General features: G+C 41.1%; 2 protein-coding genes across 7 annotated transcripts; one reads left to right on the top strand and one right to left on the bottom strand.

The window, feature by feature from the left end:
- Window positions 1–41,438: 41,438 nt before the first annotated feature.
- On the bottom strand, window positions 41,439–123,828 carry LOC124146087 (ral GTPase-activating protein subunit beta-like). Of its 4 annotated transcripts, XM_046516167.2 has the most exons (30): window positions 123,761–123,828; window positions 120,515–120,790; window positions 90,164–90,362; window positions 87,500–87,664; window positions 84,817–84,837; window positions 77,732–77,965; window positions 75,692–75,952; window positions 75,191–75,346; window positions 74,141–74,344; window positions 73,284–73,513; window positions 71,895–72,040; window positions 71,023–71,126; window positions 69,992–70,120; window positions 68,119–68,220; window positions 67,489–67,581; window positions 66,944–67,311; window positions 65,641–65,712; window positions 61,950–62,060; window positions 61,094–61,271; window positions 59,722–59,813; window positions 57,943–58,067; window positions 57,058–57,237; window positions 56,824–56,896; window positions 55,713–55,886; window positions 53,557–53,695; window positions 52,385–52,534; window positions 51,101–51,364; window positions 48,149–48,314; window positions 46,807–46,923; window positions 41,439–45,726 (listed from the first exon to the last, which is right to left on the bottom strand). In XM_046516167.2, the coding sequence occupies exons 2-30, from the start codon at window positions 120,716–120,718 to the stop codon at window positions 45,609–45,611; spliced, it is 4,575 nt and encodes a 1,524-aa protein (XP_046372123.1). In that variant the 5' UTR covers window positions 120,719–120,790; window positions 123,761–123,828; the 3' UTR covers window positions 41,439–45,608. The 4 variants fall into 4 exon arrangements, with proteins under 4 accessions (XP_046372123.1, XP_046372131.1, XP_048258815.1 ...); XM_046516175.2 differs by lacking the exon at window positions 65,641–65,712; XM_048402858.1 differs by lacking the exon at window positions 84,817–84,837.
- On the top strand, window positions 93,926–112,639 carry LOC124146105 (uncharacterized protein DDB_G0290685-like). 3 transcript variants are annotated; one of them, XM_048402854.1, is made up of 6 exons: window positions 93,926–94,079; window positions 98,096–98,227; window positions 102,194–102,325; window positions 104,410–104,541; window positions 105,192–106,292; window positions 106,943–112,639. In XM_048402854.1, exons 5-6 carry the CDS (start codon window positions 105,193–105,195, stop codon window positions 111,636–111,638), a joined length of 5,796 nt encoding a protein of 1,931 aa, XP_048258811.1. In that variant the 5' UTR covers window positions 93,926–94,079; window positions 98,096–98,227; window positions 102,194–102,325; window positions 104,410–104,541; window position 105,192; the 3' UTR covers window positions 111,639–112,639. The 3 variants fall into 3 exon arrangements, with proteins under 3 accessions (XP_048258811.1, XP_048258812.1, XP_048258813.1); XM_048402856.1 differs by lacking the exon at window positions 93,926–94,079 and adding an exon at window positions 94,151–94,235; XM_048402855.1 differs by lacking the exon at window positions 104,410–104,541.
- Window positions 123,829–144,179: the final 20,351 nt, after the last annotated feature.

Here is a 144,179-nt window from a genome sequence, read left to right as displayed (position 1 = left end):
GTCTTCTTGCAATGACTAATTCATCATAAAAATAGAAGTCAATAAACGCTATTTGTCCTAGTTGTTGTATACAAGTCGCACTCGCTCAGTCATGAGCACAGCGGGGATCCCGAGTTGCTATGGGGATCAAGTGTACCCATATCAATATGCTGCTTATATTGATGGGCCACAACAATGGATAAACGGAAAAATAAACATCCAAGTTACATTTACTGCAAAAAACAATACTCTTAGCATCAACACTAGATATATGCCACTAGTTTCATTATCAACTCATCCTTAAGGTAACTTCAGTATCATCATACCAGAATCCAGAGTAAGTTATCCTAATACATGTATTACTGTGCCACCAAATCCATTGCTTTCTCCCCAAGAAAATATAACACATGTGAGGCAGGTATAATAATACAGTAAACTACAGTTATAACGAACTCAAAGGGACCATTAAATTTAGTTCGTTATAACCGTAGTTCGTTATAAGCATATATACAGCATATATACAACCAATGGGCGGGACTAAAAATAAGTTCGTTATATGGGTCAGTTCGTTATAAGCGTGTTCGTTATAACCGTAGTTTACTGTATGATTGCTGTTAATAATTAACGTCGGTTGTCAATGAAAGTGGGTTTAATATGGAGTCGTATGTGTGTATATGCTCAACTGTATTAAATTTTAAAAGGCGATAAATATAATGTGTAGTATCCATGAGATGCTGCGTATTAGTGTCCACAGTCTTCTGTACTCTATTCAGAGATTGGTTCGACCCGTGAAGATCCGGGGTAGAATAGGTCTTCAGCAACCCATGCTTGCCATAAAAGGCGAGTATGCCTGCGACAAACGGGATTAGGTGCTCAAGATCGCTGACTTGGTTGATACATGTCATCGTATCTCATTTGTGTGGATCGATGCTCATGATGTCAATCAATTACTGGATTGTCTGGTCCAAACTCGATTAGTTACAGATCTCCGTCATATAGCTGGAATATTGCTGAGTGAGGCGTTAAACAACAAACAAATCAAATCAGAGATTGGTTAAATGCCGCTTTGTACAATATTCCAGTTATAGCACGGCTTGCTGTGGGATGAAAGAAATACATGATGCAGGTATCAGACGTGTACCACATTGGTGACACCCACGAGCGTGGTATCGTTCTGACAAACCTAGAAACACAATCAGGGCGAATCTGACATTCAAATCCACGACCATAGGTTTCGGGCAGCTTAAGGGACGTAACTCTGTACAGCGCACTCCTGGGCCATGGACCACTGTCAATCCCTGCCCCCTCCCATAAATGAGTTTTCAGAACAAAACACAGTTTATCGATTTACTTACGTATTAAGTAATTGGATCATAAAATCATACACCAAATGCGCCGTATCGCTGTCGGTTAAAATAACCTCTTAATCGAAACCGTAAATATCGATGGCAGATTGTATTCATAAGTGCAATAACATTTCTCAGCAGTACTTAATGGGTCAATTTCCATATGTACCGAGTCATTCCTTGCGGTTGTTCACAAGGCTTGGGTATAACGCAGGACACGGTCAGACTTAACCGCAACTCCATTGCATCTACTCGTCGATTCCAGGAGCCCGACAAACAAATCTGGCTGATCGATACAATTGATACAGAGCTATAGCCTCGTAGATGGCACTCCGAGTGTTTGAAGCACCGTCACCAAGTTCCGTGTGATGGCGGAAACAAGAAGTGGTGGTACAGAGCAGGAAGGGTGAGCTCCCTAATTAGAGGATGTCTTATACCCACTGCCCCGGGCTCACCCCCCGGAGGACCGGCGTCCGGGTGACGTGTGGGGGGAGTGTCCTCGTTTGTCCTTACAAGGTTAGAAAGTCCAGCACTGAGCGTCTGGTCGATTTTAACTGTAGACGTGTCGGCATTGATGGAGGTTTATACAGGGATGTATTGAGTTCCATTTCGATTTGGGGCCAACAGCGTCAAGAAGTTTGCGAGTTTATCGGACTTTGAATACAGACATCGATTTGCTATATGAGACTTATGTCGTATATGCTACTGCAAGCCAAAGACTTGGTCATTAAATGTGTTTTAGATAACATTATATCCAAAACGTTTAGAATCTTCAGAACGTAATAATATTGCGGCCTTCAAATAGTTTCACTCCGGTCTGTTTTCGGAGAAGGCCTTTAAAGGGACTCTTCCAGGGTTTGGTTGATAGGGATCAACAAGAGATTAATATGGTTTGACTGGGATGCTTTTTTTTTAACAACATACTTTGCTTCAGAAAATACTGGTAAAAGATAATCTGGCCCCATGTTGTTAAAAAAAGACAAAAATATGATCCATTGAAATACTGGATGTCCTGAAAATACATGTGCTGTGAAAACAAATACTTTGTTTGCTTCGAATGGCATCTTGCAAGTTTAAGAAAGGGGCGAACGGAGTTTGAGTTGAGTGAGTGAGAATATATAGGCCCTCAACAACGAATGCCTGTCGTAAGAGGTCAATATGTGGGTCGGGTGGTCAGGCTGACTGACTTGGTCATCGTGTCCCAATTGCGTAGATCGATGCTCATGATGTCAATCACTGGATTGTCTGGTCCAGACTCGATTATTTACAGACCGCCGTCATATAGCTGGAATATTGCTGAGTGCGGCGTTAAACAACAAACAAAATTGTAGTAGTAACCATATTTTATTCATATATACCATAATATCAAATCCATCCAATTGTCAATTGGAGAATTGTCCACACATACAAGTCTCTCCATTCCATCCCCCCTGTGACAAGGCAATCTGGGGACACAGTTTAGTTGGTCCTCATTTTCTTAACTTCAGACTTATTGCAAAAGCTTTTTCGGATTTTACTTGGCCACGCGTAACTTCGTACCAGGTAATATACATCGACTGGAATCAATCGTGGCGAACATTTAATTTAGAAATACTTTTATGGCCTCCAGATAAAGTGTTAAGATCTTGCTTTCCCTGGTCGTAACTTTCAAGCGTACTCCGTGACAGTTAAATCGTAAAACTTACAACGCAATAAAACATTTTATATTACAGTAAAAAATTGTTGTTACATTTTAGCATCCTTGTTGACGACGATAGTAGGTTGACACCACCTATGAAAAAGCAATCTGTTGAAGTTAACTGAGGTGGTACATGGACGCAAGGCAAGGGAGTTAATATGTTCAGGAATTGCCTCCATGACCCTATCATGACCCTCCACGCATCCTCACACGGTACCTGGTGTACTAACGATAGCCCTGTAATGTGATATTAATGCTTAATTCAATTTCGACAAATATGGATTCAAGTTCTGACCTTGCGGGAGCCTGCTTTAAGTCGGATGGCAGACAGCTTAGGCCGAGCGATGTCCTATTACCTCAGATCTGATGTAACGTATCACCAGAAATTACATTACTCTGTGGGGACGGTGTGTATGCTAGCCTCTCTAACTGATGTGTAGGTAGAGATCAGTGAGTGAGTTGGGTTTAACGCCGCTTACTTGACAATTATATGACACCACGTCAGTTTAAGGTGGTGCAGGTCTTAGACTTTTACCAGTTTGGCGATCCAGCCCCGGTGCGGACAAACCAAGGAACATGGGGAGATTCGCAATAGGGAACAGGAAACTGACAAGAACACGGGACACGATTCTTCAGGTGACTTACGATGCATTTGGCGAGTGGGTCCAAGCTCCATTGAGATGAAGCTCGTGTTAAGGCCTGCCAGTGTTGACTTGGTTGTACATGGTTTGTATTGGAGGGTGTACTGTCATGTAGCTCTAACATTCCTGGCTACACCGCCATGTCGCCGTAATATTCCTAGCTACACCGTCATGTAGCTGTAGCATTCCTGGCTACACTGTAATGTAGCTGTAGCATTCCTGGCTACACTGTCATGTAGCTGTAGTATTTCTGTCTAACCCGTCATGTAGCTGTAGTATTCCTGGCTACACTGTCATGTAGCTGTAGCATTCCTGGCAACACCGTCATGTAGCTGTAGCATTCCTGGCAACACCGTCATGTAGCTGTAGCATTCCTGGCTACACTGTCATGTAGCTGTAGTATTCCTGGCTACACTGTCATGTAGCTGTAGTAGTCCTGGCTACACCGGCATGTAGCTGTAGTATTCCTGGCTACACCGGCATGTAGCTGTAGCATTCCTTGCTACACCGTCATGTAGCTGTAGTAGTCCTGGCTACACCGACATGTAGCTGTAGTAGTCCTGGCTACACCGTCATGTAGCTGTAGTATTCCTGGCTACACCGTCATGTGGCTGTAGCATTCCTTGCTACACTGTCATGTAGCTGTAGTAGTCCTGGCAACACCCCCATGTAGCTGTAGTATTCCTGGCTACACCGTCATGTAGCTGTAGCATTCCTGGCAACACCCCCATGTAGCTGTAGTATTCCTGGCTACACCGTCATGTAGCTGTAGCATTCCTGGCTACACTATCATGTAGCTGTAGCATTCCTGGCTACACTGTCATGTAGCTGTATTAGTCCTGGCTACGTAGATCTAAGCTTGATTTGTGGTCGTCTGTACAGATATCATGGCGTCACAAACTGTTCGTAGCATCAAAGCTTCGTCATGTCAGACTGTGATTGTGAACAATATGGCATAGCTTTCCATGTGAAGTTTGACTGGTTGGATTAATGGTTGCAAGTCCAAGGATTCCTTTCATTTTCGCTGTCACCTTCACTGAATTGTTAGACATGATTATTTACAGGAAGGTGAACAGGAAGTGCGGCGTTTAACAACGAAACAAACAAACAAAAATTACAATCGTATTATCTTTTGCGTATAAATATGTGCGTGATGTACTCCTTGTGTTAAATGTGGCTTATGTAAGTCGATGAGGATAAACAGGACTACATATCTTCTGCCCTACTACTCGCCTATTGTTCCCGTGCTTTATGGAGTGACAGGGTCGCCTTGAGCACGTGGTTCTAGGTTTCCCACGTGGGCACAATGTGAGAAGCCTATTCTTTGTGTCCGCCGGGTAAACCTTGCGCGTTCGGTTCCAAATTCAATTTAGCGCTGTTGCATCCACAGGTAACCAATCTGTACATTGCAAACACTGTATGTTTAACTCAATGTGTGCTTTATCCACAAATTTAACATTTCAGGACATAAGTGTTCATTTTTGCATAGCACAGCGGGGGTCAGAAAACGTTACTTTTAACAAAACAAGGTAATTTGGTCAAGAAAGTTTAAATTCTGTTATAATCGATATTAATCTGATATCGTTCAATAACTATCAAACAACCAATTCCCTTCCACTGATTTACCCACCTGAACTAGAAATAAAAGAGGCCCGTGAGACCGCCTCATCTGTTTCATATTTAGATTCATGCATAAAGAAACAGACTAACAAAACACTCTTTACAAGACTGACTGACTGACAAGATTTCAACTTTCCAAGAGTCAGCTTTCCCATGATGTCAAGCAATATTCCTGCAGCTCAGCCCTTGGTGTTAAGATTTCACAACTTTTGCGGTGCATGCTCTTTCTACCAAGATTTCAAAGAGCGTCATTCGACTCTTGCTCAGAAGTTGTTTTATCAGGATTACAACATTCTAGGCCACGGTAAAGCTTTCAAAAGGTTTTTTCTCAGGCACATGGAGGATATTTTCAAATTTGACTCATCAGTGACAAAAATGATGTCCGATGCAATTCCCTGTTTTGACTTGTACCATATGTTCCAATGTTTTTTTTCAGACGAACAATAGAACTGCCTTTGCATGTGTTTGTAACGGGTGGGACAGGATACGCTCACCTTTCAGCGAACGCCTGGTATCATCTCTTTTTTATAGTGATTCATAAACACATGCTCATGATATAGTCGGAATCGTACAATCGAATCTGTTTTTGGCAGAATTTCTTATGGATATGGAAAAGGTTTTGTTGTTTTGGTTGTTTTTGTTTAACTGACCAGCTCTCGGAACCACATAATATCGATCTATACATAACCTAACGAGTACCGTTGCATATTCAACAACTGGAGATCCCAATGCTGGATATCAAGATCATGTTTAAACATATCTGGTTTGTTTGATGTCTGTCTCTGTCTGACCCTACCAAGCCAGTTGACAATCCGACTGAAATATCCCGATCTGAGAAGATGATGTTAAATATGACACGTTAATCACGCTGAATGTTTATGCCTGAAATCGAACAGAGCCAACAATAGGATGTTAATAGCATTGTCATCTTTGAATGACATGCTCATCACACCACACAGTTCAGTCAAGTTGGTATGGCGCTGCTCATTCAGGGCTGTCGCTCAAGAGCGGGAATCGGGATGATGGCGGTTGGCGTTGTTACAGTTGCAGATACGCTTCCGTCACTCAACTCAGACTCTCTGTCTTTGCGCTTGGGACAAGGATCGGAGACTTTCATCAAAGATGCATTTGCTGATATGCACAATGGAAGCCTTCTCCCTCTGAGGTAACGCAATAGCAGTGAAGTCTCACTCCTTTCCTGCGAAAAGACGGGGTTTGTATATTAAGTGAATGAATGTTTTCTTCCTCCGTTGTCAACAGCCTCGTTTATCCGGACGGGACCGTTCCCAATGAAACCTTCCTGAATAACGTCTTTCCGGATAAACGGATCAAGGGTTTAAAGTAATGTTCCTTTAGGTATTGTTATCCCTTCCCAACAAAAACTCTATGAAACCCAAAATGACAAACTTATATGTTTTAAGAAAGAATCAATCTAATTGGGGCCCCGATGCACAAAGCTATCTTAGCGCTAAGGTGATCGTCATTCCCATACTTTAACATAGGCTTACGACAGTCGTAGCACCAAGATCGCTTTGTGCAACGGGGCCCAGGACCTTTAAATTAACATTGAAAGCCGTGTGCAACAACACTGAAATGACTCAACGTGCCCGGCTGTGACGAGCCAAGAAGCATTGTGAAGTATTTACCATACCATCTCGCCAGACAGTGTCGCACATGCCAACGCCAGTATTGTATGACTGCGGAGATAAGCGTTCAATAAGACGACTTGACAATATCCCGTTTAATTATACCTTCAATATATCAGATAGCGCAGATAGATACGCTGAGAGTTCAGCATCAATGCAGCTGTTGGGAGGGACCTGATGAAGCACTGTCCGGCCTATGGGTGTGGTACCTTGCTCCCATTTATTGGTTATATATAAGCTTTGGAAAACGCCCATGCCTGTCTCATTAAGATATATTATAACCACTTTCATTGATCTGCACCTTGTACTTAGGGCTGGACTTGTACAACGAATTGAATAAGTATCTGTGAAGAGAATCTTAATGTAAATTTGATACACGTAATCATTTCTCGTCAAAACAGGATATTTTACTGACTTCTATTTGAAATACATTTTTCCTACATTATTAATAAAACGTCTGGGAGTAGACATAACGGTTTGTGAACCACTGCATGTTATAGACCCGTGAAGATTCAGGGGTAGAGTAGGTCTTCAGCAACCCATACTTGCCGTACAAGGCGACTGTGCTTGTCGTAAAAGGCGACTAACGGGATCGGGTGGTCAGGCTCGCTGACTTGGTTGATACATGTCATCGATCCCAATTGCAGGGATCGATGTTCATGATGTCCATCTCTGGATTTTCTGGTCCTGACTCGATTATTTAACAGACCGCCGTCATATAGCTGGAATATTGCTGAGTGCGGCGTTAAACAACAAACAAACAAACAAAGCATGTTATAGTTCCCTGACTCGTTCTATAAAGCTATGTTAAGTAGCACTGGTAGTCAGAGTGTGAGTTGGGTTTAACGCGGCTTCTCAATATTTCAGTTGCATTACTGAGTTCAAGCTTGATGTGGGAGGAAAGCCTGATGTGACGCAGAAAGGAATTAATTTCTTCTTGTCATTTAATACTGTCTCGTCTTGCAATATTTCACCTGTATCAGCGAGTGTCAGAGTATGTGTCAGCTTGATGGGGGAGGAAAGCTCAAAGTGATGCAGATCCTTTCAAACGCTTCGGTGAAACTCAAGACAAACATATATACCTAATCAGGTGGAACCGGGATTCGAACCCACGATCACCCTTTTAGGTTTCTTCACGCCTAAGGGACGCAACTCTGCACAATGAATTGCGGTGACTTCGATGTCAAGACCATCCGTGTGGCTTAGCGCTGTGAATAGGCAACAGGACTTCCGACAATCGTAGCGCAATGGTCGCTATATGGGACGGGGCCCGGGCCATCTAGCAGAGTTTGTTTGTTGTTGTTTTACGCCGCACTCTATATACTGGCGGTCTGTAAATAATCGAGTCTGGACATCATGAGCATCGATCTATGCAAATGGGATACGATGACATGCCTCAACCAAGTCAGCGAGTCTGACCACCCGATCCCGTTTGTCGCCCCTTACGACAAGCATAGATTGCTGAAGATCTATTTTAACCCGGAACATCACGTTACGATCGTCAGTTTATCGAAAAATGTGAAATTGGGAAAGAATCGCTTAAATAATATAAACTACTTTGCGAATGTTCAGCGTGCAGAAAATATTTCTTCATGGCCAATGTTTTAACATTTGTATTTTTTCCTAAATTTTAATCCTTTTTTTCCAAATTCTATTCCTAGATGTTTTGAGACGGTTCACTGTCTCTTTAAAAGCGCCCCCGTAAATTACGCTCTAATTGACGTCGACATTTCAGCCGTAATTATAATAGTGACGTTAAGAGACGCCACAAAACTTCAAACACCACGAGACGCTCATCGCTACTACAGGAGAGGTGAATAACTTTCTGCCCTTTAAAGGACTAAATTTCCCGTAACAAGCAAGATATGAAGGCTGGGATGGCGTAAATGAGCCCATCAAACAAGCTGATGTCCCCTATCCACGGTCGCTTCGACACTGTGTTTCCAGGGGCGTTTAGATGGCAAATTAGTTCAAAGGAACATGCTCTGTATTGGCGTGTTATAAAGCCTTGTTCACACGATGCGATTTGTTGGATGCTGATCCAATCTGTGGTCGCTGTGTTTTTACCAAATGTTTTGAATATTTGTAACTTATCGATTATTGTGGATTTTGCTGAAATGAATAATAGTAATAGTAGTAGTATATATGTAAATCAACCGACAACCCATACGTTGCCAAAGAATTTGTAAGACACGTTACAACAAATATAATATCTCTAATTCCTAGGCCTCACAAAGAAAGTTTCGCATAATTTGGAAATGTTTTGTTGCGGACATGTATAGAGGTATATCCACCAAACCTTGAGCCAAAAGAGCTGATTGTGTCGCTGTGTCATAGAAATAAGCAGGGGTATGTGGTCTTTGGGATATGGCCAACCCCGAGGAGTGTGCAGTGATTGCGTTCTTGCAGGAAAGGAAACAGACATCCATGAAGATATGGGTACAACACAAGGAAGGGTGCCCCTTCCAGTGCAATTGTAAAATGGCACCTTATAGTTTAAGCGTGGCATGGAGATGATCATCGACCGGGCAATGACTGGGCGTCATATTGCTCCTTCAGTAGACATTTCCCCAGGAGAGGGCTCATTCCATTACCACAGATGTTTTGACAATCAGCTCGTTGGGTTCAATAACTTCTGACGTCTCATTAAAAACGCACCAGGCAAAACTACGGTGATAATCTAGCTCTGTTTGAAGCTGGTCCAGAAAGAATCTTGCAACGATTTGTGACTATGGATGAAACCCGGGTTCACCATTTCCACCCTGGGACAATACAACAATGAAAACAGTGGAGCCCACAACCTACAAAGGCACAGACTGTCCTATCAGCTGGAAAGGTTATGGCCCTCTTGGATGGGAGTTAAGATCATCTTAGCGCTAAGATCGCTTTGTGCAAGTAGGCCCTGGACAATGTGCCAGTGCACAGATCAGTCACTGCCATACCTACAATCCACGTGTGTGACTTTTGAACTCTTTCAGCACTCCTTCAGCACCTTATTTTCCTGAAGTGACCATGGCTCTCTCAGACTTCCACGTGTTCCCAAACAGGAAAAAAAGCTCTGCCCGTATCCCATTTAGACTCGAACGATGACGCCATAGCAGCTGGGGATAACTTTTTAGACAGCCAAAAGAAGGTCATCTTCAAAAATGGGATAAATCCTTCCAACATCGTTGGCAAAAGAATATTAATGTGGAATGATTATGTTGAAAATGTGATCGTTTTAATGTCTAGGTCAAGTCTTCCTATGTGAGGGCTCAGATCGCATCAATCAATCATCGTAAGGATAAGGATCTGTCCCATTCAAGGTCTTTATTCAATGGTCTGATACCTCATTTGAACGATACCTTATAAAAGCCACTGTTGAGTTTTCCCACTATCCAATGTCTGTTACCCAAGTTGATTAACCCCGATCATACCCTATTTGTCAGACACTTCATGGGAATATAAGGGAATAATACTTGCAATGTGCTTCATATGCTTTAATAGTAACATCAATAATTCAACAAGGAGTAATGCATTACTGCATCAAGCTACATCACATGCTTACATATAGGTACATTACCAACTTGCATATAGGTACATTACCAACTTGCATAAAGGTACATTACCAACTTACATATAGATACATTACCAACTTGCATAAAGGTACATTACCAACTTACATAAAGGCACATTACCAACTTGCATAAAGGTACATTACCAACTTACATATAGGTACATTACCAACTTGCATAAAGGCACATTACCAACTTACATATAGGTACATTACCAACTTGCATAAAGGCACATTACCAACTTACATATAGGTACATTACCAACTTACATATAGGTACATTACCAACTTACATAATGGTACATTACATCAATTAGCACTTTGGAACCGATTACTAGAGTCAACCCAATTTCACAAGTCTGCTAACAGCGTCCAAATACTGTATTGGGAACTGTTCCACTGGTCTTTGAGTGTGCCAAAGCGTGGTTGTCCATCTCTGGGAAGCACGTCTCCAAGGTGGAGGAGCAGCACCGAAGTCTAAGGGAACAAGTTTCAACTTGTCTGTTTTCTCGATTCATTATCTCCATAACCGTAGGTATCGGACTTGCATTCTAACGACTGTTGAATCCTTCAAGACTATTGTCGGTTCTATGACCGAATGTCTTATGATGGTTACACATTTCAATAGCGAAGAGTGACTGATCGTCAACCCAGGGTGGTGACAATGTAGTCATTGAAGCGCACAGCTTCTCTGTCTGTAGAGGGCGCTGTCAAGGGACGAATAGGTAGAAGTGAACGTTTGTCCTGTAGATGCCTATTACCAGTTAGTGATGATTTAAGTCCTGGCTTCTTGTTGTCCATTGCTATCAACTATCAGCGCTAATTTACTGTTAAGTGTTGGCTTCCTGTTGTCCATTGTTAATCACCTATCAGCGCCAATTAACTGTTGGCTTCCCTTGTTAAGTTTCCACCTTTGTTATCTTATCACTTTTGTTGTCCTTACAGGTACATATATATATTCTCTGTCTCATAGCATTTATTCAGATCCGACCTCCAAACACACAGGTTTCGGAGTCCATACCACACAACCAACTAAAACCACCCAATCCTTCCCACTCCCAAACAACCAATCAATATTCACGGCAGAACTAATGGGCATGGCCTCAGCCCTCCATAATCAAGAATCCAAAAAACACCAAAAAAATCCTAATACTTACCGACTCCCTGCAAGCCATCCAAAACAAAAATACCAAAAACCGACCTAAATTAATAAATCAAATACTTAAAAGCTCCAACGACCTTACTAAGGCAGGCAAACAAATAACCTTCTTGTGGATACCTCCCCACGTAGGAATATACGGTAATGAAAACGCCGATAAAGCAGCTAAACTATCCCTCAAAATCCAAGAAATAAGCTTAAACTTACCCATCTCAAAATCAGAAATTAAAAGTGTAAACAAGCAAAAAATCACAAAAAAATGGCATAACCTATATCTAAACTCAAATAGCCAAATCAAAAAAGTGCTCAGCAAACCACTAACCAAACCAAAAATTCTCCATCCATCCAAAAAAATCGACAGAGTAATCACTAAACTCCAAACAGGACACACCAACCTAAATAACCACCTAAATGTTTTTAAAAAACACACTACAGGTAACTGCCCACACTGCAAACAACCAGAAACCCCAGAACACGCACTCATCCACTGCACACACTACCTAACACATCGAACCGCATTACAAACCACCCTCAATCTAAACAAGGCTCTAACTCTAGAAGCAATACTAAACCCACAAAATAAACTAGAAAACTTCAAGGCCTTAGGCGTATTCTTAATAAAAACGGAACTAATAAAACGCATCTAAAAACACAATAACCTACCAAATCAAAATGACATAAACAAACAAACATCCACCATACCCAGCTCCCTTAGTTCTCCTCCCCAATCCCATCGGCATCTATTCCAAATCTCAAAATTCCCAAATTCTATATAAGCAACCCCTAAAACCCCCCTCTTGGGTTGCACAGACCACTTTCGCCCCTTTCGGAAACACATTAAATGGCCTGGCCGGGCCCGTGTGCGAAATACGCATCAGTCGGAAAGCGCACGTTAAATCTCCAAAGTAAGTAAGTAAGTAAGCATTTATTCACCTGATGAAGGAGTAAGTATAAACTCTGAAACGTTGTGTTCCTTATAATAAGGAAGTTGACATCAATAAATTCTCTTCCTCGTGTCTATCACTTCTAAATGCCTTTCAAAGACTAAATTCAGTGCAGCTAGTGAACTAACTGGCCACCGCATACCAGTAATTTCAATTATAGTTAACATATGCGACTAAACACACTGTCACATCAGCTTTGTTTAACCCTATATGAACGCCTACTGAGCCGGGCTGACACAGAGGGTCACTCTCTCCGAGAGCCAGCGTTTAGGGTGTTAACTTCACGTCACATGGTCGGCGCATATGGTTTGTCCGACTGTGAGACATGGGTCAGTTAGACAATTTAACAGTCTACTTAGGAATTGAAATATTAACGGAGCAATCATCCACGGTTACAACCGATTAACCGCTGCACATATGATGTTGTGACAGATATAGGAATTCGTTATCTTTATTTAGTGTACTTCAATGAAGGCCTGATCTGTACAACACAGCTGTCGGTAGTAACCACTCCACTCTGCCACCATTGATTAAAGACTTTAACTCAGCAACCTACTCGGTTCTTCAAGGGGAGAGCCAGTCTTGACCGCACTGCCGCCAATTCCCCCAGTTAGTAGAAAATATCCAAAAAGACATCTACGTCACACTGACACAGTTCCCCGTGGGCAGCCTCGATGGGGGTCCGGGGCAGACAAGGTCCCACTCTGTTGTGAAGGATCGGGTGGTTACACTAAGTCCTGCATGGCTAACTGCGTTTCCCGGCGGCCTGGATCGGTGTTCATACCATCAACCACCTGCCTTTCTGGACCGGGTTTGGTTGTTGCTTGATGAACTTCCATTCTTAAGCAGGGCAACGTTCTACAGAGCGTAACGTCAACTTGCGATTTAGACTTTGCGCTGATACCTCGATGTGAAATATGGCCCAAGGAAATTGGACGGTTTCCAAGTCTTGTCAAAGCGTACAGTCTTTTGAAAAACGGGGGTCCATTTATCATAAAACGTTTTGAATGAATGCAAATAATTTTCGAAAGCTTTTCCGTTCGGTGTTTATCCAAAACATGTCCCCACGTGCAGACGATGTATGTATTGTGTACCTCTACGTGATACGCATGCGTCAAAAAGAGCGTGTGAAACTGCGCGTGCATGGAGTAGTCATTTTTAAGGTGGACATTTGAGAAATAATGTGAAATGAGTTTAATTCACAACGAGCAACTTGAAGATGTGTGAGAATCACCTAGCAGTTTACGTTCACGACTTCTGTATTGGAAAGGACAAGAAAAAACGTCTCCATCTGTCCTCTCGACACTGCCTGTAATAATGCAGAATGTGATGTATTAAGACAGATTTAGTAACGAGCTTGAACTCTTTTCTGTTCTTGACCCATAATTCCGCACTTAGTCTGAATATCCGCTTTACCCTCAGATCAGACAGACCGGGCTGGTGAACAAAATATCACTGCTGATGTTTTTTTCAACTGAGAAACTTATTAATCTGGAATTTTTCATGCCAAGTATCGTCTCTAGAGCCTTCTCGGTCATATTTAATTGCCCCCTTTCTGTCATTCAATCAGGACAGATTATCGCTTTATCATTACATTTATTGACTTTGCGCGGTGGGGAGTATTGCAATCGTTTCTGCAGGAAATGCTGATTTATTACCTGAAAGTCGAAACATCCATTCTGGGCTGAAAGTACTTTAACCCAGAACGCACCAAATACAAGCATTTGAACGCTGAACATAGTGAATGAGTAAAAGCCCCGGGCAACGGCATTCCAGGTAGACCAGGGCGGTCTGAATATATTCGGGTCTTGACAAGCAAGTTATTGACAGCATGATTGTTGATCTCGCAACTGGGGACTATGGCGCCCAATCAGTCACAGAGCCTGGCTACTCGATTCTCAATAGTAGGATTTTATGTGATACTAAGGGCATATTTTGCATAAGAACCCCACGCGGGTGTTTAGGCTTTGGCGTAAATCGATCACAATTAATCACGCCACGGGACGCCATAACAACGTTTGTTGAATTGTTTTGAATTGAAGCCATATCACGCCGCGGACACCCTGGGAAACGCTATAGTCTTTATGTTAACGAACAGTCCGACGTTTGCTTCGTAATTTCTGCTGAGTTTGACCCTTACCTGTCACCGTTTCTTACATGTGTAGATTGACCCTGAGTTGAAGTTTACAAAGCACTCTTCGTCATTTTAGGATCAATGACATGATACGTCTGCTCAGCTTTGTACTATATGCAACCTATGGGCCTAAGTTCGTCATCTGTCTTTCAAGGTCCGGGCTGGTCTCTGGAGCTCCATGTCTGTCATAAGTGGTGGCAAAACGTGGATCGGTGGTTGGTGTTGGGCAATAGACTAATCTAATCAGAGTCCGTATCGTTTTAGGCCACGTTTAACAATTTTGCCCTGAAACTATCAACAGCGACCTGGCTGAATTATGTATGAGTCGAATCTCACTCCAGCAAATATTGGTTTGCTTGCTCCTGAATCCACAATGCATACCAATCTAGGTTCCGAAAAACTCATATAGACCTGTCCGAGATACACATTCGAGTGAATGAGGAGTTGCGTCCCTTCTACTGATTTTGAGTTCGTGACCCAAATTAGCCCCGATTATAATCCCTAGTCTGTCAACCCGATTGTCGTGCTTGTAAGTTTCACAAACGAGGTGACTGCCCCCGTGGTCTAGTGGTAGAACGTCTGGCCGGAGTGCGGAAGGTCGGGATCCCTGGCCGCGTCATACCAAAAGACGTTAAAAGATGGTATTTATTGTTACCCTGCCTGGCGCTCGGCATTACGGGCTAAAACAAGGACTGGTTAGCTCGGAGTATAGTAAGTTGGGTATTCATGTTAAACTGCGGCAGTGGGCTAGCACTATGAATTCGGCACAAGTCCGGACTAGTACAAGCAGCCACCCCCGGGAGGAAAGCCCGAAGTGATGCAAGTCTCAGACGTTTACCACTTGGTGAAGCCCTCGAGCACGGAAATGGTGCTACAAACCTAGAAACATAACCGAAGCGAACCGGGATTCGAACCCACGACCATAGGTTTCAGGCATGCCCAAGGGACACAACTCTGCACAACGAATTGCCGCACCTCAGACGACTGCCCCGTATCGCCATTAACTAACATCAAGCGAAGAATTGAAAGAAGCCTATGCAGAGCACCTGAGTGCCCTACATGGGTTTACGTTGGTACAGTGCCGACACACCGAGTATCATAGCAGGGTGAATCTCGCTTTCAGATCCACGATTTACAATAGTATTACATGGCCAAGTATTGTCTGTTGTAGCGCCAACAACCCAGTACTCTATACTTGACGCAAGAGTCGTCTAAAGGGGATTTTGTCGCTACGAGTGAGTGAGTGAGTGAGTGAATTTAAAGTCACATCGGCAATATTTCAGCAATATCAAGGATTAAACATAATAAATACATTCAGACCACAGCAAACCTGCCAATGAAGGACAGTAAAATAACTTGACTTATCACAGAAAAGGATCTATAAATAGTAATAATAAAAAAGATAGCACTTTACATAACATACTTGTGGCAACGACATGTGACATAGTAAATGTTTGTAATGGTGCCTCTGGTTGCCCTGGCTACGACTCGACCATTTACAAGCCTACGTGACATATACCCGAGCATTCTGACTGCCGCGGAAAATAACATTCACACCTAACTGATTCGAGTCGAGTATAGTGTCGCCTCCGTGCATGTTGAGTGTCGTGTGGTGTAAACTGGGCTTTTAATGCTACTGAATGAGAACACGTCAGATGGCGGGAGACATGGGGCCATAGGAGATCGATTTCACACCAGAGAAGGACACAGCAGATCAAGAGTTATTTTAGAATTTGAAGAATGTGAAAAATATGGTGAATTTGTTTAAGAATTGATCTTATCTTCACGTAATTGTATGAGCAAATAGGAAGGATGTGGAACGTTTGTGGCGAACGACGGCGATAGAATGACTAATATTAGAATAAGAACTCAACTGTGGTGTGGATTGAATCCAAGATGGAGTACGAGGAGAGGAATACGGGCTAACGTGGACCATTTTTAAAATTTCTGTTGTCTTAAAGGTTTTTCGGACTAAGAGATTGTGGATGGAACACACATAACCTTCAAATTCAGTCGATGTTAGGTACTTTGAAATGGGATGTATAAGTGAATTTCCGGAGGCGGTTGGATTGATTCAATTTTCGTATAGCCCGAGTGAGTCAGGTGGTTTTAAGGCCGCTTTGTCCAGTGTTTCAGTCAAAGTAAATCACAACAGGATATGTCTCGAGTGTTCCGTAGTTTGAGACAAGCGGAGCGCCGACGACGATTCGGGTGGTACCAGGCAGTCACACAGTCTTTAACGGTATGTCGAGTTCTATGACTACGGCGTGCCGTGTTCGTGTTGAAACAAGCCCGAAGTGCAGCAGACGTTTACCCGCGAGATTTGCTCCAGCGGGACATGGCTTTGTTTGATCAGTGCTCTCCTATGTAGCGTAACGGCGACCATTGGAGATCATTCCGGGAAAATACGAATGGTCCATTCGTCGCCACCCGCCCCTTTCCGCAAACTGCATATAGAAGCGTTGGTGCAGCCTGGTTCGGTCTCACCATAGCTATCAAGGCAGTTAATGTTGCCCTTAGATTTCAATGATCCTGTACAATGTACATTGCCGATGTTTACACGAGTCCATAGCCGTAATAACTTGTAATAGTCATGGGTGGTGCTACGGTCAAACCCAGAAAGTCCAGCCTAATTCGGCAAGGGTGGAAACTGGACTTACAGTCATTTAACTCCTTTGCCCAGGGAAGATGAATACTTCCTGCCAATGCATTAGTAACACACTTGATTATGAATAAATCAATTTTCATGTGCTTGTGAATGTCTGAACATTCCATATTGCCAGTAACCCGTGATAGGATATGGTTTGTTTATACTGGGATATTTTCGACACAAATGACAATGTATTTCTTCCATCAAACAACAATATTAACATTAGACGTACATTGACGTAACCCGCTATTACATCTCACCCCTACGAGAAGACCAACTGACAGCACACTCTCGTGAAGAAGGTATGCCATCTTTCGTGATAAAACAATCCGACATCCATGGGACTGACTTGAGTACATTGTCCAGCGGTAGTAGCCAGTCAGGACGTTTACAGTAGAATCGAAGTCTATGGTTCCCAAGACAGCACACCTTAATACATTAGCGGGGTTTCATCATTGAAGGCGTACACTGGAACTGACGGTTGTCAACGATAAATCAGCTTTCTTGGCGCATAGTCTACGCGATACTGCTAAGGGAGCTGTTTTACTCCACTGTCCAAAATAGCCTAGCTATAATGCTGTGGCTTGTAAATAAACCAGGTGTTGATAGCATGAGCATCGATGACATAAAACCATCTAGGTCACACACACATCGTTACAACTCGACCAAAGTTAGGGACCGACCACTTGATGTTCTGGGGTGGGGATGGGGGTAAAATTGTGTTTGGCATGCATTTTGTATCGAGATTAGATATTTCTTTCAGCTACAGGTAGAACTATGACCCGGAATGTTTTGAAAGAACAACACATTGAAACAATGTAACTTTTGTGGCAGGCAATTTCGTACTTGGCACCTATTCTTCCCCGGAATCACGACTTGGGTATTGTGGTATTGTGGTATTGTCCAATTTATTCTTTCTTTCTTTCTGGGGTAGGGGATATCTTGATACAGTATATTACCCTACGAAAGGGCCGTCCACTTACTCTTTGTTACTAAGTATGTTTCTGTCACCATTTAATACATGCAATTGTTTTCTCTGATAGTTGTCTTGGGATCCACTACAGTATAGATGTAAGGAAATGTTCAGTTAATTTACTTAGGAGTAAAAAGGGACGCAGAAGGCTTGTAAGTAATGGCCCCGAAGAAGACCTGTCCCTATGACGTCTAAGGTAAACGGCTTGGACATCCATGGATGGAGCATCTCATGAGGAATTGTCAGCAACACTGCAGCAATATCAAGCCCAGGTCACAGGAGCACCGAGGTATATTGGAAGCCGCGCAACCTTCAGCTGATATATCTGATACATAGTCTGATAGTGGAAACATCCAGGGCTCACGCCAGGACGCAATAGCTATACGACCAAATCGTCTTGGACACCGAATACAGGCCCTATATACATTGAATTGTTATTAGGCAGACCCCTGGTAGCAAATACTGCAATGATCTTCGTCATGGCGAGAGAACGTAATAACAACTGGGTGAGAGGTTTCACCCAACCGCAACTGATAGGTCACCTGAAAGCGTTCTTTAATCAGTGCAAAATAAACGCAGACGACAAAATCCAGCAATAATTAAAAGTGACGAAAGACGACACTAACACGTCATCACCGAAATAACACAGTGGCACCAGGTGTTCGCGAAACCAGCGAGCTTGGTCTGACCTACCGGTAACACAAGCAAGTGTGGTGACCATGACAACAGCCCATTTTGTATATCGGTTGTTGGACACTCGGTAAGTAATTGAATCATACAAAACCATGTAATACCATGTTCCTAGCTGCCAGTGCATATTCATCGATTAATAGCCACCAGATGGCGCTTGAAACACCCCTGTTCCATCAAAGGTCAAACCATCAAGGTCAATTCAGCAAGATAGCATCCCGAATCAAGAGTTTTAGATCCAACCGTAACATCATTCATTCAATTTAATCAGAGTACAAAGAGTGACATTCATCATGTCGTTAAAACGCTGCCCGGAGACAAAGTCAGCTCTTCCTGCAATGTTTGTAAAGTCAACCTTCAATTTATATATATTAATTTAGACGTTGTAATTAAGTTGGTAAAAGACCACAGTCAGGTCCTCCAGAGTCAAACGCAATCTAAACAGAACGTCTCCTCGAGCACCACACTGGTACGTCACGGGCAAGTATCAACGTCCCGATGGAGTCAGATTGTCTGTACGTCTTTGCTTTCATTTGATTAATCGTGAAAAGTTTCCCTGAAATCAGAATTACTTTCTCTTTCAGCGATCCCCAATCACCACAGCTTGAACAATGCAAGAGGCATGCGGTACCAGGTGGAGTCTAATTGATTGCAGTAAGTGTTTCCAAATGATGCTTGTCGTCCCGTCTCGATCGATTATCTCCCTTTGGTCGATGGCGCGCACGAGAGATGAGCGGTCTAATTTATCTGACGGACATCATGCGTCTGTGGACAATAAACGACCATTTGACTAGGGCGGGCGAGTAGTTTTCTCTAAACTAATATTTATGACCCATAATTACTCCCTATATTGACATAACTATTGTGGCAGTGCCACTAGATTCATGCACTTCTGACGCGCCTTCGCGTATGCTGTCATTCGTCACATCTCGCATCTTTCCGCAACCTATAAGATTCTTGTCCCGGAAGTCTTGGACAGGCAAAGCTGCCGTCCACGCCGCCGTCGCAATTATTCATGTTATTAACCTTCTGGCCTGTTCGGAAAGAGTTGCCGTTAACTTTCTTTGTAAATAGATTGGTAACCAGTTAAATAAATCTGTTTTCGTCTGCAGTACTTGGTGTAAGGCGGGTTTTCACGACGCCTGTGTCAATACTCAAGCAATATCATGGCGGGAACCAAGAGGAATTAACGTTACTCATTGTACCTCCATGTGGGGGGTCGAATCCGGGACTCTGGCTCGATGAACGAACGCTTTACTTACTTGACTGCCATCGCTCCTTTCTTTTGGAACTGTTCGAGTAAAATGAAAGTGTATGGATCTAGTTTCATTTACAACAAATGCAATAGATAGAACGTAAAGACACAAAGTTAAACGTGATTTACGTACATGGCTTTACAGAGCAAATATAAGAAAGAGCACAGTGCTCGGGAAACCTGAGGCAAATACGTATTTTCTTTAAAAATCGTCGTGATATTAAACAATTTGATATAGCAATAATTTAAAGGACAAATTGTGAAAATGATTTGATGTTTTGTTCACAAGTGGGATGAAGTCGAAGCATTTCGAATGTTACGTGGGGGAACGTGACTTGGGCGCCGCAGTTTGCCGAGTTGCATCCTTGAGCTGTCACCATATGATCAGTGGCACCATCGTGCATGGTACGTGACAGTGGCACACGTCAACGAATGGCGTGTTGTTTGGCTTCCCTCGCACATTGATATGACATACCGTGACATAACCGAAATATTGTGTCGGAGGAATTTATATCCAACTTACTGACTGACTCACCTACTCTCTCGCAAGCATCATGATCTGGGCGAATCGAGAATTCAAATCTGTGATCACAGGATCCTGGCACGTCTTAAGGGCGCAACTCTGCAAAAGGAATTCCGGCGACTTGGCTACCATTAACTCTCGACGTCATTATATAATATTTACTGGAATAACCAGTTTTGCTCTTAAAGATGCGAAGCGTTCGTTTGTCGCAGTATTGCCGAATGACAAGTGTTTGTGTTAAGCCTCTGTACATCACGTATATCTAACGCCAATGGTAACGTACATTACGCGACGACGTTTCGATGTAAGGAGTATTTAAACTGAGGAGTATTTAAACTCCTTACATCGAAACGTCGTCGATGCCGAGATTAAAGAGACAGGAAATCAGGAAGACAGGAAAACTGTCTGTTGCCATGACGGAGGGAAAATGTGTTTTCCAGTTGTACACTGCTGACCAATACAATTCAATTATTTTCAGTTACTATGTCTCCCCTGATTACAACTGGGGAGATAGCTTGTCACATATACATCCTGTGGGGGCGGTCGGGTAGCCTTGTAGTTAAAGCGTTCGCTCGTCACGCCGAAGACCCGGGTTCGATTTCCGACATGGGTACAATGTGTGAAGCCCATTTCTGGTGTCCCCCGCCGTGATATTTCTGGAATATTGCTAAAAGCGGCGTTAAACTATACTCACTCACTCAGTCACTCTACATCCTGTGTCCAAGGCACTAATTTTAAAGCAGTCCCCATGCCTCTTATCTATTTGTGATCTTCCCACGATAAGGCAATGATGAGACGACATACCCTGTGAGGCTGGAATATGTTGACAAATGATACATAAAACTATGAGATAAAAGCGGCGTTAAACTATACTCACTCACTCAGTCACTCTACATCCTGTGTCCAAGGCACTAATTTTAAAGCAGTCCCCATGCCTCTTATCTATTTGTGATCTTCCCACGATAAGGCAATGATGAGACGACATACCCTGTGAGGCTGGAATATGTTGACAAATGATACATAAAACTATGAGATAAAAGCAAGTAGGTGTCCACGTTTCAGAAGGATACATTTTCCCGAGGCAAGCGTGTCCACTAGCCTATATCAGCGCCTTGTGGAAAGAAGACTTTGATAAAAGGCTAGTGGACGTTCTTGCCTCGAGAAGATGGAACGATAGGGATGGGACCATGTCTAACAAACAAACGCTTGTACCTTCTGATATGGATCCAGTATCGTGCGGATGAAGATATCCCTAAAGAACATTCCCAACGGTTATTTTTTCAGTTAAAGTCAATTACAATTTAACAGTTGACCAATAGTGCCACATGACAAACACTGTTTGTATTTTAACGCCGCACTCAGCAATATCCCAGCTATATCACCGCGGTCTGTAAATAATCGAGGCTGAACCAGACAATCATGTGATTGATATCATGAGCATCGATCCACAAAATTGAAATACCATGACATGCATCAACCAAGTCACCCATTACGACAAGCATAGTCGCCTTTTACGGCAAGCATGGGTTGCTGAAGACCTATTCTACCCCGGATCTTTACGGGTGGACTAACACTGACACCCCTTGTATGGACAGACTGGAAGGAACATATTTTTTATAATCGATGTATATTTTTATTCATGCAATATATGTTTTCATTGTTCGTAAATCCCCTGTCCAGTTTCTAACGTGTTTGGAACTATAGTTTCAGGTTTTTGCTTTTGGTTGATGTTAAGGAACTGAAAACATTTGTCACACGGTCTAATAGAACAGAGAATGTCCAGTCTATGACATCCGTTGTCAGGCATGCGCCATACAAGCCAAGTATTGGAAACTAAAGATTGGCAGAATACAGACATATATGACATTGGCTACGTTGTTTGTGCCAACATAGAGCCATCTGTTGAATAACTGGTGTCGTTAATCTTTGACGTTGGGGCAATGGTATTTCCTAACGATCACTGCACATGAATGTGTCATTTCCATGTCGAGGCTTATTGTTGAATCTTTTTTTATAAATCTTCTTGAGTACTCAAAAAACAATAATATACATTATTCCCCTTCGTGAAAACTATTTTGGTCTTTAATTCTTTCACTGGGCTACTTCTGCACTAATATTTTAATTAAACGTTCATTAACACGCGAACCTATTGGATCTCCATTGATCCATTAATGAACGATGGTGTCCATTTTGTCAGTTCAATAGGTTGGTCGTTTTTCACTAATAGTGTTCTCTTGTAAAGACGCTAATAGAACACATTGGCTCCAGTGCTGAATGTCAATGCAAATCCAACTGAGGGTCAATAGTAACATATTCAACGCCAGCACCAGTTGTTGAATAAAAGCGCCAAAACGATATTCATAATCAAGAGAAGATGTCCATTGTTTGATTCCGAATATATCATATTCATGTGGGTATGAATTACTGTCAAATAGTGATGATATCACGTGTTCGCGGAAAGGGGAGAGTACTCTGCAACTCAGGTGACACACGTCACAAACACATGCAAAGGCAAGTCAAGGTTCACCTGAACAAACCTGTCGGACTTTTTGAAAGTCCAACAAAAGCATTCAATGCTCTAACCCTGTTCAAACAACTTTTGATACCAAAGGCTGGAGCTGCTGGAATATTCTTTCAAATATAAACCGAGGGGTTTGATAATGTCTATTTTACCACACTTCTTTCCTGCAACAGTTTGTAAAAAGTAATTTGTGCAAGTGGCTGGGTAAGTTTGTGTAAAAATAAAGAAAGAAAGAAATGAGTTTGCAACCACAGGACCCCTACCATGTTTGAAATGCTGTAAATTAATGCCGAAAAACGCAAATTTATTGATTTTCAAGGGTAAGATGTTTAAGATCCCCACCAGCGGTTGCAAGCACATTTTAAATTTTAAACGTTTTAAATCAAATTATATTTAAGAAAATAAAAATAAGTATTCTTTGAGTGCTGACTAAGCGCCAGTACAGTTCATTTTTGGATATTTTAAATTGGAAATCAAACATATGATAATATCAACTTAGCGGTGTAGTTTCTTTTACTCCTCAGACAACATTGCCCCCAAGCTTCGTGGGCAAGCCCAGGCACTGCTTAAGAGCACTATAGCTAGAACATTTTAAGGAATCACGGTGACATAATCTCCAGGAAGCAAAGACACTTGTCCGCAATATTCCAGCTATATAATGGCGGTCTGTAAATAATCGAGTCTGGACCAGACAATCCAGTGATTGATATCGAGAGCATCGATCCACGAAATTGAAATACGATGACATGTATCAACCAAGTCAGTGAGCCTGACCACCCGTTCCCGCTAGTCGCCTCTTACGACAAACATAGCCGCCTTTTACGGCAAGCATGGGTTGCTGAAGACCTATTCTACCCCGGATCTTCACGGGTCTGTCATGTATTGAAAAACTGAGATGTCGACACAGACTCGGAGAGTCACTTACTGGATTGTCATTAACGCTTCCTCTGCCGTAATGTGTTTATCATGTAAAGGTATCACGTGATTCTGGATAGCAAACATCTGAATCATAGATGCAATGCTCACAACGAGATTTGTGGAGACTGTTAGTAACTACAAAAGACAAATTAACATTCGGACACCTTTTGATGGGACATTCTTCTTTACCATTGCCATTTTTTAAAAACGACTTCAGGACAATTTGGATGACAATCACACAATGTTCTTATGGCATTATTGTCTCAAACCCTTGACTTTGACAAGCTTGCCTACGCCAACCAACGGGGGGCGTGTTAGGTTGCCGAATAGCAGTTCTATTCATATTAATATAAATGCATACTTGAAGCAAGAATGATTTCTAACATAATGTGAACACATACTAAACTAAACTGCCTGTCGATCCATATCGAGGTACATCCATGTGGACATCAAATACGATAAAAGTTGCTGCAATCCCCCAAGCTCTATATTAACACGACTCAATGTTTACACCAATCGTTAACGTTGGTATGAATCGACTCTTATAGATCCGAAGGAGATAAAGTGGCCTTATACCATGTTTATATAATATGAAAGACACATTGCTGCAGCCCATGTATTTAATAGCTTCCTAAACTTAATAGCTTCCTACTGTAGGAATTGCCTATTGATATCATTTCTTAGTGTATCGATCATGGTGTCACAATATTTACTGAATGGTAAAATAGAAAGTTCTTTTTAAGAACAAAGGCGATATTTTCTTGATATAGAAGTGTTGAAGTCTCATTGAACGTTTACATTAGTAAAGTATATTAATCGGCAATGTGTATTTTGTCAGAATAGACGGTTCAGTTTTACCGAATGTTCCGCTTAGGCAGATGATATTATTTTAGAAAGATATTTGACGCTACTGTTGCTTGACTAAAATATATGCATTGACTTGGTCCGGGGCAGGGATCTTGGGTGAGTGAGTTGGACTTAACGCCGGTTTTAATCGAATTTCCGTTATTCGGGTGTGTCAGCTACAGGACGGAGAACAGCCTGACGTTATGCAGGTCTTTTGCAGACGTTTACCCTCAATAAATCGAGTCAGGGCTAGCATAGTTACCAGAATGGGTTTGAATCAACCCCGACACGCCTAGCGGACTAACGTTTCCGTTAAATAACATGTTTACCCTTTCAAAGGTGAATGTTTATATAACCCCCAATCCCTGGGAAAAAGAGAAAATGGGAAATTCCTACTTCCTATACACGAGGACTGAACGAACAATATAAGGAATACCCCTCCCGATCAACACCTGTTCAAGCGGCCCGTGAAGATCCGGGGTAAAATATTTCTTCAGCAACCCATGCTTGCTGTAAAGGCGACAATGCATGTCGTAAGAGGCGACTAACGGGATCGGGTGCTCCGGTCCGATTTGGTTGATGCATGTCATCGATCCCAATTGCGTGGATCGATGCTCATGATATCAATCACATGAATGTCTGGTCCAGACTCGTGTGCGACGTTAAACAACAAACCAACCAACTTGTTCAAGCACTGTCATATAAACCTGCGATAGTATTAAGACAATCACATAGTCCCAATTTTATGTACTCGGCGTCAGAGTAACCATAAACCTGTAAGAGTTCGGCGTACTCATGACCTTCACAGGAATCGCTCGAAGATATTTATGGGTACTTATGCAGACTCTATTTCGCTGGCTTGTGTTTAAACAGGGGGTCCACATCGATCCCCAGGATTAAGCTTACCCAGTATCAGGAACCAGAATTTTGCCAACCTTGGACGAGCTGCAACAAGGGCTTCTTTGGCCAACAGGATTTGCATAACTAAATTAAATAGCAAAACCTTTCGAAACGGTGATGTTACGTGTGAGGGGTGTTCATATGTATGGGAATTGGTCTTTGTCCTTTTCAATATTTGCATGATTTGGACGAGACCAACACCAAGTGTAGGGTACGGCTTAAATGCTGGTTTTAGAGGTTTTCAGTACACGTGTGTTCTATTAATTATGCTAGTTTTCTTTGACGTACTACTGCCAAACACTGCAGTATTGAAGTGGTCGACTTCTCGCCAGTGCTTCGAGCAGTCCAAGGAGGAATGCCGGGATGGAATATGCACGAAGATCTACTTCATGAAAGAGTGAGTGAGAATGGTTTTACGACGCTTTTAGCAATATTCCAGCAATTTCACGACGGGGGACACCAGAAATGAGCTAAACGCAAAGTACCCATATCGGGAATCGAACTCGGGTCTTCGGCGGGACGAACAAACACTTTAACCACTAGGCTACCCGACCGCCCCTAATTCACGAAAGACACAGATCTTCTCGACAGTATGTTGATGGCCAAATTTAAGAAAACTTGCTTGCCGCTTAAGATAAATTTAATCGACAGGAGCAGAGAAGTCAGTTTAGTGTTTGTAACGGCGTAAGAGCCAACGTGAAACTCATGAGCGCACATGAAGACCATGCATGTGTTTCTCATGAGACCAAAGTATGGAGTTGAACGTACGGAAGCCTTTTAGGGCCATTTGGTATTTTCTTGAAATTTCAAAACACTTAATTGAAATTATAGTTATAATCTTAAAACTTCAACTTATTATCTTGAAATTTCAACTTAGAATGTAACTTGAAATTTCTACTTAGTATCTTGAAATATCAACATAACATCTTGAAATTTCAACTTAGTATATTGAAATTTCACGAAAAATAATAAAAAGATAAATGGCTCTAAAAGGCTTCCGTACTTTACGCAAGTCTTTCCTAATTTAGTTTTCCAATTTGCATCCATGTAATTCGATCAAATCCAAAGGTCAATGCCAGAGAACGGTTCCATTTTGTTTGAAATATTGATGGAACCGTCACAGCGACTGATACAGGACAACCTTTGTCTGAATGAACATTAAATTACAAAGGCTAATTACCCTGTAGCCATGACCGGTATATGTCAAGAATCGCTGAAATATCATTACAAAAAGATGCTCATCCCGATCGTTAATCCTCATTGTACTTTTACGGCCAGCCACCCTGTACCAGTGCCTCTCCTCATTAATTAATGTTATATATATGTCAGATGACCTTGGCTGTATAAGTCTTGGTCCGGTGACGAAAGGAGGAAAAAGGTCTCACCCTTAGTCTGGCTATGGTAAGGCGAGGTGGTGCGGGGCTGATCTGCACACAGTGCTTCTTCCATATATCTTCCGGTACAAAGCAAACTTGTAGATACCGCAAGATGTCAGTTCAGTTTTGTCACTTCCGTACACGGGGCATATAGGAATTTGCACGTAACCATGGTCAGATAATATGATCTACACTCGCACCTTGAGACCTCTATAGGTTGGAGACCCCTGTAGGTTGGAGACCTCTATAGGGTGGAGACCCCTGTAGGTTGGAGACCACTATAGGCTGGAGACCCCTATAGACTGGAGACCACTATAGACTGGAGACCCCTGTAGGTTGGAGACCACTATAGGCTGGAGACCCCTATAGACTGGAGACCACTATAGGCTGGAGACCCCTATAGACTTGAGACCACTTTAGACTAGAGACCCCTATAGACTGAAAACCCCTGTAGACTGGAGATCCCTATAGATTGGCGACCCCTATAGACTGGAGACCCCTGTAGATTGGAGACCCTATAGGATGGAGACCCCTGTAGGCTGGAGACCCCTATAAGTTTGAGACCCCTATAGGATGGAGACCCCTGTAGACGAGAGACCCCTATAGACTGAAAACCCCTGTAGACTGGAGATCCCTATAGATTGGCGACGCCTATAGGCTGGAGACCCCTATAGGTTGGAGACCCCTGTAGACTGGAGACCCCTGTAGACTGGAGACCCCTATAGACTGGAGACCCCTGTAGGCTGGAGACCCCTGTAGACTGGAGACCCCTATAGACTGGAGACCCCTGTAGACTGGAGACCCCTATAGACTGGCGACCCCTATAGGTTGGAGACCCCTGTAGACTGGAGACCTATATAGGCTGGACACCTCTATAGACTGGAGACATGTGTAGACTGGAGACCTCTATAGACGGGAGACTTCTATAGACTGGAGACCTCTATAGGCCGCACTCAGCGTGTATCAGGAACACGTTTCCGTGTGTTCATTGTCATAAAACTGAAAAGGGATTTTCGTTTGAGACATAAAGGAGAATCAGTTTCTTTTGACCCACAACCTACAACGATTTCTTTATTTTGTAAACCCCGAGTACAAACTATTTAGTGAGAAATCGCACACTTTTACGATGAATGTGAAATCAAATGATCGCAGCTACAAAAATCGATCCGTGAGTATCCAGTGTATTTATATCTCCATCTTATTATGATAAATAACATGAACCAATTAACTTCTATTTATGAGTCCGATGCAAAGCAGGACCTGTAAAGTAGCCGACCATCAGATAACACTGTCATGTGGGAGAGGATGTTTGATGAAAGTTGCTCATGAACAGATATAGAGATGTGACGTCCACAACGAGGCTGTTGTTACGTATTTATTATAACAGAATGGACATAAAAATACACTGAATAATTGAGAATGGCAACAAACAAGACAAAATCTTATAGTATGAATGACCTTTCAACAAAATCGTGCCAGCGTATGGAAAAGACAACCATAGACACAGCAGTTTGCGGCTCTAGATTGCAAAGATACACATGCTTGAATAACATTTCGGCTGTACTGAGGCGCTAAACTAAACTTTATTTACAATCAAGTCTACATAACATATTGAGGTTAACAGAGAACATATATGTATAGTGGCGATATATACTCATTATATACAATAAAAAACAGATTTTGTGCGAGTTTTTACAAAACGCAAACATTAATCGGACGTCATATGAGTCAACAGGAATACCGCTCCAAGCTGTGTTCCGTCGATATATTCTGTAAGAATGGTTAAACGTAATGATGCATTCTGATTGCACGCCACGAACAATTCCGAGTGACAGGCGGAGACCGAAGGGGCTGACGGGAGTTAGATCATGAGGACCTGCTTGTATGACTGGGTAGAGTAAACGTGCCTACATTAATCGACGGCTTGAGGTGATTTGTCCTTTCCTGGTGGTCAGGAAAGTGTTGCAATTCACTCACCCGTGTTTGAGTTCGCCAACACGTGGAACCTACGGAAACACGAACCCTATTTTGTGGAAAGAATATCCGGTCCGTTTCAGAGCCTGAATACCTGATTTTACTTAAGCTCTGTTTCGGACATGATACACGCGTAATTTTAGTATAGAATTGATGTTCCTAATCTAGGCTCTGTCTCTATAGCTGGTTGTTAAGTTGACGCAGCGCACAGAGAAAACTGGTTATTTCGTATGGAACTCGGGCAAGGACACAATTAACTTGATTTTCACCAAGGGATTTTTTAAAGGTGTCCTACTTTGGCCATAAACCCTAATTCTATACCCTATGGCATCCACGTTTGGCTTATGTGATTGCAGCGCCCAGTACTCTTTTAGGGAAGGCGTATCACACCACCAGAGATGAACATCCCATGAGGCAGGACTGAACGACGGAGTATGGCTTCGGGGGTACATTCAGTGAGAGGTCCATATTATAGACTACGGCAGCCTATATTGTACTTTGTGTGAGTTAGTGGTTAAATCTTGTTCTACAGTTCGCTATATCCCCATCATGTCGGCGTGACCAGCACTGTGTAATTGTCTTGATTGGGCAACCGTGCAGCAGCCCAAACTGACTCCGAAGGAATTTATGAAATACAAACGCCTTAGGCCTTGAACATTTCCTGGTCGTGTCTCAGAAGCATGAAAATGAACAGATACCCTTATAACACGGACGAGACAATCTCGAGGCGGGACACTCGCAAATTAATGAAAGACGTTTTTTCAATCTAAATACGGAAAGGTTTTAGAACTCAATATCCCCTCCGCATCTACTTTCGTTTCTTTTTCAGTAATGAGCACATAATGCCATTTAGAAAGTGGTCAAATGTAACAAATGTTATATTTGTAAAGTACAGATTCTAGTACTTTTTAGTGTTGAGTCCGTCCCGGGATTCGAACCCACACTACCAATGTAAGGGACCTAATCGCCAGCACACAAAGTCAGCGATGCTTCAAGAAGAATGAAAGCCCAACAGCTGGTAGTCTAGATCACGTACTTTGTGTACCCTCTGATAAGTGTATAAACACAGTATGCCATTTAGCAAGTGGTCGAATGGATATTTCAGTCATGCTCAAAACCTCATGTAGAAAGCAGTCAAACCCTCTGAATTGGCTTTCCAACGAAACTATTCAGTTTTCTTTATTTGACCCGACCGACAATTCTTTAAATGAATCACTTAGAAAACAAATACTTTTAATAATTTTAATACAATTTCGAACATCGACTTATAATGACTTTGGAAACAAATCCGTAAGCGTTACAGACACACGTTTAATGATGTCTTACTTCTGTAGATCTCAAAAGAAAAATAGAAGTGGCCATTTAAATATGTTCTCTCCGATTTAGCAATGAAAGCAGATTTGGCAAAATTAAAACGAACACTGGTATTTTTACATATAAAACAAAGCTTTTCTATATCAGGTTTATCTAATTTGTCTGGTGTACAGACCGCCGTCATACAGCTGGAATAGTGCTGAGTGTGGCGTTAAACGATACATAAACAAACAAATAATTCATCTGGACAAATATATTAAAAATAGGTTCTCTGATATGGTCCTATAATGCAGTCAAACAACACATGAAGTTCATCTTCTAATGCATCACAACATTGTTAACATTTTCCAAACATCCGGGTATATTTTCATTGGTCTGGCGTTCACCCCTCCACATTTAAACTTGTTAAGTACGGAGCTATGTCATCTGGTATATTGTTCGTAACATACGTCTCATACATCGGTTCATATTGTCTGTACACTCGGAGTGCATTTACACCATTTCAGCCCTCTTACTCACTTACATATTTTGTTATATGTGAACACAGAAACGTCTTGCTCGCCTCAGCAGGTGTAGGTAACAAGATCCCCAAGCAAATATAATGCAACATTTTTCTTTGTCTAAATTCCAACTCTCTGTACCATATGCAGCGCGTCCGTCGGCTCAATCAGACACACGTCTATATGACCTCACTACTGTCTTGCAATACTAGACCACTAGCAATAGGAAGTATCCATCCCATATACCCATTAATGGCAACAATAGAGTAACACTCTCCCAGCACCAAGAAGAAACATGTTATGATCATCATTCAAATGGCTGCCTCGCAGTTTAAGGCCGACCACGCTATACAATCGTACAATTTGGAACAGGTTTGGATACTCTTACAACACATCATGACAATTGTGCTCATGGCCTGTCAGTTGCGTCCCTTGGGCACGCCAGAAACCTATGATTGTGGGTTCGAATCCCGGTTCGCCCCGATTATGTTTCTAGGTTTGTCAGCACCATACCCGTGCTCGTGGGTTTCACCGAAGTGGTAAACGTCTGAGACCTGCATCACTTCGGGCTTTCCTCCCGCATTAAGCTGACACGCCGTGATATAACTGGAATATTGTGAAAAGCGGCGTTAAACCCAACTCACTCACTCACTCATGGCCTGTCCTACCGGAATCACCCGTCGTCAGTGAAGGTCAGGGTCGCGATTCAGTTGGCTGAATTCTCTGATGGTTTTCACGTCATGTCTGGACGCGCGATGGAATGTAGTCTTGTATTGCTGAAGATTCGTGTTCGAGTATAACTGTATGGGGTACCTGCATAAGTGAAACACAGTGTCGGTGTCCCAGCCGCTTTAAGGGTGGTAGTTTTCTGATAAGTGCTTACAAACCGAACTTCCTTCCCCCCTGGTGTCCGTTCCACAAAGCAGTCTTAGTTTGTTTTTATGAAGTTCTGCCAGGTGCATACTGAGATAACATTGTGAAAGGGGGTCCGATGCCAAGGATATAGGTATTATCGCTCTGGCACACTGTGTAATTTGCCTTTGACAAGGCCATCAAAACGAGTCGACAGACGATGGCCGATTTACCGTAGGCTGTGATTGGACGACGCTTAACATAGGATTCATTGGTCCTCGGTATCGAATGAAAACAAATCGCGCACTCTCCTGAAGGTTGTGAAGTAAAATTTCTATCGCCATAAATAACATTAATAGCATATCACCCAGAACAGACTTTCGAGGTGACGACATGTCTACATTTATTTTCATTTGCAATTAAGAACGCATGCGCACCTAAAACCGGATATGGTATAGAGATGTACCACGTTGTGTTGTCAGCAGCCTATTAGCGAACATCCGTAACTGTGGAATCAGTTCGGTTAGCCATTCCGACGCCAGTCCTCCATCATAAAAAGACTTGTATGGACGTCCTGGTAAAATAAGACTGTTTGAAACAACCTAGACCTACATAGTGCCACTAGAATTAGACAAAAATATCACTGAACCGACCCGTGAATATCCGGGTTGGAATAGGTCTTCAGCAACCATGCTTGTCGTAAGAGGCGGCTATGTTTGTCGTAAGAGGCGACTAACGGGATCGGGTGGTCAGGCTCGCTGACTTGATTGATGCATGTCATCGTTTCCCAATTTCGTGGATCGATGCTCATGATGTCAATCACTGGATTGTCTGCTTCAGCTTCGATTATGTACAGATCGCCGTGGTATAGCTGGAATATTGCTGAGTGCGGCGTTAAGCAACAAACAAACAAACAAATCACTGAACCACATTACAGACTATTTACAAATACAGGAGTAAAACAATTGCAGTGAGTTTATTTAAAACGCCGCAGTGATTGGGTTACGTCATGCCATGCGCTCCGGAAAGTCACAGAATAAACTCACTCAGTGATACTGCAATATCCTGTAGTCATTGATTCCAACTTGTTTGTTCGAAGCATGGTGTGCATACCTAACGCTGCAAACAACCAAACAACAACATTAATTACAATAGATAACTAAATAAGACCAGTGACTGAAAAGGCATACATAAGTATTTGAACTTTTGACTCTTTGAGAGTGTATTGCAACTTCAAGAAGTATCTAGATTTTGTCCTGGAATGACCGGCTTCATAAAGAGGCTCGTGCGAGACATTCCTTATTCCAGCACGATTGTTCTACTTTAGGCTCAGTCATGACACAAAATGAAAGTGCGTACGCACGGCGGGTTCATGGCGGACTAACATCTGAAAACTATCGACAAAACAAAAACATTTATGATAAGCTATCAGGTTTACGTACTGATTACGATACAGACCGTCAGCAATGATTGTGTATTAACAACACAGCCAACGATGTTTGGACCTTGCGTGTGTGGATATAGCTTTGGGCAAGTTACACAGACATAAGCCTTGTGCGTGGGTTGCATGAAATCTAATTTCCCATCACATTCCGTATCTCATCACTGCAACAACAGCTTACGAAATACCTTCATATGAAAGCGAAATGCCATCATGATATGAAAAAAACAATCAAATTGCTTTTCGGAATGAGGTCTAAAAATAGCAACACGCACACGACAGTTCCGATTGATCGCTCTAAAGACAAGTATTAAACTACAAGCCAAGCGCCCCTCAGAGGGGATCGGGGAGGATCGGCAGGGATCACTAGCGTAACGTCTGTTCACTCCCGCCAGGTCCCCGAGCAGAAGTCAAATCATTAGAATGGAATGAGCAGCAACACCGCTAGATGCGATCCTCACTTGGCCGCTCTCTCAAGGCAATAGAGAGACGATAATTGCTATTCTGTATTCCGTGAGCCGATGGAGGACATTGCGGGAGACCAGTTTTCGGGCAATATACCATATTTTATGACGTTAAAACCAACGTACGCTTGGGTGTGGGATTTATTATTTACAACAGCAATCAGTACTTAGTGGTCGGACCAATTTTCGAGGACATTTGTTGCAGTTGACTCCAACCCGCTGGGGCTTCTAATGGCTGATTTTGAAAATATATCCCACGGTGCCAGATCCACGTATATCAGATTATTAGCTACATGTCCCTGGGATAGTTTGATAACTATCTTCATGGAGACATACTTTCAATTCGTCTTGAATTGAGTGAGTGAGTGAGTGAGTGATTGGGTTTTTCTACTGTTACAAAGACGGTGAACTGTGTCAACATCGATACCGGCAGTTGGGGAACGATAGCATACAATCAAATATCTGAGTGGATAAAACGATAAAACCTATATTTGTTGACCGGGGGTCAAGCGTTCTTATGTCATGACCTACATGATTGCCTGTTGACATTTGATGGGAGCTTGGTATGCCTATTTCCTCTTAAGACATATACAGTATCAGAATAGGTTTTCAGCAAACCATGCTTGCCGTAACAGGCGACTATGTTTGGGGTAAGAGGCGACTAACGGGATCGGATGGTCAGGCTGGTGGATACGGCCGGTATGACGCGGCCGGGATTGAACCCACGACCTTCCGCTCTCCGGAATCAACTATCAACTAGACCACAGAGCCGGTCATATTTTCAATATAGCATTTGTGAAAACTGTCATATTGAAAAATCGATTTGAACCTTGATCCCCGTTGTTGGCAATAAGCATGTGAAATTACACCTTGATTTCTCAAGATTTTACAGTGCAAAAAAATGCATTTTGAAGTTTTAAGAACATGGTCTAACCAAACGCTGTTGAAGCCATATTGAATATCGGACTGGGACAAATTGGGTGTCATCATGTGAAGTTCCAGCTGCATCATTGGTGCAAAGGTTTCTGAGAAGAGTGAGTGAGTGATTTGGGTTTAACGCCGCTTTTAACAGTATTCCAGTTATATAACGGCGTGTCAGCTTAATGTGGGAGGAAAGCCCGAAGTGATGCAGGTCTCAGACGTTTACCACTTCGGTGAAACCCACGAGCACGGGTATGGTGCTGACAAACCTAGAAACATAATCGGGGCGAACCGGGATTCGAACCCCGAATCATAGGTTTCTCGCATGCCCAAGGGACGCAACTCTGCACAGCGAATCGCGACGCCTTAGCCGACTGGGCCAACCATGCCCCCTTTCTGAGAAGAAGGTGTTTACAATGGACGGATGACGCACGACAAACAGGCCATGATATAAGCTCACTTGACTTACAGTCAGGTGAGCTAAAAATGAAATGAGATTTGGTTTGTAATTTGTACCTTGCAGTTTATGTATGATTCTTCTTTTGTTTGGTACTTTGATGAGAAGCAAACCTAATGGACGTATGAGGCTTCAGAGATCTTTAAAATGTGAGGTCATGATGGATGGAAGGCTCCATGGCATATTTCCTTAAACATAAGCTACAGCTTGGTGCCTAACTCTCCATCCTATTACTTTATACGGAGAAGTTAGGAGAATGTGACACTGAATGGATTAAAGTTTTCACTGGGGATTTGGGGTGAAACTAGCGGGTCTTACGGAATGATTTACACACTTGTAAATGTACTACCATTTGTTGATGCTATCGAGATTAATTATTTGGAAAGTGATATTAATGTTCTGAGTAGTTTTTAGAGACCTTGACATGGGATCAACTGATAGAATGGACTGAGAGGTCACTGGACACCTTGTCCGAGTGCGAAATCGGCAACACCGGAAGCGCTCGTTAAATTTACATCATCATCATCATGGACACCTTAACGTGGGATCTACTTTACATGTTTCATGCACAGATTATTAAATATTATGTTATCAAAAAGATAGGCAATACATGTAAACTAGTTTCAGAAAATATGATAAATAGTTTCCATTAACATCAGTTATCACTGAACAATTTGTGACTGTGTTTTGACAACTGTTTGTCACAGACAGTGATAGACCATTTCATTCCACAAGTGTTTATTTTGTAACAGTTTCTGACCGTTTCATTCCACAAGTGTTTATTTTGTAACAGTTCCAGACCATTTCATTCCACAAGTGTTTATTTCTGAACAATGATAGGCCGTTTCATTCCACAAGTGTTTATTTGGTAAAAGTTCCAGACTGTTTCATTCCACAAGAGTTTATTTCTAAAGAGTTCCTGACTGTTTTTTCAACTATTATTTATATAAGTGAACACTTCATGACTTCTTTATTCAAATAATATGGAAACAAATATTATTATTGGACAATTAATTATAACTTGCCATAGTTTGTACAAGATGGCATTTATCGCTGAGCAAGGTAGCCACAATTCAGTGTTTTATGCATTGTCGTTCCCTGCCAGGCATCACCAGACTTGGAAAATCAATACCTGTATATTACCATGTGTCAGTAATGATCGGTGTGTTGGGTGTGGTCATCTTGAGAGGCTTGTGATCATTTTGACTTAGCACATGCCACAGATGTTTGTTTTTATTCATTAGTAAAATGACACGTTATGCAAGTTGACCTTGTTAGACATGAAATGAAAACGTGACTCTTATGTGAGTTTGCCTTGTTAGACATTGTATAACAACTTGATTCATGTGAGTTCACATTGTAAGCCCTGATATAACACTTAACTCTTATGTGAGTTCACCTTCCTAGCCATGATATAACAACTTGACTCTCATGTGAGTTCTCCTTGTTAGCCATGATATAACAACTTGACCATTGAGTTACCTTCCTAGCCATGATATAACAACTTGTCCATTGAGTTACCTTGTTAGCCATGATATAACTTGACCCTTGAGTTACCATGTTAGCAATGATAAAAAAACTTGACCACTGAGTTCCCCTTGTTAGCCATGATATAACATCTTGACCCTTCAGAGAAGCCACAGTAGATGTATTCAAGAGGCGCTTTAAGCTGTTGACAACTGTTTGATTCTGTTTATCAAGAATCAAATGACAGAAACATATAATCAAACTTGTGTTACAGAAAAATATACGAATCTGATTGTTGCCCTCCATTACACTACCATCTTTCTTTCAGTGTGTCTGCCCCAGTAGATTACATATCCACATGTATTTCACCTCCACCTATTACGTTACAGTATCACTTGAAACATAACATCAAATACGGTGAACTACTCCCCTAAACACTGTTGATAATTGTAATAGTGCACCTGAAAAACAATCCCTGTGGTAATTTAGGCATAGACTGGGGGCACACTTTCTAGAACCAGGAAGATATAAGAACTGATAGTGTCTGTTTCAAACTCCATAATCCTGCATGCCTTGTTTGATGATAAGCTCTCATATAGCTGATTCTAGTAAATACTTCCATTTCACTGCAATATGATGACAAAACTCACCTCGGAAACTATAGGGGAATATAAGATAGCTAAAGAACATTGAAGAACCATTCGTGGTAATTTCACGATAAAACATTGTTCTATCATGACGTCATTTCTGGAGAATCGAACCTGCACTCGCAACTTGATGACGTCGTTAATAGGACGACGCTATTTTTGAGAGGGAAGTGTGAAGTGAGTTGTTCCCCATAGATCTAGCTGGGCAGCGTAGATAAACGCAATTACCGAGTGATCAATTCCAAAAGTGAGAAAGATATGACAATCGGTATTGGGAGAAAAGGTACAGATGGTCGACGTGTAAATTGTGATAAAAAGCGGGAATGAACAAACGTAACTTCACGTTCATAAAATGGACATGTCCAACCTTGCACGGTCGGATTCTATTCAGGGAGTCATCATTATTTAAAAACGGGTAAATATTTTAAAGCATGTGTTTTTTCCTAACGTCATGTTGATATCTCATATCACCTTGCAGTGTTTTATTGCACGATAAACAACTCCCACTCGTACTTTATTTCTTAAATAATGTGTCAACAATTGCACTATACCTTCTGTCCTTTCCATCTACAAACACTCAACACACTCTTCAAGGGACCCGTGAAGATCCGGGGTAGAATAGGTCTTCAGCAACCCATGCTTGCCGTAAAAGGTGACTATGTTTGTAGTAAGAGGTGACTAACGGGATCGGGTGGTCAGGGTCGCTGACTTGGTTGATGCATGTCATCGTATCCCAGACTTCGTGTCTAGACTCGATTATTTACAGGCCGCCGTCATATAGCTGGAATATTACTGAGTGTGGTGTTAAGGAGCAAACAAATAAAACAAAGCATGCCAGCTCGACAGAAAACAAACAACACTTCTGATTGTCATGTCGTTATCACAATTTAATTTGTTATTAATGGGCAGCTGACACATGATATACTTCAGAATACATGTCTGAGTTTTGATATACATTGTACAAAGCCATGGCACTTGCAGGAGTGATGATATGAACAAATCCTACAGGAGGACTATATATTTGAAATAACAATGACATTCACACATACAGTCAGCTTCAAGGAAATAAATAATGTAACAGCCTGGTTGGGCTGTCACAACACACATACCACAAAATGAAGAATTTGTTTTTTCAATGCAAACTAAGGATGACACATTTACCATTTATGGAGTTTAACGTTCACCAAGCTTCTAAAGCGAGACTGCAAGAGTGTGTTCATCAAGTGGGAATACATTCCAATACATGTGCACACACATCTTTGAGTTATAACTACCAAGAGATGTTGTTGTTGGCAAATATGGCAAATGAAACCATTTATCTATAATTAATAGTGAATTACGCGTTTTGTATCAAATTCAGGTACCACTTGATCATTGAGCTAGCATAGTGTCTGTACAAAACTGTACAACTATGTTCGTCAATAGACACATATAAACTCTGATAGACTCCATATTCCTCAGCTACTGAACACACTTGTACATTACCAGTATAGTTAACTCACCAAATTCTGTGCATTCTGTATTACAAATAGCCTGCACAATGAGTTATCAGCAAACATAACCAACCTAAAATAACCAGCTACAACCAGCCTAATGTCGAGTTACCAGTAGGTTGAACATAACTGTTTACATTTGTTAATTATATAGTAACTACGCGGAACTCACTACTAATGATAAGAAAATATTATCCTTTTTATTTGGATTGATAAATAATATATCTCTCATGACCTTTGTTATTTCATGACTAGTAGAGTGAGTAATAAAAACAACTATCTCATGAACATTTACATACATATAACATCCCACACTGTCATGTCATGTGAGAATAAATACATTTTATGTCTCATGCACTGATGCCCCAATAACCTTGATATTTTGTGTTAAAAAAGCTGATCTTTACGTAAGGTGTAATGGTTCTTACTAACCATCTATCTGGGTGTTTAATATATCGTAGATACTGTACATACATTGTATACACTGTGAACAAGATATAAAATCCATGCAGTTTAGCAAACATCAGGAGATAATACTGACAACAAACTAAATACTTGCAACACTTCGTGTTTGATAACATCTACAGGGATATAGCTGACTACTGCAGAAACTAATATTCTTCACAACACACCCATATTACAGAAATACTTAATGCTTACATACAAACACAAATACGTTATGCATATATGTAATATTTAATATGTTGTCAATTTCTTAAAGCACAAAATACATATGTCTCGTTAGGTTTAAGATCAATAGCTTTAACTCTTTTAGATTCAACAAATTCAACTTTATTTCAAAAGCTTTGCCTGGGCTTTGAGGATGTTTCAGAAGATGTAGATCGGTTTCATCAACTGACATATTAGTGCCTGAATTTTGTGTGTCCTCATCCAAGTATGTTTTTTTCCTAAACAAATAAAACAAATACTGAATCAGATAGTTCTACAAGAATAGAAACTTGTAACATCAAACCCATGTAAAAGTGTTTATCTGAAATATACACAAAGGAAGACAAGCTTTGAATTAGCTTTAGATTAGTTCTGTAAATCATGCTTAAATAAATGTTAAAAGTATTTTTTTATTCATTACGAGTATATTTAGACTGTAATTTTCACTGTAGACAAATTGTTTTTTTCAATTTATGACATTTCACATTTGCTTTGACAAAACTAGGTGATTTCCCAGGGGAAAATCCTCAGAATATCTCATTGAGCAGTAGAGTATGTTTAAGAAATTCACAATCAATATTAACATGCTTCTCCTACACCTTTTCCTGTTACCAGAAACAGCTTTTGCAAACCTCTTGTACATCAAATAAACATAGAGAGCTACATGTCTTCCCTTAACATATTACTCAGCTGGAAGTGGCCATGTTCGTGTCATATTTTCAAGAGAAATAACATTGCTGGTTAAACTGAGTTGAGAAAAATAATCCCAAATCCTTCATGACACCAATTTGTTCACATAAATGGAGACCCGCGACGATCTGAGTTAGAATAGGTCTTCAGCAACCCATGCCTGCTGTAAGAGGCAACTATGCTTGTCATAAGAGGTGACTAACGGGATCGGGTGGTCAGGCTCGCTGACTTGGTTGATGCATGTCATAGTATCCCAACTGTGAGGATCAATGCTCATGATATCAATCACTGGATCATCTGATCCAGACTTGATTATTTACAGACCGCCGTCATATAGCTGGTATATTGCTTAGAGCGGCACAAAACAACACACAAACAAACATAAATGGATCGGGTGGTTAGACTCGGTGACTTGGTTGATCATACCCTGATAGTGTGAGACGATGCTCATAACATCAACCACTGGTTTGTCTGGTTCAGACTGAATTACTTAAAAGATACTGTTGGAATACTTCAGCCTGTGGCATTTAACAGCATTCACCCAATAATCTCCATCTATTGTGTTACTTACAACAAGCAATGTAATAACAGGCTATTACGGTTATTAAACTGGGAGAAACAGCAATTATATGAAACATGCGAACAGCTCTTTTTGATGAATTAATTGTTTCCCACAGGACAACAGCCAAGGAAATTTGTCTCTGAAATCTTATCCCATACGCCAAAATCAATCATTTGATGAAGTTTATGGACAGATGTTGTCTCCGGAGATTGCCATGGTGTTACTTTTTGTGGTCATAGAATAGCTGGGCAATCGTATTGATTCCGAAGTCTATTAGGAGGGTAAAGAATATTATACAGATGAGCGCAACCCAACACAGCCTTCAGCATTTGTCCCATGTATCATTATTGTAATTTCTACAGATTCAGTGAACCATCATGATGGGTAGGCTACAAAAACATGGACACTTCACAGGAACTGACTTTTGAAGAATCGGTGTGTCAGCCAGACAATCCATTTTTTTCTTAGTTTGAAAAATGTTGATACCCATGAGACACAATTTGTTTTATTTTGTCTATAAGTAGATATACAGTCTATTGATTGTGTGAAACAATATGAAGACAAGACGGAAAATATGATTTCTAGCAATATAAAAAAATTGCTGAAGATTTTGACAGTTTTGTAATTTTTGATGATTTTGGGAAGTACACATATTGCGCAGTAGTCCCTAAAGTCTGTGTGGAATCTAGCTTATGTAAATTCATCTTACTCCTGGGATGGACCGACAATGTAATCCCAGCATGACTAGCCTACATGTTATGTGCATGCTTCCATCGTGATGTCTTCCATCCATCATGTAGATGTAGTGCAGAACACCAGGATAAGTATGCTTGCTACAGAGCCATGAATAATATATCAGTTGTGATTTGTTGCAAAATGTTGAAAAAAAATATTAAAATGTTTTGGTGACATAGTTAATTTTTTATTTTCATGTTTTATCTGGGATGTGTATTTTTTTTATAACACCAATACTCCCTTGAAACTAACCACACTTAATTCATAAATCTACCTGATAATAAATAAATAAATAAATAAATAAATAAATAAATAAATAAATAAATATATAAATATATAAATAAATAAATAAATAAATAAAAAACAAACCTTGTTGTGTTGAACTTGGATGTGTCGAATTCCTGGTTGTCTGAAACTCACCTTCCGGTCCCTGCCATGCCATTCTATCTTCTATACTTCTATATTTATCATTATTAATGCTCGGCTCTATGGAACTGGATGAGTCATAACGACAGCTTTCTCAATTTCATAGGGGCCCCGGAATCCCAAGTATCCAAATTAAGCATAAGTTTCCCTGACGACTCCAACAGTTTAATAAAATAAATAACGTCCACATATAACTCAATGACCTCACTGCAATTGCGTCAAACAGGATGCATTCTAACAACATACCAATACTGAAGTTACTGAAGTGTTTGTAAATGTAAAACAGATAAGATCATGTTTGTGATCTATTATTGGAGCTATAGATTGTCAGAAGTCAAAGAAAATCAGTATTGAATGGATGAATAAACTATTTAAAACAATTAGCATACCAGTAATACAAGTATTTTATTATTTGTACCAATGTGGTTAATGATGTTGAGATGTAGCATAAACCAAAAATGACAAGATTACGTGTAATAATCTCTTATAACATGATGTTTGGTTTTTGAAAATTCACCTTGTTGGTTGCCTCGAACTCCAGATAACTTGAACTTTTCCACAGATACCCGCGAATTTCAACATGGCAAGGTTTGACTGTAATAATAACCAAAACAACATAAAAATATAAAGGCAAAAAATGAGCAGGTCTCACTAATACCCCCATCTTTGACTCCAACATATTTCTAATTTCAAAACATGAAAAAAGCAATATTTTCTCAGAAAATCCATTTATCAAAATCAAACTTTGCACTGCACCTCTCCTATTAGTATAAAAGTGTTCACCAAGTTTGAGAAGAATCTATGCAGTAGTTTTCAAGTAATAGGTCACACGCAAAAAAATTCCTCGGAAGGACGGACAGAATTCCTTGGTATAACGTTATACCACTGCCCTTTAAGATCAGGTGTTACTTTTATAGCAACAGACTCTATACAACAGAGGACAGTATTATCCTAGTCAATGGTTCAGGTGCATCATGTTGTATTCTCATCTCCCTGAGGAGAAGCTAATGGTCACCATTCCCCTTTCCATCTCACCCTACATATATATGTAGCACATCTGGGAAAAAGAGCAGCTTCAAGATATTTGTACACTGAAGACAGTCATCAATGTAACAGTGACATCAGTTCCTAGTGATGTGTGGCCCAACCCTGACAGACCATCAGCTCCCCACACCATTCAGCCACTAGGTCAAGGAGCTGCCATCCACTGTTCAGTAGAGACCAGACATCCTTGCATGTACGCCCCCACAGTAGAGACCCCACACCATTCAGCCACTAGGTCAAGGAGCTGCCATCCACTGTTCTGTAGAGACCAGACATCCTTGCATGTACGCCCCCACAGTAGAGACCCCACACCATTCAGCCACTAGGTCAAGGAGCTGCCATCCACTGTTCAGTAGAGACCAGACATCCTTGCATGTACGCCCCCACAGTAGAGACCCCACACCATTCAGCCACTAGGACAAGGAGCTGCCATCCACTGTTCAGTAGAGACCAGACATCCTTGTATGTATGCCCCCACAGTAGAGACCCCACACCATTCAGCCACTAGGACAAGGAGCTGCCATCCACTGTTCTGTAGAGACCAGACATCCTTGCATGTATGCCCCCACAGTAGAGACCCCACACCATTCAGCCACTAGGACAAGGACCTACCGTCCACTGTTCAGTATCAAATGAACACCTGAACTATACCCTTCAGCCTCCTGGCCACATACCTGTCAGACTGGTAAGGTTTCATTTGCAAACATAAAAACAAAACAAATTAGATCAACAATATTAACCATATACTGCACATCTCCCATAAAGCACGTGCCCTATTGCATAACAAAGACATTAAGTATGAACATAGATACACTGTTATAATGTGCCAGTATATACAACATCTGTATGGTAAATACTGGTCCATTAAGTATGAACATAGATACACTGTTATAATGTGCCAGTATATACAACATCTGTATGGTAAATACTGGTCCATTAAGTATGAACATAGATACACTGTTATAATGTGCCAGTATATACAACTTCTGTATGGTAAATACTGGTCCATTAAGTATGAACATAGATACACTGTATAGATGTGCCAGTGTTTACATCAACTGTATGGTAAAATACTGGTCCATATCAGAGAATGGGGGGCAGGTATTGTCAAGACCAACAACTGCATTTGCAATCAAGGATAACTGTACTTGAAGCAGGGTATCAGCAGAAACTGTATCTCCTCGTTCCATAAAGTGTTCTAAACAAAGAAACATAGAGGAGAATAAAGTTATCTCCCTTGAATGGTACAAGCATAGTGACAAACACACGTCCCATTGCAAATTAAGTAGCAAAGACTATGTATTTATTAGTTGCTGCCATGTTCAAATGACATTTTGGTCTTTGCTAACTCAGGCTTTTTAGGATATTTGATTATAATCTTGCCAATAGTGATAAGTGACTGAGTCACTTGAGATCCAACTTGCTTATGATGTTTGGCAAATTCTCTGTCATAATGAATGTCCATTAAAAACATCCAAGGAAGTTCACAGAATGGTATTAAATTTGGGCCAACTTTGACAGCATGAGCATACCCATACTAACTGTATCTTACACGGCACAATATAGAGAGAATCTCATTCGTGTGCCTTTCTACATCAATTCATCGACACGAGTCAATAAAAGTATAAAACTTTGATGCATGATGATGAGTGTTTGACATCAACTGATACAAGATGAGATTCTATTCATCACCCCAAACCATTCTTCCAACTTATCTGCAAACAGTAATAACAAGTGTCTTGATTGTAAAATGTACTGCTACCAGCTTCAGAGGCAGAGACATTAGTGATGTCATCTGATGGTGACATGGAAACCGATGACATCATAATGGTCTGCAAGGCATTGTGATGCAATTTTATGGTAGTAATAACTCCTAGAAGATATTGCTTGATCTCACCCATGTGATATCGCTTGTGGAAGCCAGTTTGTGATGGTAAAGCAAGGGGTGTACCATGTACTCAGCCGCATACATACAGACACTGGCATCTTACACAGCACCAGGGATACAAGACAGACAGTCACAATATACTAGGAGGTAATTAAGCATTATGTGTTTTCAGATTTGGAGATGATATTGAGTATTGGATGCTTAGAAATTGCATGTGAACATATAGTGTAATTATTAATAACATTAATCATATTCATTGTATAATAAACTTGACATTCATGTCATCACATATTCTTTTTCAAATCTGGGACTGACAAAAATATGATACTTGTCATGAAAAATATTCATACACCGTGAAAAGTCTAGATGATTTACCAGCTTGTATCCAGTGTTTTGCTGACCATACCCATTCATTGGTGTGACATCTGACACTGAACTACACCATTGGCTGCACTACAGCCATAAACACAGATACAAGATGCAAGATGCCGGTGAGTGTCAAGACCTTCAGTACTGATCTTCCTTCCTGCTATGCTTTGGTCACTCCTTAACAGTTCGACAACTCAACAGCAATATCTGTTGGCTTCACTTTCTGTTGGTGTATATAGTCTTTGCAATAAATATGAAAACTGTGATTGAAAGATTATTCTAAGGAGAAATAACTTCAATACAAAGACTGTCACTAGGGTGGGTTGATCGTGACGTGATGTGTTCACTTGGGCATATCCTGGAAGAGAGTTGTGTAGAACTCAGCCTCTGTCAAGCTGCTCCGATACTTGTTCACCACCTCCTGTATCTTCAGCTTGCGTCTCACGTGGGGTGGCTGGTACCTGGAAGGAGTGAGTGAGTATGGTTTTACGCTGCTTTTAGCAATATTCCAACAATATCACGGCTGGGGACACCACAAATGGGCTCCACACAGGGAATCGAACCCGGGTCTTAGGCGTGTCAACCACTTTAACCACTAGGCTACCCCACTGCCTGTACCTGGAAGGAATATTATAAGGGTAACGCTATTTTTCAGGGCATTATCATTTGCAGAAACCTGAGGCCCGATGAAGGGGCGCAGTTGAAAAGACTGAGGGCTTCTGTAAATGATAATGCCCTGAAAGATAGTGTTACCATTATTTTAGTTAAAATGGATGGAATTTGTTATCAAATAAAAAGAAACAACAATATCGGTTTTGAAACATTTACTGCAATCGACACCAATGTCACTGACCAACTTTTACAAATATGGAAACATCACAGAACAAACCAGATGACGTCACTATTGAACATATCCCTATCCTATGACGTCACCTATAATAGGGGCTGATAATGGCCCGTCGTCAAGCAATATGAGGGCATTATCAAGTTAAAGCGGCCTGCTCACTTTTGATAACATGCGGGCTGTTTAATGATAATTCTATCCATTTTAGCTATAAATGTCAATAACTCGCCCTCCATTCACTCAGCTGTATAATATTTAACCAACATTTTGCTTCAATATGATACATGTGTACTTTGTGCCATGATAAAAGTATCATATTTTGAGGTCATTTATTGATAAAATATACACATATATAAATGATTATGGTAAATCTAACATTACTTATGCTGATTTAAAAAACACATGTCAAGCAAGTGAAAAAAATGAATGTGCATGATATGAGATTATCAAATGCACATCTGAACACACTGTGGTCATGGCTTGATGCTAAAATGAGCTCCACGTGTTATCCTGAAACTAAGATTCTTGTTTGTGTCTGAGGAAAACCTGACAAGCAAATGCTTCAACAACTAAGCTACACCACCACCTCACAGAAAAACAAAAGTATCTTATAATGATGTGGTGTTTCAGATGCAAAACAAAGTCATGTACACAAAATACAAGTAAGAGTATAATAACATATTATCATGTTGCTTACGATTCACTCTCCAGTCTCTTCCTGCGGCAAATGTTGATGGCTGTCTGTCTGACCAGTGTTCCTAGTGTGCGTCGACTCACCAACATTCCGTCCACCAGCGGGATGGCCATCGACATCCTACACAGTATGACAGTAGTGAGTGGGTGAGTGTTTGTTTGTTTGTCGTTTAATGCAGCACTCAGCAATATTCCAGCTATATAACGGTGGTCTGTAAATACTTGAGTCTGGACCAGACAATCCAGAGATTGACAACATCAGCATCAATCAACGTAACTGGGATATGATGACAAGCATCAATCAAGTCAACGTGCCTGACCACCCGATCCAGTTTGTCACCTCGTAGGACAAGCATTGTCGCCTTTTACGGAAAGCATGGGTTGCTGAAGACCTATTCTACCCCGGATTTTCACAGGTCGAGTGAGTGAGTGAGTGATGTTTATGACATCATTGAGTGAGGGAATAATTGTAACAAGTCATGCAATGACATCACTGAGTGAGTGAAGAGAAAACCATAGCAAGGAATATTCCATTACATCATTGTCGTCAACTGTATGTAAATTGGGGCCAGCAAAGCACTGTTTAACACAAACATGAAGTTGAAAACTGTCTTTCCCCAGTTTAGTTACCATACCTACTGTGCTCTTTTACACGAAGCATGTCAGGGTACGCTGACACGCTGTCACCAAAGGCACATGTTGAAACCACCCACTCTTCACTTCAGTTTCTTCTCATGGTCAGTTTGGCAAACAAGGGACCTGTTACGCCCCAGGTGAAGTGAGGTGAAATGGGGTTTAACATCATTTTCAAGATTATTGCACTTATACTGCGACGTGCATGCACGTGTGTGTGTGGCTGCTTGTACTAATATGGACTGATACCAATTTATAGTGCTAGCACACTGAGATACCATGCTGCAGTTTAACATGAATACCCCCTCAGACACAGCATACTGGCTCCAAGCCGACCAGTCCTTGTTTTAGCCTCTTAATGCCAAGCACCAGACAGGATAACAAGTACCATCTTTTAACGTCTTTCGGTATGACGTGACCCTGGTCCTTCCGCTCTCTGGAAGGACGCTCTACCACTAGACCACGGAGGCGGTCTATGACCCAGGATCCCTACATCACTCTGTCATAGACCTCACAGAAAAATGTGTATGTATAGATTCTTGGCAACCCTGAATATAGTAGATATTATAAATAGTTTATTCCAGCCAAATTTGTGATTCCCTGCAACCATAATGTATACATACACCGAGGGACGTGAGGTCCATTGAACAGTGTGACAATGTAGTGATACATAATGTGGAGTCTCAAAGTTGCCTATTATCACCATTCCTTACTTGGTGTGGCCCTTGTCCTGCAGCTGGAGGTGGATGCGAAACAAGCCGTTCTGCAGTGCGTGTATGAAGAGGACAAAGATGTCCTTCTCTGGGACCTTCTGTACAGAGGACGAGCTGGAGCTGCACTGTTGGTCCTGTCCTGTACTGGCCACACTCAACAGGTCCCCTACAACACACATACACTGATGACAGGGGGACAGAACACTGATGACAGGGGACAGAACACCGATGACAGGGGGACTACACACTGATGACAGGGGACTGCACGATGACAGGGGGACTACACACTGATGACAGGGGACTGCACACTGATGACAGGGGACTGCACGATGACAGGGGACTACACACTGATAACAGGGGGACTACACACCAATGACAGGGGACTACACACCAATGACAGGGGACTACACACTGATGACAGGGGACTGCATGATGATGACAGGGGACTACACACTGATGACAGGGGGACTGCACACTGATGACAGGGGGACTACACACTGATGACAGGGGGACTGCACACTGATGACAGGGGACAACACACTGATGACAGGGGACTGCATGATGATGACAGGGGGACTGCACACTGATGACAGGGGGACTGCACACTGATGACAGGGGGACTACACACTGATGACAGGGGGACTGCACACTGATGACAGGGGACTGCACACTGATGACAGGGGGACTGCACACTGATGACAGGGGGACTACACACTGATGACAGGGGACTACACACTGATGACAGGGGGACTACACACTGATGACAGGGGACTGCACACTGATGATGGGACTGCACACTGATGACAGGGGACTACACACTGATGACAGGGGACTACACACTGATGACGGGACTACACACTGATGACAGGGGGACTACACACTGATGACAGGGGACTACACACTGATGACGGGACTACACACTGATGACAGGGGACTACACACTGATGACAGGGGACTACACACTGATGACAGGGGGACTACACACTGATGACAGGGGGACTACACACTGATGACAGGGGACTACACACTGATGACAGGGGACTACACACTGATGACAGGGGACTACACACTGATGACAGGGGACTACACACTGATGACGGGACTACACACTGATGACAGGGGACTACACACTGATGACAGGGGACTGCACACTGATGACAGGGGACTACACACTGATGACAGGGGACTACACACTGATGACAGGGGACTGCACGATGACAGGGGACTACACACTGATAACAGGGGGACTACACACCAATGACAGGGGACTACACACCAATGACAGGGGACTACACACTGATGACAGGGGACTGCATGATGATGACAGGGGACTACACACTGATGACAGGGGGACTGCACACTGATGACAGGGGGACTACACACTGATGACAGGGGGACTGCACACTGATGACAGGGGACAACACACTGATGACAGGGGACTGCATGATGATGACAGGGGGACTGCACACTGATGACAGGGGGACTGCACACTGATGACAGGGGGACTACACACTGATGACAGGGGGACTGCACACTGATGACAGGGGACTGCACACTGATGACAGGGGGACTGCACACTGATGACAGGGGGACTACACACTGATGACAGGGGACTACACACTGATGACAGGGGGACTACACACTGATGACAGGGGACTGCACACTGATGATGGGACTGCACACTGATGACAGGGGACTACACACTGATGACAGGGGACTACACACTGATGACGGGACTACACACTGATGACAGGGGGACTACACACTGATGACAGGGGACTACACACTGATGACGGGACTACACACTGATGACAGGGGACTACACACTGATGACAGGGGACTACACACTGATGACAGGGGGACTACACACTGATGACAGGGGGACTACACACTGATGACAGGGGACTACACACTGATGACAGGGGACTACACACTGATGACAGGGGACTACACACTGATGACAGGGGACTACACACTGATGACGGGACTACACACTGATGACAGGGGACTACACACTGATGACAGGGGACTGCACACTGATGACAGGGGACTACACACTGATGACAGGGGACTACACACTGATGACAGGGGACTACACACTGATGACAAAGGGACTACACACTGATGGCACAGGGGACTGCACACTGATGACAGGGGACTACACACTGATAACAGGGGGACTACACACTGATGACAGGGGACTGCACACTGATGACAGGGGGACTACACACTTATGACAGGGGGACTAACAGTGGGGAGGGGGGGGGGAGTACACACTGATGACAGAGCGGGGGGTGCGGGAGTACACACTGATGACGGGGACTGCACACTGATGACAAAGGGGACTACACACTGATGACAGTAGGGGGAGGGAGTACACACTGATGACAGAAGGGGACTACACACTGATGACAGGGGGACCGAACACTGATGACAGAGGGTACACTACACACTGATGACAGAGGGAGACATTGTGTGCAGGTTGATCATGACACACCTACTTACAAAATTGTTTTGTCAAAAGGAGGAAACAACTGCTGTCAAGTGACATGTTTTACTGACACTACAGAGCTGCTCACCTATAATGTCTCGTCATGTAATTGCAAACCCACATTTTATAATATGGCCAACAAATAGAATAACCTACTCAGAATTACAAATTATTTGTCCCTCTGGAAGAACTTATACTCCCCAAGACTCATACCCACAAAATCAATTTACACGGGCCAGATAAACAGTAATCATAAATCATTAACATATTCTCCATTTTTTTAAAAATGGGCAGTTCTAAGGAAAAGTACAACTACTGATTAAACCAGAAGTTGTTATCCATAAAGTTGTACGTTTATTTATTTACTCACCAACTTCTAGAATGACAATCAAACACAATGCAGTGCTCCTGGCAATTATAATGTTTTGTCTACCCTGTGAGGTGCTAGATAATTTGCTAACCTGTAGGGAAGTTCTCATGGTCTTCAAAGTTCTCTAACCAAACAGCGAACACTTTAGTATCAGGACCAAACATGGAGGTAGGCTGTCTTCCAAGTCTCCGTATCCGTGCCTGGTTACCACTAGCAACAGCAGCCTCTGGTGGCGACCCCGGACTCTCGCGATCCTGTCGACCTCCCTTCTCTGCCTCCAGACCGAGTGACTTTGGCTTTGTCAGCTGGATGTGAGGCTCATTCATGGAGAAGCGGTCACTGGTTGGAGATTTATCTGGGAAATGAGAAATGATTATGATTATGCTATCATTGAAATATACATTCATATACAGCATATAGACAGTTGCATCTGCTCAAGTGAGCTGTTGTGAGGTGAAATATGGTTTAACGTCGCCTTCAAGATTATTGCACTTATATTGCCACATGCGTGCAAGTGTGTGTGTGTCTGCTTGTGTGGGGTGTGTCTGCTTGTACTAACCTGGAGTAATGCCAAGTGTTTTGCAGTGCTAGCCCACTGAGATACCATGCCGTTGTTTAACATGAACACCCAATTCAGACACCGTATACTGACTTTGAGCAGACCAGTCCTTGTTTTAGCCCCTTAATGCCAAGCACTAGGCACAGTAACAACAAGTACCATCTTTTAAAACCCTGACCTTCTGCTCTCCAGGCAGGCGCTCTGTCCTCTAGACCACAGAGGAAGTCTGTGCTGTAGTGATCAGTGTGTGAGCAGCCAGCAAGGTTTGTAAAAATTCCTTCAGAGCTTTAGCCCCGTAGGGAATCTGGGTTTGAATAGGCCCCCAGCAACCTATGCTGGTCACAAGAGGTGACAAATGGATCAGTTGGTCAGGCTCTGTGACTTGGTTGATTGAGTGTGTTCGTACACTGATAGTGTGGATCATTGCTCACAATATCAATTACTGGATCGTCTGGTCCAGACTTGATTATTTACAGGCTGCCTTCATGTAGGTGGAATATTGCTAAGTGTGATGTTAAACAACAAAGAAACATCAGAGATTTAGCAGCATGTATGGTACAGTCACCTGGCCCTACCAGCTTCTAACCATTGTGTAACAGTGTTGCAAAGCTGTGCTGCAGCTAGATGCTGCTGGTGTCCAGTTTGTGCTCAACTTCTAGTGGACGAGTGGGTGTGAGTATTGAACACTTGGAGCACCAATACAGGACCTACAGGTTAGACTGTCAGGCCATACAAAGCATACTGGGCCAATCCCATCTTGCTGAAATTAAGCAGCAAACACCTTGTCCCATTAACCTCAATCCCAAATGGACATACCTGTGTCGCTGACCACACTAAGTAGCCTCAGCTTGAACGTCTCCGGGGATGGCACAACGAAGGCCATTTCTGAAGATACATCAGCCCAGTACAGCACCTGCTGCCTCCCATCGTACACACTGCCGCCTGTACCGGTCTGGTAGTCATCATCTGAAACAGGAAACGTGGTGTAGATGTCTGCTGCTATGTCCTTCAAGTGGAAACATGGTGTGGGCAAAGTGAGTCAGGAATTAGCCAGCTACATTCTGTCATCCTGTAGTTATAGAGGAGTCTGGGCCAGGCCAACCAGAGGTTGATAGCATGAGCAACAAACAATGTCATCAGAGAAGAAGGACACGAGCAGTCAGATTATACATCTTAACCACCAAACTAGTTCACATGAAGTGAGTGAGTGAGTGAGTGAGTGAGTTGGGTTTAAAGCCACTTTTAACAGTATTCCAGTAATATCACAGCGTGTCAGCTTAATGTGGGAGGAAAGCCCGAAGTGATGCAGGTCTCAGACATTTACCACTTCAGTGAAACCCACAAGCACGGTTGGTGCTGACAAACCTAGAAACATTATTGGGGCGAACCGGGATTCAAACCCACAATCATAGGTTTCTGGCATGTCCAAGGGACACAACTCTGCACAGCGAATCGCGGCGCCTTAGATGACTGGGCCACCCGTGCCCCCAGTCCACACAAAGAAGAGAAGTGTTAAATAACATCTAACAATATGTTAAAACAAGCATGAAATACTCATAGTCTCGCCAATATGACGTGAAGCTCTACAGCCATTTTCAGTCTAAGTCAAAGTCATTGCCATGGAAACTTGAAAAATAAAACAAAAGGCACCATTTCCCCACCAGACCTATCTATGTGCCAAGTTTGGTTAAGATATGGTTTTTGAGTTCTGCTCCGGAAATGAAACATGACGGACAGAAGAACCAAAGGATGGACGGACAGCACCCATTCCTATATCCCCCTTCCACTTCGTGGTGGGGGATAATAAAACCATTATCACAAATTTGTAAAGCCTTATTAGCTTGAGAACACTGTGTCTATATTTGAGAACAATGTCAAGACTGGAAATTGTTTACTTGGGGGACACAATTCCTTGACTACTACCGCCTCTGCCTGTACTGTCATTGAAAGACAGCAGGATGTGACAATGATCGGTTTGCCCAACTCACCATCAAAGTCCTCGGTCTCCATGATCCTCCAGCTGGTTGAGATGTGTCCGGTCCAGCCCGCGTGTCGCCGCACATCCACCGGCCATCCCAGTGAGTGCAGGAACTCCAGGAACTGGGGCTGAACACGGGACTGAGTGGTCTGCAGGGGAAGGTACACAGCAACTTCACATCATGAAAAATCCAAAACAGCCTACTGGTTCTATATTCATATCTGGTGGCAAATCCAGGCATTTGTGAATGTGTGTAATGTCTAAAGCTGCTTTGGGAAAATTATCAAAACTCATTGTCTTCATGTGTGTTTGTGTGTGTGTGTGGACTATGGACTTTGACTTGTGTGTGGACATGATTGAATATGTGATGGGTGAGTTTGTGTTTTGTTGTGTGTGGTTGTGTGTGTGTGTAAAGATATGTAGAGCCATGCATATTGTAAAGCTGTATTACTTAGAGAACAACAATATTTTGGTGTGTGCATGCGTGCATGTGTGCGATTGGATGAGTTAAGTGTAGATGTGTGTAAGTGAGTGGTTGGGTGCGTGCGTGAGTGTGACCATGTTGATGAAATTCTTACGAGGCAGAAAGATTACAGCTGGGTAACATCAAGCCCGGATCAAACAAACAGGCGGCCATGTCAGGCCACATAAAAAGGTAATACCACCTTGTACTAACCACAATCATGGGGACCCAAAAAGGCCACTTACCTCAACAAAACATGAAAATTGTAACAGGAAATCTAGTAAAAAAGCCAAAGGAAAATGTCAATCTTCCAAGTGAATGGGATTTAACCCCAGATATGAGCGTATCATGGTGTGGCGGCCAAATGAGGGAGGACAAGTAAAGTGATGCAGGTCTTAGACTTTTCTACAACGGTGCTGACAAACCAAGAATCACAATCAGGGAAAATCTGGGATTCAAACCCATCATAGGATTCTGGAATGCCTAGGGGATGCAACTCTGCATGGCAATTCCTGCACCTTGGCCGCTCAATGCCACTCTTGCACCTTGGCCGCTCAATGCCATTCTTGCACCTTGGCCGCTCAATGCCTGTCTTTCAACTTGGCCACTCCATGCCACTCTTTCACCTTGGCCACTCATGCCATTCTTTCACCTTGGCCACTCCATGCCACTCTTTCACCTTGGCCGCTCCATGCCACTCTTTCACCTTGGCCACTCAATGCCGCTCTTTCACCTTGGCCACTCATGCCGCTCTTTCACCTTGGCCACTCCATGCCGCTCTTTCACCTTGGCCACTCCATGCCACTCTTTCACCTTAGCCACTCCATGCCACTCTTTCACCTTGGCCGCTCCATGCCACTCTTTCACCTTGGCCGCTCAATGCCTGTCTTTCAACTTGGCCACTCCATGCCGCTCTTTCACCTTGGCCACTCATGCCACTCTTTCACCTTGGCCACTCCATGCCACTCTTTCACCTTGGCCACTCCATGCCACTCTTTCACCTTGGCTGCTCCATGCCACTCTTTCACCTTGGCCACTCCATGCCACTCTTTCACCTTAGCCACTCCATGCCGCTCTTGCACCTTGGCCACTCCATGCCTGTCTTTCAACTTGGCCACTCCATGCTGCTCTTTCACCTTGGCCACTCATGCCACTCTTTCACCTTGGCCACTCCATGCCACTCTTTCACCTTGGCCGCTCCATGCCACTCTTTCACCTTGGCCACTCCATGCCGCTCTTTCACCTTGGCCACTCATGCCACTCTTTCACCTTGGCCGCTCCATGCCACTCTTTCACCTTGGCCACTCCATGCCACTCTTTCACCTTGGCCACTCATGCCATTCTTTCACCTTGGCCACTCCATGCCACTCTTTCACCTTGGCCGCTCCATGCCGCTCTTTCACCTTGGCCACTCAATGCCGCTCTTTCACCTTGGCCACTCATGCCGCTCTTTCACCTTGGCCACTCCAGGCCACTCTTTCACCTTAGCCGCTCCATGCCGCTCTTTCACCTTGGCCACTCCATGCCGCTCTTTCACCTTGGCCACTCCATGCCACTCTTTCACCTTGGCCGCTCCATGCCACTCTTTCACCTTGGCCACTCCATGCCGCTCTTTCACCTTGGCCACTCCATGCCACTCTTTCACCTTAGCCACTCCATGCCACTCTTTCATATTTTGTAATGTAAGAACCTGATGAACTCACCACATTGCTGAGTATTTCTTGTGGTGTCTTCTGTCCAGGTTTGGCATAGAAAATGTGCACAGTGTCGTTGTCTCGGCTGGGCACACCGTCCAGAGCCTCTAGGTCAGCACACAGACCACCGGACGAGTTGTCCAGCTTGACCAGGGCTGGTGGTACACTGCTGTTGGAGGGTTCCTGTACAAATACAGAGTTAACTCAGTAATAAAGCCAGGTCATGCTTGTTGGTCTTCAATTGGTATGGACGGCTAGGATGAGTGTGTTCCAAAAGCCATATTTGTTCTAAGCAGAGTCATTTGCAAAATATCCCAATTACCATGTACAAAAGTAGAAGTGCCCAGGCGCGTAAATAGTTTCAAAGGATGGGCGTTTGCTAATGACTACCTATTTTTATATATTTTACATCAAACACCTCAAATGTATCTTCAAATGATCAGACAGGCCATGTCTACAAAGTTATACTATTTTTGTTTTGTTTGTTTTTTAACCCTGCACTCAGCAATATTCCAGCTATATGACGGGGTCTGTAAATAACCCGATCCTATTAGTCACCTCTTACGACAAGCATAGTCGCCACTTATGGCAAACATGGGTTGTACTATTTATGTGACAATATGGCAATATTCATACGATCATGTTGTAAAATGTGATAAAATAACACTATTTGACTGTGACTGTGACACTTCGAATGTGACCATGTGACACTATGAACATGACCATGTGACACTTCGAATGTGACCATGTGACACTATGAAATTGACAATGTGACACTATGAATGTGACCATGTGACACTAAGAATGTGACCATGTGACACTATGAATGTGACACTATGAATGTGACCATGTGACACTATGAATGTGACCATGTGACACTATGAAATTGACAATGTGACACTATGAATGTGACCATGTGACACTATGAAAGTGACCATGTGACACTATGAATGTGACCATGTGACACTATGAATGTGACCATGTGACACTATGAAATTGACAATGTGACACTATGAATGTGACCATGTGACACTATGAATGTGACCATGTGACACTATGAAATTGACAATGTGACACTATGAATGTGACCATGTGACACTATGAATGTGACCATGCCTACCTTGAGTGCCTCCAGTGACAGGAAGCCATAGTGAGACAGGAAGAGGCGTGCTGTCTGGTAGTCATGGCTGATCCTGGCGAATATAATCACAGACATGATAATTAATCTTAGCACCTTTACTGAAGCCTCAAGTATAATATCATGAATAACATACACACTGTCAATGGTGCTTGTTCCACTGACATGGCTAGTTTTGCAAAAATTGATATTTTAAAAACATTTTAAAGTATAAACCTTGGGGGTTTGCATTCTGTCTGTGGATCTGGGAATGGAGTTTTCTCCCTTGCTATCTTGGCCTGGTTGCTGACATCTCCCTCGAAAACAATCTGCTGTTCTATGAGTGTCTTCAAGTGATCTAGTTCCTCCTTGTTGCTATCCGTTACCAGACATTCCATGGGGGGTATACTCTTGTCCCTGGAACCAACGTAAGGGAATAACCCAAGTCAGCATGAATGGATGATGCTTTGAATTGCTTGTTCAGCTTGTGTATGTGTATAAAAATTTAAAAAGTATATTGTATAAAACATAATAAATAAAAAAATTCTGAACAGCAAAAGGCAACTATTAAATGCATGCCTGATGTGTATACAAGGTTTATGAAAAATGTCTCAAACTGCATTATACTTTACTTGTTGGCTCTTGCCCTTTTATTAAAAAGACTGATTGAATGAGTCGTAGAAATATTGAACGGTTTATGAGTTAGGATCTGGATATGAACACTGGTATCCCCATTTGAACCTAAGTCCAACTTGTTGCCATGGAAACAGAAAAACATAAACTTTCAAAACTGTAAAAATAAATTCAAAAGGCACTAGTTCAATGCATGCCTGATATGATACAAAGTATTGTGAAGAAATATTGAACAGTTTATGAATTATTCTCTGGAAATGAAATGTGTTGGACACAGACGGTACCTGTTTCTATATCCACTGATAAAACATGTTTGTGAGGGGGATAATTAAATGCAAGATCATGTTTTGTATTTCGGCTAAGGCTTTTGTGTGATATAATAAAAAACAATGTCTGATTCAAGCCTATGTGTCCAGAATCAAGAGACAAATTAGTCAAGTCAGTGTACTAATTACTTCTTATATACTGATTTCCATAATCATGACTTACGCCAGTGTGAGAGGGATCCTATCCACGCTCTCGGGGAAGTATCGGTGCTGAACGTTGTGGTGGATGCCGACATCGCCGTTGGGGATAGGCCGGCCGGGATCAGACAGGTGGGCTTGAGAAGAAATCTGGGGAACAAATGTTAGTGTCAGCTTTTTTGTACAACATCTGTAGTTCCCATAACAATAATGCCAGCAGAATGGTTAACAGTTAACCCACCCACCATAGAGCAATACATCCAGATTAGGAAACAGTTAACAACCCCACTCATATTACGCAATGAGATAAACACTGAGGTTAAAATGTGAAAAATGTACAAGTATCAAAGCTATGTTTGAAGACTCGAAAGTGAAAATACAGTAGGTTTATTTTCCAAACGGCTGATCGTGTGACAACAACACGAGACACTGGTAAACAATCCCCAAGTTACTCGAAACAAACAAGTGCTGCAGAAATACCCTGCGACCAGGATACGAACTGACTCAAACATGGACCAATACCGCTTCAAGATGGCGATAGTAATAAATGGAACATAGATATGTAATCAAATATCAATGATCATGTGAAAGACAACATTTGTCTTGTCTTGTCAAACAAAATATTAAGCCATAACTTGCATGTTTACGTTCGGAGAATCAACTCTTTCCTTCTGGCCGCTGACTACAATTGCTGATGTTGAGGATAAACAGGGCCCAGCATTCATTCATACCAGCTGTGACCAGGTTCTATAATAAGCTTTGTCATAAATAATTGTTGTCCATTTATCCGCTATGAATTGTTTGATAGGCATTACTTAGAAGTTGTCAACAGTATAAGGATCCATACCGAAACGTCGCCTTTACAGTATTAAAGAAGTTGTTATCCATAAATTGTGACTACTTTGTCATTTATCTGCTAGTGCAATCTGTAAAGTTAATTACGTTTGTGATGCTCTCGTTTACGTGTATGTGTGTTTATCAACAAGATGAGACATTGTGCTAATGTAACCCCAATTTCCTTTGAGATAACAAAGTGTTATCTTATCTTAGGCTTAAATAACATGTCTAGTTTGTGTATCTCATCTTGCGACCAAAAGAACTGATAGTTTCACATGTGGCTCTGCCACTCCTGAAACTATCAACTCTGACAGGTCTTGTGATGAGATCAACATGTTATTTGACAAGACAAGATCAAGTCATCTATTCATTATGTATATTTTCAAACTGATCCTCAGCATTTTACTCTATAAACATCAAGTGAAATATCAAGTACCGTATTCGACATAATAAGCGCCCAGGGCACTCTCAAAGTTAGAAATAGGGGGCTCTTATTAGAATATTATTTTGGTGAAAAACAACAGAGTTGAAAGATCGTAAATTTCGTGGTTTATGCTAACAGCCTGAAATGTTTATATACGCCAGATATATTTTTTTTCCAGAATTTAATTTCCGATAATTATGAATGCATATAAAATGCGTATTATACACAAATAAATAAGTCCTGTGTACATTGATCAATCGGAAGGGGTGCTAATTGGGATTGTACGCTAGCCAATATATTAGAAAATATTGCAGTGGGCGCTTATTAAAGGGCGCTTATTACATCAAATACGGTATATACTTTCAGATAAAAACAGTATTTCATCACTGAATACACAATAGGCACATAATACAAGGATACAGGCAAGGTGTAGGAGACATGAAGGTATGCTAGTTTGTCTGAAGTACATGTGAATTATTGGTCACAAGTTTGAATGCCCAGTTGTACCGGGTACATCTTATACAGCCTCATGAAAGTCATCACCTTCTGTGCCCTGGGCGAATGTCGCAGCTGCATCGTCCACGCATGGCGCCCAAATGGTCCTCTGATTAAAGATGTTACCATAGGAAGAGGATCTGAGAAAATAGCAAACCAAACTTTCAACATCTGTCTCCCCCCGGCTTGAATACCCATAGGAGATACTCTTGCTAACCTTTTGCCTTTCTTGTTGAGTTCTCAAAATTAATAATATTTCATTCTTAACAAGTATGGAAAAAATTAATAACAAAAGTCCTAATTAGCTGAACTAATAATCCAGTTCTATGACAGCTGCCTATAATTATGATATTTTGATATTATGAATAATGCCATTGTCGTTCAAAAACATGCAATTAACTGTTATAAACGAAAAACAAAGACCAGTGTCAGGCAAAAACTTTAGTCTTCAAGCCCGAACATTGCCCTTGGTGTCATTTAAGTAGATTTCAGTGTTAATACATGGACTATTATTAGCTGACCCTAGACCGAACATCCTGGCTTTTTAGACTAGTATTTAAAGTTGCAGACTGTAACCTTGTAACATACAAAACTCACTGATGTTCCCATTAATGGGGCAATATAACCTCAGCTCCATGTTCAGATTATCTCCCTTATCTTCAAAGGGGCTGTCCTTGCAGACCGATGATGATGATGATGATGATTGAGATAGAGATGGGTTATCTCAATATGCACAGCTCAATATTCAGATTATCTCCCTTACCTTCCACATTACCCAGAGTATTATTGTTCATATGGCAACTGTTCCATTTATGACATTTTTGCACCATATTTTCACTTGGAAAATGTTTCAACTCCCTTCCCTTCCACGTTACAGACTTTTTGGAAATGTTGATGGATTATCTCCCCTGAGGCCCAAGTTCAGATAACTCTTTTACCTTCTACATTACTCAGAGGCTGTTCCAGCAGACCGATGATGATGGAAATACTGATGGATTATCTCCCCTGAGGCCCAAGTTCAGATAACTCTTTTACCTTCTACATTACCCAGAGGCTGTTCCAGCAGACCGATGATGATGGAAATACTGATGGATTATCTCCCCTGAGGCCCAAGTTCAGATAACTCTTTTACATTCTACATTACTCAGAGGCTGTTCCAGCAGACCGATGATGATTGAAATATTGATGGATTATCTCCCCTGAGGCCCAAGTTCAGATTACTCTTTTACCTTCTACATTACCCAGAGGCTGTTCCAGCAGACCGATGATGATGGAAATACTGATGGATTATCTCCCCTGAGGCCCAAGTTCAGATAACTCTTTTACATTCTACATTACCCAGAGGCTGTTCCAGCAGACCGATGATGGAAAAACTGATGGATTATCTCCCCTTCGGCCCAAGTTCAGATAACTCTTTTACCTTCTACATTACCCAGAGGCTGTTCCAGCAGACCGATGATGATGGAGTTGTCAATGGCAAAGTATCTGAAAGGGGAGCCATGTTCTGGTAGAGCACTCCCCTTGGCGTACTTGAGCAGGGATCTCTCATCCAGCAGTGAGAAGAGGGACTCAGGTCCACACGGAGGAGGGAACGCCCCCTAGATAGACAGGAGAGTGTGTGTTAGGTGCAATAGCTGACATACCATCCCAGATAAAGTGCATACACATCCTTGCCCTCATATATCATAGGGCCCTGTTCAATAAAGCGATCTTTGTGCAGAGACAATTGCCTACTTGAACATTGACTTGGGAAAGTCATAAAGCTCTAAGGTAAAACAAAGAATAAAATATATATTTATAACTATCTGGTTTAGTAAATTTAGAAAAAAATAAATTTGAAGATGGGTTATCCCTGGGGATAAAAAAATGGATATTTATGTCACATTATATTCATGCTCTGATGCATACCTTGATCAATGGATCAGTGTATATTCAGAATGCAATTCTCAGTAAACAACTACAGCTGCCTACATGGTGCTAGCAGGGTCGACATTCAAACCCACCCTCTCATCCTACCAGGTACCCATTTGCTGCTAGGTGAACACTGGAAGGAGATACTGTATGTTTTATAACCTGTATTTCAGTACAGAATGGACAAAGTCCTTGAAACTTTCAGAAGTTAAGCTTGTCAAAATTGTAACTGAGCAACATGATCTGACTTTACAAGTAAATGTTCTTAAAGTTCATGAGACATTCCCAGTGTTAGTGGCAGAGCCGTGTCATTCTTTTATTTAGGCAGATCATTAAATTATTCTACCAAGCACTCGTCTACTCACCACCTGGTCTATAATACAGGTTAGAACAGCCTCAGCCGCATCCTTGACCCTCATTGATGCTGGCATCAGCTGCTTATCTCCCTTGAATTTGGGTGGGTCACTGGCTCTGTTCTAAAAGATGACAACCAGACACTCTACATTCCTTTAATAACAGACACTCTACAATTTCTATAATAATTTCAAGATGCTAACACACATGAGTAAACCATCATCTTAAATCACACAAAATATTTCAAGTAAAAAAACTTAAATCAACAGTTTAGTTAAGCATCTTTTTCAAACTTAATGTTACCTAAAAAATGTGCTATGTATAAATCATAATTTGTCTAACCACACCAATATGATAACATTCAATGCTAATAGGCTGCACATACCTTAACAAACACCCAAACAAGAAACATCAAACTTGAGCTAAAACTCATATTATTTGGATAATAATGTGAAATTGTCTAATGTGTTACCTGATAGTCTAGCAAGTGCACTGCAAAAATAAACTTCTAAACTACCACACTAAAATCTGTCTGGTGTCAGTTGATTACAACTAGCTGTATGTTAGGATATTGACCTAAAATTTCAATTTAGTTGGCATTTACACTCCTATGATAATACTCTCAGGAACTCCTACTGATACTGGGGAGCCTAGTGGGCAAAGCGTTTGCTTATTACGCAGCACACCTGGGTTTCATTCCCACTGCAATACCTACTCACCTTGAGAATGTGACACTGATACATAAACAGGTCAGTGGAGGGGATATAAGTAGACTCTAAATACCCAGTGCATAAATCAGGACCAAGTCAAGATATCTGATTTACTCAGTGACAGATCTTTAGACGTGGAAAGGAACTTCAGCTACATTACAATGTATCAATTTATAATGGGAGGTCAGCTACAGTGACATAGGTCGTAAACATTTACTACTTTAAATCAACCAGTACTGGCGTGATCCAAGGGTTTTAAACTGAACTTATCCGGAATCAGACCCATACACAACAGCTCCTGGAAGCTAAGGGAGACAACTCTGCAATGCGAGGACCACAAAATGCCCCCTCCAATGATTTGAGAATTAGTTATAGGTACGTGGTACACACTGGGTTATTTGGGAGTATAAATACGGAAAGGATTATCAATTCAGAGGTTTATATCACAGTAATGGGTTGCAAAAAGAGGTATGGCTGCGAGCAGTACAGTTATTATCCAAACACATAAATATCACACTGGTTGCAGGTTATAGAAATAGGATATATGTTCCGATATATGTTCAGAACACTGGATGATACTGAACGTTATTGATGACAAAATATGGAAGATATGTTTTTCATGACTTTCCTACAGGTAAGGGAAAGCGTTTATCTCAGTGTTCATGAAATACATTATACACACCAGTCCAAAATCAGGCCAGACAAATAACAATGATTGGTTCTCAGGGAAAGAGTCTTGGAAACTTGGTACAGTTGCTATCATTCCCAATATCAACTTAAGTATTTTCTAACCCCTATATATCGTCAACAGATTTAGCATGAAGAAAAAAGACTATACATGTAAAGTTTTTTCAAGCATATTCATTTTTTGTGAAATTTGGTTGGAATCTGCAAACAAAGTTAAAAAACAAATCAGTCCTGATTAACCTTAAATTACACTGATCCCCTTGCAATCCTCAGGAGAATCCACAGAAGTGACCCACACATGTATAACCAACATTACATCCAATCCCATTAAAATCAGATCTTATTTCTCGCTACCGCTAAACAAAGATCTGAGGACATCCCATTACGGCTCACGTCAGACTGACCTTGCGCAAACATTGACCGACCAATGGAATGACCAATCAGAAGGCAGCTTTCTCGTGCTTTACGGCACTAATTTCAAATTGGCGACTACGCTTCGAAACATATTTCGACAAATTCTCGATTACAAATTTGAAACCTGAAAAGAAGAACATTCTGGAATGGCTAATAGATGGTCTAGATTGTATGGATTCAGTCGTTAAACCCGTAACTATCGTTCGGAGTTAAAGTTTTCGAGGTTGCATGATTAGAAATCACATTCTGACTGTCACTTTCATAATCTGGTAAGTGATGCTCTGATTGGTCGGATGAAAGGTTGTTCTGACCTGACGCCTAATTGGATGTCCTCAGATCTTTGTTTAGCGATAACGAAAACTGAGGTCTGATTTTAATGAGATTGCATTACATCCCGTTAATGAACAGCAAGAGTACAACAATGTCTGCAAACATCCATCTGCACTTTCACCAGTAGCTGGGTACAACAATACACCTGATATTTACTGGGCATGAATCAAACCATACGCTGACACAGTTTAGGGAGGGAGGCATGCAACCATTCACTTCACATACCCAAGCACAACTGGACAACATCCAACCAACCAGTGTTCTGCACAGCCCATGTACAGAAGCAACAATTCGCCCTGCCATTCCTACTGACCCAGTCACATTTCTGATTGGCTATTTCCAGCATTAGGAATCAAAGGGAGCTGTTGAAGCACATCAATTTCATTTTGTTTTCACTACATAGAATGTAAAGAAATTAAAACAAAAATCAATAAAAAATATGTTTTTGCAAGTTTGGTCCTCCACCCAGAGACAGATTTAAATAATATCTGTCAACTGAGAGATAGAAAGAAGTCCTACGGCTAAGAACAGAAAATGAAGAAGCCATGTGGGCAGCCATCCTGTTATATTCTAGTGTGAAAAAGTATCCTTCTCAAGTTTCAGAATCTTATTTAGCCTTCATATGGGTCTTCTAAACTGTTCACTCCCATAGGGAATTCAAATAAATACATAAATATACATACACTAGAACACAGATATAACGAACTCGGATAGAACGAACAAACAGATACAAGGAACTGTTAAAAATTCCCTGATTTATCTCCTTTATATTATCATATAACATAACAAACTCTCTACAGCAAACTTATGTATATGGCGAACTGATATCTGATCCCCAAAAAGCCCAAATACCACTAATTAGTGACGTGTATAGCGAACTGAGAAATCTCTCTCATGTGTCACTGACAATTGGCTGTATGCAATCAAAATACATGTAGCGCAGGAAGTCCCTACGGTGACTGGTCAAATTGTTCCTTACGTAAAATATCTGGCAATAGCAATCACCTGTACTAAAGTGCTATGCTTATGGTTCTTATTATTTTAAATATATATAGTGAAAGCTGTAACTAAAATAACACGAAATTGGAATGTATTATTCTGATAAAGTAAAACTTTCAGATACAATTTCTTCCGACTATTGCATCAAAACTTTTTGAAGTTGTATCATTGGGTACTTTCGAACGGAATCAACGGTAGATGCTAGAGAAAACATGTATAAATTGTATGTGTATTGTGTTTTGCTTTAGCCAAGATGGCGGAGGTTTCTGAGCGACGTATATAACAAACTGATTTCTCCGGTCCCTTGTAGTTCGTTATATCCATGTTCTACTGTAGTCTCAAGCTTGAGACTATGTATGTCTTCATATGGATGTCATACTGATGAAGTAAGCAACAGGTATTTTGACAATCTGAAAACCCTGGTTACAAGGATGTGGGGGTACATTCTCAGACAAACAATACAGGTTTCATCTTTTATCATCACATGCTAATGACAAAGCTTCCCAAGCACCACAGAAGGACTAGTCTAGATGTACAGGACTACACAATGTCAAGGCTCTACCTTGGTCGCAGGCAGAGACTTAGTATCCTTCTCAACCTTAACCTTAAGATACAGAGAATCGGCTGACTTGCTCTGAAAGTGAACCATTGAAAACACCAAACTAAAACAACACTGAAATAAAATGTGCATGAAGAAAATTCAACAAGAGTGTGGAAATCATACTTTCAACAAGACCACTGAAACGTTATAATCCAACTGCCCAAGTAAAATGTTCAGGGTCCCATTCCATAAAGCAATCTTAGCGTTGCAACGATCGTAACTCAACACACTTTAACATGGACACGTCAACCTAGCCACTTTGCAGATTTTAATACTTTATGGCATACTGAATCACAAACGTTTGACCAAAAATAAATGTGAAACAACGGAAATAGTGTAAAACAGATTATAAACAATGACAGGTGAAATCGTCCCCAAAACGAAAAAAATCCGCCAAGGGGAATCACCCTCGCTGAGGTTAAAACAGGTTCCTGGTCTTTGATGCCCTGCACAATTTGAATGATTGGGTTGGTACACAGTCTGCCTTCTTCCAACTCAGACGTTTAAATCACATTACAGCCTTTTCCGGTGTGCTCATCCATTTGATTACCGTGTCCACGACTTATGTCAACTTATGCCTTATTAGTAGCATCAGGGGATATATATATATATATATATATATATATATATATATATATATATATATATATTCCAAGTAGGTCGACATATCAGCCAATGAAAACATTTGTCATGCAACACTGTTTGTTTTGTTGTTTTGGAAGCCAACTATAGAGCTGTCATTTCAGCATTTTCACTTGGACATTGAATTCCTCTCTAAGAATATATCTCTCTTGGAAATTGATTAAATGTATCTAGAAAGATTGATACTTGCAACAAAATCACAATCATTTTTTTTAGTTTACTTGCCCTTCACGATATTCTTAGCAAAGAGAACTTTGTGGAACCATACTGAGGCACAGCAACCTTATCGCAACAACTGACATAAGTGCCACACTTTAACAAACAGTTACGATATTCATTGCGCTTAAATTGCTTTAGGACACTGGACCATGAACAGTAAGCAATGTTAAAAGAATAAAATAGACGATAATAACATAAAAATGAATTTCCATGAATGAAATTATCCCACTGAATAAATAAGTAAATTAACAATAATGCCTCCATGCAGAATACGAAGTGCAGTGTTTCTTAAGGATGAAATGAAAGATCATGTGAACAAGAATAATTAATAGTTAAATCAAAGTTAAAGCTAATAACCATGGTAACTGAACACAAAAGGCTCCAGCTTATTTGGTCCACTGACCTGTGACTTGGAGCCTGATATTCCCAATTCCACAACCTCCAGGACATTGTGCAGACATTCCTTGTCATACAGCAGGCTGCTGTGTTCCACAAGCCACAGCTGCAGACATTTAAACGCAGCAACAATCATCGAATGGAGATCTCTTGAATGAGACGGAGCTGGTCTGCTACACTGGAAGACAATGAAATCACAAATCCACTTGACTGTTCTCTTGCACATCATAGCATTGGGCGGCTTGATGCAGACCTTGGCCAACCCTGCAAGGAGTTCCATTGCTGCTAGTGCTGTGTTGAGTTCAGACTTCCAAGAGGCCATGAGTCGAGTGCAGACGAGGGAGGTTGCATGGCCGAAAAGTCCATATGCTGTGTCTGAAATATGTGTTGCTGAGAGTGATGGCTGTCTACTAATACATCAACATCTTCAGGCTGTTGGAAAAGCTAGTGAGTTGAGTTTACAACTGTTTTGAACATTTTTTCAGTTATGTCCCAGTGTGTTAGCATGATATTCTCCATACAATTAGCAATAACAGGGTGTGGCATACTGACCAAGATCCCTGGGCTGAGACTGGAGTCTGTGGTAGGAGGCATCGTGGTAACTGGACTCCCCTGAGGATGTACTGGTGCTGGTCTGGCTCATGTCTGCAAACACAACACAGGTACATTGAAAAGATTTTAGAGAAAGAGAGGAAAAGGAAAAAGGAGGAACAGAGGAGGTGGAAGAGGAAGAAATAAATGGATGTGGAGGAGGAAAAGAGGAAAAAAGATGGAAGAGGAAAATCATCGATGTTGAGGTAAGAAGGAACAAAAATGGAAGAGGAGGAATAAAGGATATGTTGCAGGAATGGAGAGAACAGAGGAGGTGGGAGAGGAAGAATAAAGGATGTAGAAGAGAAATCACTGCCTTGGAATTCAGGTGAGGTGAAATAGGGTTGTGTTTGAGATTATTGCACACTGAAATAGCAACGTGTGTGTGTGTGTGTGTGTGTGTGTGTGTGTGTGTGTGTGTGTGTGTGTGTGTGTGTGTGTGTGTGTGTGTGTGTGCACACCATGGAGGTGGTCTTGGAATTCAAAGAAGAATGAAATCATAATTTGTTCTTTAAAGTTATTTTTCATCATTGCATTTTCATTGTGTTTCAGTCGGTGAGGGAAATGGAATGGATATATAGCAATGCTCACCAGCCTGTACATCTCCATCGGAGACGTCTTGCTGGGGCTGCAGCGTCAGCTGCTCTGCCTCCTCGCACGTAGCCAGGTCCTGCACCACCAGCATCAGGCCCCCTGCAGCCAGTCGCGGAATGACAAGTCTCATTTAGTAAATCTACAGGTAACCAGGCTCTAAATTGATAACACAGTATGTTTATCTCCATTCAACTATGAAAAAATATAACACACACTCTTTTGGTGATAGTGTAGATATTGAGTGGTTTAAATGGATTTTCCATCTAAATTAAGGAAATGCTTTAAACAAACAAGACAACAAGTGAGCACTAATACCCCTGACGTTCGACTCCAACATATTCTAAGTTTATTCCAAGTTCATAACATGAAAAAAGCAATATTTCTCAGAAAATTAAACTTGACACTGCACATCTCCTTTTGGTATAGAGATTGTACCCCCAATTGGAAAAGAATCCATGAGGCAGTTTTCAAGTCATAGGTTGCAAAATGTTAACCGTAAGTAAAACATTTTAAGTAAAAAAAGGGAAAATAAATGCTGTATTTTTTTCAGAAAATCCAAATTTTAAAATGAAACTTCGCACTGCACCTCTACTATCGGTTTAGAAAGTGTTCACACAGTTGAAAAAAAGAATCTATGCATTAGTTTTCAAGGTCTACATCCAACACAAAAATGTCCTCAGTAGGACGGACACTATTCCTTGGTATAACTATAAACCCCCGCCCTCTTAGGTTGGCAGTATAATTATGGGGTTGTCTAAGCTGAAATAATTCTTTTTAATACCTTCAGTTTAACTTTTAACTCACATATTTGACAGGCATTAAAAGGGTGCAGCACAGCAACAGCTACTTCATAAGCCAATATGAAGTGGGAACTCTCTAAGCAAGTATCGCAAGGTTTAGTTGTACACCATATGTCACTATTATGACATCAGCTGTTCCAAACACAGGTGGTTACAGACATTTAAAATCAGAATCACGAATTTTCAAAATTCATGGTTGAATGTACGATCAGTATATTTCTCTCAACACGACCCTCAATTATCCAGTATATAATATCTCCATTCTATTCTCATACAAATCGTGGACCCATTCGCAACAATATTTTGTGTTTAGCCCCATTTAAATAGTGTGACCCAAAAGAAAGCCATCCATGAAATAACTGTCATGATGTAGAAACATTCTGTGCTGAGGCAGTGGCAGGAGAGATGGAGACCCTTGCATCACTCGCTCTGAAACGAAGCTATGGTGGCACATGGCTACACGGTACTTATTGTAATAGAATGGAGACATAACAGCTGGGTACTAAAGGGTCACTTCAAACATGTACTTATGGCTTTGATATGCTAAAGGTTCCCACTTGTACATAAAATGAAATTTCAAGTCATAGAAAGATATGCCAAGGACTGAAAGTAAAGTGAGTGAGTGAGTATGGTTTTACGCCGCTTTTAGCAATATTTCAGCAATACCACGGCGGGGGACACCAGAAATAGGCTTCACACATTGTACCCATGTCGGGAATCGAACCCGGGTCTTCGGCATGACGAGCAAACGCTTTAACCACTAGGCTACCCGACCGCCCAACTGATAGTAAAGTCACCGGTTCAGCTGAGTATGTTGTAGAGGCAAATGTACCTTGTTGGTAGAATTTGCAGATAACTTCAACAGTTACTGGCATTTTTGTAGACACTTTAACAACAATATACTTTGCTGGGTGTGTTATATTCTCTTAATATACCATGATGGTCGCCCCTTGTTTTGTAACCAAGTCTATGGAAGCGGCTACTCTGCTATCAAAATTAGACAAGACTAAACTTTGTATTTGAATTGCATCATTGTTGGAAGACTCATCAGTGACCAATCAGTGACTGACCCAGTAGCATCTGCGTGTTGCCGGAGTCTGTCTCGTTGAACAGGGCCTTCTGCAGGAGGTCAAAGATGCGCGTCTTGAGTGAGATAAAGGACAGGCAGTGGTCGGGCGTCTCAGGGCTGGACAGGATGTCTGTGTGAGATATGAGCGAAAGAGTGTGAGTGAGCGATGTTTCATCTCAAGTCAGCAATGTTAGAACTATGTCATGGTGGCTTGTAAATAACTGTGAGTCCAGCAGTGATGCACGCATATTGTTTAGAGAAAATGAAAAGGAGAGATGGAATCTGATTGGTCACTAACAGGGACATAGAAGGGACATAACTCGTAACTGCCACTAGTGGCGCTACGATCGAGCCATGAAATTCCAACCTAGTTTGGCAACTGGACTTTTTTAGTCAGTTAACTCCCTTGCCTTGGGAAGATGAGATTACTGCGGACCAATTTTACACGGAATCCAATCAAAATAATAAAACAAAAACAGCAGCTCCTCTTAAAATAACTTTGATGACAAGATTTCCGTGTTGTAGCAATGTTATTACAGAACACTGCAGCGCCATCAATAGATCAACAATTAAGCACTATAAGCAGCCTGACATAAAATGTGAGGTTATTGAAATGTGTAGGTAATAACACCAACTCTTAATGATTTCACTCATAGTAAATTAATCTTGTCGGCACAGCTTAATATTGGCGGAATACACATACACAATAGCTGGCCTTTCGGCAGGTAGATCTTGTGTTGGACCTGTAGTTTCAAAGTTGTGTAGGACCTTAAGGCCTGCAGTAAATAAAGGGTCTTTATTTTTTTGTCACAACAAGCTGCCTGTTGCCAAGAGGGCCTGAAAAGTTTAGTCAGTGCCTGAAGAGTTTAGTCAGTGCCTGAAGAGTTTAGTCAGGGCCTGCAGCTTCTTAAGGTTGTTTGTTCCTGATGGCAGCCTGCCAACATTTGGGTATGTCAGACTGATGAAGGATGGCCTGATAAAGAAGACAACCAGTGTGGTTGCCAGTGGTGAGGTGAGATGTAGAGGACTTACCTTTGATCTCCAGGTCCTTGAAGTGGAGAGGCAGACACAGCATGGACAGCAGCAGATGGACGCATGCTTTCCTCAGTTCCACATAAGGAATCTGCTCACACAGTCTGTGGCAGACAAACATTGTCATACGATTATATTCATTCCATTGTGTATATGCTACCTCCTGTATCTACTATCCTTGTTTCTGGGTAGTAGCACAAAGCCATCTAATGAACTCCCATACTTTAAAATAGGCTTATGATAGTCATAGTGCTAATGTCACTTTGTGGAGGTGGGCCCAGGAGCAAATCTCTAGGCATAGAATGGAGGGTTGTATGTACCATTTGATGTAGACATGACAGTGATGGCTAGTCTTCCCTACTTTTGGATTAATAATTAAGTGGGACTCAGGGTTAGAACTAAACTCAAAAGCTTTACAAGCCTGGGTAAAGATAAAAAGCGCTTGTAATGTTAAAACAATACAATGGGGAAATGTGGAAATTTGTACTCGCCTGTTGGAATTTGTACTTGCCCCAGGCTAGCGGGCTAGTGTTAAGTTCTAACCCCGGGATTTGTTACCATTTTGACAATATTATCTCAGCAGTTTAGCATAATGTGTGGGGAAAACCCAAAATGATGCAAGGAATATACTTTTACCACTTGAGAAACCCATGATACCTTGAGTCATAACCAAGACGAACCTGGGATTCAAACCCATGACCAGTCAGTGTTTCAGATTGGTTCATTGACATTGACTCATTATCATCCAAAATGTCCTGAAGACTTTTTCTTAAAATTTGGCAATGATATGGAAGAATGTGCTGTAAAAGTGGAGGAAGGGACACTAATCTGTCACAGGCTAAGAAAGGTTACACGTGAAGTACCCCACTTACTTGAAGTCTGGCTGTGTCTTTGTCAGGACCAGTTCCAGGGCATTGAGGATGTACGGCACCAGGATCTGTACCCCTGCCAGGTCGACCCGCAGCAGGTCGCAGGAGTTGAACAGGATGTTGGACAACACTTGACCACTGATCAAACCCTGCACATACATATTGTCAGTATCACCGATGTTCCTCAATGGCTTTGGTACAGTTTGTATGGATTTAGTATGCATTCATCAGGTGAATGACACAGCGTATTATTAAAAGTATAAAACTCTGCAGCATGTTATTAGGCTAAAAAAAATTTAAAAAATGGTTCTCAGGCAATGATTTTGAAAATATAGTGCGTGCGGGCAGTGTCTTTTATTTTTTTTCCCTTGTTCAAACTAGTACATAACCAAATAAACAGTTGTGTACCATCAATCTGGGAAAGGGCCTCCCTACATAAACAAGCATACAAACTCCTATTGCAGCCATGACCATAACGCGAGAAGCGCAGTAAAGCAGTGCGCATGTAAAGGGAAGTGACTGCATGCTATATTGGATCATATTGTTTTTAAGCATTAGGATTTTAATTTTTTTTTGAAAACATTATGATGATGCGGAGTGTGCCTGAGAACCAAGACTATTATTTTTTGTAGCCTTACACTTCACACAATCAGCATCATAGGTGCTGACATGGTCATGATGATCATGAACATTTTCACTGTTATCATTCATACTGCCACATCATAGTAATCACAATCATTATATATCTATAATGCTTGCCATAATCAACATAATCATCACCACAATAACCACTTTGTGCATGATATCATGCCTGAATGTTCACTATCATCACTATCATCATCAATGTCATTTTCACTATCATTACTCATAAACATGATTCTTCATGATTGTCATGATTATTTCTTGTCAACAATGTCACAAGCACTGCCTAAAGCATTTTTCTCTTGCCACTGAGCCTATCAACAAATTGTAATAAAAACACCACGTAACAACTTCAATATTCAAAGGGAAGTAACTCTTTGAATGGTCATTCAAAAGCTGCTCCAAGATCAGTTTGTTCATGTGTTCCTGATCACTTTACTGATCATTGTTTTATGTCATGACTTCAAAAGAATATATTTTGCAGTTCATTCCTATTTCAGCCATCAATCCTATGGTTTGAATTTTTCCCTTTGTCCATGTAACCACTGTTGTCATTTATATATCCACATAACAATAATCATCATATATACTGAGTTAGGGATCATGAATAGTTTTTTTGCATGAAATTGTGTGCTCAGTCTTCACTACAAATAAAATATTAAAATAAAATTTCATGACCCCTAACGTTGTTTGTTCAGTATATAATCCCCCATTCTACGACAGCTACTGCACCAAACTCCCGCCACTAACCTCCTCTGTCTGCAGGCCATAGTACATGATGAGATAGAACCTAGAATAGTAGACGGGCAGGATATCCTCCCTTGTTTTGTGAGCACAGAATATCCTACAGAGGGCACCGCAAGCCTCCGCGCGGCCTGCTTCGTACGTGTTGTCACTGGTCAGCGATGTGTCGGAGGGATCAGCTGATGTAGAACTGTGCTTCGACTCGATGAAGGAACTGGTACGACGCTGGTTTTTATCTAAGTTGCAAAGGACACGACTGAGATTCACAAATTGTGTAGAAATGTCTGGCGGTATTTCAAAGTGAATTACGTATTATACATGTCTACTCAACGTGAGGAGGATACACTTCTGTGCACAGTCATGGCTTACCATAAACACAAATCAGTAGGTTCCTATTTGAAACTTTCAAGTTGCTCTTGTTTTGAGGAAAACAATTTCACCGATATATTTTTTGGGAACCTGTCTTTTCATTGATTAACTTTTCTAGAAGTGGCAGTCAAAGACAGTGTTCCACTATGACACAGAGGTAGTTCAAATGCCTAAAACATGAAAACGTAACATGGTGCACTCGCTTGGCTTTGTTTGTAAGTTTATTTGTTGTTTAATGCCGCACTCAGCAATATTCCAGCCATATGTCGTCTGTCTGTAAATAAACAAGTCTGGACCAGGCAATCCAGTGATTGAGCACTTGCTTGGCCTTGTATGATCTAACTCTTGATAAAATAACACCTCAATAATGAGGCACTCTCCATTAGCAAGCATTATCATTTATCCATTTATCCATTAATCCATAGTGCACAATTACTAAATTTCCATCATTTAATTTCACTTTCAGTTAATAAAGTTTAAATAGTTGAACTTACGTTTGGTAGCATGCGCTGCATGGAGCTTTACCCCTGCAAGTGAAGCATCAAATAACCAAGCTCCAAACAGGTGCAGCACACTGTTACATGAGGGACGTGTTGGAGCAAACGGAAAGCGACTCCCCAAGGAGAGTCTACCCATGCTACTGCTGACTGGAGGGGTGGCCGTCTTGGGTATTGCATTCTGGGAGCCCTTGCTTGACCCTGGGGACAGAGACAAAGGAGAAGTGACAGAGTTTGCATGTAGCATTATTCCAGCAACACAATTATGGGGACGCTATAAATATGGTTGACACTTGTTGGGTGAGTGAGTGAGTATGGTTTTATGCTGTTTTAGCAATATTCCAGCAATATCATGGATGGGGACACCAGAAATGGGCTTCAGACATTGTACCCATGTCGGGAATCAAACCCAGGTCTTCCAGGTGACGAGTGGACGCTTTAACCACTAGGCTACCGGACCGCCCCAAAAACTTGTTGGGACCAGATAATATAATAAGCATACGCATTAACCACCAGGCAATTCTACTAAGGCAAATGTTTGAGCATTAAAGGTCAACTGGTTATTTTCATAAAAAGTGTCAACATATGTGTTTCTTAATGGGGAAGACTTTTGAAAATCATTCTGCATTTTTTTCCTAATGAAAATGTACATTAATTATTGAATATCCAAATTGAAAAACTGTATTAAAATATATCTGTCACTCATAAATGAATCTTGTATATCTGTAGTCTTGTGAATGATCTATTTAATTAATTGATGACAGAAAATCCATAATTCATTGAATATCTAGACAGTAGTTCAGCTACGTGTGTATCACCTCAGGAGGAAAGTCCAAAATAAGGAAAGTTGTAGACATTGACAACTTCGGTGGAACCAACAAACACTATCTGGTACTGACAAACCAAAGATCATCAAACTGGGACTTGAATCAGTGATCAGCTGATCTTGGGACTACAAAGGGACACAACTTTAAACAGTGAATTTTGGCACCCTACACCACTGGACCACCCATGCCCCTGGCTCATGTAGGAGTGTTCTTGGTTTACCTTTGCTGGTGAGGGTGCCGGTCAGGACAGACATGGGTAGGTTGGGCTTGTTGGTCTTGCGCTGCCCTGGGGGTGTGGAGGGGCTGGCAGACAGTGCCGTGGAGATGATCAGTCCAGCCGCCATCAGGTTCTCCTCCTTCACAGACTGAGGAACACCTTCAAGGTCAAGGTCAAGGTCAAGGTCAAATACAAGTGATGGTTAGTAGTGTCCGAGTCATACTAAAAGGCTGGGAAACCAGTATGAGGTATCATTCGGTAACTTTAATGCATGGCCAATAGACCAAATGACTCAAGGTCAAAGCCTGGTCTAGCTCGCCATTCAATCACTTTATGTCTGTTCACTTATTCTATCAGTCAGTATAAAACATTCAAGAAATCGTCTATTTTATGTCATAATCCATTTATCATTCTTGGGGCCTATTCACCAGACACTGATTGGTTTATTTTGTGTTAACTCTACATACCTTAAATTTAATTTAGAACTGAACACATTTAGATTACCTAAGAAAGCATTGACCATGACAGAGATGCCTCTCATTGCCTTGAAGAAGATGATAGGAAGCTTTAGCAGACACTCGTGATGACTAGGATCGATGACTGCCTCACTGGCCAGAGCATACTGAAGGAAGCGCTGTGTGTTGCTGATGATGTTTGGGCGACACAGGTCGACGGGGTTCTGGATGATGTGCAGGAAGCGGAACCAGCTCTGTGTGATGCATTCGTTGCTAGTGTCGGGCGGGATAACCTGGCTATCCTCCTCGCCTGAAACATCATCATCAGTCAAGATCTTGTTAATCTGGAAACCCACTCCAATCATCATCAATCTAGACCCTGTTAATCTGGAAACCCACTCTAATCATCATCAGTCAAGACCCTGTTAATCTGGAAACCCACTCCAATCATCATCAATCCAGACCCTGTTAATCTGGAAACCTACTCTAATCATCATCAGTCAAGACCCTGTTAATCTGGAAACCCACTCTAATCATCATCAGTCCAGACCCTGTTAATCTGGAAACCCACTCTAATCATCATCAATCCGGACCCTGTTAATCTGGAAACCCACTCTTATCATCATCAGTCAAGACCCTGTTAATCTGGAAACCCACTCTAATCATCATCAATCAAGACCCGGTTAATCTGGAAACCCACTCTAATGATCATCAGTCAAGACCCTGTTAGTCTGGAAACCGTCTCTAATCATCATCAATCCAGACCCTGTTAATCTGGAAATTCACTCTAATCATCATCAGTCAAGACCCTGTTAATCTGGAAACCCACTCCAATCATCTTTAATCCAGACCCTGTTAATCTGGAAACCTACTCTAATCATCATCAGTCAAGACCCTGTTAATCTGAAACCAACTCCAATCATCATCAATCCAGACCCTGTTAATCTGGAAACCCACTCTAATCATCATCAGTCAAGACCCTGTTAATCTGGAAACCCACTCTAATCATCATCAATCCAGACCCGGTTAATCTGGAAACCCACTCTAATCATCATCAGTCAAGACCCTGTTAGTCTGGAAACCGTCTCTAATCATCATCAATCCAGACCCTGTTAATTTGGAAACCCTATCTAATAATCATCAGTCAAGACCCTGTTAGTCTGGAAACCCTCTCTAATCATCATCAATCAAGACCCTGTTAATCTGGAAACCCACTCTAATCATCATCAGTCAAGACCCTGTTAATCTGGAAACCCACTCTAATCATCATCAGTCAAGACCCTATTAATCTGGAAACCCACTCCAATCATCATCAATCCAGACCCTGTTAATCTGGAAACCCACTCTAATCATTACCAGTCAAGACCCTGTTAGTCTGGAAACCCTCTCTAATCATCATCAATCCAGACCCAGTTAATCTGGAAACCCACTCTAATCATCACCAATCCAGACCCTGTTAATCTGGAATTCCTGGCAATAAATGCTTTCCCCAAAGTATTTCATCAGTTAATTGGTTCCTCAGGAACTACCAAATTCAAAACTTGTCTCCACCAAATTTAAATCACCCACATAATAAAGCATTTATCATAAACTGATACTCTTATATAAGCTCTTTCAAAGTGTAAAGCTTGACTAAACCTACCTCAAGGTTTGGTGAAATGGGGTTTAACGTCACGTCCAAGATTATTGCACTTCTATAGTGACACGCATGCTTGTACTAGTCAGGACTAATGCTGATTTTATAGTGCTCGCCCACTGAGATACCATGCCACAGTTTAACATGAATACCCCACACAGACACAGTATACTGACTCCGAGCTGACCAGTCCTTGTTTTAGCCCTTAATGCCGAGCGCAAGACAGAATAACAACAAGTACAATCTTTTAATGTCTTTTGGTATCAACGCAACTGGGGATCGAACTCCCGACCATCTTATCTCCGGGCAGATGAACTACCACTGGTCTCCTGCCTCAAACAGAATGGAATCATATTCCTGAGGGAGCTTTTGTACTTATTTCTGAGTCAGAAGTCATACGGAGCCATTTCTGAATGAAAACAAATGTTTGTCCCATTTCTACCACCGCCTCACCAACAAGCAGCTCCGGGTAGTCAGGGCCATACATCATCCGTATGATCCTGGAGGTGAGGGCGTGGTTGATCTTGTGCCACTGTATCACCAAGGCTTCATGGTGGCGCCAGAACTGGCACATGTTGCGAAATGTCTTCCACAGCGACGGAGACGGGAAGCACTTGGAACATGCCAGCATCCAGATCCCAAACAGCACACTGAGTACCCTCTCACACAGGTGATCCCCGATATCATCTGCAGGTGTACAACATCTTGTTATGTCAGTGCACTGAGGAACAGCCAATACAACCTTGGACCAACAATATTGAAATAATTCTACATCTTCTCTCCCATTATGTTAAAGTTTAGTTCTGCCTTTTCAGAAAAATATCAAATAAACATTTAATCAAATCAGTAGTGATGTAAGCAAATGTAACAGAATATATGAAACATTACACAAAATGAAATATTCATTGTCATATCATAAGGCTATTTTAAACTTGATATATATTCAAGAATGAAACACTAAACAAAGTAAATAATTCATACTTGTATTCTGGTTAATATGTTGTGTGCTAGCCGGCCAATAGTGAATTCATTCAGTGACTTTGTGAAATCGAAGTATTGTGATTCTGTGATGGTGGTGTGAGTGGGAATACATACAAGATCTAAAAATTAACAGTCATTAAATAGATTCCACTAAGCTAATGGACAAGATGGGTTTTTATGTCACGTTTACCATCAGTTCCGCCATCTGTCAGCAGGGGAGGCCAAGTGAGTGAGTGAGTTGGGTTTAACGCCACTTTTAACATTATTGCAGTTATATCATGGCGTGTCAGCTTAATGTGGAAGGAAAGCCCGAAGTGATGCGGGGTCTCAAACATTTACCACTTCGGTGAAACCCACGAGCACGGGTATGGTGCTGACAAACCTAGAAACATAATCGGGGCAAATGTGATTCGAACCCACATAGGTTTCTGGAGCGCCCAAGGGAGGCAACCCTGCATAGCGAATCGCGGCGCCTGAGACGACTGGGCCAACCTTCCCCCCAGGGAACACCAAGAATGAGCTTTGTTCATTGTACTGACGGTGGAATTCAAACCTGGGTCTTCAGGGTGATGAGCAAATGCTAAACAAAACACCACAGAACTTGGAAAATGGATAACTACAGGCAGACATGGTAGATACGAGGACCAGTCAAAAGAGTGAGTGAGTGAGTGAGTATGGTTTTACGCCGCTTTTAGCAATATTCCAGCAATATCACGGCGGGGGACACCAGAAATGGGCACCAGTCAAAAGACCTCAGACTGACCAACATGTAGTTGTTAGAGGTGAAACAATTTATTGGTGCCCTGATGGATTGTGAGCTTTCATGCGCCGATAAGATACGTGATAAAAAACATTCTGCATCTATAAAAGACTATACACCTGCTAAAATACATTACTGCTCATTTAATGACCCCAGCGGTTTTGTCAGTCAAAAATCACAAAACATGTTGTAATTAAGTTCACAACTAAAAATAGCCACAACGAACATGTGTCTACAGCTAGCTTTTCCTATTGAACCTGCTCTGAAACATTCCAGCTATATGACTGCCGTCTGTAAATAATTGAGTAAACCAGACAATCCAGTGACTAACTAGATGTTTTCACAACTGAAATGACTAACCAGTAGTTAGTGGGTATGTAAACCTGAACACTGATGAAACACTATGCCGTAGTTTAACATAAATACCTCACTCGTAGTCAGACCTTTTTTTGTGTTAGCCCCTTAATGCCGAGTGGCCGGGAGGGTAACAACAAGTACCAACTTTTAACATCTTACACCCCAGACTTTCCATTCTCCAGGCAGACGCTCTACCACCAGACCACGGAGCCGTCTCCAGGCAGACGCTCTACCACCGGACCACGGAGGGGTCTCCAGGCAGACGCACTCCCACACGACCACAGAGGCAGACTCCAGGCGAACACCCTACCACGAGACCAGGGAGGCAGACTCCAGGGGGACGCTCTACCACAGGACCACGGAGGGGTCTCCAGGCAGACGCACTCCCACAAGACCACAGAGGCAGACTCCATGGGGGCACTCTACCATGAGACCAGGGAGGCGGACTCCAGGCGAACACCCTACCATGAGACCAGGGAGGCGGACTCCAGGCGAACACCCTACCATGAGACCAGGGAGGCGGACTCCAGGCGAACACCCTACCATGAGACCAGAGAGGCGGACTCCAGGCGAACACCCTACCATGAGACCAGAGAGGCGGACTCCAGGCGAACACCCTACCATGAGACCAGAGAGGCGGACTCCAGGCGAACACCCTACCATGAGACCAGAGAGGCGGACTCCAGGCGAACACCCTACCATGAGACCAGAGAGGCGGGCTCCAGGCGAACACCCTACCACGAGACCAGGGAGGCAGACTCCATGGGGGCGCTCTACCACAGGACCACAGAGGTGGTCAGAAGTGACCTCACCATCTCCCTTAGCACCGAACTTCTCGGGCTCATGAGACTAAGTCGATAGGATGGCTATTTTAGAGTCATGCCATGCAAATCAGGCTCAAAATGAGGCTGTGATGGCAATGGTCCAGGTATTTATCACACATGAATGGTAACATAATACTCTGTTTTATCAAGGAAGGCTGGCATCAACCATGAAGAAGCATCTGACCCTGCCCTCACAACTGCCACTCAGTGGGAGTAGGCTGTATGACATGCCACGAAAACATACTCCTGTATTTCCCACTCAGAGATCCATGAGTGAGTCAGTGTTCCCAGTCAGCAATACTCCAGCCATAGCTCTCCCATGCCAAGTGTTTATTTCATTTCTTAAATATTATTATATAAACTATATACAAAGGCTGAAAAAGATAAAACATTAATTCTTGTTTGCAAAACATTAACACGAGAAGCTGAACATGAGTACTGTTCTACTCTATGCCTCTGTATGCACAGCAATGCAACAACATACAAAATCAATGAAAACTCACTACACTGCAAACAAAAATAAGTCTTAGTCCCAAGTTTACTTTGATAATGACCCAATCATCACCATACAAGCATGCGAGCACCAAACAAGGTCTTGTGTAAGTTTTTAATCAATTGTTAGAAAACTGAATTAATGCCATACTAGGATAAAGTTTACCAAAACTTTTCACATGATCAAGTCAGATCACATGATCAACCATGGTTCATGCTGCATCACATGACTAGTTTAGGCTAGCTACAATAGCTCAATGGTTACCACAATGTAACACAGTTGAACTATTTCTTTTGATTTGACAAAATTATCCATAACATGGCCAATTTCCATTGATCAAATGATGTTAACTGGTTATGCTGATGTGACAGAATATTTCAAAATCACATATTGGTTGAAAATAAAGATTAACATTTGTTTGTACATTTTTGGTAAAAATACTGAAGCAATCATATGCAACCAACCATGTTGGATTAACGGGACTTGACTCTAGACACAGTCTCCGTCAACACTATTGTACATATATTTTCTTATCCAAACAAATTTGACAAAAAGACAAGTATAATTCTTTAAGTTTGAAGTATTGGTTTTTAAACATGAAATAAAAATAACATGTGAATACAGACAATAGCTTTTCACATAAAACTACATCAATACCTTAGCACCATTGTAAAACATATAGGACAACATGCACAAAACCATCATAACTACCAACTTTCGCATAGTTTAACAAAGGCTGAGAAATGTTGTTGCCACCAGCACTACGACTATCAGCCAGGAAATGTTGCCGTGCTCTAACTTTTGTAACTGCTAATCTCTGTCAAAGACTTACACGGCAGCAGTGCGACAACTACCACAACTCCAACATTGAAACAAAGCCTTACACGTCATAACTACAATTTTTGTAAGTCCCATACTCTCAGGCTTACAATAATCAAAGCCATGCAGTTGTCGCAACTCCCATACTGTACAATAGTCGTAGCTACGATGGCTTTGTGTACAAGAGTCCTGGGCCCCGTTCCACAAAGCGATCTTAGGGCTAAGTTGATTGTTACTCACTAAGTACACGATCTTAAATTTTGGTTACGATCGGCCGCCCGTTCCACAAAACAATCTTAACTGAGAGAGTTGTAAGTTAAGATCAAAATGCTAAGTTGCTCCGGACCAACTTAGGATCGCTAAAATCAATCTTAAATATTGTACCATAACAACAAAGATGGCCATATTTCGACAATGCGTCGTCTGCTAAACATGACCAAGGGAGGCCACTCTTAGGGAAACTTTCTTATCCTCATGGCTGAAGATTCCGATCTTTGTTAAGATCGGCTACTTAAAAACTTGTAAAGTTACAATCGCCCTAAGATCGCTTTGTGGAACGGGCGTATACTTTAGCTAAGACGATTTTATAATCGACGTAAGTCTCTAAGATTGATTGTAGTTACGATCGCTTTGTGGAACGGGACCCTGCAAGGTCACCAGACATGCTTCATTCCATACACACACACAACTACCATATTCTCCGTATTAAGCACCCTGATCCAGCAAGCACCTCTGGTCAACTTCTCGACCAATATGTACGTAATCTTCATAAGTGCCCCTTTATATAACCAACATTTATATGACAATAGGTATTTTCTTGTGCATATTACAGAGTTTTCTTCAGAAGACTGCAACACAGAAGGGCTATATAATTACCTCGTAACTATAATCAAAAAAGGTTTAGTTTCATTGATATTTGAACTGTGTTAGTTCACTACTGCTCAGTCTCTGACAACCTATTGTTAATGGTTTTAATAAGTGTGCCCCACCTTTGTCAATTTTCTTAGCACCCAGGGCACTTATTACAGCGAATACGGTACTTCTACTTTGCCTGGCCCAAACACTGGAAGAGATTTTCTCATTTCTAATTCCTTATGTAAATAACGATCTCTAGTGAGTTAAAAAAAAAAGAGACAAAGAATGATACTTTACAGATGCTAGTCATCACAACTGAGTAGGACCTGTGTACCCGAAGGAGTACCCAGGCATATGTTTAGTCATGTGATATACTGTTTAAACCTAACAGACAAAAATTCACAATGACTCTATGGTTACAAGTTACAAGTCAACTTCAGTGTATGCATGACCAGATCGTTCTATATGTGTATCTAAATAAGTTTTGCCAGGGCTCCGGTAAAACAATTCCCAATCTGACATTTTGTTCCAAACTCAGACCAAACCTAAACTGAAGACCTTCAGCGGGTAGGGTCGGGTAATTGGGGGTCAGGTACCTGGGTAGTAAATTTGGACTTGTCCCAGCTCTAATGTGGACATCAATATCAATATTCGTAATGTTATGTGTACGAGCAACCAAACACGTGTCAAATCAGAATGTCCTGACTTTTGTCTGGATGCGACCTTGTCATCTGTTTCATATGAGTTGGTCTATTATGTGATATTGAGGGTGTGTGTGTGTGCACTGTTCCAGACATATGACAGTGGGTGAAGCCAACAATGAGCTCCACATATTCCACCATGTTGGGAATCCAACCTGGTCTTCAGAGCGATGGAACAACACTAAAAGCAGAACTACCCCACCACTCTCTTTTTATGACACCTTCAAACATGAAGACAGATTCAAATGACAAGATACACAACTGATCAAAGAATTTTTGAAACAGGGGAGGTCCAAATAAATGGTTTGGCATTTTAACCTGCTTGCTTGATTTGTTGTTTAACGCCGCACTCAGCACTCTGTCTGTAAATAATCGAGTCTGGACCAGACAATCCAGTGATTAATATCATGAGCATCGATCCACGCAGTTGGGATCGATGACATGCATCAACCAAGTCAGCAAGCCTGTGGCATTTTAACACTGAGCATGATGAAGCTTTAGCAACTAGGCTCCCTTGATGTTCAGCCTAGTCATGTTGCAGAACCTGAAAGGCTTTCTTTCAGGCTTTAGCCCATGACATACACTGAGAAAGTATGAATGAAACAAAAACAATCATTTGTTTGTTTGTTTGTTGTTTAATGCTGCACTCAGCAATATTCCAGCTATATGACAGGGGTCAGTAAATAATCAAGTCTGAAACAGACAATCCGGTGATTGATATCATGAGCATCGTTCCAGGCAAGTGGGATGCGAAGACATACATGTACCAAGTCAGTGAGCCTGACCAACTGATCCCGTTAGTTGCCTCTTACGACAAGCATAGTCGCCTTTTACGGCAAGCATGGGTTGCTGAAGACCTATTCTACCCCAGATCTTTACAGGTTCAAAACCAATCAGTACTAGACCAAGCAGACCACTGGTTGAAAGCATGAGCAACTATCCAAACCATTAGTGCATCAGCCATACATAGTCTTCTCCCAGTACAGCCAACTATTGCAACAAGCATGGGGTGGTGTGGATGTCTGATGCCCCTCAGTCAGTCCCTGTTTCAGAAAGACCACCAAACATACCACCACCTTATGTGCCTGAGAATGCATGCATGTGTATATATGGAGTGACTGTAGTATAGTATCTATTTGCCAGTAATATATGAACCAACAGAACTCCAACCAAGGAAATATGGTATGTTTGTAATGACAAGCATTTCAGTCATCAAGTGTATGTATATTCGGTGTACCAAGTTGATGTGGGAGGACAGCCTGTAGCGATGCAGGTCTTAGATGTTTACCGCTTGGTGAAACCCATGACCAATGGTTTTGTGACCAAAGGTCATAAACTATTTGCCATTTCTGATCTAAATAAGAACTGTTAACATGACTATGATCAATGTACTACTGAACATACAAATGGCAAAACAACATAGAAGAAATATTTAAAGATTTCAACTGTTCTTTAGTTTAAAGCAGAGAAAAAACAGCAGAATTTTTTAATCAGGAACTAAACATCATCAGAAATTAATTTCCTACAGTTCTAAAGTCTACAACAACCATGACAAGATGCAAAATGTTTCAGTCTGAAGCAGTCATTAGGAAAATACAAGCATTTGAAATTAGGCAAAGTAGAAGCATTGAAAGAAAACGGACAGCAAATACACAGTGCACTGAAAGCTGGTAGCACAACATAGCTTGGAGGTAAGGTGAAGATGAAAATGATGTGGCGAAGATCTGTACCAACCGATCTGCACTTACATGAACTAAGTCCTGTGTCGTCTGCTCGAAGGAAACAAAATGCCATGCAGTTACCAAGATTAGTCAAACGCAACAGTAACAGTGGAAAAGAATGATTGTGTTTTTTAAAAAAAAACTTGTTCATGTTTGAAAATTCAGCCATGCTTGGCAGAAAAAAAAGTTTGAGTGAGAGTGAGTTTCAATTTTCAGTTTGAGTGAAAGCCTTATAACACAAATATATACTTCACAACTAATGCTTGTATCACATTAGCATCTGCAACTGGGATGAACTGAGGAACTGATTTGAAATGATGAAAATACATACACATGTTAAACAGCCATACTGTTTGTTTGAGGTTAGGAATAATATAGGATGACACATCACATTGAAGTTGTACTCACTCTTACAATATCTGTAATCTTTAAATAAGGAGGGTTGAAATGTTGGCATAAAAACCATGATTGAAATCACAAACAAAACAGATCAATAAGAATATTCAATTTATCCAGACCATTATTTTGCTCTTGTTTTGAACCAGCTAAACCTTTAGAAACACATTCTCACAGATTGAAAACATACTTATTCTGAAAAACTTAATGTTTGTTTGATGTGTTTCATATATCATTATCAAGAGTTTAATCCAAACAAAATTATACTCAATTTACAAAAAATGGCTCCTGACTCTTGGCATAAAAAACATATCTATCAAACAAGAAGAAAACAGGCCTGGTCCTACTGTCAACAAAACCTTATACTATAAATCTTGAAATTAATGCATCTCCAAATTAATACGACTGCTGACCCCTAGCTCAAAATGCGACTCAATGTCAATGCCACTCCGCCCGCCCCATCCCCAGCGGAATTATACACAATTAAACTTAGATCTGATTTTAATGAGATTGAATTATACATATCCTTACCTTAATTCATTTAAACAGCAAATAGCTAGCACTGATTATTAGCGCTGAGGAGAGCACTTCCGTAAGTGTGGCGTGAGTGGCATCTGTATGGACAGCTGGAGTGGTCAATGATGCCTAGTTTGACACAAGTGGGCAGAACTCGTGACCCCAGCAGTGATAACTTACCGGATGCCCATTGTGTAATTCCTATTCTTTGAATGACATGGTTATACACTTGTTACAGCTGCTGCTCAATAAACCGTATTTGTGCTTACATACAAGATCGTATTTCTGCTATCCAAAGTGTGCAGTGAGGCCGTCTCATTGTTGAAAGTCATTTTGGAGACAAATGCAAAGTTAATTATGCGAACAAAGACCACTCGCATTTGTGGCATTTAATTCACGATCGCGTTAATTTCAAGATTTACAGTACTTGATATCTCTATGTTTCATCAGCCAGTATAACAGCACAAAGTCATGCGGAATAGTATTTCATGTCCATGTGTATTGCAGTTTCAAACACCACAAGCATTCACATGCAAAGTTTAGTCAAAAAGTTTTGGTTAAAGAAGAAAAAAACTTTGGCACTCAACACAATCAAATTGTTAATGTAAATAATAACAAAATGCCATAACGGTTACGACATAATAATATGATTTCTCAACAAACCAGACACTCACAAAGAACTTTCACACCCTATATTCCATTTAGTTTCCTTTCCTATCATTTGACGACCAACATTTCTCTATTACTTTGGGTAGTATAGAATTGCTCTCATGAGAAAAGAGCTTCCATCAAATTCCAGACGTTTTTCAATTTAATATTTTTCAATCATGTTCTTGTTAAGTATGCAGGACTTATTTGGAACAATATAGCTGATTTATATTTCTGTGAAGCATTATTCAGTATCACATACCATTAGATCATTGTCAATACATCACTGGTTTATGTACGTTCTTCCATCACCTGTAGTACATACAGTCACTGCGCGGTGCAGTTGCTATTAGTAACCAGCGAATCACGCCAGTGAGAGGGAAACCGGGACTGCTCAGACAACTGAGCACACTATTTCTCTGTACCTTGTGCCCCAGCTTTGGGGACTCTACCATACACACTGCTTCATTGTTAGGCCATGGTAGGGATCTCACAAACTTCATGCATGGAGTGGGGTTCATTTGACTTCTATGAACTCAACAAAGCTCTCATTTCATTGGCTGACGACCCACAGATGTGTGTGATGTTAACCCCCTTAACAACCGTATGCATTGAAGGGTGATGGAAGAACATAGTGTATAACTCGTGATGTACGGATGATGCCAGGAGACTTGCCTAAAAATGGCTGATACTTTCAGCTTCAATCAACTGACAAATCAAGCAAACTGTTCCATATTGTCTTGTAACTTCAACAGTCATCGAAGGCTTATTTTCAGAAGTTTCCAGCTTATTATATGATGGACAGAATTATTAAATTAATGAAAATTATTTAAGTCAGAAAACGTAAGACTGACAATGTCTGATATTGATTTAACTTCTGCAAGGTTTTCAGGACTATGGCTGCCAAAATGTCAAAATCTGAACATTACAGATACTAGAACTTTTGAGATAACTTTAAGTTGGTATATAACTGATGTTACTACTGACATAACCTTAAGTTGGTATATAACTGATGTTACTGCTGATATAACCTTAAGTTGGTATTTGACTGAAGTTACTACTGACATAACCTTATGTTACCATGGTTACAGTGTACAACACACACTGCTGTAGAGACAGTATGCTTGCAGTGTGTCAAGGGCTGCCCTACCTTTCTCTGTGGGAGGAGACAACAGGCTGTCATTGGCGGCCAGCAGGAACTTCAGCAAGGCCTCCCAGGTGGCACGGGTCAGGATGTTGGACTCCTTGGCCACGCCCTCGATTGCCCGGAGCACCCGGTGACACAGCAGGGCCTGTCTCTTGACTAAGTCAACACCTGAGGAGCAGTCATTGGAGTGAATGAAATAATGTGTGAGTGAGTGTGTGCATGTGTGATTGTGTAAAGCAAATATATCACAGTGGCCTGGAAATAATTGACAAGCCCCTGGTTGATAGAAAGATGAACGATCCCCTCTGTCAGGTTATATTGCATCTTCCCGAGGCAAGAGAGTTAACTGACTTTAGAAGTCCAGTTTCCACCCTTGCCGAACTAGGCTGGAATTACTGGGGTCGATTGTAGCGCCACCAGTGGCTATTACCAGTTATGTCCCTTCTAAGCCTCTCCTATGGACCAATCAAGATTCCACCTCTCGTATCACTTGCGTTTGCTTCACACAAAATGATGGCGCCCAGTCAGGAAGATCTGATCGATAATCAAGATCTATATTGTGATAAAACGGATCTTACATCTCGAAATGGATCAAATCATGTGAGCACCTTGATTAAAAACATGAAATGATTTGGAAATTATCTGTTGACAAAGAGTTGGCGATGCACATGTTTTGCAAATCCTGCAATCGATCGAAATCCGCACGACAGTTTATGTACCGGATTTCTATTTTGGTGCGCGATTTTGATTGGACTATGCATAGACTCGTTAGTCCAGCCAAAATGTAACTCCATAATACCAGCCTAGTTCGGCAAGGGTGGAAACTGGGCTTTTATAACAGTCAGTTAACTCTCTTGCCTCGGGAAGACGGGTATATTGATACACCATCCACCAGGTCACATAGCAACCACACCATCCTCTTTGTAGTCAGCTCAAGCATAGGCTTCTTGGTTCCTCTTTTGACCAGCAGTGCATTTATTACAAGCATACCATTCCAAAACAGCTTCGTGGTAGATTTGTATTCCAACACAGATTTCTATGTATGGGATCTGAAAATGAGTGTTAACATTTGGTGGATTCGGAAATATTCTTAATTACAGCCATGGAAACCTGGAAGAGATGAGCGTGAACCAAAAAGACAGTGGCTGATAGTGTAAGCAACAATCCCATTATTGGTATTGTGAGTCTATTCAGACAGGCCCAAAAGGAGATCAATTGTTTTACTTTCATTTATAAACAAAGAACATCAAAATGGGTGTCTCAAGGTGACTACTGTACCGACAAATGAAATATTAAGCATTTGTGAGGCCTTATGCTGGACAGAAAATCTAACATGCATGCTTTTTTGCATGGCTTTAATTAAACAGGCCTTGATTACAGCTTTGCATCCCATAGGACCCACAATGCAAACTAATTATATCTACTCTAATTTTTGGGAGTATTGGATGCAATATTTCACATCTGGTAAAAACTGCCTCTGTTGACTTGCGACCACCTGATGCACACTGCCTGGCTAAGTGTTTGCTAGTGTCAGTGTGTCGTATGTTACTGCTATCCCGAGGGTCAGTAGAATCTCAGGTTTTTTGAGTGATCTCCTTATATGTTATCACTATTCTGGTCAGTAAATGTTCCAGGGTACTTTGTATCCCTACATTTGGAGCTATTCTGACCCACAATCCCTAGAGAAGTGAAATGTTGGGTTGGCTATTCTGAAAGCAGATAAGATAAGGTGTGGGGCCAAAACCCAAGAGTGATCTCTGTTGTCAGTGACTAGTTTCATGCTGCCTCGCTCTCACCGGACACTAAAACCAGTGATCTTCATCACAGATTACAATCCCACCACACTCAAGGTCAGCTCCATGATTCAAAACTCCTGGCACTTTCTTAAAGGGTCAGATACCTGCACTGACACGTTCCGAGTCCCACACATCACAGCATATAGAAAGAACCACACACTAGGAGATATCAACATGAACTGTCATCATCCAGGATGACAACTGTCACAAACAATCATGTAAAATCTGCATGAAATTAAAGTCAGTAAACACATTCAGCAACCACACGACAGGCAAAAAATACAAACGCCAATCTCACTTTAACTGCAAAGGTAGAAACATAAATCTATTTACTAAACAGCTCCAAATGTGTGAAACAATATGAAGGAGAAACAAAACGTCACCTCTGCACTTTGCCGACATCAACCACCAAAAGGACAAACCCGTCGCTAAACATTTCAATGAGTGAGTGGGTGAGTATGGTTTTACGCCGCTTTTAGCAATATTCCTGCAATATCATGGCGGGGGACACCAGAAATTGGCTTCACACATTGTACCCATGTCGGGAATCGAACCCGGGTCTTTGGCGTGACGAGCGAACGCTTTTACCACTAGGCTACCCGACCGCCCCCTAAACATTTCAATTCAGTGGGACACTCTACTAGAGACCTCCATTACCAAATCATACAACAGCTGAAAACGAACCCGGAGTCAGATCAGAGCACGGCCAAATGCCGATCCATTGAACTAAAATGGATCATCGATAACAAAACTATCCACCCGCAAGGCATGAACGACAAGATCTAACCCTGGAGAACCCCCATCCCTTCACTATTCTGAAAGTAGGTAACGCTTGGAAAACCCTATCTCCAAGCCATCATCAGTAACCTACCAGCTGCTGGCCGTGGCTTGAAGAGATTCAGTAGATGATGTAGCATGTCCTGTGCGTAGGGGTTGGGGTCATCAACGATGGGGCGTGGCACGCAGGGTCGGGGTACAATCAGTGCAGTGAGCCACTCACAATACACCTTCACACAGTCATTGATGGTGTCATGTTCATTGAGAGGCAGACCCAGGCCATAGCACAGAACCTGAAATATAACATTAAATACTGCAATTGTAATTAACAGTCACTGGACATAAGACCATCTTTATAATTTGGGTTATAGGTCATAGGGTGGGTGGCCCAAAATAGAGATAATATGTCAAAAACAAGTTCTTAAAGTATTTATGATAAGGATTTCTTAGTCAAGTATGTTACAAATCAAAGGGTTACTTTACTTTTTGACCGACTTTAAAGTTTTGTTTATCAAGTCACACATTTTATATTTTTGTTTTGTTTCATGGGCCTGCCACCCCTCCTGAAAAGCAGTTGGCCCAAGAAATAAATAAACAAATATTTATTTTTATTATGTCTCCCAGCAGTAATATAGACCTCTTATACAATAAAAATTGTTACATATAAATTGCATGTCTACGTCAATATCAGTGATTCAAGAAGCCAGCTGCAGTTTTAACTCCATGGCAGAATAACTTTCATATGAAAGAATGAATGAAATGAAAGACTTTCATATGAATGAATGAATGACTTTCATATGAATGAATGAATGCATGAATGAATGAATGGCTTTTATATGAATGAATGAATGACTTTCATAGGAATGAATGAGTGAGTGAGTGAGTTGGGTTTAACGCCGCTTTTAACAGTATTCCAGTCATATCGAGGTGTGTCAGCTTAATGTGGGAGGAAAGCCCGAAGTGATGCAGGTCTCAGACGTTAACCACTTCGGTGAAACCCACGAGCACGGGTATGGTGCTGACAAACCTAGAAACATTATCGGGGCGAACCGGGATTCGAACCCACAATCATAGGTTTCTGGCGTGCCCAAGGGACGCAACTCTGCACAGCGAATCACGGCGCCTTAGACGACTGGGCCACCCGTGCCTCCTAGGAATGAATGAATGAATGACTTTCATATGAATGAATGAATGACTTTCATATGAATGAACGAATGAATGACTTTCATACGAATGAATGAATGACTTTCATATGATTGAATGAATGCTTTTTATATGAATGAATGAATGAATGACTGATAACAACTCTGCCTAAGTGAGAGTGAGTTCTAAAAATGAAATGTAAGTGTTTATGAATGAATGAATGAATAAATGAATGAATGAGTGAGTGAATGAATGAATGACTTTCATATGAATGAATAAATGAATGAATGACTTTCATACGAATGAATGAATGACTTTCATATGAATGAATGAATGAATGACTTTCATATGAATAAATGAATGACTTTCATATGAATGAGTGAGTGAATGAATGAATGAATGAATGAATGAATGAATGAATGAATGAATGAATACAACTCTGCCTAAGCGAGTGAGTTCTGAAAATGAAATGTAATTATGTAAGTAAGTGTAAGCACACAAAAAATGTCATGACTTTTAACTTTAGTACAAAATAAATTTGATTAGTTTTTGTATGTACATGAATACATTATACTACTTTTATACTTCTTTTTAAGCTAAAGGCTAAAAAAAAAGTCAAGATCTGACAAAGCCTCCACATGACTACATGATCATGTGACATGAACCGTGAATGTTGTTTTACGCCGCAGTTATCAATATTTCTCCTGTATCATGGTGGGACAGGCATACTAGGTGGTCACAGCATGAGCAACAACCCACACCACTCAGGTCAAGATGACATAATGTCAGCTAAGGCGATACACTAAAACAACTAACCATGTTATCTTGATATCACTTGACTCTGAATCTAAATCTGCATGCTCACTACATAACTGGTTCAGTTCACCTCACTCTGTCGTGAATGTTTGTTGACAGAAAATGAGTGGAATGCATCAGATGCATAACAAGTCTGTAATAATTAGACTGGTGATGACTGAAAGTTAAAGTCCAACTTGTACAGGTAGTCTTTGTGAGCCACACTGTTCTTATTTCAATGTCTGCAGATTCTGTAGATTGGGTACATAGAAATCAATTATATATGTGCTGCTAAATGTTTGTAAAAATTTATTTGGAATAAAATTGTTTGGGTCTGTTGTTTTAATGGGAAAAATAAATGATAAACTTGTTAAAACTAGAGGATGTTACGAAAATTTTAAACTTATCCTATCTCACACTATTAATTTCTTCTTTCTTCTTCGATCCTATGTGGAAATGTGCTTGAACCATGTTTTCAGCTTCTAAAACAAAACACTTCACCTGAACACACCCCAACATCACACCCTTTTACTGACCAGTAACTAGGTCAATTAGGAATTGGAAATTCGTATTTCTATATTAGGTACACACCCCTATGAACAGAGTCAAAGTCAAACTTGTTGCCATGGAAACGTAAAAAATATAAATTATACCACCACTTCAGCCCTTGATTAAACTTTTGTTTTAGGATGAAAAGTCACAGTTTTCAAGTTGTGCTCTGGAAACGGCACCTGCCCACCTCCCTTTTGAGACTAAGTCCAAATTGTTTCCATGGAAATAGCGAAAAGCGAAAATGACCAAAATCCCCAAATAGCAAAAGGCACCACTTCAGGACCTGTTTGATATATCTGCCAAGTTTGGTTGAAAGAATACTGAACATTTTATTAGTTGTGCTCCGGAAACTAAATCCACTCCCTTATGATAAAATGCATAGTGTGAAAAAGGATAAGTTTAAAATTTGAAAATATTTTAAAAAATTGTATATTTATATACCTATCCAAGCTCACATGCAATATGCCTACATGACCATCCCCACACCTCAGTTCCCCTAGCCTGATAGCTCTATTAAAGAGAATGAGTTGGAAGAGAAACACAGGTCATGTAAGGTAACTGTGCACGAGGATGTATTTCACCCAGTTATCAGTCAGTAACCAGATGGACACTGGGGTGTGTTCGGATGAAGTGTTTTGTTTCAGAAGCTGGAAACATGGTTCAAGCACAAAATATATATTTGGATGAAAATAAAGTTTATGTTTTGATTCTGACTTTTTCGCTCCAGTTGGTTGAACTGTACAAGATTTTCAAATATTTGATCGCTAAAGTCATTTGTTTGTATGTTCAAGACAGAACACAAAAGTCAGCTATGCATGATGGACTTGTTTATATGTATCTCGTAAAAGGTAACCCAAAGTAGATGAAAATATGTACAAGAATTCAAAAGAATTTGCTAAAAATAAGTCCCCAAAATAACTTATTGGAAGCAAATAAAAACTTCCCACTGTCTTCCACTTTAGGGCAAATTTAGGAAAATTAGTGTGTTAGTGTGTTTGTGTGTGTGTGTGTGTGTGTTTTTATGTTAGTGTTTGTGTGTGTGTACATGAATTGCATAAATATTTCATAGATGACTCTCCAAGTATTACTTAAATCAATTTAACAGCTGCAAGCATTTGTCTAATAATCTCATGTTTGTCATTTTAATAAATAAGATGAAGTCCTTTCGAAAAATCGATTACATGGTTGTGTAGGTGGCCTCATAGGAATGTGCGTGCAGCACTGGAGCACACCCAGGCAAACTTGACATATTGATAAGGAGTTCAATAGGATATCATGTATAAGATCAAGAGGATATTCTAGCAATCCTTGATGACAGTGGGACACACTATTGTGCCTGCTAATTATATGCATGATCTTTATTCGTATAATTTCTGATCCAAGTTTTTAACCTTAAACACGTGATATCTACCGGATGTACGGTAGAAGCCATTGCTCTTTGCAGTTGTGTGCGACATTTGTAATTTGTATTTGTGTGGTGGAGGTCAAGCAGAACACAACTTGAACTGACAGTGCCTGTTGTAAGTTGATATAGTCTCCTTGAATAGAATTTCATTTTACGTGCAAACATAGATTCACATGAATACACAACTTTAGATCGAGGCTAGTAGTAACATAAATCACTTCCTGCACAGCTCACCTCAAAGTCATTTCTGTACATCAATGGCTGCTTCTTTGTGAGTATTGTGTGTCGAATGTAATGTCAATTTTCATATTTATTGATGTGTTAAAATTAATATGGAAACGCTAACATTTCAAGGCATTTAACCACCGTTACATCTGCACGGCCATAAAATAACTGGGTCAGATTACCTTACATATGTACATATTTAGTGTAACTCTTGAGTACCGGTATTGTCAGGAAATGACTGGAATGCATCAGGTAACAGTGGAATCTGTCATTATAACACTTGTTATCACTTAAAAAATAAATTTAAGTCTGATTTGGAAAGCATTCTTTGTTAGGCCCCCCTTTTTAACCTAATTGTTTACATCGTTTTGCTGACGAATATTTAGGTAAAAATTATAATATGTAACCATAAATGCAGATAATATGTTTTATGAATTTGTTTTGGTACATTGGCTTATTGGAAAATAATACTGTTTACTATCTTTTAAATGCAGAATGTTAATATTTTATTTCTGTCAATCTCTTGTCAATAGTCAAGAGTGTCAATAAACATGCATTCAGTATAAAGTTGTTTCAGTGGGTTGGTTTAGTGGGACAAAATAACTACCACTTCTCTAAAGTGTAGAATTTGTTAGCAGTAACTGGTAATCATTTACTTCAGTCATAGTAAGTTGTGTTCTTGTCTTAGGTATTTGTGGTGACCAGACTAGGCTGCGTTCTTGTCTTAGGTATTTGTGGCGGCCCGACTAGGCTGTGTTCTTGTATTGGGTATTTGTGGTGGCCAGAGTAGGCTGTGTTCTTGTATTGGGTAATTGTGGTGGCCAGACTAGGCTGCGTTCTTGTATTGGGTATTTGTGGCGGCCCGACTAGGCTGCGTTCTCGTATTGGGTATTTGTGGCGGCCCGACTAGGCTGTGTTCTTGTCTTAGGTATTTGTGGCGGCCAGACTAGGCTGCGTTCTTGTATTGGGTGCTTGTGGTGGCCAGACTAGGCTGTGTTCTTGTATTGTGTATTTGTGGTGACCAGACTAGCCTGTGTTCTTGTATTGGGTATTTGTGATGTCCACAGTAGGCTGTGTTCTTGTATTGTGTATTTGTGGTGGCCAGAGTAGGCTGTGTTCTTGTATTTGGTATTTGTGGTGGCCAGACTAGGCTGTGTTCTTGTATTGGGTATTTGTGGTGACCAGAGTAGGTTGTGTTCTTGTATTTGGTATTTGTGATGTCCACAGTAGGCAGTGTTCTTGTATTGGGTATTTGTGGTGGCCAGACTAGGCTGTGTTCTTGTATTGTGTATTTGTAGTGACCAGGCCAGGCTGTGTTCTTGTATTGTGTATTTGTGGTGACCAGACTAGGCTGTGTTCTTGTATTGTGTATTTGTGGTGACCAGACTAGGCTGTGTTCTTGTATTGTGTATTTGTGGTGACCAGACTAGGCTGTGTTCTTGTATTGTGTATTTGTGGTGACCAGACTAGGCTGTGTTCTTGTCTTAGAGTGTTTGTGGTCACCAGAGTAGGCTGCGTTCTTGTATTGGGTATTTGTGGTGACCAGACTAGGCTGTGTTCTTGTCTTAGAGTGTTTGTGGTCACCAGAGTAGGCTGCGTTCTTGTATTGGGTATTTGTGGTGACCAGACTAGGCTGTGTTTTTGTATTGGGTATTTGTGGCGGCCAGGCCAGGCTGTGTTCTTGTATTGGTTTGTGGTCACCAGAGTAGGCTGCATTCTTGTATTGGGTATTTGTGGTGACCAGACTAGGCTGTGTTCTTGTCTTAGGTATTTGTGGTGACCAGACTAGGTTGTGTTCTTGTCTTAGGTATTTGTGGTGACGAGACTAGGCTGTGTTCTCGTATTGGGTATTTGTGGTGGCCAGACTAGGCTGTGTTCTTGTCTTAGGCATTTGTGGTGGCCAGAGTTGGTTGTGTTCTTGTATTGGGTATTTGTGGAGGCCAGAGAAGGCTGTGTTCTTGACTTAGGTATTTGTGGTGGCCAGACAAGGTTGTGTTCTTGTATTGGGTATTTGTGGCGACCAGACTAGGCTGTGTTCTTGTATTTGGTATTTGTGATGTCCACAGTAGGCAGTGTTCTTGTATTGGGTTTTTTGTGGTGGCCAGACTAGGCTGTGTTCTTGTATTTGGTATTTGTGATGTCCACAGTAGGCAGTGTTCTTGTATTGGGTATTTGTGGTGGCCAGACTAGGCTGTGTTCTTGTATTGTGTATTTGTAGTGGCCAGACTAGGCTGTGTTCTTGTATCGGGTATTTGTGATGTCCACAGTAGGCAGTGTTCTTGTATTAGGTATTTGTGGTGGCCAGACTAGGTTGTGTTCTTGTATTGTGTATTTGTAGTGGCCAGACTAGGCTGTGTTCTTGTATCGGGTATTTGTGATGTCCACAGTAGGCAGTGTTCTTGTATTAGGTATTTGTGGTGACCAGACTAGGCTGTGTTCTTGTATTGGGTATTTGTGATGTCCACAGTAGGCTGTGTTCTTGTATTGGGTATTTGTGGTGGCCAGACTAGCCTGTGTTCTTGTATTGGGTATTTGTGGTGGCCAGACTAGGCTGTGTTCTTGTCTTAGGTATTTGTGGCAGCCAGACTAGCCTGTGTTCTTGTCTTAGGTATTTGTGGTGGCCAGACTAGGCTGTGTTCTTGTCATAGGTATTTGTGGCGGCCAGACTAGGCTGTGTTCTTGTATTGGGTATTTGTGGTGGCCAGACTAGGCTGTATTCTTGTATTGGGTATTTGTGGTGGCCAGACTAGGCTGTGTTCTTGTATTGGGTATTTGTGGTGGCCAGACTAGGCTGTGTTCTTGTATTGGGTATTTGTGGTGACCAGACTAGGCTGTGTTCTTGTATCGGGTATTTGTGGTGATCAGACTAGGCTGTGTTCTTGTATTGGGTATTTGTGGTGACCAGACTAGGCTGTGTTCTTGTATTGGGTATTTGTGGTGACCAGACTAGGCTGTGTTCTTGTATCGGGTATTTGTGGTGATCAGACTAGGCTGTGTTCTTGTATTGGGTATTTGTGGTGGCCAGACTAGGCTGTGTTCTTGTATTGGGTATTTGTGGTGGCCAGACGAGGCTGTGTTCTTGTATTGGGTATTTGTGGTAGCCAGACTAGGCTGTGTTCTTGTATTGGGTATTTGTGGTGACCAGACTAGGCTGTGTTATTGTCTTAGGTATTTGTGGTGACCAGACTAGGTTGTGTTCTTGTCTTAGGTATTTGTGGTGACGAGACTAGGCTGTGTTCTCGTATTGGGTATTTGTGGTGACCAGACTAGGCTGTGTTCTCGTATTGGGTATTTGTGGTGACCAGACTAGGCTGTGTTCTTGTCTTAGTATAACGTGTGGTGGCCAGACTAGGCTGTGTTCTTGTCTTAGTATAACGTGTGGTGGCCAGACTAGGCTGTGTTCTTGTCTTAGGCATTTGTGGTGGCCAGAGTTGGTTGTGTTCTTGTATTGGGTATTTGCGGAGGCCAGAGAAGGCTGTGTTCTTGGCTTAGGTATTTGTGGTGGCCAGACAAGGCTGTGTTCTTGTATTGGGTATTTGTGGCAGCCAGACTAGGCTGTGTTCTTGTATTGGGTATTTGTGGTGACCAGAGTTGGTTGTGTTCATGTATTGGGTATTTGTGGTGGCCAGACTAGGCTGTGTTCTTGTCTTAGGCATTTGTGGTGGCCAGAGTTGGTTGTGTTCTTGTATAAAGGTATTTGTGGTGACCAGACTAGGTTGTGTTCTTGTATAGGGTATTTGTGGTGACCAGAGGCTAAATTTACAATACATTTGAACAATTATTTGCTAAAAAGCTACCTTGTAAAAATACCTTTTGTTTGATATTCTTAGTTGCATATTTTATATTTCAAAGATTGATTGGACAGGCATGTAAAACTCACACAAGCGATCATTATTTCTTTTTTAGGTTGTGAACTTTGGCTCCAGTTGGTCTAATCCATAAATAGAAGAAATAAATTGTGCTAGACAGTAGACGGATACCAGCACAAGTCAAGTGTATTTATCAAGTCAAGGAAAACTGGCAAGAACATAATCAAAGGTAAATAGACAACCTCATTTGTATATTCTGTCATTAAACAAGCTCTGCTCTGGAACTACTAAGTTAAAATCTAATTTCTTGAGCCTTGATTATGCTACAATATTTTTTATCCAATAAATATCTTCACAGAGGAAGCATTAACAAGACGTAAGTTGCCCTAATTTCGTCAACTGAGCTGTGAGACTTGAACATGAATATTTTAGCTATCAATTTTTTGTTGGTTCATATATTTTTAAATTGCCTTTAATACATTTAAATGTAATAAGTTGCTACTTGCTCAACGGCATTAAGCAGTGATTGACAATAGCAAGTCACCAAGTTTAGAACTTAATTCAGGTTGTGTTCTTGTATTGGGTATTTGTGGTGGCCAGAGTAGGCTGTGTTCTTGTATTGGGTATTTGTGGTGGCCAGACTAGTATGAGTTCTACTATTTGGTATTAGTGGTGACCAGAGTAGGTTGTGTTCTTGTATTGGGTATTTGTGGTGACTAGAGTAGGCTGTATTCTTGTATTGGGTATTTGTGGTGACCAGAGTAGGCTGTATTCTTGTATTGGGTATTTGTGGTGACCAGAGTAGGCTGTATTCTTGTATTGGGTATTTGTGGTGACCAGAGTAGGTTGTGTTCTTGTATTTGGTATTTGTGATGTCCACAGTAGGCTGTATTCTTGTATTGGGTATTTGTGGTGACCAGAGTAGGCTGTATTCTTGTATTGGGTATTTGTGGTGGCCAGACTAGGCTGTGTTCTTGTATTGGGTATTTGTGGTGGCCAGACTAGGCTGTGTTCTTGTATCGGGTATTTGTGGTGGCCAGACTAGGCTGTGTTCTTGTATTGGGTATTTGTGGTGGCCAGACTCGGCTGTGTTCTTGTATTGGGTATTTGTGATGTCCACAGTAGGCAGTGTTCTTGTATTGGGTATTTGTGGTGGCCAGACTAGGCTGTGTTCTTGTATTGGGTATTTGTGATGTCCACAGTAGGCAGTGTTCTTGTATTGGGTATTTGTGGTGGCCAGACTCGGCTGTGTATTTGGTATTTGTGATGTCCACAGTAGGCAGTGTTCTTGTATTGGGTATTTGTGGTGGCCAGACTAGGCTGTGTTCTTGTATTGGGTATTTGTGGTGACCAGAGTAGGTTGTGTTCTTGTATTTGGTATTTGTGGTGGCCAGAGTAGGCTGTGTTCTTGTATTTGGTATTTGTGGTGGCCAGACTAGGCTGTGTTCTTGTATTGGGTATTTGTGGTGACCAGAGTAGGTTGTGTTCTTGTATTTGGTATTTGTGATGTCCACAGTAGGCAGTGTTCTTGTATTGGGTATTTGTGGTGGCCAGACTAGGCTGTGTTCTTGTATTGTGTATTTGTAGTGACCAGGCCAGGCTGTGTTCTTGTATTGTGTATTTGTGGTGACCAGACTAGGCTGTGTTCTTGTATTGTGTATTTGTGGTGACCAGACTAGGCTGTGTTCTTGTATTGTGTATTTGTGGTGACCAGACTAGGCTGTGTTCTTGTATTGTGTATTTGTGGTGACCAGACTAGGCTGTGTTCTTGTCTTAGAGTGTTTGTGGTCACCAGAGTAGGCTGCGTTCTTGTATTGGGTATTTGTGGTGACCAGACTAGGCTGTGTTCTTGTCTTAGAGTGTTTGTGGTCACCAGAGTAGGCTGCGTTCTTGTATTGGGTATTTGTGGTGACCAGACTAGGCTGTGTTTTTGTATTGGGTATTTGTGGCGGCCAGGCCAGGCTGTGTTCTTGTATTGGTTTGTGGTCACCAGAGTAGGCTGCATTCTTGTATTGGGTATTTGTGGTGACCAGACTAGGCTGTGTTCTTGTCTTAGGTATTTGTGGTGACCAGACTAGGTTGTGTTCTTGTCTTAGGTATTTGTGGTGACGAGACTAGGCTGTGTTCTCGTATTGGGTATTTGTGGTGGCCAGACTAGGCTGTGTTCTTGTCTTAGGCATTTGTGGTGGCCAGAGTTGGTTGTGTTCTTGTATTGGGTATTTGTGGAGGCCAGAGAAGGCTGTGTTCTTGACTTAGGTATTTGTGGTGGCCAGACAAGGTTGTGTTCTTGTATTGGGTATTTGTGGCGACCAGACTAGGCTGTGTTCTTGTATTTGGTATTTGTGATGTCCACAGTAGGCAGTGTTCTTGTATTGGGTTTTTTGTGGTGGCCAGACTAGGCTGTGTTCTTGTATTTGGTATTTGTGATGTCCACAGTAGGCAGTGTTCTTGTATTGGGTATTTGTGGTGGCCAGACTAGGCTGTGTTCTTGTATTGTGTATTTGTAGTGGCCAGACTAGGCTGTGTTCTTGTATCGGGTATTTGTGATGTCCACAGTAGGCAGTGTTCTTGTATTAGGTATTTGTGGTGGCCAGACTAGGTTGTGTTCTTGTATTGTGTATTTGTAGTGGCCAGACTAGGCTGTGTTCTTGTATCGGGTATTTGTGATGTCCACAGTAGGCAGTGTTCTTGTATTAGGTATTTGTGGTGACCAGACTAGGCTGTGTTCTTGTATTGGGTATTTGTGATGTCCACAGTAGGCTGTGTTCTTGTATTGGGTATTTGTGGTGGCCAGACTAGCCTGTGTTCTTGTATTGGGTATTTGTGGTGGCCAGACTAGGCTGTGTTCTTGTCTTAGGTATTTGTGGCAGCCAGACTAGCCTGTGTTCTTGTCTTAGGTATTTGTGGTGGCCAGACTAGGCTGTGTTCTTGTCATAGGTATTTGTGGCGGCCAGACTAGGCTGTGTTCTTGTATTGGGTATTTGTGGTGGCCAGACTAGGCTGTATTCTTGTATTGGGTATTTGTGGTGGCCAGACTAGGCTGTGTTCTTGTATTGGGTATTTGTGGTGGCCAGACTAGGCTGTGTTCTTGTATTGGGTATTTGTGGTGACCAGACTAGGCTGTGTTCTTGTATCGGGTATTTGTGGTGATCAGACTAGGCTGTGTTCTTGTATTGGGTATTTGTGGTGACCAGACTAGGCTGTGTTCTTGTATTGGGTATTTGTGGTGACCAGACTAGGCTGTGTTCTTGTATCGGGTATTTGTGGTGATCAGACTAGGCTGTGTTCTTGTATTGGGTATTTGTGGTGGCCAGACTAGGCTGTGTTCTTGTATTGGGTATTTGTGGTGGCCAGACGAGGCTGTGTTCTTGTATTGGGTATTTGTGGTAGCCAGACTAGGCTGTGTTCTTGTATTGGGTATTTGTGGTGACCAGACTAGGCTGTGTTATTGTCTTAGGTATTTGTGGTGACCAGACTAGGTTGTGTTCTTGTCTTAGGTATTTGTGGTGACGAGACTAGGCTGTGTTCTCGTATTGGGTATTTGTGGTGACCAGACTAGGCTGTGTTCTCGTATTGGGTATTTGTGGTGACCAGACTAGGCTGTGTTCTTGTCTTAGTATAACGTGTGGTGGCCAGACTAGGCTGTGTTCTTGTCTTAGTATAACGTGTGGTGGCCAGACTAGGCTGTGTTCTTGTCTTAGGCATTTGTGGTGGCCAGAGTTGGTTGTGTTCTTGTATTGGGTATTTGCGGAGGCCAGAGAAGGCTGTGTTCTTGGCTTAGGTATTTGTGGTGGCCAGACAAGGCTGTGTTCTTGTATTGGGTATTTGTGGCAGCCAGACTAGGCTGTGTTCTTGTATTGGGTATTTGTGGTGACCAGAGTTGGTTGTGTTCATGTATTGGGTATTTGTGGTGGCCAGACTAGGCTGTGTTCTTGTCTTAGGCATTTGTGGTGGCCAGAGTTGGTTGTGTTCTTGTATAAAGGTATTTGTGGTGACCAGACTAGGTTGTGTTCTTGTATAGGGTATTTGTGGTGACCAGAGGCTAAATTTACAATACATTTGAACAATTATTTGCTAAAAAGCTACCTTGTAAAAATACCTTTTGTTTGATATTCTTAGTTGCATATTTTATATTTCAAAGATTGATTGGACAGGCATGTAAAACTCACACAAGCGATCATTATTTCTTTTTTAGGTTGTGAACTTTGGCTCCAGTTGGTCTAATCCATAAATAGAAGAAATAAATTGTGCTAGACAGTAGACGGATACCAGCACAAGTCAAGTGTATTTATCAAGTCAAGGAAAACTGGCAAGAACATAATCAAAGGTAAATAGACAACCTCATTTGTATATTCTGTCATTAAACAAGCTCTGCTCTGGAACTACTAAGTTAAAATCTAATTTCTTGAGCCTTGATTATGCTACAATATTTTTTATCCAATAAATATCTTCACAGAGGAAGCATTAACAAGACGTAAGTTGCCCTAATTTCGTCAACTGAGCTGTGAGACTTGAACATGAATATTTTAGCTATCAATTTTTTGTTGGTTCATATATTTTTAAATTGCCTTTAATACATTTAAATGTAATAAGTTGCTACTTGCTCAACGGCATTAAGCAGTGATTGACAATAGCAAGTCACCAAGTTTAGAACTTAATTCAGGTTGTGTTCTTGTATTGGGTATTTGTGGTGGCCAGAGTAGGCTGTGTTCTTGTATTGGGTATTTGTGGTGGCCAGACTAGTATGAGTTCTACTATTTGGTATTAGTGGTGACCAGAGTAGGTTGTGTTCTTGTATTGGGTATTTGTGGTGACTAGAGTAGGCTGTATTCTTGTATTGGGTATTTGTGGTGACCAGAGTAGGCTGTATTCTTGTATTGGGTATTTGTGGTGACCAGAGTAGGCTGTATTCTTGTATTGGGTATTTGTGGTGACCAGAGTAGGTTGTGTTCTTGTATTTGGTATTTGTGATGTCCACAGTAGGCTGTATTCTTGTATTGGGTATTTGTGGTGACCAGAGTAGGCTGTATTCTTGTATTGGGTATTTGTGGTGGCCAGACTAGGCTGTGTTCTTGTATTGGGTATTTGTGGTGGCCAGACTAGGCTGTGTTCTTGTATCGGGTATTTGTGGTGGCCAGACTAGGCTGTGTTCTTGTATTGGGTATTTGTGGTGGCCAGACTCGGCTGTGTTCTTGTATTGGGTATTTGTGATGTCCACAGTAGGCAGTGTTCTTGTATTGGGTATTTGTGGTGGCCAGACTAGGCTGTGTTCTTGTATTGGGTATTTGTGATGTCCACAGTAGGCAGTGTTCTTGTATTGGGTATTTGTGGTGGCCAGACTCGGCTGTGTATTTGGTATTTGTGATGTCCACAGTAGGCAGTGTTCTTGTATTGGGTATTTGTGGTGGCCAGACTAGGCTGTGTTCTTGTATTGGGTATTTGTGGTGACCAGAGTAGGTTGTGTTCTTGTATTTGGTATTTGTGATGTCCACAGTAGGCAGTGTTCTTGTATTGGGTATTTGTGGTGGCCAGACTAGGCTGTGTTCTTGTATTGTGTATTTGTAGTGGCCAGAGTAGGCTGTGTTCTTGTATTGTGTATTTGTGGTGGCCAGACTAGGCTGTGTTCTTGTATTGGGTATTTGTGATGTCCACAGTAGGCAGTGTTCTTGTATTGGGTATTTGTGGTGGCCAGACTAGGCTGTGTTCTTGTATTGGGTATTTGTGGTGGCCAGACTAGGCTGTGTTCTTGTATTGGGTATTTGTGGTGGCCAGACTAGGCTGTGTTCTTGTATTGGGTATTTGTGGTGGCCAGACTAGGCTGTGTTCTTGAATTGGGTATTTGTGGTGGCCAGACTAGGCTGTGTTCTTGTATTGGGTATTTGTGGTGGCCAGAGTTGGTTGTGTTCTTGTATAAAGGTATTTGTGGTGACCAGACTAGGTTGTGTTCTTGTATTGGGTATTTGTGGTGACCAGACTAGGCTGTGTTCTTGTATCGGGTATTTGTGGCAGCCAGACTAGGCTGTGTTCTTGTATTGGGTATTTGTGGTGGCCAGAGTTGGTTGTGTTCTTGTATAAAGGTATTTGTGGTGACCAGACTAGGTTGTGTTCTTGTATTGGGTATTTGTGGTGGCCAGACTAGGCTGTGTTCTTGTCTTAGGCATTTGTGGTGGCCAGAGTTGGTTGTGTTCTTGTATAAAGGTATTTGTGGTGACCAGACTAGGTTGTGTTCTTGTATTGGGTATTTGTGGTGACCAGAGGCTAAATTTACAATACATTTGAACAATTATTTGCTAAAAAGCTACCTTGTAAAAATACCTTTTGTTTGATATTCTTAGTTGCATATTTTATATTTCAAAGATTGATTGGACAGGCATGTAAAACTCACACAAGCGATCATTATTTCTTTTTTAGGTTGTGAACTTTGGCTCCAGTTGGTCTAATCCATAAATAGAAGAAATAAATTGTGCTAGACAGTAGACAGATACCAGCACAAGTCAAGTGTATTGATCAAGTCAAGGAAAACTGGCAAGAACAAAATCAAAGGTAAATAGACAACCTCATTTGTATATTCTGTCATTAAACAAGCCCTACTCTGGAACTACTAAGTTAAAATCTAATTTCTTGAGCCTTGATTATGCTACAATATTTTTTATCCAATAAATATCTTCACAGAGGAAGCATTAACAAGACGTAAGTTGCCCTAATTTCGTCAACTGAGCTGTGAGACTTGAACATGAATATTTTAGCTATCAATTTTTTGTTGGTTCATATATTTTTAAATTGCCTTTAATACATTTAAATGTAATAAGTGGCTACTTGCTCAACAGCATTAAGCAGTGATTGACAATAGCAAGTCACCAAGTTTAGTACTCAATTCATTTAGACACTTCTAACTAAAAGCATATGTTGCTGGGTACCTCTGAATTCTTATCCAGAATCCAAACAAGTGAATGATGTGTTATGTTGCTGTATAGTGTGGGCCAGGCATGTTGTCCGAGCCTAATGGCACACATTCATCCAGGTGCAATGATGTTACCAGTGGATCCTAGTTGGATCTTACAACAAACATGGGGCACTGGGAACACATTCTGCCCTAGAATCCCCAATGAGTTTCTATACCATATACATAAACAACATCATTAATAAATTATCAGGAAGACCTAAATCTTACACAGAATGTCATCTGCTTTCAGAATGGATGAGACAATCTTCATCCAAAGTGGTCAGTCTGACCAAACATCTCACAAAGGGCTCTTGGCAACAAGCATGTCAGGCTCAACTACCCCACAGGGCACCCAAAGAAGCGTAACCCAGATTGTAGCCTCTGGAGGATTTCTAACAAACCCTGGAGGATCAGATGACACAGAAACCCAGGCAGGAAAAGAAGCAGTGGCAGAGACAGCAAGCCCTGAGGTGTCATTGAACAAAGACAGCAACCTGAATTCACTTCATGATAATGAAATATCCTCACCAGGTTACTCCAACTCTAAACAGATTGAGGAGGAAGAATCATCCAAAAGTCAGTCAACAATGGATACCTCACAAAGAGGCCAAAATAATCAGCATTTCCCATCTGATGCAGAATGCAAAGACCAAAAACCTAAACGCAACCAAGAAAGCCCAAACCTTCAATGCCTTGATGATGCAGGGAGGACAAAACCTCTCTCGGAAGTAGTTAGTGAAAACTCTAAATGTCATGTAGAGAATGAGGACTCCTCATCATCAGAACAAGGAAATCTTGCTGCAAGCAGCACAGATACACTCTCTGATTCAGAGAGTGAAAACTCTGGATATGATGCAGAGAATGAGGACTCCTCATCATCAGAACAAGGAGATCTTGCTGCAAGCAGTCCAAATACACTCTCTGATTCAGAGAGTGAAAACTCTGGATATGATGTAGAGAATGAGGACTCCTCATCATCAGAACAAGGAGATCTTGCTGCAAGCAGTCCAAATACACTCTCTGATTCAGAGAGTGAAAACTCTGGATATGATGTAGAGAATGAGCACTCCTCATCATCAGAACAAGGAGATCTTGCTGCAAGCAGTCCAAATACACTCTCTGATTCAGAGAGTGAAAACTCTGGATATGATGTAGAGAATGAGGACTCCTCATCATCAGAACAAGGAGATCTTGCTGCAAGCAGTCCAAATACACTCTCTGATTCAGAGAGTGAAAACTCTGGATATGATGTAGAGAATGAGGACTCCTCATCATCAGAACAAGGAGATCTTGCTGCAAGCAGTCCAAATACACTCTCTGATTCAGAGAACTGGCAAGAACATAATCAAAGGTAAATAGACAACCTCATTTGTATATTCTGTCATTAAACAAGCCCTACTCTGGAACTACTAAGTTAAAATCTAATTTCTTGAGCCTTGATTATGCTACAATATTTTTTATCCAATAAATATCTTCACAGAGGAAGCATTAACAAGACGTAAGTTGCCCTAATTTCGTCAACTGAGCTGTGAGACTTGAACATGAATATTTTAGCTATCAATTTTTTGTTGGTTCATATATTTTTAAATTGCCTTTAATACATTTAAATGTAATAAGTGGCTACTTGCTCAACAGCATTAAGCAGTGATTGACAATAGCAAGTCACCAAGTTTAGTACTCAATTCATTTAGACACTTCTAACTAAAAGCATATGTTGCTGGGTACCTCTGAATTCTTATCCAGAATCCAAACAAGTGAATGATGTGTTATGTTGCTGTATAGTGTGGGCCAGGCATGTTGTCCGAGCCTAATGGCACACATTCATCCAGGTGCAATGATGTTACCAGTGGATCCTAGTTGGATCTTACAACAAACATGGGGCACTGGGAACACATTCTGCCCTAGAATCCCCAATGAGTTTCTATACCATATACATAAACAACATCATTAATAAATTATCAGGAAGACCTAAATCTTACACAGAATGTCATCTGCTTTCAGAATGGATGAGACAATCTTCATCCAAAGTGGTCAGTCTGACCAAACATCTCACAAAGGGCTCTTGGCAACAAGCATGTCAGGCTCAACTACCCCACAGGGCACCCAAAGAAGCGTAACCCAGATTGTAGCCTCTGGAGGATTTCTAACAAACCCTGGAGGATCAGATGACACAGAAACCCAGGCAGGAAAAGAAGCAGTGGCAGAGACAGCAAGCCCTGAGGTGTCATTGAACAAAGACAGCAACCTGAATTCACTTCATGATAATGAAATATCCTCACCAGGTTACTCCAACTCTAAACAGATTGAGGAGGAAGAATCATCCAAAAGTCAGTCAACAATGGGTACCTTACAAAGAGGCCAAAATAATCAGCATTTCCCATCTGATGCAGAATGCAAAGACCAAAAACCTAAACGCAACCAAGAAAGCCCAAACCTTCAATGCCTTGATGATGCAGGGAGGACAAAACCTCTCTCGGAAGTAGATAGTGAAAACTCTAAATGTCATGTAGAGAATGAGGACTCCTCATCATCAGAACAAGGAAATCTTGCTGCAAGCAGCACAGATACACTCTCTGATTCAGAGAGTGAAAACTCTGGATATGATGCAGATAATGAGGACTCCTCATCATCAGAACAAGGAGATCTTGCTGCAAGCAGTCCAAATACACTCTCTGATTCAGAGAGTGAAAACTCTGGATATGATGCAGATAATGAGGACTCCTCATCATCAGAACAAGGAGATCTTGCTGCAAGCAGTCCAAATACACTCTCTGATTCAGAGAGTGAAAACTCTGGATATGATGCAGATAATGAGGACTCCTCATCATCAGAACAAGGAGATCTTGCTGCAAGCAGTCCAAATACACTCTCTGATTCAGAGAGTGAAAACTCTGGATATGATGCAGATAATGAGGACTCCTCATCATCAGAACAAGGAGATCTTGCTGCAAGCAGTCCAAATACACTCTCTGATTCAGAGAGTGAAAACTCTGGATATGATGTAGAGAATGAGGACTCCTCATCATCAGAACAAGGAGATCTTGCTGCAAGCAGTCCAAATACACTCTCTGATTCAGAGAGTGAAAACTCTGGATATGATGCAGATAATGAGGACTCCTCATCATCAGAACAAGGAGATCTTGCTGCAAGCAGTCCAAATACACTCTCTGATTCAGAGAGTGAAAACTCTGGATATGATGCAGATAATGAGGACTCCTCATCATCAGAACAAGGAGATCTTGCTGCAAGCAGTCCAAATACACTCTCTGATTCAGAGAGTGAAAACTCAGGATATGATGTAGAGAATGAGGACTCCTCATCATCAGAACAAGGGGATCTTGCTGCAAGCAGTCCAAATACACTCTCTGATTCAGAGAGTGAAAACTCTGGATATGATGCAGATAATGAGGACTCCTCATCATCAGAACAAGGAGATCTTGCTGCAAGCAGTCCAAATACACTCTCTGATTCAGAGAGTGAAAACTCTGGATATGATGCAGATAATGAGGACTCCTCATCATCAGAACAAGGAAATTTTGCTGCAAGCAGTCCAAATACACTCTCTGATTCAGAGAGTGAAAACTCTGGATATGATGCAGATAATGAGGACTCCTCATCATCAGAACAAGGAGATCTTGCTGCAAGCAGTCCAAATACACTCTCTGATTCAGAGAGTGAAAACTCTGGATATGATGCAGATAATGAGGACTCCTCATCATCAGAACAAGGAGATCTTGCTGCAAGCAGTCCAAATACACTCTCTGATTCAGAGAGTGAAAACTCTGGATATGATGCAGATAATGAAGACTCCTCATCATCAGAACAAGGAGATCTTGCTGCAAGCAGTCCAAATACACTCTCTGATTCAGAGAGTGAAAACTCTGGATATGATGCAGATAATGAGGACTCCTCATCATCAGAACAAGGAGATCTTGCTGCAAGCAGTCCAAATACACTCTCTGATTCAGAGAGTGAAAACTCTGGATATGATGCAGATAATGAGGACTCCTCATCATCAGAACAAGGAGATCTTGCTGCAAGCAGTCCAAATACACTCTCTGATTCAGAGAGTGAAAACTCTGGATATGATGCAGATAATGAGGACTCCTCATCATCAGAACAAGGAGATCTTGCTGCAAGCAGCACAGATACACTCTCTGATTCACAGAGTGAAAACTCTAGATATGATGTAGAGAATGAGGACTCCTCATCATCAGAACAAGGAGATCTTGCTGCAAGCAGCACAGATACACTCTCTAATTCAGAGAGTGAAAACTCTGGATATGATGCAGATAATGAGGACTCCTCATCATCAGAACAAGGAGATTTTGCTGCAAGCAGTCCAAATACACTCTCTGATTCAGAGAGTGAAAACTCTGGATATGATGCAGATAATGAGGACTCCTCATCATCAGAACAAGGAAATCTTGCTGCAAGCAGCACAGATACACTCTCTGATTCAGAGAGTGAAAACTCTGGATATGATGCAGATAATGAGGACTCCTCATCATCAGAACAAGGAGATCTTGCTGCAAGCAGTCCAAATACACTCTCTGATTCAGAGAGTGAAAACTCTGGATATGATGCAGATAATGAGGACTCCTCATCATCAGAACAAGGAGATCTTGCTGCAAGCAGTCCAAATACACTCTCTGATTCAGAGAGTGAAAACTCTGGATATGATGCAGATAATGAGGACTCCTCATCATCAGAACAAGGAGATCTTGCTGCAAGCAGTCCAAATACACTCTCTGATTCAGAGAGTGAAAACTCTGGATATGATGCAGATAATGAGGACTCCTCATCATCAGAACAAGGAGATCTTGCTGCAAGCAGTCCAAATACACTCTCTGATTCAGAGAGTGAAAACTCTGGATATGATGCAGATAATGAGGACTCCTCATCATCAGAACAAGGAGATCTTGCTGCAAGCAGTCCAAATACACTCTCTGATTCAGAGAGTGAAAACTCTGGATATGATGCAGATAATGAGGACTCCTCATCATCAGAACAAGGAGATCTTGCTGCAAGCAGTCCAAATACACTCTCTGATTCAGAGAGTGAAAACTCTGGATATGATGCAGATAATGAGGACTCCTCATCATCAGAACAAGGAGATCTTGCTGCAAGCAGTCCAAATACACTCTCTGATTCAGAGAGTGAAAACTCTGGATATGATGCAGATAATGAGGACTCCTCATCATCAGAACAAGGAGATCTTGCTGCAAGCAGTCCAAATACACTCTCTGATTCAGAGAGTGAAAACTCTGGATATGATGTAGAGAATGAGGACTCCTCATCATCAGAACAAGGGGATCTTGCTGCAAGCAGTCCAAATACACTCTCTGATTCAGAGAGTGAAAACTCTGGATATGATGCAGATAATGAGGACTCCTCATCATCAGAACAAGGAGATCTTGCTGCAAGCAGTCCAAATACACTCTCTGATTCAGAGAGTGAAAACTCTGGATATGATGCAGATAATGAGGACTCCTCATCATCAGAACAAGGAAATTTTGCTGCAAGCAGTCCAAATACACTCTCTGATTCAGAGAGTGAAAACTCTGGATATGATGCAGATAATGAGGACTCCTCATCATCAGAACAAGGAGATCTTGCTGCAAGCAGTCCAAATACACTCTCTGATTCAGAGAGTGAAAACTCTGGATATGATGCAGATAATGAGGACTCCTCATCATCAGAACAAGGAGATCTTGCTGCAAGCAGTCCAAATACACTCTCTGATTCAGAGAGTGAAAACTCTGGATATGATGCAGATAATGAGGACTCCTCATCATCAGAACAAGGAGATCTTGCTGCAAGCAGTCCAAATACACTCTCTGATTCAGAGAGTGAAAACTCTGGATATGATGCAGATAATGAGGACTCCTCATCATCAGAACAAGGAGATCTTGCTGCAAGCAGTCCAAATACACTCTCTGATTCAGAGAGTGAAAACTCTGGATATGATGCAGATAATGAGGACTCCTCATCATCAGAACAAGGAGATCTTGCTGCAAGCAGCACAGATACACTCTCTGATTCACAGAGTGAAAACTCTAGATATGATGTAGAGAATGAGGACTCCTCATCATCAGAACAAGGAGATCTTGCTGCAAGCAGCACAGATACACTCTCTAATTCAGAGAGTGAAAACTCTGGATATGATGCAGATAATGAGGACTCCTCATCATCAGAACAAGGAGATTTTGCTGCAAGCAGTCCAAATACACTCTCTGATTCAGAGAGTGAAAACTCTGGATATGATGCAGATAATGAGGACTCCTCATCATCAGAACAAGGAGATCTTGCTGCAAGCAGTCCAAATACACTCTCTGATTCAGAGAGTGAAAACTCTGGATATGATGCAGATAATGAGGACTCCTCATCATCAGAACAAGGAGATCTTGCTGCAAGCAGTCCAAATACACTCTCTGATTCAGAGAGTGAAAACTCTGGATATGATGTAGAGAATGAGGACTCCTCATCATCAGAACAAGGAGATCTTGCTGCAAGCAGTCCAAATACACTCTCTGATTCAGAGAGTGAAAACTCTGGATATGATGCAGATAATGAGGACTCCTCATCATCAGAACAAGGAGATCTTGCTGCAAGCAGCACAGATACACTCTCCGATTCAGAGAGTGAAAACTCTGGATATGATGCAGATAATGAGGACTCCTCATCATCAGATTGAGGAGATCTTGCTGCAAGCAGTCCAAATACACTCTCTGATTCAGAGAGTGAAAACTCTGGATATGATGCAGATAATGAGGACTCCTCATCATCAGATTGAGGAGATCTTGCTGCAAGCAGTCCAAATACACTCTCTGATTCAGAGAGTGAAAACTCTGGATATGATGCAGATAATGAGGACTCCTCATCATCAGAACAAGGAGATCTTGCTGCAAGCAGTCCAAATACACTCTCTGATTCAGAGAGTGAAAACTCTGGATATGATGCAGATAATGAGGACTCCTCATCATCAGAACAAGGAGATCTTGCTGCAAGCAGCACAGATACACTCTCTGATTCACAGAGTGAAAACTCTGGATATGATGCAGATAATGAGGACTCCTCATCATCAGAACAAGGAGATCTTGCTGCAAGCAGCACAGATACTCTCTCTGATTCAGAGAGTGAAAACTCTGAATATAATGCAGTTAATGAGGACTCCTCTTAGGCACATTTACCTATTAAAAATTTAATTACAGGTTTCATTGAATGTCAACCCTATTGAACTGTTTTTAGTGTCTCATGTATTTCCTTAATGTATGTTTGAAAACTATTTTTGTAATCTTTACCATGCTTACTATTTGTGTATTTAAATCCATAATTGAAACTTGTCGAGAAACCAAACATACATGACTGTACCTAATTTGACTTGACTAGGAATTAAAAGAATCACTATGGATCCTTGTAATTAAAATATGTATAAATTACAGTTATTCAAAGATGTATTTCTTGCAAATCTGATGAACTCCACATGTTATAATCTATGTATTAAAAAAAGAGTTTTTTGTCACATCTATTTTCTTAATTATGTCCCTTCAAATTGGGATCTGAATAAGAAACCATGCAGTCTGTCACAAATAGCTCACATATTGTATTCTATTGCATTGTATTGTATTTTAAGCAGGGATGCAGCTTTTTGTAAAACCGTATGTTTGATGATTGCAATTAAAATCCACAAAACTTTTTTGCATTTTGTCATGTTTGTAGTCATGTTAAATTTTGCAAAATACATAAAAACAAATAATTCAGTCTTAGTACTGTAATACCGGTACTGTTTAACTTAGTCTACCAAGTGTATTAAGTACGCAATAGAATGAATATTCACTATCATATTATGTTCATGCTGAAACTCTCTGTTGCGTAACGTTGTGATATAACTGGAATTAAACCCAACTCACTCACTCTGTTGCGTAACCGATAATTCTTCCAACATGTACAAAAACCCTTGTTTACCAGTTGTAGTAGCAGCCAAATGGAATAAGTGTTCAACAAGCACCTGCGAAATCTGTAACTTGCAGGAAGTCCCACTGCACTACAATTAGGTAGCCACCCTAATTTCTTTAGATCGATTATCACTTACCATGTACTTCGAGCAGTAACAACAAAACAATAGGATTCATGAAAATATTTATTAATAACATTGGCAATATATTAGGGGCTACTCGGTCGCTACATAAAAGACATACCTTGCGGGTATGAATGAAAAACCCTGCTGGTATGAATGAAAAGGTAGAATGCTAGTTACCCTGTGGGTAATGAACAAGTCCTGCAACCATGCCGGCCCTGGACTGTAAATTGGAAGAAAGGTACTTTGGGGGCCACAAGCCATTCCTATGCAGTATGCAGGGGATGGAATGACTTGTGAAGCCCTGGTTGCTACATAAATATATGAAACCGAATAGCCCAAAGGTGGAGACAGGGGATGGATGGAGGGTATCGCTGCAGCTGGTATAGACAATGACAGAAATAGGTAAACAATATCACGGCTGTTGGGGTTAATATAAGAAAACATTGTGACATCATGTCCGTAGTACTGGGCATGAGCAGAGGATAGAATGGTGCATTGTGGGATAGTTTAAATGTAACATGATACAGAGTATTTTTAACGTGAGGGAAGTTGGAAGTGAGCTGGGAATTACTATGGTGAATAAAGTGATCTGTAAATGTAAGTGGATATGGGCAAATATATTTATGGCAGGACATGGCAGGGGATATTGTGAAGCTAGGAACATGGGGAAAGGAAGAGAATATATGTTATCACTGCACAAACAAAAATATAGAATTTACATCTTGTATCTCATTTCTAATAAACTGTACCTCTCTCAGTAGCTATTGCAGTATATTGTGTTTGACCTCTAATACACTTGCTCTGATTTAAGAACATTGTGACACTTGTATTAGAAAAAATAAGATAGCTACCTGAATAATCGCAAAGAACAATTAAGAACGAAGCGTGGCTTATTTCACGATAAAACACTGTTCCATCCGTCATTTCTGGAGATTCGAACATGCCCTTGTAACTTGATTACGTCGTAAATTAGACGCAGTTATTTTTGAGAGGGAAGTGTCTAGTGAGTTGTTCCCCATAGATGTAGCTGGGCAAAAGTAGGGGATATATAACAACCAGTATTGGGAGAAAAGGGACAGATAATCAACATCAGAATTGTGAGAATATGCGGGAAGGACCAAATTTAATCCCCCAGTTCATAAAATGGACTTGTCTGACATTGCCAAGTCGGATTCTATTCAGGGAGTCATTATTATTCAAATACAGGTAAATATTTTTAAACATGTTAAAGCCTGTACATTTTATTAACATCATTAAAGAGGCTGTACATATTGATATCCAATATATGAAATAAACAACTCCCACTCGTCATTTATTTCTTAAATACAAATTAGAAAATTAGTAAAATCTAAATATTTTTTATATTTGTATACTTATCCTGCATTACACCTTAATGCATTCACTGCTTACCTTACGACAACGACAATGGTCCTTGGTGAAGAAATAAAGTTGTTGTTCTGAAGTCCTTTTCTTTTACTGACCCTCACCGCTATCCTGTGACCTTGATGACACCTAAGGTCACCTTCTTCACATAACTGCCTGTCGCCCAAGCTCTTAGAAAAACATACATTTGAGGTTTCTGAAGCCAAAGTTGGGAGGGAAGTATGCGACGGGTGGGCCTTAAACGTAGTAATGCAGGATAAGTATAAAAATGTAAAAAATATTTAGATTTGACTTAATTTTTTACTTATCCTGCATTACTCCTTAATGCATCTGTATCGGACGGTTTGGAGGTGGGCAAACCTTCAGAATACTGAATAATTCACACCCTGAAATACGACACCAGTTGGCCGATAAACCGTGAAGCGGAAAAGTTCAGAAAAACGCCATTACGGTTGGGTTGTTCAAATATCAAAACGATTGAACATATTGAAATTCTCTATACTCATTTAGTAATAAAGAAAATAATAGCTAATCAGCTAATTCTTTACTTACTATGTCATAGAGCCGTCGTTGACAAACAAGATTGTCTAATGTTCTTCCACTGGCGGAAACTGAGTGACTGCTCATGGAAGTAGGCTGGCTCTGTATAGGGCAAGTTCATTTTTTGTGTCGGGTGTTGGTAACCTGCCAGAGGACCAAATCTTTGCACGCCTTCGACGTCCTCGAGAGCAACAAAGCGAAGACTCACGAAAACTGTGTCGAACCTCCAGAAATATCCTTCCGTGATTGTTCTAATAAAACAATTGGAGTGTAGAGCCATGGTAAAGGCCAAAGCTCTGAGATTGTGAGGGTAATTAGCTCTCGGCTGATTCTGTCTGGCAATCACGTAAGCCTGAAGTATGACGGCGCCTAACCATAGGGATATGGTGTTTGCAACTAACTTCGGTCGTGGACGTTGTAAACAAGGGTATAAATAATCACTTCCTCAAATCACGCCTAGTCTTGGAGCGGCGAATGAAAACTCGAACTGCTTGCAATGAGTCCAAGAGAAATTCACCTCCATGTATGGCTCCCACAATAGTTGATATTGGTGGGATTGTGAGAGAACGATCGGGTTGGCCTGGTAGTTGATTTTAGCAATAAAATCCCAGCAAAACCTAATGTACTGCTCTGTGCGTCTCATGCTCAAAGCTGACATGGGTGGTGTCGATCGCATGTAGTTCCCTCACCCGTGCCGCCGTGGCTAATGCCAAGAGAAACCATTGTTTCCTTGGTGAGGTCATAAAATGAGGATGCATAGAGGGGCTCGAAGGGGGCCCTCGCAAACCTCGAAGTACCACGTTCAAGTCCCAAAGAGGTGGGCGGAACTTGACCTTCTGATCCTCAAGCCTGAATGAGAGTAATAGGGCCTGTAGTTCCGTGACCTTAATCACCTTACGATTTTCCGGAACAGCCAACACTGAGTTCAAGTGCAACCAATTACGTAGTAATGGTGCTACCTTCCAAGTGTCTTTGGGGACGCTGTGAGGGTGGATGAGTAGGTTGGACCACTGTGGGAGGCGTAGTGGATCGTCTTCTGCCAAATTTTCTGAGCTCAACGAACCACCCTCTCGACGTCCACCAATGCACGACCAAAGTGAGAGCAAGATACCTTGTCTCCTTGATTCCTTGTATCACCTTGGGAAGTAAAAGTGTTGGCGGTAAAGCATATGCTTTTAGCCCTTCCCAAGGGATACTGAACATGTCCACTGCCCAAGTCTGCAGATCCGGTAACGGGGAGACATACGTCATCAGTTGGTGGTCTAGGCAAGTAGCAAAAATGTCAATGTTTGGTTGCCTGAACTTCTGAAGCAGTAACTGGAATGCTTCTGTGTGAAGTTTCCACTCGGTGGGGGCCACCCTGTCTGGACGCGATAAAGCATCAGCCAGAATGTTTCGACATCCGGGGATGTGCTGAACTACGAATTGTAGTTGCAGTCAATCTACTAGATTGAAAAATCTGAATGTCTGTAGAAGAAGAGATTGGGAGTGCGTTGTTCCACAGTGCTGTTGTTTGTGGATATTGCCAGTAGAGTGATGGCCTTGAGTGGATCCTGACGCCTGATGTAAGGGTTCAGGAAATGAAGAATTGGGTGCAGTTGTAACCGGCCAATGCTAGTTAAGTCCTGTGCCGAGGTGAGTAACCCTAGCAACACTTGCCCTTGGTGAAGCGTGCATGGTTGGTGTATAGCAGATGACAAGAGATGTTCAAGGATCGTACACACTAATGTTGATTCTGAGCGGTCTCAAAGTGGTGAGGCAGCAATAATGTGGACGCTTCAGATAACGTTCGTTGAACACAGAGAGATTCTGGATCATTCTCATCTTGTCTGGGTCCTTCATGCGTACCAGGCAGATGTGAGGATAAAACCCTGGTGTAAAGACTGGGTTGTGAGCCAACTCTACAGCTCTTCTTACCAACAGTATGTCTATGTTGGATTTTCAAAGTTGAACTGTGGTCAACACTGGGGTTACCTTTACGTGTAGACGCTCGTCAAGGCTTATAATTGCCTGACCTGCCAGCCTGCTGGAATTGACTAAAAGAGACATGCTCTAGAGTCTTGAGCACAGTGTCATTCCAAGCGTTTTGGGAACTTGGCATGTGTCTGCGATCTGTTCACTGAACAGGGGAGTAGATGACCAAGATTTACGTAGAAGCATGCCTTTGAAATCAGGGTCCCAGTTGGAAAACTCTAAAGTCTGTGTGTGATGGTAATCTTCGCCAGGGCGGCCTCAAGATGAATTTTCCTTGGGTCAATCTGACGCTGAAGGAATCTGACCATAGTTTGGAAGTGATCTAATCAGAAAGGGTTATCCTCTGATAGATCCTGATCCACCGCAAGCATTGACAATGTTGGCTTAAATGACCGAGCAAATGTAAATTTGGAGAAGTCCTCCTCCGATGACCTCGTGGTGTCCCTCTTATTTACCCCGTTACCAGGGGAGGGCGTCACTGACACGAGATGGTTTGCTACCCAATCTGCTCCAGTGCAGAGTGCCTCCTCTATCAGAAAGCTTTGATGACCCGCCTGGATAAGGAGCCATGTGCCGATGTTCCCGTACACGCTGGCCCACTAGCGCTGCCCAGCGATGTATGCTGTACCAGAAAACACATTAGGCGTTTGGTATATGTTAGGTGCAGGTGTAGGTGCTTACACTTGTGCCAAAGTTGTTGGAACATCGCTAGGCTGATCATGTGTCAGTTGCGTAATTGAGTACACTGTGAGCTCTTGGGCTGATGTCATTGTAGAGGCCTTGATTGGTAGACAGAGGCTGCGCTCAGTGCAGGCCTATGAGACAAGGCTCATCGGTGATGACTGGATCATTGTAGAATCGCTTGGACCATTGGTAGTAGTCAGGCGCTGCGCTCGGCGCAGGTAACTGAGACACAAAGCATATTGGTATTGACTGGATCATGGCTTGCGTGGGCAACTACCCCCATCAAAGCATCTTGAGACGCTGGTGGTGGCGCCAGCGTCGCAGATTTAGCAGATCTGGATGTCTCAGGCGGCTGAAAATTAGGAGCAGTTACGATACTCACAAAATCTTCCGTTATTGTTGATTTCAGTGGAGGGTGCACTTCTGCTCGTTGAGAGAGATTTACACAAAAATTACAATTAGAATTTGGATAAAGGTCTTTGGCTGATTTTTTCCACGACAATATGTACAATGCACAAGCATAAGTTACAAAGTGTATACAATATTTTTATATACCCAACTCAAAGTCAACCAAGGCTATTTACAGTAAGAGTTTGGTGAGCACATCTGCGTGCAAGCCAACCCACATGGATGATAATCTTTGTAAGATTTTTTCTACGACAATTAGTACAACACTCAAGCAAAAGTTACGCAATTAAACCATTGTTGATGAGACAGAAATGGAAGAATGCCGTAGAATTGAACAATAATCTATATGCAAAAATACGAGTTGAAAGTGTATACAATCTTTTTATATACGCAACTCAATGTAAACCAAAGCTTTTTACTTTTAGATTTTTTGTGAACACATATGCGTGCAAGCCAACCCACATGGATGATAATCTTTGTAAGGTTTTTTCCACAACAATTAGTACAACACTCAAGCAAAAGTTACGCAATTAAACCATTGTTGATGAGACAGAACTGGAAGAATGCCGTAGAATTGATATTAATCTATCGGCAAACATATTTTTAACGAGTTGAAAGTGTATACAATAATCTATATATACGCAACTCACTGTTACACCTTATGTTATACATACTTAGCTGAGAATTGTAAACAATTTGACTACATTGGCAGGCAAACAATTGTAACACAATTCAAAATGGCGGTGAACAACAAATATGTGGCAGGAAAAAAGACAGAGTCTTTTTACGCCTAATTAATTCACATAAAACTTCACAACATGGTGAAAGTAATATGAAAAGAATACATCACCCATCGCAGATCAATTTTAGGATTGTAGACGAAAATTGAAGGTCTAATTAAATCCAAAAGGAGAGCTCCGCTGGAACAAGTCCTTGCTGTTGTGCGACAAGCAGTGATGTAAAGAAGGTGACCTTAGGTGTCATCAAGGTCACAGGACAGTGGCGAGTGTAAGTAAAAGTGACTTCAGAACAACAACTTTATTTCTTCACCTAGGACCATCGCTGTTGCACTGTCATTCTAGTTGTCGTAAGGTAAGCAGTGAATGCATTGAGGAGTAATGCAGGATAAGTAAAAAATATAGTTAGTTGTTCATTTATATAAGATAACAACTTACACTACCTTTTGTGACTTTAAAAAAAGGAACATTAAATTTCTGTGTTGATTGAAAATATATTTTCTAAACATGATGCTGTCCAAAACAATAGTTATTTCAAAACAAACCTCAATTAACCCAGTATCACTGACAGCCCTGATTTGACTTCATGATACAGGTCCCCCACCGTGATATTGCTGGAATATTGCTAAAAGGCATCGTAAAACCATAATCACTCACTCATGATAAAGATGATGCACTGGATAGTGAGTGAGTAAGTGAGTATGGTTTTATGCCGCTTTTAGCAATATTCCAGCAATATCACAGCGGGGGACACCAGAAATGGGCTTCACACATTGTACCCATATCGGGGATCGAACCCGGGTCTTCAGCGTGACGAGCGAACGCTTTAACCACTAGGCTACCCAACCGCCCCTGATGCACTGGATAGGGTTGAACTGAGCGAGTGAGTTGGATTCAACAGTATTTCAGTTCATACAACTGTCTGTACCTATGTAGAGATTGGAACTCTAATCATGAGCATAACGAGGGACACACACTACACGTTTTTAAGGTTAAGGCTTTGAACAATATTTTAATTATGCATCGATTCGATGCTAAAAAGGCGCGATTTTAGGATGTGTAAGAAACAGATTACTGCATTCATGCCTGTCAGATACCATTTATCTTACAACTCATTGTTACAAAGCATATCTAACTCGCTTTCGCTCTTAAGATCACATCATGTCAGCTTGATGTTGGAGTACAGTCCAAGTGATACAGGTCATAGAGGTTTAACACTGGTGAGACTAATCTTCATTTGAACCCATGACCAGCAAATCCTGATATCTCACATGTGTCTAAGGGAAACAACTCTGCAAAGCTAATTTCCGCACCTCAGGCTACCCATGCCACCATTTGTAACCACCAGACACAAACACTGTTCAGAATTGAGCAAGGAAGGAAAAGAGTCCTTATATTAACTTAAAGATTTATGGATCGTCGAGGTTATAATATGGGGCCAGGTGGCCCAGTCGTCTAAGGTCGTCGCTGTGCAGAGTTGTGTGCCTTGGCCACGCCAGAAACCTATGATTGTGGGTTCAAATCCTGGTTCACCCCAATTATCTTTCTAGGTTTGTCAGCACCATACCCGTGCTTGCGGGTTTCACCGAAGTGGTAAACGTCTGAGACCTGCATCACTTCAAGCTTTCCTCCCACATTGAGCTGACACGCCTTGATATAACTGGAATACTGTTCAAAGCGGCGTTAAACCCAACTCACTCACAATAATACTATGCTACAGCAGTCAAAGACCAAGGACTCCCTTTAATAACACCCAAACAATACCTCCATGGTCCACTTGATGTCCTTGTCATCCTGCAGACTGCTGGGTTCATCGTTGGCAGCAGCGATGCTGAGGTTCCCTGATATATGGCGGACCACACTGCAGGCCACATCTCGCCCTACTTGAGCCGGGAACTTGTGGAGCACAGACTGGTTGCCCTTGTCACACTGGATCTCCTCCTGAAGCGAGGCCCACTCAGAATACATCTTGATAGTCTACTGTAGATGCCTCCCAATCAGTTGGCTACACCTCAGTCACATTGTAGGGGAAATGGTTTCCTGCAATGGTGTAAAAAGGGGTTATTTGTATTGAAGGCCTTTGGCCCATATACATAATATAGGGTTGAACTGTATTGCAATACATAGTGTGTGATTTTCTTACGGATGAGTTACAAAATACTAATTGCCAGTTTGATTGGAATCGAAATCAGTGTTTTGTCCAAGTTCTCAGCTCACAAGTTCTCAGCTGACTGTATCTGAGACGAGTCGAAAAAATATTTGACTGTGCATAATACTCGAAAATTGCAAAAGTCAATAAGTCAAATAAACAAAACACAAATTTCGATTTGGACAGCCTTTAATCAGTTCACAATGGCCAATACACCTTTATTAATATTGCGATAAGTAAAGCATTTGACTAAGTCACTATAGCTCCTGGCAGCATTTCACTAAGATACAGAAAGTATGATGCATAGACATATACTGCTCAGAATTATTATTAGAATTATGATTTTTGATGGCCATGCTATGGATACTGTAAGTAGGACATATCCTTGCCATTTACTTTCTAATTGTGAAATTATGAAACATTTCTTGCGGTCAAAAATCTGTCATCTTAAACATACCATCTCTCAAATTGAAATTTTATCAGGCTATGACTGGCGACTGAGAGGCCATCTGAAATTCTTTTCAAAGCCTAGACTACAACGTAAATGCCTTGTCTGTCTAACGCCAATCACGTTGCAGAACACTTTCCTAACCAGAATTCCTTGCGGCCAGCATAATACCTCTGCCACATTGTCAAATCTTACACAGTCCATTAAGATATTGCATATGTTTTTCACCTGTTTAACTTTCATTGAGAAAATATCCAAAAACTTGAAAAGCTATTTCCATATGCGTGCTTGTCCTTTGTCTACACTGGTTGTACGTCTCGACATGCTGTCATGGAAGCCCTAAGGTGAGCTATGTGTAAATCTATATTGTCATTGTCACTCTCACAGTTGTAGTAACCTATCTATATAATTATGGAAAACAATACGTAAAGCACACCTAAAGACTTGCATTAGGCCTGTCAGTTCTTATTTCAGAAAAGGTGTGTTTGTTGATAAACAACGAGAAAAGGCTGGTCACGTGATAAGCCTACACCGGCAGTGTAGTTACTAGAGCAGAAACTTCTTTTGCGGAATAAGCTGAGCAGAGACGAGTAAGCTTGGAGGTTATTGGCTATCGTTTGCAAACAATGCTTCAGAAAGTTTGACAGATGGGCCTTTAAATGGGGAGGAAGGCCTGTAGTGAATCAGTTCATAGATGTTTACTACTGTGATAGACTGATGTGGCCAAACCACTAAAATAGTATATGCATGCATGGTGATGAAAGAATTAAAAAGATGGCTGATCTACTACTACTAAATTTATCCCTGTGTTATGGGTTTTCAGACGCTCAAGAAACATTTGTAATTTTCTCGTTAATCACAAGGGGTTATAGCGAAAACGACACCTCAGCAAAACGTCACCGATTGGCGAAAACGGCACCTCGACTCAAGCGAAAACGGCTACTATTGCCTGGCGAAAACGGCACCTTATTTTTTGTTACCTTGGTCAAATAAAATATATAACTTACATGGTAACTTGCAAACACCAATAATTGTGAGATGTTAAAACAAGTTTACATTAGAAATTAGCTTCTACTCCAACTATAATCCAACTTAGCTTATACGCAACTCAACTTATTGTGAAAACATAACATGCTTTGAAAAAAATAATAGAAATTAAACTCACATCGTCTCTTACAAAACACAAATAATTGTGAAATTGTGAAATAAAACAAGTAAGAAATTAGACCCCTACTCCAATTTACTCGCCGACTCTGATTGGGAGGTGCAGTTAACTTACTGTGAAAACACTATATGCTTTGAAGTTTTAAGTACCTTTACTCAATTTAAGCTGAAATTGTATTTAAGAGGCCTAACATGGTGCTGTCAGATCACAATTATTCACAATGGCCTTTCGATGTGTTGCATGTGAGAAGAATGTCAGAAAAAAACCACATGCTGTATCATGTGATAACTGTGGTTGGTTGGTTGGTTGTTTAACGCCGCACACAGCAATATTCCAGCTATATGACGGCAGTCTGTAAATAATCGAGTCTGGACTAGACAATCCAGTGATTAATATCATGAGCATCGATCCACGCTTTTGGGATCGATGACATGTATCAACCAAGTCAGCGAGTCTGACTACCCGATCCCGTTAGTCCCCTTTTACAACAAGCATAGTCGCCTTTTACGGCAAGTATGGGTTGCTGAAGACCTATTCTACCCATAACTGTGACCATGTAAATAAACCATATATATATATTACTACAAAAATCGTTCTTAGCATTATTAAAAGTAGAGGTGCCGTTTTCGCCTGTCACATAGTAGCCGTTTTCGCCAAATGCGATGCTGTTTTTGCCAGAGAAATCCGTGATGTTTTGCTGAGGTGCCGTTTTATCCTGCACCCATCACAAGAACAGCTGTAAAACTTCTAAAAGACGGGTTTATCTTAAAAATGAGTCATCATCTGAGTATTTATACGTCTGTGTGACACCACACCTCTTGTTAAGCGCGAGTAATCGGATAACCATGGCTGTCCGAAAAAGTATGATGTCCAAAAATCTCTGATCTGACAATACTGGTGTTGGACATGAACCTATATAATTACGTTTAAGAATCAAGTACCAAGGTTTATCTCCTCAATACATGGCATTGCATACAATGAGAGTTTTACTGAATGTACCTTGAGGTGGATACAAAATTCTACACTGATATAAAATTGCTTTTAAGAGGCAGGTTACATATAAAACAAGAAAAATTAGGGCCTATTGTAAATATAAAACTTTTATAATTGCCTATCTGGCTAAATCGCCAATGGTCTCTGTTGGTGCGTACTGGACTTGATCTACCTGATTTAAAAAAAATACTGATGCTTATTTATACATCAGTTCAAAGATGTTCACAAATTAACAAGAATGTAACACAGACATACTTATACATTTCTGCAAAAGGGATGAAAAATGTAAACAATCTCCTCCGGAAGAGTTAATGTCATTGAGTTTCTTATAAAAGTGTAAGGCGGAATGTATGTCACAAAGCGTTTTCTGTATGTTATGTTTCTAAGCATTTCTAAACACATTCTTTATTCATACTAATACTATATGTAAATATGTACTCATTTATTGATATATTATCATATTTATAAATTCTTGAAAACAAAAGAGACATCAACTTTCGACTGCAGATTAAACTTTGGTCGAGTCAGTATACGTCCCTTTCCCAGACCAGGCCTCAGAGCTACGTTTATCGAGAGGTATGCCTGTTATACTCGCGCGTGTAGTTCAACTATACTGTATTTAAGCTTCCGCACGACAATACGAAATGCGCGGCTATCTATAGACAAATCCCAGTCAAATTATAACAATTCCATACATTTTTGTCTGAATAAATATTATGAACGCAGTATTCTTTTATATATAATATGTATATATACTTACTCGATCAAGCTCACTCAATTTTAACACATTTAAAGCCATTATTTTTTTTATCTGTACTGTTAATGAGGTGACGATTGAGATCATCTGTGGTTTGATTCAGTCTCTTTAGACATCGTGGTAATGTATCACACTACCCTAAACTAATAAATACATGCATGTTTGTAAAATCCGTTTGTCTAGGTACTAGAACGGACATATACATACATATTCATTATACACATTCTCGCAATCTCACAAATATAGCTGACAAACGATAGCCGAACTTTCTTTTCAGAACACAGGCCACTTTAATTTACTCTGATCCCTTATTTTTTGCTATCAAGTCATCAGAGAGGTAAACAGATATGTTTAAACTGGTTAGCTCACTTTTTTTATACAATATTTTCTTTTGACAATCGGATTTAAATAATTTCTATCAAAGGGGAATCTCGACTTAACATAAGCTTTACCACTATATCCTATATCGTCGAATTCACAGATAAAAAATATGGAAAAATACATGCTTTGGCATATTCGAATCCAGTGCCATTTATGCTGACTCACTTTAATCTAGTCAACGTTCTTCAGAATGTATTCTTTGTAGCCACCCTACACATAGGTTATGAAATAGAGCTTTGCGTATTTTCGTTATTTTATAAACAACTACAGACAACTACAGACTCTTCATATTGCCTTGTATATAGCGTGTGCGTAAATCATCGCCGCTACCCCTACAACTAGTTTAATACAATTATTTTTTGTATACTCAAGCCACTGACTGGTCACTCTACACATTACTATTATATAAAAGAAACATCCTTGTGTATTTTCCCCATCAATTAAACGAGAGGCGTACGTTGGTCTGGGAAAGTGACAACTACAGAGTCTTCATATTGCCTTTTTTAGATATGTAAAAATCCTCATGGCTACCCCTACAATGGGTATAATACAGTGCTTTTTTATTCGGTCCACTGAAACGTCACTCTTACACATTATTATGAAAAAAGAGCATTGCGTATGTTTCATATTATTTTATACGGGGCGCGAACATTGGTCTGGGAAAGGAACAACTGCACACTGTTCCTATTGCCTTGCATTGGCTGTGGGAAAATCATCGCCACAATACCCCCATAACTAGTATTATACAATTATTATTTGTACGGGGGACGGGCATTGGTCTGGGAAACTGGGACAACTTGTTGCACGAATGGCCTTGTATATACATAACAGGATTCTCTACTCCAGTATAACAATATCTACTCTACTGTATAAACATTGCTTCCGACTTGTATATACTTGTCAACCAGGCTCTGTATATCACTTTGATAACGGCTTTAGAACCTACACCGAAAAGTCGCTCTTAATTGTAATAAATAAGTTGTTCATCCATAAATTCTTATCCTTACTTAACATGTGATTCTCAATAAACCCTCAGTAAAGTCAAGGTACCCCGTACAGCATCCTGAGCGAAGAACCGAACACAGTGATCAAATAATTATATTGGTCTGGGAAAGGGACAACTACAGACTGTTCATGTTGCCTGGTGTGGGAACAATAACCCCACTACCCCACAACTATTATAATACAAATATGTTTTTTATATTTACGCCACTGACATGTCACACTGCACATTATCATATAAAGGAAACATCCTTGTGTAGCGTGTGTGTAAATAATCGTCGCTACCTCCACAACTGTTGTAATGTATATATATATATATATTTATATGTATGACCCCTACTGGTCACTCTACACATTATTAGTTAAAAGAAACATCCCTGTGTGTTTTACATTATCCATTTAGCGGGAGACGAACAGTGGTCGCGGAAAGGGACAAGTACAGACTTTTCATATTGCTTGTGTATAGAGTGTATGTAAATAATCGTCGCTACCTCCACAACTGTTGTAATATATTTATTATTCGCACTATGTATGACCCCTACTGGCCACACTACACAGTATTAGATAAAAGAAACATCCCTGTGTGTTTTCCATTATCCATTTAGCGGGAGACGAACAGTGGTCGCGGAAAGGGACAGCTGCAGACTTTTCCTATCACTTGTACATAGCGTGTGTGTAAATAATCGTCGCTGCCTCCACAGCTGTTGTAATATATCTATTATCTTTACTATGTATGACTCCTACTGGCCACACTACACATTATTAGATAAAAGAAACATTTCAGTGTGTTTTCCATTATCCATTTAGCGGGAGACGAACAGTGGTCGCGGAAAGGGACAGCTACAGACTTTTCCTATTGCTTGTATATAGCGTGTGGGTAAATAATCGTCGCTGCCTCCACAATTGTTGTAATATATTTATTATTCGCACTATGTATGACCCCTACTGGCCACACTACACATTATTAGATAAAAGAAACATCCCTGTGTGTTTTCAATTATCCATTTAACGGGAGACGAACAGTGGTCGCGGAAAGGGACAGCTACAGACTTTTCATATTGCTTGTGTATAGAGTGTGTGTGTAAATAATCGTCGCTGCCTCCACAGCTGTTGTAATATATCTATTATCTTTACTATGTATGATTCCTACTGGCCACACTTCCCATTATTAGATAAAAGAAACATCCCTGTTTGTTTTACATTATCCATTTAGCGGGAGACGAACAGTGGTCGCGGAAAGGGACAAGTACAGACTTTTCATATTGCTTGTGTAAAGAGTGTATGTAAATAATCGTCGCTACCTCCACAACTGTTGTAATATATTTATTATTCGCACTATGTATGACCCCTACTGGCCACACTACACAGTATTAGATAAAAGAAACATCCCTGTGTGTTTTCCATTATCCATTTAGCGGGAGACGAACAGTGGTCGCGGAAAGGGACAGCTGCAGACTTTTCCTATCATGCACTTGTACATAGCGTGTGTGTAAATAATCGTCGCTGCCTCCACAACTGTTGTAATATATCTATTATCTTTACTTTTCATCACTCCTACTGGCCACTCTACACATTATTAGATAAAAGAAACATTTCAGTGTGTTTTCCATTATCCATTTAGCGGGAGACGAACAGTGGTCGCGGAAAGGGACAGCTACAGACTATTCCTATTGCTTGTATATAGCGTCTGGGTAAATAATCGTCGCTGCCTCCACAACAGTTGTAATATATTTATTATCTTTACTATGTATGACTCCTACTGGCCACACTTCCCATTATTAGATAAAAGAAACATCCCTGTGTGTTTTCAATTATCCATTTAACGGGAGACGAACAGTGGTCGCGGAAAGGGACAGCTACAGACTTTTCATATTGCTTGTTTATAGAGTGTGTGTGTAAATAATCGTCGCTGCCTCCACAGCTGTTGTAATATATCTATTATCTTTACTATGTATGATTCCTACTGGCCACACTTCCCATTATTAGATAAAAGAAACATCCCTGTGTGTTTTCCAATATCAATTAAACAGGAGACGAACAGTGGTCGCGGAAAGGGACAGCTACAGACTTTTCATATTGCTTGTGTATAGAGTGTGTGTGTAAATAATCGTCGCTGCCTCAACAACTGTTGTAATATATCTATTATTTTTACTATGTGTGACTCCTACTGGCCACACTACACATTATGAGATAAAAAAACCCATCCCTGTGTGTTTTCCAATATCAATTAAACAGGAGACGAACACTGGTCGCGGAAAGGGACAAGTACAGACTTTTCATATTGCTTGTGTGTAGAGTGTATGTAAATAATCGTCGCTACCTGCACAACTGTTGTAATATATTTATTATTTTTACTATGTATGACTCCTACTGGCCACACTACACAGTATTAGATAAAAGAAACATCCCTGTGTGTTTTCCATTATCCATTTAGCGGGAGACGAACAGTGGTCGCGGAAAGGGACAGCTACAGACTTTTCCTATCACTTGTACATAGCGTGTGTGTAAATAATCGTCGCTGCCTCCACAACTGTTGTAATATATCTATTATCTTTACTTTCCATCACTCCTACTGGCCACACTACACATTATTAGATAAAAGAAACATTTCAGTGTGTTTTCCATTATCCATTTAGCGGGAGACGAACAGTGGTCGCGGAAAGGGACAGCTACAGACTTTTCATATTGCTTGTATATAGCGTGTGGGTAAATAATCGTCGGTACCTCCACAACTGTTGCAATATATTTATTATTCGCACTATGTATGACCCCTACTGGCCACACTACACATTATTAGATAAAAGAAACATCCCTGTGTGTTTTCAATTATCCATTTAACGGGAGACGAACAGTGGTCGCGGAAAGGGACAGCTACAGACTTTTCATATTGCTTGTTTATAGAGTGTGTGTGTAAATAATCGTCGCTGCCTCCACAGCTGTTGTAATATATCTATTATCTTTACTTTTCATCACTCCTACTGGCCACTCTACACATTATTAGATAAAAGAAACATTTCAGTGTGTTTTCCATTATCCATTTAGCGGGAGACGAACAGTGGTCGCGGAAAGGGACAGCTACAGACTTTTTCTATTGCTTGTATATAGCGTGTGGGTAAATAATCGTCGGTACCTCCACAACTGTTGCAATATATTTATTATTCGCACTACGTATGACTCCTACTGGCCACACTTTCCATTATTAGATAAAAGAAACATCCCTGTGTGTTTTCCATTATCCATTTAACGGGAGACGAACAGTGGTCGCGGAAAGGGACAGCTACAGACTTTTCATATTGCTTGTGTATAGAGTGTTTGTGTAAATAATCGTTGCTGCCTCCACAGCTGTTGTAATATATTTATTATCTTTACTATGTATGACTCCTACTGGCCACACTTCCCATTATTAGATAAAAGAAACATCCCTGTGTGTTTTCAATTATCCATTTAACGGGAGACGAACAGTGGTCGCGGAAAGGGACAGCTACAGACTTTTCATATTGCTTGTTTATAGAGTGTGTGTGTAAATAATCGTCGCTGCCTCCACAGCTGTTGTAATGTATCTATTATCTTTACTATGTATGATTCCTACTGGCCACACTTCCCATTATTAGATAAAAGAAACATCCCTGTGTGTTTTCCATTATCCATTTAGCGGGAGACGAATAGTGGTCGCGGAAAGGGACAGCTACAGACTTTTCATATTGCTTGTGTATAGAGTGTGTGTGTAAATAATCGTCGCTGCCTCAACAACTGTTGTAATATATCTATTATTTTTACTATGTATGACTCCTACTGGCCACACTACACATTATGAGATAAAAAAAACCATCCCTGTGTGTTTTCCAATATCAATTAAACAGGAGACGAACACTGGTCGCGGAAAGGGACAAGTACAGACTTTTCCTATTGCTTGTGTATAGCGTGTGGGTAAATAATCGTCGCTGCCTCCACAACTGTTGTAATATATTTATTATTCGCACTATGTATGACCCCTACTGGCCACACTGCACAGTATTAGATAAAAGAAACATCCCTGTGTGTTTTCAAACATCCATTTAGCGGGAGACGAACAGTGGTCGCGGAAAGGGACAGCTACAGACTTTTCATATTGCTTGTGTATAGAGTGTATGTAAATAATCGTCGCTGCCTCCACAGCTGTTGTAATATATCTATTATCTTTACTATGTATGACCCCTACTGGCCACACTACACAGTATTAGATAAAAGAAACATCCCTGTGTGTTTTCCATTATCCATTTAGCGGGAGACGAACAGTGGTCGCGGAAAGGGACAGCTACAGACTTTTCATATTGCTTGTGTATAGAGTGTATGTAAATAATCGTCGCTGCCTCCACAGCTGTTGTAATATATCTATTATCTTTACTATGTATGACCCCTACTGGCCACACTACACAGTATTAGATAAAAGAAACATCCCTGTGTGTTTTCCATTATCCATTTAGCGGGAGACGAATAGTGGTCGCGGAAAGGGACAGCTGCAGACTTTTCCTATCATGCACTTGTACATAGCGTGTGTGTAAATAATCGTCGCTGCCTCCACAACTGTTGTAATATATCTATTATCTTTACTTTTCATCACTCCTACTGGCCACTCTACACATTATTAGATAAAAGAAACATTTCAGTGTGTTTTCCATCATCCATTTAGCGGGAGACGAACAGTGGTCGCGGAAAGGGACAGCTACAGACTTTTCCTATTGCTTGTATATAGCGTGTGGGTAAATAATCGTCGCTGCCTCCACAACTGTTGTAATATATTTATTATTTGTACTACGTATGACTCCTACTGGCCACACTTTCCATTATTAGATAAAAGAAACATCCCTGTGTGTTTTCCATTATCCATTTAACGGGAGACGAACAGTGGTCGCGGAAAGGGACAGCTACAGACTTTTCCTATTGCTTGTGTATAGAGTGTGTGTGTAAATAATCGTTGCTGCCTCCACAGCTGTTGTAATATATTTATTATCTTTACTATGTATGACTCCTACTGGCCACACTTCCCATTATTAGATAAAAGAAACATCCCTGTGTGTTTTCCATTATCCATTTAGCGGGAGACGAATAGTGGTCGCGGAAAGGGACAGCTACAGACTTTTCATATTGCTTGTGTATAGAGTGTGTGTGTAAATAATCGTCGCTGCCTCAACAACTGTTGTAATATATCTATTATTTTTACTATGTATGACCCCTACTGGCCACACTACACATTATGAGATAAAAAAACCCATCCCTGTGTGTTTTCCAATATCAATTAAACAGGAGACGAACACTGGTCGCGGAAAGGGACAAGTACAGACTTTTCATATTGCTTGTGTATAGAGTGTATGTAAATAATCGTCGCTACCTGCACAACTGTTGTAATATATTTATTATTCGCACTATGTATGACCCCTACTGGCCACACTACACAGTATTAGATAAAAGAAACATCCCTGTGTGTTTTCCATTATCCATTTAGCGGGAGACGAACAGTGGTCGCGGAAAGGGACAGCTGCAGACTTTTCCTATCACTTGTACATAGCGTGTGTGTAAATAATCGTCGCTGCCTCCACAACTGTTGTAATATATCTATTATCTTTACTTTCCATCACTCCTACTGGCCACACTACACATTATTAGATAAAAGAAACATTTCAGTGTGTTTTCCATTATCCATTTAGCGGGAGACGAACAGTGGTCGCGGAAAGGGACAGCTACAGACTTTTTCTATTGCTTGTATATAGCGTGTGGGTAAATAATCGTCGGTACCTCCACAACTGTTGCAATATATTTATTATTCGCACTATGTATGACCCCTACTGGCCACACTACACATTATTAGATAAAAGAAACACCCCTGTGTGTTTTACATTATCCATTTAGCGGGAGACGAACAGTGGTCGCGGAAAGGGACAAGTACAGACTTTTCATATTGCTTGTGTATAGAGTGTATGTAAATAATCGTCGCTACCTCCACAACTGTTGTAATATATTTATTATTCGCACTATGTATGACCCCTACTGGCCACACTACACATTATTAGATAAAAGAAACATCCCTGTGTGTTTTCAATTATCCATTTAGCGGGAGACGAACAGTGGTCGCGGAAAGGGACAGCTACAGACTTTTCCTATTGCTTGTATATAGCGTGTGGGTAAATAATCGTCGCTGCCTCCACAACTGTTGTAATATATTTATTATTTGTACTACGTATGACTCCTACTGGCCACACTTTCCATTATTAGATAAAAGAAACATCCCTGTGTGTTTTCCATTATCCATTTAACGGGAGACGAACAGTGGTCGCGGAAAGGGACAGCTACAGACTTTTCCTATTGCTTGTGTATAGAGTGTGTGTGTAAATAATCGTTGCTGCCTCCACAGCTGTTGTAATATATTTATTATCTTTACTATGTATGACTCCTACTGGCCACACTTCCCATTATTAGATAAAAGAAACATCCCTGTGTGTTTTCCATTATCCATTTAGCGGGAGACGAATAGTGGTCGCGGAAAGGGACAGCTACAGACTTTTCATATTGCTTGTGTATAGAGTGTGTGTGTAAATAATCGTCGCTGCCTCAACAACTGTTGTAATATATCTATTATTTTTACTATGTATGACTCCTACTGGCCACACTACACATTATGAGATAAAAAACCCCATCCCTGTGTGTTTTCCAATATCAATTAAACAGGAGACGAACACTGGTCGCGGAAAGGGACAAGTACAGACTTTTCATATTGCTTGTGTATAGAGTGTATGTAAATACTCGTCGCTACCTGCACAACTGTTGTAATATATTTATTATTCGCACTATGTATGACCCCTACTGACCACACTGCACAGTATTAGATAAAAGAAACATCCCTGTGTGTTTTCCATTATCCATTTAGCGGGAGACGAACAGTGGTCGCGGAAAGGGACAGCTGCAGACTTTTCCTATCACTTGTACATAGCGTGTGTGTAAATAATCGTCGCTGCCTCCACAACTGTTGTAATATATCTATTATCTTTACTTTCCATCACTCCTACTGGCCACACTACACATTATTAGATAAAAGAAACATTTCAGTGTGTTTTCCATTATCCATTTAGCGGGAGACGAACAGTGGTCGCGGAAAGGGACAGCTACAGACTTTTCCTATTGCTTGTATATAGCGTGTGGGTAAATAATCGTCGGTACCTCCACAACTGTTGCAATATATTTATTATTCGCACTATGTATGACCCCTACTGGCCACACTACACATTATTAGATAAAAGAAACACCCCTGCGTGTTTTCCATTATCCATTTAGCGGGAGACGAACAGTGGTCGCGGAAAGAGACAGCTACAGACTTTTCATATTGCTTGTGTATAGAGTGTATGTAAATAATCGTCGCTGCCTCCACAGCTGTTGTAATATATCTATTATCTTTACTATGTATGACCCCTACTGGCCACACTACACAGTATTAGATAAAAGAAACATCCCTGTGTGTTTTCCATTATCCATTTAGCGGGAGACGAACAGTGGTCGCGGAAAGGGACAGCTGCAGACTTTTCCTATCATGCACTTGTACATAGCGTGTGTGTAAATAATCGTCGCTGCCTCCACAACTGTTGTAATATATCTATTATCTTTACTTTTCATCACTCCTACTGGCCACTCTACACATTATTAGATAAAAGAAACATTTCAGTGTGTTTTCCATTATCCATTTAGCGGGAGACGAACAGTGGTCGCGGAAAGGGACAGCTACAGACTTTTCCTATTGCTTGTATATAGCGTGTGGGTAAATAATCGTCGCTGCCTCCACAACTGTTGTAATATATTTATTATTTGTACTACGTATGACTCCTACTGGCCACACTTTCCATTATTAGATAAAAGAAACATCCCTGTGTGTTTTCCATTATCCATTTAACGGGAGACGAACAGTGGTCGCGGAAAGGGACAGCTACAGACTTTTCATATTGCTTGTGTATAGAGTGTGTGTGTAAATAATCGTTGCTGCCTCCACAGCTGTTGTAATATATTTATTATCTTTACTATGTATGACCCCTACTGGCCACACTACACAGTATTAGATAAAAGAAACATTTCAGTGTGTTTTCCATTATCCATTTAGCGGGAGACGAACAGTGGTCGCGGAAAGGGACAGCTGCAGACTTTTCCAATCACTTGTACATAGCGTGTGTGTAAATAATCGTCGCTGCCTCCACAACTGTTGTAATATATCTATTATCTTTACTTTCCATCACTCCTACTGGCCACACTACACATTATTAGATAAAAGAAACATTTCAGTGTGTTTTCCATTATCCATTTAGCGGGAGACGAACAGTGGTCGCGGAAAGGGACAGCTACAGACTTTTTCTATTGCTTGTATATAGCGTGTGGGTAAATAATCGTCGGTACCTCCACAACTGTTGCAATATATTTATTATTCGCACTATGTATGACCCCTACTGGCCACACTACACATTATTAGATAAAAGAAACACCCCTGTGTGTTTTACATTATCCATTTAGCGGGAGACGAACAGTGGTCGCGGAAAGGGACAAGTACAGACTTTTCATATTGCTTGTGTATAGAGTGTATGTAAATAATCGTCGCTACCTCCACAACTGTTGTAATATATTTATTATTCGCACTATGTTTGACCCCTACTGGCCACACTACACAGTATTAGATAAAAGAAACATCCCTGTGTGTTTTCCATTATCCATTTAGCGGGAGACGAACAGTGGTCGCGGAAAGGGACAGCTACAGACTTTTCCTATTGCTTGTATATAGCGTGTGGGTAAATAATCGTCGCTGCCTCCACAACTGTTGTAATATATTTATTATTCGCACTATGTATGACCCCTACTGGCCACACTACACAGTATTAGATAAAAGAAACATCCCTGTGTGTTTTCCATTATCCATTTAGCGGGAGACGAACAGTGGTCGCGGAATGGGACAGGTACAGACTTTTCATATTGCTTGTTTATAGAGTGTGTGTGTAAATAATCGTCGCTGCCTCCACAGCTGTTGTTATATATCTATTATCTTTACTATGTATGATTCCTACTGGCCACACTTCCCATTATTAGATAAAAGAAACATCCCTGTGTGTTTTCAATTATCCATTTAGCGGGAGACGAACAGTGGTCGCGGAAAGGGACAAGTTCAGACTTTTCATATTGCTTGTGTATAGAGTGTATGTAAATAATCGTCGCTACCTCCACAACTGTTGTAATATATTTATTATTCGCACTATGTATGACCCCTACTGGCCACACTACACAGTATTAGATAAAAGAAACATCCCTGTGTGTTTTCCATTATCCATTTAGCGGGAGACGAACAGTGGTCGCGGAAAGGGACAGCTGCAGACTTTTCCTAGCATGCACTTGTACATAGCGTGTGTGTAAATAATCGTCGCTGCCTCCACAACTGTTGTAATATATCTATTATCTTTACTTTTCATCACTCCTACTGGCCACTCTACACATTATTAGATAAAAGAAACATTTCAGTGTGTTTTCCATTATCCATTTAGCGGGAGACGAACAGTGGTCGCGGAAAGGGACAGCTACAGACTTTTTCTATTGCTTGTATATAGCGTGTGGGTAAATAATCGTCGGTACCTCCACAACTGTTGCAATATATTTATTATTCGCACTACGTATGACTCCTACTGGCCACACTTTCCATTATTAGATAAAAGAAACATCCCTGTGTGTTTTCCATTATCCATTTAACGGGAGACGAACAGTGGTCGCGGAAAGGGACAGCTACAGACTTTTCATATTGCTTGTGTATAGAGTGTTTGTGTAAATAATCGTTGCTGCCTCCACAGCTGTTGTAATATATTTATTATCTTTACTATGTATGACTCCTACTGGCCACACTTCCCATTATTAGATAAAAGAAACATCCCTGTGTGTTTTCAATTATCCATTTAACGGGAGACGAACAGTGGTCGCGGAAAGGGACAGCTACAGACTTTTCATATTGCTTGTTTATAGAGTGTGTGTGTAAATAATCGTCGCTGCCTCCACAGCTGTTGTAATGTATCTATTATCTTTACTATGTATGATTCCTACTGGCCACACTTCCCATTATTAGATAAAAGAAACATCCCTGTGTGTTTTCCATTATCCATTTAGCGGGAGACGAATAGTGGTCGCGGAAAGGGACAGCTACAGACTTTTCATATTGCTTGTGTATAGAGTGTGTGTGTAAATAATCGTCGCTGCCTCAACAACTGTTGTAATATATCTATTATTTTTACTATGTATGACTCCTACTGGCCACACTACACATTATGAGATAAAAAAAACCATCCCTGTGTGTTTTCCAATATCAATTAAACAGGAGACGAACACTGGTCGCGGAAAGGGACAAGTACAGACTTTTCCTATTGCTTGTGTATAGCGTGTGGGTAAATAATCGTCGCTGCCTCCACAACTGTTGTAATATATTTATTATTCGCACTATGTATGACCCCTACTGGCCACACTGCACAGTATTAGATAAAAGAAACATCCCTGTGTGTTTTCCATTATCCATTTAGCGGGAGACGAACAGTGGTCGCGGAAAGGGACAGCTGCAGACTTTTCCTATCACTTGTACATAGCGTGTGTGTAAATAATCGTCGCTGCCTCCACAACTGTTGTAATATATCTATTATCTTTACTTTCCATCACTCCTACTGGCCACACTACACATTATTAGATAAAAGAAACATTTCAGTGTGTTTTCCATTATCCATTTAGCGGGAGACGAACAGTGGTCGCGGAAAGGGACAGCTACAGACTTTTCCTATTGCTTGTATATAGCGTGTGGGTAAATAATCGTCGGTACCTCCACAACTGTTGCAATATATTTATTATTCGCACTATGTATGACCCCTACTGGCCACACTACACATTATTAGATAAAAGAAACACCCCTGCGTGTTTTCCATTATCCATTTAGCGGGAGACGAACAGTGGTCGCGGAAAGGGACAGCTACAGACTTTTCATATTGCTTGTGTATAGAGTGTATGTAAATAATCGTCGCTGCCTCCACAGCTGTTGTAATATATCTATTATCTTTACTATGTATGACCCCTACTGGCCACACTACACAGTATTAGATAAAAGAAACATCCCTGTGTGTTTTCCATTATCCATTTAGCGGGAGACGAACAGTGGTCGCGGAAAGGGACAGCTGCAGACTTTTCCTATCATGCACTTGTACATAGCGTGTGTGTAAATAATCGTCGCTGCCTCCACAACTGTTGTAATATATCTATTATCTTTACTTTTCATCACTCCTACTGGCCACTCTACACATTATTAGATAAAAGAAACATTTCAGTGTGTTTTCCATTATCCATTTAGCGGGAGACGAACAGTGGTCGCGGAAAGGGACAGCTACAGACTTTTCCTATTGCTTGTATATAGCGTGTGGGTAAATAATCGTCGCTGCCTCCACAACTGTTGCAATATATTTATTATTTGTACTACGTATGACTCCTACTGGCCACACTTTCCATTATTAGATAAAAGAAACATCCCTGTGTGTTTTCCATTATCCATTTAACGGGAGACGAACAGTGGTCGCGGAAAGGGACAGCTACAGACTTTTCATATTGCTTGTGTATAGAGTGTTTGTGTAAATAATCGTTGCTGCCTCCACAGCTGTTGTAATATATTTATTATCTTTACTATGTATGACTCCTACTGGCCACACTTCCCATTATTAGATAAAAGAAACATCCCTGTGTGTTTTCAATTATCCATTTAACGGGAGACGAACAGTGGTCGCGGAAAGGGACAGCTACAGACTTTTCATATTGCTTGTTTATAGAGTGTGTGTGTAAATAATCGTCGCTGCCTCCACAGCTGTTGTAATGTATCTATTATCTTTACTATGTATGATTCCTACTGGCCACACTTCCCATTATTAGATAAAAGAAACATCCCTGTGTGTTTTCCATTATCCATTTAGCGGGAGACGAATAGTGGTCGCGGAAAGGGACAGCTACAGACTTTTCATATTGCTTGTGTATAGAGTGTGTGTGTAAATAATCGTCGCTGCCTCAACAACTGTTGTAATATATCTATTATTTTTACTATGTATGACTCCTACTGGCCACACTACACATTATGAGATAAAAAAACCCATCCCTGTGTGTTTTCCAATATCAATTAAACAAGAGACGAACACTGGTCGCGGAAAGGGACAAGTACAGACTTTTCATATTGCTTGTGTATAGAGTGTATGTAAATAATCGTCGCTACCTGCACAACTGTTGTAATATATTTATTATTCGCACTATGTATGACCCCTACTGGCCACACTACACAGTATTAGATAAAAGAAACATTTCAGTGTGTTTTCCATTATCCATTTAGCGGGAGACGAACAGTGGTCGCGGAAAGGGACAGCTACAGACTTTTCCAATCACTTGTACATAGCGTGTGTGTAAATAATCGTCGCTGCCTCCACAACTGTTGTAATATATCTATTATCTTTACTTTCCATCACTCCTACTGGCCACACTACACATTATTAGATAAAAGAAACATTTCAGTGTGTTTTCCATTATCCATTTAGCGGGAGACGAACAGTGGTCGCGGAAAGGGACAGCTACAGACTTTTTCTATTGCTTGTATATAGCGTGTGGGTAAATAATCGTCGGTACCTCCACAACTGTTGCAATATATTTATTATTCGCACTATGTATGACCCCTACTGGCCACACTACACAGTATTAGATAAAAGAAACACCCCTGTGTGTTTTACATTATCCATTTAGCGGGAGACGAACAGTGGTCGCGGAAAGGGACAAGTACAGACTTTTCATATTGCTTGTGTATAGAGTGTATGTAAATAATCGTCGCTACCTCCACAACTGTTGTAATATATTTATTATTCGCACTATGTATGACCCCTACTGGCCACACTACACAGTATTAGATAAAAGAAACATCCCTGTGTGTTTTCCATTATCCATTTAGCGGGAGACGAACAGTGGTCGCGGAAAGGGACAGCTACAGACTTTTCCTATTGCTTGTATATAGCGTGTGGGTAAATAATCGTCGCTGCCTCCACAACTGTTGTAATATATTTATTATTCGCACTATGTATGACCCCTACTGGCCACACTACACAGTATTAGATAAAAGAAACATCCCTGTGTGTTTTCCATTATCCATTTAGCGGGAGACGAACAGTGGTCGCGGAAAGGGACAGCTACAGACTTTTCATATTGCTTGTTTATAGAGTGTGTGTGTAAATAATCGTCGCTGCCTCCACAGCTGTTGTTATATATCTATTATCTTTACTATGTATGATTCCTACTGGCCACACTTCCCATTATTAGATAAAAGAAACATCCCTGTGTGTTTTCAATTATCCATTTAGCGGGAGACGAACAGTGGTCGCGGAAAGGGACAAGTTCAGACTTTTCATATTGCTTGTGTATAGAGTGTATGTAAATAATCGTCGCTACCTCCACAACTGTTGTAATATATTTATTATTCGCACTATGTATGACCCCTACTGGCCACACTACACAGTATTAGATAAAAGAAACATCCCTGTGTGTTTTCCATTATCCATTTAGCGGGAGACGAACAGTGGTCGCGGAAAGGGACAGCTGCAGACTTTTCCTAGCATGCACTTGTACATAGCGTGTGTGTAAATAATCGTCGCTGCCTCCACAACTGTTGTAATATATCTATTATCTTTACTTTTCATCACTCCTACTGGCCACTCTACACATTATTAGATAAAAGAAACATTTCAGTGTGTTTTCCATTATCCATTTAGCGGGAGACGAATAGTGGTCGCGGAAAGGGACAGGTACAGACTTTTCCTATTGCTTGTATATAGCGTGTGGGTAAATAATCGTCGCTGCCTCCACAACTGTTGTAATATATTTATTATTTGCACTACGTATGACTCCTACTGGCCACACTTTCCATTATTAGATAAAAGAAACATCCCTGTGTGTTTTCAATTATCCATTTAACGGGAGACGAACAGTGGTCGCGGAAAGGGACAGCTACAGACTTTTCATATTGCTTGTGTATAGAGTGTGTGTGTAAATAATCGTCGCTGCCTCCACAGCTGTTGTAATATATCTATTATCTTTACTATGTATGATTCCTACTGGCCACACTTCCCATTATTAGATAAAAGAAACATCCCTGTGTGTTTTCCATTATCCATTTAGCGGGAGACGAATAGTGGTCGCGGAAAGGGACAGCTACAGACTTTTCATATTGCTTGTGTATAGAGTGTGTGTGTAAATAATCGTCGCTGCCTCAACAACTGTTGTAATATATCTATTATTTTTACTATGTATGACTCCTACTGGCCACACTACACATTATGAGATAAAAAAACCCCATCCCTTTGTGTTTTCCAATATCAATTAAACAGGAGACGAACACTGGTCGCGGAAAGGGACAAGTACAGACTTTTCATATTGCTTGTGTATAGAGTGTATGTAAATAATCGTCGCTACCTGCACAACTGTTGTAATATATTTATTATTCGCACTATGTATGACTCCTACTGGCCACACTACACAGTATTAGATAAAAGAAACATCCCTGTGTGTTTTCCATTATCCATTTAGCGGGAGACGAACAGTGGTCGCGGAAAGGGACAGCTGCAGACTTTTCCTATCACTTGTACATAGCGTGTGTGTAAATAATCGTCGCTGCCTCCACAACTGTTGTAATATATCTATTATCTTTACTTTCCATCACTCCTACTGGCCACACTACACATTATTAGATAAAAGAAACATTTCAGTGTGTTTTCCATTATCCATTTAGCGGGAGACGAACAGTGGTCGCGGAAAGGGACAGCTACAGACTTTTCCTATTGCTTGTATATAGCGTGTGGGTAAATAATCGTCGGTACCTCCACAACTGTTGCAATATATTTATTATTCGCACTATGTATGACCCCTACTGGCCACACTACACATTATTAGATAAAAGAAACACCCCTGTGTGTTTTCCATTATCCATTTAGCGGGAGACGAACAGTGGTCGCGGAAAGGGACAGCTACAGACTTTTCATATTGCTTGTGTATAGAGTGTGTGTGTAAATAATCGTCGCTGCCTCCACAGCTGTTGTAATATATCTATTATCTTTACTATGTATGACTCCTACTGGCCACACTTCCCATTATTAGATAAAAGAAACATCCCTGTGTGTTTTCAATTATCCATTTAACGGGAGACGAACAGTGGTCGCGGAAAGGGACAGCTACAGACTTTTCATATTGCTTGTTTATAGAGTGTGTGTGTAAATAATCGTCGCTGCCTCCACAGCTGTTGTAATATATCTATTATCTTTACTATGTATGATTCCTACTGGCCACACTTCCCATTATTAGATAAAAGAAACATCCCTGTGTGTTTTCCATTATCCATTTAGCGGGAGACGAATAGTGGTCGCGGAAAGGGACAGCTACAGACTTTTCATATTGCTTGTGTATAGAGTGTGTGTGTAAATAATCGTCGCTGCCTCAACAACTGTTGTAATATATCTATTATTTTTACTATGTATGACTCCTACTGGCCACACTACACATTATGAGATAAAAAAACCCATCCCTGTGTGTTTTCCAATATCAATTAAACAGGAGACGAACACTGGTCGCGGAAAGGGACAGCTACAGACTTTTCATATTGCTTGTGTATAGAGTGTATGTAAATAATCGTCGCTACCTGCACAACTGTTGTAATATATTTATTATTCGCACTATGTATGACCCCTACTGACCACACTACACAGTATTAGATAAAAGAAACATCCCTGTGTGTTTTCCATTATCCATTTAGCGGGAGACGAACAGTGGTCGCGGAAAGGGACAGCTACAGACTTTTCCTATTGCTTGTATATAGCGTGTGGGTAAATAATCGTCGCTGCCTCCACAACTGTTGTAATATATTTATTATTCGCACTATGTATGACCCCTACTGGCCACACTACACATTATTAGATAAAAGAAACATTTCAGTGTGTTTTCCATTATCCATTTAGCGGGAGACGAACAGTGGTCGCGGAAAGGGACAGCTACAGACTTTTCCTATTGCTTGTATATAGCGTGTGGGTAAATAATCGTCGCTGCCTCCACAACTGTTGTAATATATTTATTATTTGTACTACGTATGACTCCTACTGGCCACACTTTCCATTATTAGATAAAAGAAACATCCCTGTGTGTTTTCCATTATCCATTTAGCGGGAGACGAATAGTGGTCGCGGAAAGGGACAGCTACAGACTTTTCATATTGCTTGTGTATAGAGTGTGTGTGTAAATAATCGTCGCTGCCTCAACAACTGTTGTAATATATCTATTATTTTTACTATGTATGACTCCTACTGGCCACACTACACATTATGAGATAAAAAAACCCATCCCTGTGTGTTTTCCAATATCAATTAAACAGGAGACGAACACTGGTCGCGGAAAGGGACAAGTACAGACTTTTCATATTGCTTGTGTATAGAGTGTATGTAAATAATCGTCGCTACCTCCACAACTGTTGTAATATATTTATTATTCGCACTATGTATGACCCCTACTGACCACACTACACAGTATTAGATAAAAGAAACATCCCTGTGTGTTTTCCATTATCCATTTAGCGGGAGACGAACAGTGGTCGCGGAAAGGGACAGCTACAGACTTTTCCTATTGCTTGTATATAGCGTGTGGGTAAATAATCGTCGCTGCCTCCACAACTGTTGTAATATATTTATTATTTGTACTACATATGACTCCTACTGGCCACACTTTCCATTATTAGATAAAAGAAACATCCCTGTGTGTTTTCCATTATCCATTTAACGGGAGACGAACAGTGGTCGCGGAAAGGGACAGCTGCAGACTTTTCATATTGCTTGTGTATAGAGTGTGTGTGTAAATAATCGTCGCTGCCTCCACAGCTGTTGTAATATATCTATTATCTTTACTATGTATGACTCCTACTGGCCACACTACACATTATTAGATAAAAGAAACATCCCTGTGTGTTTTCAATTATCCATTTAACGGGAGACGAACAGTGGTCGCGGAAAGGGACAGCTACAGACTTTTCATATTGCTTGTGTATAGAGTGTGTGTGTAAATAATCGTCGTTGCCTCCACAGCTGTTGTAATATATCTATTATCTTTACTATGTATGACTCCTACTGGCCACACTACACATTATTAGATAAAAGAAACATCCCTGTGTGTTTTCAATTATCCATTTAACGGGAGACGAACAGTGGTCGCGGAAAGGGACAGCTACAGACTTTTCATATTGCTTGTTTATAGAGTGTGTGTGTAAATAATCGTCGCTGCCTCCACAGCTGTTGTAATATATCTATTATCTTTACTATGTATGATTCCTACTGGCCACACTTCCCATTATTAGATAAAAGAAACATCCCTGTGTGTTTTCCATTATCCATTTAGCGGGAGACGAATAGTGGTCGCGGAAAGGGACAGCTACAGACTTTTCATATTGCTTGTGTATAGAGTGTGTGTGTAAATAATCGTCGCTGCCTCAACAACTGTTGTAATATATCTATTATTTTTACTATGTATGACTCCTACTGGCCACACTACACATTATGAGATAAAAAAACCCATCCCTGTGTGTTTTCCAATATCAATTAAACAGGAGACGAACACTGGTCGCGGAAAGGGACAAGTACAGACTTTTCATATTGCTTGTGTATAGAGTGTATGTAAATAATCGTCGCTACCTGCACAACTGTTGTAATATATTTATTATTCGCACTATGTATGACCCCTACTGACCACACTACACAGTATTAGATAAAAGAAACATCCCTGTGTGTTTTCCATTATCCATTTAGCGGGAGACGAACAGTGGTCGCGGAAAGGGACAGCTACAGACTTTTCCTATTGCTTGTATATAGCGTGTGGGTAAATAATCGTCGCTGCCTCCACAACTGTTGTAATATATTTATTATTCGCACTATGTATGACCCCTACTGGCCACACTACACATTATTAGATAAAAGAAACATTTCAGTGTGTTTTCCATTATCCATTTAGCGGGAGACGAACAGTGGTCGCGGAAAGGGACAGCTACAGACTTTTCCTATTGCTTGTATATAGCGTGTGGGTAAATAATCGTCGCTGCCTCCACAACTGTTGTAATATATTTATTATTTGTACTACGTATGACTCCTACTGGCCACACTTTCCATTATTAGATAAAAGAAACATCCCTGTGTGTTTTCCATTATCCATTTAGCGGGAGACGAATAGTGGTCGCGGAAAGGGACAGCTACAGACTTTTCATATTGCTTGTGTATAGAGTGTGTGTGTAAATAATCGTCGCTGCCTCAACAACTGTTGTAATATATCTATTATTTTTACTATGTATGACTCCTACTGGCCACACTACACATTATGAGATAAAAAAACCCATCCCTGTGTGTTTTCCAATATCAATTAAACAGGAGACGAACACTGGTCGCGGAAAGGGACAAGTACAGACTTTTCATATTGCTT

The sequence above is a fragment of the Haliotis rufescens genome, unplaced genomic scaffold (assembly GCF_023055435.1).
Source record: "Haliotis rufescens isolate VD_foot unplaced genomic scaffold, xgHalRufe1.0.p SCAF_3, whole genome shotgun sequence".
Classification (NCBI taxonomy): Eukaryota; Metazoa; Mollusca; class Gastropoda; order Lepetellida; family Haliotidae; genus Haliotis; species Haliotis rufescens.
Note: the sequence above shows the minus strand (reverse complement) of the source record. Positions and strands in the feature narration are given on the sequence as shown.

Excerpts from the sequence above, each read along its gene's own strand:
- LOC124146105 (XM_048402855.1), top strand. The coding sequence starts at position 105,193 with ATGGATGAGACAATCTTCATCCAAAGTGGTCAGTCTGACCAAACATCT. Across the intron at positions 106,293-106,942 it reads TGGCAAGAACATAATCAAAG|AATGGATGAGACAATCTTCA; the intron begins GTAAATAGACAA and ends ATCTGCTTTCAG.
- LOC124146087 (XM_046516167.2), bottom strand. The coding sequence starts at position 120,718 with ATGTATTCTGAGTGGGCCTCGCTTCAGGAGGAGATCCAGTGTGACAAG. Across the intron at positions 77,966-84,816 it reads CGACACAGGACTTAGTTCAT|ATGATATCGGGGATCACCTG; the intron begins GTAAGTGCAGAT and ends GTACACCTGCAG. Across the intron at positions 70,121-71,022 it reads CAAGGACCTGGAGATCAAAG|ACATCCTGTCCAGCCCTGAG; the intron begins GTAAGTCCTCTA and ends TATCTCACACAG.